This window comes from Tachypleus tridentatus, chromosome 7, assembly GCF_004210375.1.
Source record: "Tachypleus tridentatus isolate NWPU-2018 chromosome 7, ASM421037v1, whole genome shotgun sequence".
NCBI lineage: Eukaryota > Metazoa > Arthropoda > Merostomata > Xiphosura > Limulidae > Tachypleus > Tachypleus tridentatus.
In genome coordinates, this window is record NC_134831.1 from 149770794 (window position 1) to 149892689 (window position 121896).

Here is a 121896-nt window from a genome sequence, read left to right on the forward strand (position 1 = left end):
TGAAACAATAAACATAAATAAAGAAAAAAGAGAATAGACAGAAGAGTTATTATTTTGATATGTACTGCACCTCCCCAGTGACAACGGTGTGTCTGCAGACTTTACTGCTAGAAACTGGGTTTCGATACTCGTAGTGGTCAGAGCACAGATAACCCTTTCTATAACTTTGTGCTTAATAGCAAACAACAACAATCGATCTGTACTGCATCTGAGACAACAAACGACTTTAGGTAGTTTCCAGTCTATTTTCCTCACGTACGTGCCGTGGCTACAGACAACAGATTACATTCCCTTTGAAATAACATACTGAATTTTCAACCATCACCGACACGTGAGGTGAATATATAGGGCATACAATTTCAACGGATTATTTGATTGATTAATAGAATCCAGAGCTCGTCCGCACCTGGATCTCACAAGGATGTTCTTATACGTTTCAAATGTACTGAAACAGATCTTATCCTTTATCGCATATTTATTGATTAAAGCAGTATTCGTGCCAAACAGCACGTGCAAGAGCACGCGCCCGCCATCAAAAGCCCGAATTCGCTCAGCGGGTGTGCTGAACGTGGTAGGATCTGGTATCACCACACTCAGCAAGGCCAGTTCATTGATTGGCGAGTTGAGCATAATGGTGCAGCAGACGTCTCTTTTATTGTGAATTTGTTTTTTTTTTGCTTCGAATTTTTGACCCAGAAGAAAAAGAATATAAAAAGTAATAAAACATCGAATTTCTTAGTGAAATTGGGCTAGAAATTAAAATAAAACATAAACAAATTAAAATCTATTTTATCAAAATTTTTATCCGAAGTCCTCAGAATGGAATATTGCGAATGCCCAGATGCATAATGTAAACATTACAGAATTCCAGTTTCTTCTCAGGTTTTTTACTCAAAAAATCTTCCTGTATCTCTAGAGAAAGTACACTCCTATGATGGCATATCAATAATAAAAACGGTTAAGCGTACTTGGTACATCGTTTATCGCGAAGCTCTTGTATTATGTTATGATACAGCAGCAAACAGGTGTGTGGGCATAAATTCACATATGCAAGTTGAAAAACTATACTATTAAAAGAAGTACCTGTTCAAAATACAACTGGCAAATGACAATGTTAAAATGAATAACAGAATGAAATTCACTCAGCTATAATCGGGAAATGTACTTTTAGACGAACACATCATTGGTGGAAGACCCCCACTGGGACAGCGGTATATCTACGGATTTACAACTCTAAAATCATGGAGTTTAATACCCCTCGGTGAACACAGCAGATAGCTCCATGTGGCTTTGCTTTAAGAAAAACATACATTGGTCAAAAGGTTGTTCAAAATGACGTCGTTTACACTTTTGGAATACGAAAGGAAATCAAATTTGTTATTTTTTTATTTTCTTCCCTCGTTAAACGATGACGATTTTACTTCGGTAAAACAAATGATGATCAATTTTAACCCTAGTTAAGCGATGTTGATTTCACTTCAGTAAGAAGAATGGCAATCAAGGTTGTCATTTTAACCAAGTTAAGCGATGTCGATTTTACTTCAGTGAAATGAATAACAACTAAAGTGGTTATTTTTAACCCATGTTAAATGATATCGATTTTACTCCGATACTGTGAAAGAGGACCGAGGTTGATGCTTCTAACCTGTCTACTTGTCAAGAGTTATTGTTATTGAAGACTCAGAACGTTGACATTTATTTATAGGTAGCGTATTTCCTTCGCGAAAGGTTACGTCCTGGTTTCTTGCAACCCTCGCCCGCATCAAACGGCTCACTATCGTAATGTTTGGAAAACTGCAAGATATTTTTATCTGAGAATAATCTTAAATAGTATTTAGTAATGAGCTAATTAATACAAATACATTTTTCTATGTATTCATTTAAGAAAGTTGGCTGTACAGAACGTCTATGCAAGTCATCTCATTTACTGTAAGTTGAGCCCACGGTAACAAAATAATATTTACTCTAGTACAGTTCTTTACGGATGATAGTGGTACGTGTGTTTATATGCACATAAGCATTATTCAAACAGTTAAATTGATATCTACATTAAAAAGGAAGTTCTGCATTACAAACAGTACGATGAAACCTATGATAAAATTTATTTATAAACATATTTATAATACAGAACAAACCTTAAAATAATTTTCCAAACAAACCAAAGTCACCATTGCACAAACTATGATATGGAACATAGATGTGTTCTGTTGTTTTTTTTTAGGTGACTGCTGAAGTACGATCCATATAACTGTGTGGATACACCGTCTGTCAGTCTTAACAAATGTTCACGAAGTCTCACGTAGGTGACTGCTCTTAAAAGAAAAGTAAGAAAAAAACGTTCTATTATTAGGCCTGTGAGTATGAAAACACGTCACCTCCTGAAGTTAGCGTGCATTCCACTTCCCATTTTTATAGTAAAAGCTTAGATTAATAAGACAACATTAGCATAGCATATATATATTAATATATACTAGAATAAAATCCTTTCCAAGTCATTAAACCAGTGTGACACCCATTCTCTTGTTGTAATGTCTACTGTAATTATTAATTTTTATATTTTTCTGCCTCCCGCTAGTACAGCGGTATATCTCCGGATTTACAACGCTAAAATCAGCCCCGTCCGTGGGCTGAGCAGATAGCTCTTTGTGGCTTTGCTATACGAAAAACACCCACATATATTTTTTCTACTTTTATATGATTTTCTATTTTTATACATAATGATGTTAAGACACACATAACAATAATGCTATAATTTTCTTGTTAAAAATAATATTCAAAATTTGTTTCACAAGTTTTTAATATGACATATTTAAGTCTCACTTTGTGATGTAATCTATTTTTATATTCGCTATAAAACATTTTAATAGTTTTACTTAGTGTTTGTTGATCAAATCTGTTAAATGAGAATACTGATAAAGCTATGTGGCTAAAAAATGTTTTCGTTTGGCAGTAAAATGTGAAAACTCTACGCCACCTCAGATCAGCTAGAAATACAATAATTCATTAATTAGTGAATAAAAAATATATAAAACTTTGTTTAACTTCGACTTGGTCACCTTAAACAGAGGAAGTATAGTTTGTCGGAAACTATTAAAGAAAGAAAGGATAAAATTGTGTAACAACCATAGAAGACGTACAATAAATCATGTACAGCTCTATTTTACATTCAATATGCATGTATTAAAAATAAACCATGTCACTCGATCATTTCAAGTAGTTTGGTAGAAATGTGAACTTTTTTTATAACTTTTGATAATAGTAGATTGAAAGTTTATTCAAGAAATTTCAGGACATAACGCGTGCTAAAAAATACAGTTCTTTAGATTTTGAAGAATTCGGGATCTTCTACACTCCGATAATTCTAAGCTCTTTGATGTTGCCATGGAGACACCAGCGTACAACTCAGGATCGTGATTGGTTAACAGAGAGTAGAACTGGGAGACTGGGAATTTTTGAGCGTTCCAGTGGTAGAAGCACGAGCGACGAGCGAATTGTACTGTTCCAGCTAAAATTCCTGGAGATTCAACATTCACAAAATTGAAGATAACGTTTTGTTTTTGGAGGTTCTTAACTATATATCCGTAACAAGAGCAACCGCACGCATTGATTAGGGCCAATCCCGAATGGCTTCGTGCTTGTTTCACCGATTTAACTGCAAAATAAGATTCATTTTAAATTTAGCAAGTAAATAAAAAATTATCAGAGAAAACAATCATCTCAAAAACAGTCTCGGACAGCAAGAATCTTCAGGACTTTAGTACTTGAAATGAAACAAAAATATAGTCGGGACTGGTTCGTTTCTTGACTTCCAACCTAGTTTCTGATATCAAGGTAAGCTATCTTCATAAAAGTTAAGTATTTAATTGAAAATATATTACTGGGCAATCAAAATTATGTTTCGATAATTCAAATGTTTTCTTAACTATTCAATTTCGTATTTTTAGCAATATAGGTTCAAAGTCGTTACATATTTCAGAGAATCAATATGGAAATGTAAACGAATAAAAAATATAATTGGAGAAAAGCCAGCTAGTTGTCCATACGACGATTTCACAATTTATTTGGGTAAAAAGGAGATTCTCGTCCAGTTTTACATATTAGATAACAAAAATAAAGAAACAGATAAGTCAAAGTCAGTGAAATTCCATAACCAAACACTTCCTGAGGAAGGAATTTTTATCTTCTGCAGACTCTTCGGTTAACCATTTCAGGTTTTAGTGCCTTTTCTGAATATCTGAAAAATTAACAGAAAGTTGCTCGTGCAAATGGCCTACAATGAAAGATTATCGAGTTATGACTGAGTCATCTTGTAATTTTTAGTTATATGTTACTTTTCTTCGTGACACAGACAGAATTCCTCTAGTATCATGTTTCCCGGACTTGTACATAGATAAAAGCTTTACCAAAAATACAACTTAGCACCAGTCCAATCTCACCTAGATGCTTTAATTTGTTTAATTTTTTTTTAACGTTCGGTCAGAACGACACGAGGGCTCTTCTCGCTAGCTTTTCCTAATTTTAATCTGATAAACTGGAAGGAAAGTAAAGCACACAGCTAACAGTACTCCTGAGCTATTCTACTCAAACAGTAAAATTTAGCCGCCACTCTTATAAGGTATTCACGGCTCCAAGGTGTGGAGCGCAATTTTGCGGTAACAAGATGTAAAACATGGATCCTGGGATTCACATTTTGACACGCTAACCATCTAGTCACGTCTGGCTCAGGTAATTTAGTAAAGGCCTGGCATGGCCTAGCGCGTTAAGGCGTGTGCTTCGTAATCTGAGGGTCGCGGGTTCGCGCCCGAGTCGCGCCAAACATGCTCGCCCTTCCAGCCGTGGGGGCGTTATAATGTGACGGTCAATCCCACTATTCGTTGGTAAAAGAGTAGCTCAAGAGTTGGCGGTGGGTGGTGATGACTAGCTGCCTTCCCTCTAGTCTTACACTGCTAAATTAGGGACGGCTAGCACAGATAGCCCTCGAGTAGCTTTGTGCGAAAACCAACCCACGTTCCCACCCATTCAAAAAACATGTATGTATTTATGATAACAGATTAACAGCTGTAATATGAAATAACATTACTCCTCGTGCAAAAATTACATATATTTAATCTTATGGAATTTATACATCCTTGACAAAACTGTCAGTAGCAAACGAAGTTTGAACCTTTTAGTTCCGAAATTTCACTAATTATTACAGAGAAATATGTTTAATTTAATAATTATGTATGTACTCTTAATTTTGTTTTGAAGAATTCATTTTTAAAATAATAAATACACAGAGTTTCGTTAACGAAAATTTAACTTTATAACTCGAATTCTGAAATATTACGTAAAGGCCATTAAAAAGCACGATTCAAAACTAATAAAGTTTTTTTCATGACAATATAGGAAGTTATTTTTCGTATTAATAGTTACATTTATAAGTGTGAGTTATTTTGTGCATGTTATGATTGTGACTGCTGTCCGGTTATTTGAAGGCATGAGAAAAAGCTTCTTCTTTTAAAATAATAATCATAGAGCAGGACCGAGTGCTCTAAGTATCCACATGTTAGACGGTAGGAATAGTTCTCTAATTCAACCTTATATATATTGTCTAAGTGCTTACATAGTCACAACGTGTCAAACGTTGATGAAGTGTCAATTTGTATTCTTATAAACCATTTATGTTCAATGATTTTATCCCATATTCGGCAGACAAACCTTAAGACACATTTAGCAATATCGATAGGCATTTCATATTATCAGTGTAATTGTGCTTATGAAGATTATAAATGCCTGGAACTGAAGCTCAACACAGGTGGAGACACAGGTAGGCATATCATGTTATCGGCGTAGTTTTGCTGATGAAAACTGTATGTGTTTGAAACTGAAAGCCTCGATAGGCCTTGAAAAACCTGATACTTTTAGTCTGTGGATTCATCAGTATCAGGTTTTTAAACTTCCTTGATACTTTTGATTTCATAATCAGAGAAATGTCGAACAAAAATAATGAGGTGTTGAGCATTTTGTTGAATAGTCATGTTTAATACTATTAAACTTGAGCTTATTTGCTCAAATTACACACTTATTGATAATACAATTTTTTGTTTTGTGTTTCAGATTTCTTGATTGGTAACCATACGATCCGTGTTATAATAATAATTCATATTCAACCCATTTGAATAAATAACACATACACCTTCTGTAAAAACTAGTTGAGTTTTTCCACACTCCAAGAAATACTTAATCCAGTTGACTCTTATAGTTCTCAAATATAAACCTATTTTAAGTTTCATCTTAATAACTGAACAAACGTTAAGTATCTAAGGAATGTTAATTTAATTGTTATTTTATTTTGCTTTTCAACATTGCACCTAAATGTCTCAGCGCTCAGCTTATGAGCTTATGACGCATAATTTGCGGTTTTGATCCCTTCGGAAGGTACAAATAGCACAGATATAGCTTTTTTTTGCAGTTTTTGCTTAAAACCCAAAATAGCTTTTTATTCTTATAATTTGGAAATTTTTAACGCTCATTTTAAAATGTATCTTTCCCTTCCATCATAACATCATTTTTTTCTTGAAATCGACGTAAAAGATCTCAGAATGAAGGTATACTGTGAGGATGCAACACGAATTACAAATAGTTAAAAATGAGAATCGAGCCCCTGATAGCGTTGTAAATCCGAAGATTCACCGCTGTACCAGAAAGGAGGAGAAGCATGGCCAGGTTGTTAAGGAGCTCGACTCGTAATCTGAGGATTGCAGGTTCGAATCCTTCTCGTACCAAACATGTTCGCACTTTCAGCCGTGGGGGCGTTGTAAAGTGATGGTTAATCCCACTATTTGTTGGTAAAAGAGTAGTCCAAGAGTTGGTGGTGTGTGGTGATAACTAGCTGTCTTTCCTCTGGTCTTACGCTGCTAAAGTAGGGACGGCTAGCGCAGATAGCCCTCCTATAGCTTTGCGCAAAGTTCAGAAACAAACAAACAAACCAGCGGGGGATTATGAATAGTTAAAAATTATAATATTCACCGACAATTGAGAGTTCTTGAAATGTAGATGTGCTCTAATGAAAATTCTCTTTGAACACATTATTTTCAAAATGTTATGATTTTTTTCACTTTGCAAAATAATACTCTGAACTTAAAATTGTAAGTTTGAACAAATTTACTGAAAAATACATTGTCAATTTGCAAATATATATTTTTTATGCTACAGTCAGCTTTCATCTTCGTTCTCAGCTTATAATCTGAATTTCGGGCTACATAAGACTCGTGCACATCAAAAGCATATGTTATTTAATAATGGATAGTAGTCAAACGGTACAGCTAAGCTTAAATAGAATCGGGCGACATTACTGGTTGCAGGTGTTTTAACTTGATCAGGCTCTCACCAGATGTTTTCACTTGCATAGTAATTCAGGAGCCCCGTGACATGAATAATACATGAAATTATGTAATACGTGGTTCAGAATATTAACGTATACTTTTTTTCTTCACTAATATTAGTTTTCTTTTTATTTGTCCATATTTTTTCATTCCGCAACTAATTTCAGTGTTTTACCCTATTCTTGCGCTTTATTTCTATACTCAGTATACTTGACCTTCTTTAATTTATCTAAATCTACAACATGATAAACTCTGAAAACACGTAGGGATAGTTAAAGTCGTTATGAAACGAAAATAACTAAGTCGGTCAACGTTTCCACGAAACGCTATTTGATTTTTTCCACTTAAATCGATATTAACCATTACTTTGCATTTTCACTGTTTATTTTTTGCTCTTTACGTATGATTAGTGTGTGAAATTAATTTGTTTTATTTACTTTCTATGATATAAATAGAAGTTTTAATGTGAACTTTTCATGAACAATGTTTTTTTAACTGCAATTTTATTAATAATGTAAAGAAATTCAGCTTGGAGTGACAAATGCCGACAAAAATCGTTTTTGGAATCATTTTAAATTAAATTTTCCATAATATTACGGATTCTTTGAATTCAGTTTTGTCTTTTGTTCGATTATAATTATTACACACAAAAGCGGTATTTGTGTTTAACCATAAATCTATATCGCAGACTGTCTGAGCTGTGTCAATCATGGATATCGAATCTCAATCTGTATGAGTTAATACAGCAAAGTACTTCATTCTAAATCAAAATGAGTAAAAGGTCTTAGATATGCATAGCTGTCTCTAAGGCCGGTGTGTGTTGTCCAATCAAATTCCGCTTCTTAGCTGTATGTGTTGTTGACTTCCTGAAGAGACGATTTCTGTGAAAGAATACTATTATCATGAGAAAATTCTAAGCGGACAAACACAATTTATTCTAAAAATTAAAGTTTAAGCAACCGTTGTTCTTCAGACCTGTAAACAAACTGAAACAGAATGTAAAATAAGATGTGTTAGAGTCTATGTGCAATAACGAATAAAACCTGACAGCGGTATTTGTGTTTAAGAACAAACCTCACAGAAGTTAACAAACAGCATTTGCTATATTTGGGTAGCACTTTGAACACAGCTATTGTAAAGACTAGATTATGTTCTCAAATTAAATGGCCGATATATAAGCAAACAAAAGGTGTACACCAAAAACTTAGTTTTGTAATAAAAAACGTATAGAAATAAACATGTTAAAGTGTGGAGAAGAGAAAATCTTTCAAGGTACACACACACACACACACACACACACACACACACACACATACATATATATACATATACATATATACACACAGCTACACACACACACACACATATATATACATATATACACACAGCATACAGCACATGCATTACGCACATAATATATATATATATATATATATACAGCATAAGCTTAGCTTACACACACATATATATATAATATATATATATACATATATATATATACATATAACATGCATTAATATAATACATATATATGCATGCATATATTATATATGCATATATACGTCAACGCTAACACACCATATACATAATAATATATATATACGTATATATATACATATGCATATACATACACACACGCACGCACACACATAATAATATATATACATATATACATAACATATATACACACACATCAATACACATATATATACACACACATATATATATATATACATATATACATATATATATAGCATATATGCATAGCTACATATATACATATACACATATATATATATACATACATATACATATACATATATACACACAGCTTACAAACACACACACACACACATATGTATATATACATATACATATATGGGTGGCGGTTGGGAGATATGCTAGTTAGGTTAATTTAGATAACTGAATGGAATTCTTCATACTAGTATAATTCGTTTTCTAGGCTTCCAATTAGTGCCTTTCTACCATAATGAAGGATGCAGTGCTAACTTCAAGATGTACCTTTTTAACTTACTTACCCTCAAATGGTATTACCTTATTTTTTGTTCTTATTTCTATTCTTCAATTAATTTTTCTTATTCTTTACTTTGGAGAGAAGTCACCTTCCCACAACTGTGCAGGCAAATGTGGGACTTTGTAGGCTTGAGAACCCACATCTCGCTATCTTAATTTCTATTTCTGTATCTATTATTTCTATTACTATGTCTTTATTTTATTTATTTATGTGGGACTAGCAAATGGAGGTGAAGGCTGACAGACAGTGTATCCCCACCACAATGTGGGTCCTATATATATGAGTGTATATATAGGAGTTTGTCAGATATGTGGTCAAATGGAATGACTTTGACTTAAGCTTCTCCGCCATCTTTCCATTAAAAAAAATCCTTGATTTCAAGTTGTGACTGGAAAATTATATATTCTTGGCTTTTGAAAGTTAGTCGTCTACAAGTAGTTGTTTATTATCTTGTTTGGATGTGCCTACATAACAGGTATGTCTCACAATAGGGTTAGTATTAAACTATACTGTCAATAAATTGATAAGTTCTTCTCTAATAATTATTCACCGTTCAGTTCGTCCAATTTTATAAGATCTTATCTAAAAAGGTGATACTGTATTACGTTAAGTCACACTCAGCAACAACCGAGCAAATGTAAAATAAGAAAGCTTTACTTAGCTTTCTTATAACTTTTTTTTTTGCTGGGTTTTGCCGATCGTTTGTTTGTTTTTGAATTTCGCGCGAAGCTACACGAGGGCTAGCTGTCCCTAATTTAGCAGTGTAAGACTAGAGGGAAGGCAGCTAGCCATTATCATCCACTGCCAACTCTTGGGCTACTCTTTTACAAACGAAGAGTGGGATTGATAGCACACTATGATGCCCCATAAATGAAAGGGTGAGCATGTTTGGTGTGACGGGGATTCGATCCCGCGACCCTCATATTACGAGTCGAACGCCTAAACCCGCCTGGCCATGCCTGGGCCTCTGGCGCTCGTGAAGGAATGATTATTTCTGGCTGTCTCGTTCTGAATTGTTTAAGTGGATTTTTTTTTTTTTTTTTAGTTGCGAACGTAAGTAGATTATCCAAACGCATACCTTTGATTCCAATATATTTTACTACAGCATACACTTAACTTGCGTTTATTAGGAAGTAATTCTATGCAATTAAAAAAGAAAAAACACAAACTGTAATTTAAGTTTTGAACATGATCGAAAGTTTTGTTTTACGTAACTTAAATGTCTTACTCACAAAATCATGTAAGACTGATTTAAAACTTGATAAACTAAAGTTTTATTTGAACTTACGCAAAGCTACACGAGTGCTATCTGCGCTAGCCATTTCTAATACAGCAGTATAAAACGAGGGGAATGGCAGCTAGCCAACCTCACCAAGGGCCAACTTTTGGACTGCTATTTTACCAACGAATAGTCGGATTGTTTGCCACTTTATAACTCTTCCACCGTTGAAAAGGTGAGCATGTTTATTGTGACAGAGATTCAAATCTGCTACCCTTACCTTACGTGTTGAGCTCCCTAACCACCTGATCATGCCAACCCTCAATTATAAGTAATAAATTAAAATCATCATGAATAATTTAGGTGTTTTAAATATTAAAAAACTCTGTTCAGATTAACTACAAACCTATTTCCTTAATTTTCATTGTTCATTGATGGAATTACGAAAACACGATGATACTTTACATTTTTTAAAAGTACAGAGATAGTTGATATTTTGGATGTTTTCCTGATGTTTGAAAATATTCGGTAAAAGTTATGACGATCAAACAAATAATGAATATTTATTTAGTGTTAAATCGTCGATAGAGGAACTCAACTTTTAATTTTCAATAATGTTAACAGTTTTTTATAATCCCAAAATAATGTGGGTCGGGGACTGACGTGCTGGCTTCGGATAGAAAGATCTAAAATTGGAGTAGCGATGAAACTGAGCACGACCTAATTTGAAGCTTTGAATGTGTTATAAAAGTGTTTCAAAATGGTTTCAAACCCGAACGAAGCTTTTATGGTGGCTAGCGCTGCTGATTGGCTGCCTTGTCTCTAGCCAATAGTTTAAAGTTAGAAACGAATATACCTGAATTCAGACTGAAAATATAGTATCCAAATAGAATGATAATGTAACTTAGTTTAAAACACTCCAAGCAACTAACTGCATTACAAATTTACCATTAATAGAATAGTAGTAGTCGTTTCGATTATTTCGTGTTTTTATTTTTGTTGTCCAACACATATAAGCTATTACATATTAATTTCTTTGCATTAATGTTTTTCCAGCTTATGTCGCCTGACTATTACTAATACACCTTAAAAACGTCGCTATGAAATGATTTATTTAAAGCTCCTTAAGTATATTTTATTAAAGATGTTAAGAAAATTGTTGTTTTGAATTAAGCACAAAGCTACACAACGGACTATCTTTGCTCTACTCACCACGGGTATCAAAATCCGGTTTTTGGCGTTGTAAGTCCACAGACATGCCGCTGAGCCATTGGGGGGTAAACGTCAGTTCTTCTGTTAAAAAAGAAATACAATAATAGTAAAATATGTTGAATCTGGCATATTTAGATCTGATATTTACCATCAGTTTGGAAATCAAATCGTGGAAAAGTTTGCTTGTGTTCACGTTCATCATCCGGTTCATAAGCTTTAAGAGTTATGTCACCTAATCTAAATATGTCAATGTCTTATCTTGTTGTGGTTAACACAGACAGTTGATGCAAAGACACAGTTTATTAACTGAAGCTCTTCTTCTGTATTTTTTGCTGGATTTTGGTCCGGGATCGTCATTTTAAGTTTAGAATAAAAATTAATATATACTTTGGGTGAAGAGCACCATAAAAATTCTAATACACTTGCTTTAATAATCTTGGACATGGTCTCAATTTATATCACGAGTAGTTAAAATTAATTTTTATTTTCTCAGAAATGTTGCCTTTTATATTTTTCTGAAATTGTTGGCTTTGAACTGTTACACTTTAGGCTATCATAGTTTGAACCCTTTTTAAGGTTAATGGTTGTTTTTTATCCAACAAAATGTAAACTGAAAGGCTGTTTTTCCAAATTTATCTATGTACTTTACCTTTTTTTTTAATTTGGACAAGTCATTTTTAGAAATATAGACTGTTTTTATTCAGGAATGATTAAATCGAAAAGCAACATCCCCTCCCGCCAGTACAGCGGTATGTCTTCGAATTTACAACGCTACAATCAGGGGTTCAGTTCCCCTCGGTGGACTTAGTAGATAGCTCGATGTAGGTTTAGTATCAGAAAACAAACAAACTAAACGCAACTTTTATTGTTGTAAACTTTAGTCTTTTTGTTTTCGAAGGTATTGACATCTGAGCAAATCTTTGTTAAGAGTGTGAATTTACACTAAACTTTATCCGCTGTAGTGAAATTTAAGGTAATGTTTTAAGGATCGTAAACAACCTTGTATTAAACTTGGCACAATCGTCGTTTCGTTTGAGCCTATTTTAATGGTTTGTTTTGTAAGGCTTGTTTCTTTACTTCGTGTTATTTATTTGACAACAAATTAAATTGTGGTTTAAAGTGTAGTTAAGTTTGGTTTAAATACCTAATTGTTTTGTGCTAGTTAATACCATTAAATATCTGTTATTGATACTTTGATTTTTACAGAGTTAAAAAAAATCAATTCAACTTACCATTCTCCGATAGGTTAGTATTCACCTTATGATGAAGTGTGATGGAAAAGATGTGTCAATGTATATATGTGATAACTGAACGTAATTAACATAATAGCTGGAGCTTCTACTTGTTAGGCTGATGAACTAAAAATTTGTTAATAACAAAGGATATGAAATTGTGTTTCTATTTTTTAAACAAAATAAACATTAAAGTTGCAGTAAAAATACATAAGGGTACAAATACTAAAAAGAAAGGCATGCTGTTTTCTAGAATTCTATCAGTATGAAATTCAGTGGGGGTAATTTCCTCATAACTCTCTTTATATCATCCTGTATCACTGTGTCAGTTTGGATGCTGATTGATGCAGAAATGTGGAAACGTATAAGGAACAGACAGTTGAAAGGTGCGAAATAACAGACACAAATTTACCTTTATATATTTAATTTGTAAGCTAGTTGATAACATGTACTTATTTTTTTGTGTTTATTGATATCATTTTTTTACTTTGTTTTCAAAATTTCGTGCAAAGCTACACTGGGGTTACGTTTTGAAATGATACGTTAGAGAGTTTAGTTTGTTTTGAATTTCGCGCAAAGCTACACGAGGGCTATCTGCACTAGCCGTTTCTGATTTAGCATTGTAAGGCTAGAGGGAAGGCAGCTAATCATCACCACCCACTGCCAACTCTTGGGCTACTCTTTTACCAACGAATAGTGGGATTAATCGTAACTTTATAATGCCTCAACGGCTCAATGGGTGAGAATGTTTGGTGTGACGGGGATTTGAATCCGTAACCCTTAGATTACGAGTCGAGTGAACTAACCATCTGGCCATGCTGGGCCACATTAGAGGGAAGACAAGTAATGAACAAGTCATATGTTATCGAGTTGGATTTCATCGTCACTTTTATAACGCACCTAAAATAACAAAGAGTCAAGCGTATTTTTGCAGCAAAGGGTCGCAAACCTTAAATTATTTTCCTTCTTTGTTACAATGAAGCTTCATAAAAATGAATTTCTTACTCTGTTATAAAATCTTATTATTTCGTTTAATTTGGTCTCCTTACAAAAAACTATTTTTAATGAAGTAAAATTTCGTTTCAAATATCGGTCTATATGGTTGTTTTTATAGTGTTGTTTGTTTGTCTGTTGTTCAGCACAAAGATGTACTGTATCCCAGTGGTATCGAAATCAGATTTTCAACTTAATGCTGAACCACTACCATAAAGCCCCAAAGAACAACAACAGAGCGATGGGAATTCCTTCTTGATTATGTTCCTTACTGTTACCTGAAGCACAATGGGGTTTTTGCACTGAGTATCCTTTGTATTCATTGATCATGGTTTTCTAGTGGTGAAATTTTTCTTCACAATATTTTTCTCTGAGCGCAACAAAGACACGAATAATTAATCATTAAGTATAATTACTACTGGTGTCCAATAATGTCAAATATGCAATTTAAGGTCATTGTATGCATTTTGTCTCATGTTATTTGTGGGAGAGTTTTATGATGAGAGGTATCGTATAAAATATTATTTAGGTTGAATATGTCGATACCAAAGTCATGCTGAAAACATGAACTGAAAGGCAAAATGTTTGGTGTCAAACTTTTGTTACAAAATGATAAATAATTTTTGGGAATTTTTCACTGTTAATGCTTCACGAAAACTTTAAATAAAACGAAATTTGTGGGCAGATACTTGTCAAATGAAATTTGAACGGAATACAATGAAAATAAAAAAGTACAAACTTTATTAAGAAAAAAAACTGACGTATCAGATAACAAAGCGTTCAGAAGATGAAAAACTGGGAAAAAAGAAGAAATGGCCAATAATAAGAGAAAAACAAACAAGCATGCGCAATTTTGGTGTCAAAAATTCAAAAATTGTTTTGGGGAGAAAGTGGAACATTGCTTTATGTCAAAGTCTGATTTCCTGCAGTTTATTAGTAAAGAACCACTAATTTCACCTTTAATTCCAATTTTTTACAGACGAAGCAATTCTACAGTTGCTACTACAAAAGTTAAAATTTACGAGTCAGTTTAGACTTCCTGTGTTTAGATACTATTATGAAACCATAGTAATATGTAGTTCTGAATATTTTACACATCACCTTCTTTTTTGGTGTTTATTATGAAATGGTATAATACATGTAATTATAGTAAAGGCAAATTTAAAGGTAAACTAACTATACCTCCAACAATCATGAACTTACTTCCTTAAATGACACTATTTTCTCACATTTAACATACACTCAGTGGTCACTTTATTAAGTACACCTATCTAGTCCCGGGTAGGACGTCCTTGTGCCTCCAGATTAGCCTGAAGTTTTTGCGGCATGGATTCAACAAGGTGCTGCCAACATTCTTTAGGGATTTTGGTCCATGCTGACTCCATAGCATCACGCAGTTTTAGCAGATTCGTCGGCCACACAATCATGCTGCGAACCTCCCGTTCCACCTAATCCCAAAGATGCTCTATTGGATTGAGATCTCGGGACTGTGAAAGCCATTGGAGTACACTGGTCACTCTCATTTCTTGTAACCAGCTTAAGATGATGCGTGCTTTGTGACGTGGCGCATTATTCTGCTGGAAGTAGCCATTGGAAAATGAGTAGACTGTGACCATAAAGGGATGCACATGGTCAGCAACAATGCTCAGGTACGCTGTAGCATTAAAGTGATGCTCACTTGGTATTAAAGGGTTTAATGTGTGCCAAGAAAACATTCCCGATTCTATTACACCACCAGCCTGTACCATTAAAAGAAGGTAGGATGGATCTATGGATTCATGCTGTTTACGCCAGATTCTGACTATGCCATATGCATGTCGAAGCAGAAATCGAAATTCATCAGACCAGGTGACGTTTTTCCAATCTTCAATTGTCCAGTTTTGGTGATTTTGTGCCCATTGTAGCCTCATTTTCCTGTTCTTAGTTGACAGGAGTGCAACAAGGTGTGGTCTTCTGCTGCTGTAGCCCATCCGTTTCAAGATTCGTCGAGTTGTGTGTTCAGAGATGAAATTCTGCACACCACTGTTGTAAAGAATGGTTATTTGAGTATTTCTGGCCTTTCTTTCAGCTTGAACGCATCTGGCCAGTCTCCTCTGACCTCTCCCATTAACAAAATGTTTTCACCCACAGAACTGCCGCTCACTGGATGTTTTTTGCACCATTCTTTGTAAACTCTAGAGACTATAGTGCGTGAAAATCCTAGGAGGTCAGCAGTTTCTGAGATGGTTGAACCAACACGTCTGGCACCAAAAATAATTCCACGGTCAAAGTCGCTTAGCTCACTATCTTCCCCATTCTAATGTTTTGTCTAACAACAACTGAACCTCTTGACCATGTCAGTATGCTTTATATATTGAGTTGTAGCCACATGATTCGCTGTTTAGCTATTTGCGTTAAAGAGCAGGTGTACTTAATAAAGTGGCCACTGAGTATATATAACCAATAAACCCTATGATGCAAAAAAATTCTAAAATTTTGTGCTTTTCCTTTGTAATTCGTGATTCTGGTGATTCAGCGGTAAGTTTGAGAGCTTCAAAAGCTAAAAAGTGAGCTGGTTTATGCTTAACAACAGACAAATTTAAAAAGTATTTTGTGCTTATTAAAATCAAAATTTACGAAATGCAGTGAGCAAAGCTGTATAATGTATATGATATAATAGGGAAATTAATTAATTAATGGAAACTAAAAAATTCTTAAATGCAATAAATGGTTTTTCAGTCACAATTTCTTCTTGGTTACGTTCCGTACTATTATCAGGGACACGCGGTAGGGGGGGGGGCTTTTGCACTGATTAGCCTTTTTGTTCGTTGATAATAGCCGCTTACATAACCCTGCACTTTGTTTACCACGACTGACTTACAATTTGTTGCAAATCCTTTTCTGGTTGGTCTTAATGTTCAAACAATGAAGATGATGTATATTCTTTTGTTTTCCAATGCAATTAAGTAAATGAGATATTACTCTCTTGTAAGTTCAAAATACTTATGATTGTTTGTTTGTTTTGAATTTCGCGCAAAGCTACTCGAAGACTATCTGCGCTAGCCGTCCTTAATTTAGTAGTGTAAGACTAGAGGGAAGGCAGCTAGTCGTCACCACCCACCGCCAACTCTTGGGCTACTCTTTTACCAACGAAAAGTGGGATTGACCGTAATATTATAACGCCCCACGACTGAAAGGGCAAGCATATTTGGTGCCAGCGGGATTCGAACCCGCGGATTACGAGTCGAACGCCTTAACACGCTTGGCCATGCCGGGCCCTTTTATGATTGAATCTATAAATATTTTGCGTTGGAAAAGAATTGCATATACCTTTCTCAAAATTGAACAGTTTCAACGGTATCATATTACCACTATAACAAAAACAGTACCAAAATGTACTTCTAATACAATATGTTCCATATCAAATGTTATTGCAACATATTTTGTTGATTTTCAAATTAAAATTATTTTAATGTAGAGTACTTAAACCTATAGTTTTTATATAACTGTGCATTTGTTGCATTATTCTGTATAACGATGAAAGCATGCAATTCATTTGAATTTAAGTTTAAATATCATACACACAACTTCTAATAGGTTCTTTTATCAAACATCGGTTCACCGAAAAAAAAGATATTTAAATCGTATTTTAGTAATTACTGGAATTAGATACTTTTTGTTTTCTTTTGTAGGGCTGGAAATTTCTAACATCCACAAAGATTATGATCTTAGTGTCAAGAAAAAGCTTTAGTTCGACTTCGCGGAAATATTCTCCTTTTCATCATGGTGTGGCACTGATATTAGCTATATGTGTCATCACCCTTGACCTAGGACGGAGTATTCCTTTGAAGCGATCTGAAGGAAACCCTTTAGTGTATACTAACAAAGGTTTAATCAGAGGAAGAACTACAAGAACTGTTACTGGGAATCTGGTTGATGTCTACTGGGGCATTCCGTACGCAAAGCCACCCGTTGGGGAGTATAGGTTTCGACATCCTAAGCCTATTGACCCATGGAATGAAATATTTAATGCCACCCAGAAACCTCACACTTGTTTTCAGATCAGTGATAATTTTTTTGGCAACTTTTCGGGTTCAAAAATGTGGAATCCAAACACTCCACTTAGTGAAGACTGTTTGAAGTTGAATGTTTGGGTGCCTCATATCAAGCCTAAAAAAGTTGCTGTGATGGTGTGGATCTTTGGTGGTGGTTACTACAGTGGGACATCCACACTAAATGTATATGACGCCAAAATATTATCTACTGAAGAACAAGTAATTGTGGTGTCGTTGAATTACAGAGTGGCGTCTCTGGGGTTTTTGTTTCTCGATCGACCAGATGTACCTGGAAACGCCGGGTTGTTTGACCAGCTAATGGCCTTGGAATGGGTCCATGATAACATTGCTGCGTTTGGAGGAGACCCAGAAAACATCACATTGTTCGGTGAGAGTGCTGGTGCTGTTAGTGTAGGCCTTCACTTGTTATCTCCACTTAGTAGAAACCTTTTCAATCGCGGTATTCTACAGAGTGGTTCAGCAACATCTCCGTGGGCGATACTTGATCACGAGGAGTCCATAAAACGTGGTCTACGTCTTGCTGAGGCTCTCAAGTGTCCACATGATCCAAACGACTTGGAAGCTGTAGTAAGATGTCTTCGAAATGCAGATCCGATGGATCTTGTCATGAACGAATCAGGAAATTTAGGTGTAATTGATTTTCCTTTTGTTCCCATTGTAGATGGTGCATTTATTGACGAACATCCGTCGATTTCACTCGCTACCAAGAACTTTAAGAAGACCGATGTCTTAATGGGTAGCAATTCAGAGGAAGGAACGTACTGGATCATTTACTACTTGACAGAGTTGTTTAAAAGGGAAGAAGACGTGTATCTTACAAGAAAAGATTTTGTTGATTCGATCAAGGAATTAAATCCATACATTGGAGACACTGCCCAAAATGCTATTATCTTTCAATACACTGACTGGCTAAATCCAAATAGTTCCATCCAACTTCGAGATGCAATAGATAAAATTGTGGGAGATTACCACTTTACTTGTAGTGTTAACGATTTTGCCCATCATTTTGCCAAAGCTGGAAGCAAGGTATATATGTACTACTTTACCCACCGCTCTTCTATCAATCCCTGGCCACGGTGGATGGGTGTCATGCACGGCGACGAAATCCCATTTGTCTTTGGTGAACCTCTCAACCCATCATATAGATACTTGAGTAAGGAAATAATGTTATCCAAGAAAATTATGAGATATTGGGCCAACTTTGCTAAAACGGGGTAAGTTAAGCAAAAAGGATCGAGCTTTCTAATCAATAAGCAATAAAACTATTACAATGTAAACAACAAAAATCTACTTTCTGATTCAAGAAATGTTGTTGGTTCTTCTTGCATAACAAAATATTTATCAGATATCTTTTTTTAGATTTTACTATTAAATAACAACATATATACTGTAAAATTTCAATTATCGATACTCTTACAAAAACTAGTTGCAATTATGATCACGTGATAAAATGTTTGTTATCTTCATATTTGAAAACTAAATATAGACCTCGCATCTGTGCTAGTTTTAAAGTCTAAAGACTTTAAAATTGGTGTCACAGGTTTGAATTTTTGCCAAAATTACCTGTGAAGAATTCTGCTTAATGCTGTATCGACTAGCTTATCATTATTAATGTACACACATATGTATTTAAATTCCCCATGCGTTCTAATTAACATGAGTAAAATTCGCAAAAATAAGTAAACTAAATAGGAAACAGTTTCTATCAAAATCAAACTAGCTTCTAAAATAAGAGAAACGATTCATAAACTTGATGAAATAATGCACAGAAATGGACTATAACCTCTATCCTCACTCCCATCTAATTTTAATAATACCGGATCTGTTTGGTTGTTAAACTTTTTTTGCATATAATATTCATTTTTTTGTTTTGTTTCAATGATATCCGATATCACATTTTAAGTATTTTTGTATCGTCCATTTAATATGGTAGATATTTAAATTTGTTTCTTCGCAAATATATAAGAAATAATAAGGGTTACGTTGGCTATGTCTTATCTACAAAGTCACTTCCTATACATAGAATCATATTCCGTTTCTCTTGTCACCTATATATCATTTTTAGGCTATTCTCTTTTCTCTCTCTCTCTCTTTCTAACTGGTGGACCCCTGGTGGCTGAAATAAAAACCAATTAAGAAATATAACTCATAGATTTTTGTAAGTTTTGTGAATAAAAGAAAACAAAACCCGAAAATTATTTATAAATATGTTCTTATTGTAAAAATATCGGCAATATTCAACCTTAATTCCATAAACTTTGTCAGGTCCAGAACTTGTATGACTCTTCAATTACGTAAATCAATTCTCAGGGATAGTATTAATTTAGAGATAAAATATAAAAATGGACTAATTCTCAATGAAAACCAACAGTGGACAAGAAAGTGTGTTTTAATGTCTCTGTATCTTCAAGATTTATACTTTGAAAAAAGAAGCTGAAGAATATTTTACATAAAATTCTGTGTTATCCTCAACAGCTATACTTCGGCTGACAACCACTGAATGTTTAGCCTACTGTATCATGTTTTACAACATGAATTGTATAAAATACGTATCATACTTAGAAAGACTCTCTTTTAATTCGTGCTTTAGTTACCGTAAAATATTTTTATGTGAGACATATTCATGTAATTTAATATTCTGTTTAACCTGTTAATTAACTTATTTTATTTTTATTAATCATCTTATTTTTCTATTATACAAAATCCTTAAACACGAATATTAAAAAATATATAAGTTTCAATAATTATTTCATGAGTAGAAAGTTGAGAAATTTTTGTCTGATAAAAGAAAATTAAGAGCGGTTAGACTTTTGTTCAGTTTTATCATTTTAATTGAACGTAGTAACTCTATCTATGTTTGTGATATTTACTAGGCCTACTTGATCTGCATATTGACTCTGGAGCGTGTAAATGATTAACTGTTTTATAAGATTAATTATTTCCTTTAGGTTCGAAGATTTTGCAGCTCATCAGAAAAGTTGCTTATGAAATTTTTGAAATATATTTTGAGAAAAGAAGTAAAAGATTGGTAAAGTTTCGTGTCTGTCATTAATTTTTTCTTTTATTGCACAATAAAACAAAGGAAGCCATTGATTTAAATTAATTAAATATGTTATTAATATGTCTAATGCAGCTAGGTAAAATGTTCATACAAAATCAATTATATTACACAATAAATTCAGGTCTCAGCCTCTCAATACTCAAGCTAATATTAAAAAAGATAGTACATTAGGTAGCTAACTAATCCACTGAAAGAAAACATTACTCCCTCACCGAAACTCTTAATTATACCAGTCTTTGATTGGTTAAAGAAAATACAATTGATGGATATTTAAATTTTAGTATGGACTAACCACAACAATTACATTCTCAGAAATCCGAACAAGGAGAATTCTGAATCCAAGAATGAAACTTACTGGGTCATCCACACCAGCAGCGGAAAAGAATATTTGACTCTTGACTCCCAGTCTTTCAAAATTAGCAGAGGACCCCGTGCAGAGTACTGTGCCTTTTGGCATCACTACCTACCTCAGCTAGTCAAACGAACGGGTAAAAATGTTTTGATAATAGAAAAGTACATGTGAACTAGTTTGTAAATAGATACGAGTACGACTCTCAAAAATAATTTTTCACACAAAGCCATTGTCAAATATGTCGTCTATTATTTTTATAAGTAATTTATAAAATTAGTCTGTTTTATATGCCTGTTTGCGATAATTATAATTCAAGTAATTTTTGAAAAATAAATTAAATTTGGTTGAACAGAACGCCTTTAATATTTCTTTTACTTACTAGAGCTTGTACCGCCAAGAGAGAGTTTTAAGATCACAGAATGAAAATAATCCGATAAAATAATGTATCCGTGTATTTGTAAACATCAAAGCTTAACATTTCGATGTCAACCATTTGGTCCGATAAATTATTTCATTTACCATGGTGCCATTAGACAATTTTTCATGTGACAAAACCCGGCATCTTAAAATGATATCTATGCAACGGTTTCTAAATAATCAATATACATAGCACTAGCAGGATTACGTGTAAATACGTAGATATTATATCGTAGCTGAGTTTGCTCAGCCTTCAACTTATACGATACAGCATTGGTCTATGGACTTTTGTACATAGCCACAAACAAGAAAGTCGGGCGTTTTAAAAGTGAAATCTTGGACCCAACGTTCATTAGGTTTAAGAAATCATGATTGGCTATAATTTACTTAATGTCATAGCCTTCCAAAACAGTTCGAGTTTTCTGAATTCTGTTTACACCGAGGTGATCGTGTCAGTAATTTTACTAGCAATGTATTAAACCTAAAGTTATTAAATATGAGAAAACAAATAAAAATGCTAGTTAATGTTAGGCTTTTAATAACTGAGACCTATTTTGCTTTTTGTTGTTCTTAAGATGTGCAAGTTTCACTGTGTCGGTATTTGGGTATTGATGTTGTTAAATACCCAGGAGGGTCAGGTACATTTGACCTCTTCCTCCCTCCCGAACGATTATAGCGTCTGTCTTAGGGTTTTTTTTGTTTTGTTTTTTTTAAGCTTTGGGCCAAAGTAAAAGTATAACATCATACTCAGGCCCATTTCAGGGCTCAGTCCATGCATGGACGAACAAGAAGTTTTTTTGTTGTTTTTTTCTTCCTTTTATTATTTCTCTTGTGTTTTTTTCTTCATTTAATTTTTTTTCATATATATATATTTTTTTGTATTTTTCTCCTTTTTCTCGAAAGAGAGAATGCTACTACTACTTGTAGTAACACACACACGCACAAAAAAAGAAAGTAATAATAATTATTATTATTCAATACTTGAATAATAATTCAAAAAGAGAGAAAAAATAATTATTATAACAACAAAAAGAAACAAGGACTAAGTGTCTAGTGCATAGTGGCCAGCTTGTGTTACATTTCTTAAATGTATGTTAAAAGGGGAGAGGTATTTAGGACAATTTACATCATGTACGTGATATCTGTCGAGATCACACATTAAGTCATTTTATGCCAATTTTTATTGAAATATTTTAGAGAATTATGCAAGAGTCTTTCAGATATTGTGTCTATGTTTGCATACTTGTGCATGAATGTGGTTGAGGTGCTACGTGGTACTTTATATGCTGAAGTTAGTACTGAATTTTGTATACGTTGAAGTTTCTGTACATGTGTGGGTGCTATGTTAACCCAGGCAGGTGATGCATATTCTATTGTTGGTCTAATGTATGTTTTGTAGATTTTAAGTATGTTGTCTGGTGATGTTCCTTGGATTTTACCTGAAAGACTTCTTACATAGTTTGCTCTTTTCCAGATTCGTATCAGTATATTTTTAATATGTGGTAACCAAGTTAATTTTGAATCATAGGTTAGACCTAGAAATTTAGCAGAAGTAGCAGTCAGTAAAAGTGATCCATTCATATAGTTTTGGTGGATCTTTTTTCAGCTTATTCAGCCTGCTGAATAATATGACTTGGGTTTTTGGAATATTGATTTTGATTCTATATTTCTGGTAGTATTCTTCGATGTTATTTAGGACTGGTTGTAGGTTCGTTGCTGCTATTGACGGAGTGGGGGCACTTTTCCAGACTGCTACATCGTCAGCGAACTGTGATGCATAACCTAAATTTAGGTCCGACAGAGGCATATTACTCACGTACATGATAAATAATATAGGACTAACAACCCCTCCCTGCGGGACTCCTGCTTCGGGTGAAAAGGACCCTGAGTGGGCCCCATTTAATTTTACTTTACACATTCTGTTTTCCAGGAAGTTGACAGCCAGCGAATAGTTTCCTGGGGTAATGCCATTTCAAGTAATCTATGACGTAAGCCATTATGCCACACTGTGTCAAAAGCTTTCTCAATGTCGAGAAAGCAAGCTACAGTGCATTCGTTTTTTGTTGAAGCTGTCGGTAATTGATTCTGTAAGTCGAATCAGGTGGTATGTAGTTTGGCGGTTTTTTCGAAATTCGTTTTGAATTTCTGGTAATTTTGAATTTTCTTCTAAGTAAACTGACAGACGATTACTAATTATCCTCTCTAATACTTTGCCAATACAACTGGTTGAGCTAATCGGGCGGTAGTTGTTTGGTTTATTCGCTGGCTTTCCTTCTTTCTGGAACATTAATATTATTGCTTCCTTCCAAGAAACGGGGATATATCCTGCTGATAGTGAGAGATTAAATAACGCTGTTAGGTGTTCATATAATCTCTGAGTGCCTTGTTTCAGGAGGATAGCTTGAATACCATCTTCTCCAGGGGCTTTGTTTTTTGTGTTGTTAATAGCAGTTACGACTTCTGTTACAGTGATATGTTTTATCAGTTGATGAGTGCTCCAGTCTTTTGTTTTTTCTTGGTGTGTAATAGTGTTGACTGGAAATTTAGGTGTAAAAATGCTTCTGTTTTGATCAATAAAGTTGGTAACTGTATTATAAAAGTATCTGTTCATGTCTGGTTCATGATGTGTCTTGAACGTGTTTTCTAGGTGTTTTTTAAATATCTCGGCTTTTTCTGTGTTAGTGTATGCTGTTTCTCCATCCAGTTCCAGTGGTGGATATACTGTGTTTGTTGTTCCTGTATTTGTAAATCTTTTTTAAGTGTGTCCAGAATTGTTTAGGATCAGTTTTGTGATTTATATCGGAACAGAAGGTGTCCCAAGTTTGACTGTGTGGGTATTTGGGTATTGATGTTGTTAAATACCCAGGAGGGTCAGGTACATTTGACCTCTTCCTCCCTCCTCTTCTTCGTCCCACTGAAAATTGTTTGGTTTGTTTTGAATTTCGCGCCAAACTGCACGAGGGCTGGCTGCGCTAGCTGTCCCTAATTTTGCAGCGTAAGACAAGAGGAAAGGCAGCTAGTCATCACCACCCACCGCCAACTCTTGGATTACTCTTTTACCAACGAATAGTGGGATTGACCGTCACTACAGAATTTAGACTATTCCCCAGTTAATCGATTTTCCAACAGTGAGCAGGATTGGACTGTTTTTACATGTATCAAACAAAAAACATTACAAAAATATCATAGAAGAACTGAAAACTGCTTTTTTCATACATACATAAAAATGAAAGGCCTCATTAATCCCTAGAGAACAAACTGTGATAGAACAAGGTTCTAGAGGTGGTATAATAGTGTGTAGAATGCTCTTTTTATAGGAAGTGAGTCCTATGGTTCATTTAGAAATGAAAAGACAATACTTGAACAAGCTACCATACATATATTACTTAGATGGCCCAGCCAGTTTTTATCAATACTTTCTTGTCAAAGCAAACTAGCTACATAGGTTAGAAGTAAAAAGTAACCTAAGAAACAATACAGATAATTTTTATAACTTATCAATTAGACATATGTAATGCCATAAAACAGTTCACGTGAAAGCAAAAACATACAGTGATTAAAATAGATTGATTCATCAGTCAGGTATCACTGTTACTATCGAAATATCTTGCTATAATTCCATTAACATTTCACGAGGATTTGGCCAGTTTAAGCTAGTTCTAAAAACCATATGCTATGTTAACAATCCATAATAATTAACTTTATAGCGTATGATATCAATGGATTTAATATAAACTGTTTGTTTATTTCTTGTTCTGACGTTAATTACCAAAAAAAGCATTACACCACTATATCTAAAGTTTTATAATATCCTTCCTAAAGTGGCTAATAACCACTGAAAACGCAATAGTTGGCCTGAACAGTGTAAATGTCTATTATCTTAACATAAGGAATAAACAGCCATGGCAAGTGTTACTGTTTAGCAGGCGGTAGCATCACCTATGTAAGGATGACCTATGTAAGGTTTGTTCATCAAAATGGTATTTCAAATATCTTCGCAATAGGTCGTCAAAACTTTACAATACCATACAAAGTTTCCTTTTATAAAAATATCTATATAATGTCGCAAGTTCTGTAAATATCATGGTAAAAAGGTTTGAATTCCCTTTTCTTCTTTCTTCTGCTTCTTTCTTTATTAGATGGTAACTCAAGAACCAAAACAATGGTGTCAACCAATTTCACTAGAGTTTCAAACGGAGTATCTACTTTTTTAAGTATCATTAATAACTAGTCGTAATTTAAAAAAATACAATTCTAGTGTAAATGATGTTATTATTAACCCTTACATCTAACTTTATTACACAATTTGATGTCCCTCCAAAAAGCTTAAGTACAGGGTGGAACAGAAATTGCCAGCCGATAACAGATAAACAATAAATATTACAGTTAAAATCTCATGTATTTAGAACTTGATTATACACACAACTTTCTTATGTCTATTGAAACACTGCGTTAAAAACAAGCAAACAAGTGAAGAGAAACTTTCAAAAAAGGAAGTAAATGTAGGGATAGCTAATATCAAATCTTCAAAAACACTGCAAACAGGACAGTAGAGATGATTTGCTTGTTTTTTGAATTTCTCGCATAGCTACACGAGGATTATCTGCGCTAGACGTCCCTAATTTAGCAGTGCAAAACTAAAGAGAAGGCAGCTAATCATCACCATCCTCTCCCAACTCTTGGGCTAATCTCTTACTAACGAAGAGTAGGGTTGACCGTCACATTATAACTGAACTACAGCTGACCAGGCAAGGATGTTTGTTGTAACGGAGATTCGAACCTCCGATCCTCAGATCACGAGTCGAGTGCTATAATCACCTGGCCGTGCCAGGCTTAGTAGAGATGGCATTTGAATCATTCCTACATAATAACACAGACAAAAATTAACATGTAGCAATGTATATTAACTGTTAGATCACAATTGAATTGAATGTATCAGATGTTTTCTCAGTTACCACTCTATTACCCTGCAAATGTTATCCCTACTATTTTATTAACATTGTTTTTGAAGGGTTTATATTAGTTATCCTTACATTGACTTCCTTTAAAAAAATTCTTTACTTTTTTAATTAATTAGTTTTGTTAAGATGAACAGCCTTAAGTATATACAAAGTATTATATGCAGAATTAACTTAAAGGTAAATCTTACGTTTTAAACAAACATAGCCGCGTGCAAATAAGTAATGCTTTTTACTGCACAAATGCCACATCTTACGTATGTTGAATTAAAAATAGGTACTATTTTCTGTAGATAATGACAAGGTGTAGGTTTTGCAATTTCCACTGTAAAAGTATCATTCCACGGGAGCTACTTTTGTACATAATAGGTATTATATTTTACTATATTAATATTCGTACATAATTCATGGGTGTTATATTCTATAATATCTGGTTTTGTACCCTGTGTTGGATTCAACAGTATTTATTTTGGTACAGAACTAATGACTGTTATGATATAGCATGGTTACTTTTACACATCTGATGAAGTCCACTTAAGCACAGGATAGTATAACAAAGTATTTCCTAATAGTCACATTATAATTGTGCTTCAATTACGTACAATATTCTAGAAAGCCTTGGTACGGAGTAAGTATTACGTCAGACAGTAGTATCTCGCTATGTGTTCTATATCATGCATTTACACTTTACCAGAATAATAATTATATTACACAGTGGTATCTTAGTGCATGTACTATGTTATAAAATGGTTAAATGGTACAGAGTAAGTGTTATATCATACAATATTATCTTGGTGTGTTTGTGCTATATTCTAAAATAGCTGGTGCAGAACTAGTATTATTATTATATCATACACCAACTGTATTCTAAAACAACTATATTGGTACGGAGTAGTGAATGTTATACCTTACAACAGTATCTTGTTGTGTGCATTAAATACTGAACAAGTTACTTCTATGAAGCTTATATGTTATATGTTTTATCCTACAGTGCTTTATTCTTAGATAGTTACCTCGTTACATAGTCTTATAGTTAACTGCACAGCCATAGTATAATCAATAGTCGTTATATTAATTAGGCCCGGCATCGCCAAGCGCGTTAAGGCGTGCGACTCGTAATCTGAGGGTCGCGGGTTCACATCCGTGTCGCGCCAAACATGCTCGCCCTCCCAGCCGTGGGGGCGTTATAATGTGACGGTCAATCCCACTATTCGTTGGTAAAAGAGCAGCCCAAGAGTTGGCGGTGGGTGGTGATGACTAGCTGCCTTCCCTCTAGTCTTACACTGCAAAATTAGGGACGGCTAGCACAGATAGCCCTCGAGTAGCTTTGTGCGAAATTCCAAAAAAACAAACAAATTATATTAATTTACGGTTTATATTCGAAAATATGCTTTGAAGCTGGATATGTGTTTTAAACCACAATAATTGCTTTGGTTTAGAATAAGTAATATATAATATAATAAATATTCTTATGAGTAAGTTCCTTTAACTTGCGATAGCAAACCAAAGTGTTACGAAATTTACTTTAAAATATATTAAAATAACCACTTTTTGCTTTTAGGATACTTTTACTGGACTTTATCATTTATTGTGAGGAAAATGTTTTACTTTTAGATTAATTAAAACGCTTTAAAACTAAGTTTTAGACTCTATTTTATTTTTGGATTAATTTGATTAGATTTCTAAATGTGAATGGATGATGAACCATTTTTACATTTGAGTTTAATTTCATGGATTATTGATTAGACAGTGTTTTACAAACGTCATAATTGCAAAACTTTCTTTCTTGTTCCTTAATGAATAGTGGTCGATAAGAATACTTTTGTTTCTTGATAAGTATTGGTCAATAGGAACATTCTTTCTTGTTGAATAATAAACAAAGGCTCATTCCCTTTCTTGTTATTAACATACATTTGTCGATAGTAGCTCTTTTTTCTTGTTGTTTGATATTTTGATTATAAATTCTGATGTATTTTCTTTTTTATAGCCTCGCTCGTCAAACAAGAAATAAAATGCACTAAGAGCAATTCTGCTACGACAGAATTTCCCTACGGTCTTATTCTTACCAGCTTTCTCGCTTGGAGTTTCATTCATCGACTGACTCACAGTGTTTAGTAGCCATGAAGTTAAAATGTAGAATTTCTCCCTAATTTAGTTATTCTCTCCGTCTTGCTTCCCTTACACTCATGTTGAAATATTTAAAATGGCCCAGTGTAGTCGACATGTTGGCTCACCATCGAGCATCTTACAACTGTTACACTCAATGAATCTCAAGAGCTGAAAGTAATTTTGCGAAATACAATCAAATAAGTTATCGTAAAGCCTTGATTTTAGCATAACAAACTTTAAAATATTCTTTCATATATTTGTTCTGTGCGACTGCTTTATTTTTTATTATTGCTAAATTTTGATATTAAACCATTTCATCTTTTTTGATGTAACAGTGGATTTCAAGGTAAGTACGATGGGTCGGAATTAGAAATAACAGTGGATTTCAAGGTAGGTACGATGTGTTGAATTAGAAAACTTTTACTTTCTATGAAAGATACGTGAAAATGTTATTATTGAGCAAAAGCTAAAAGTTGTTTAATTTGTATGTATAAGTATTTCAAAAACATATGCCTTCTTTTTAGCAATTTACAGAGCGTCAGAAAAATATGCAACTACTATGTCAGTTAAGTACGAATTGTCGTGAACGTATATTTTAACGATTATCATATAACTCAGAGTTATTACAGAATTAGTATTTCAAGATGGGGAATTCAAATGAAATAAACTCGACTGAATGAATTACAGAAAGTTAAATTAGAGATCTCCAAAGACAAATACTTTTAGCGAGAAGAACATGGTGGGTTAGTTGGTGCTAGTCAAAAATATAGGTGGATGTTACGTTGAACATTAAAAATATACACGAGCTTGAAGCAAATAATTTTAAAAGGCACGTTGAACAGAACATTGTAAAAACGTCAAAGGTTATTTTTACTTTCATTGGATCTGTTCATTGCAAATAATACATCATCGTTATTCTTTACAAATCTTCTTGTTAGATAATTAGTAACAACTTAATTATTCGATTCAAATATGTAGCTAATGGTAGAAAAATTCACGCATATCGCAATTTTTAACAGTCGCTTCATTTCTAAAGATTTACTTGAGATATTACGGTAGAGACATTCAAAGTCTTCAATGAAAGAAGCTTCACAGGATACATTTTCTGGGGATATAAATGTACATAAATCTATGAGCTTGTACATAAACAGTATAATGAGATAGCTAATTACATTTTGCAGAATATATACAAAATATTGAACTTCAATAGTTTGGGGGTATTAGCTGTGTCAAAATGTGCAAGAGATATGACTTTAACTTGAGCATTTTCAGTTGACTAGCCACACACATAAATATAAGATATAAATGAGAAAGTCAAGGATTTTCAACCTAGACAACCTTATGGGAGCAACAACTGAGAAAATTTGCAAAGGAGGATAAGTTTTAAGTTATTTCTTTCATCTCACACGTTTAGCTCAAATAGGATGTTATTCTCTGTTATTAACCCTCCAAATCATAAACCATTAGGTGATGTGTGCTACGTACGTTAGAGAAACACTGTTTGGCGCACCGGTAAATTACGTGATTGTTGCTGACATTAAATTAATCTCTATTAATATTGTTAACGCTGTGTTATAAGTTAAGTTACAATTTAATTTTTTGTTCGCGTAAAACGCAAACTTTTGTAATTGTGGTAAATAAAATATCTTATTAGTAGTGCATAACTTCCTGTTTACAAGTAGTTTTACAATGATTTAAAAAACACATTTCATATATAAACATAAAACAAAACTAAACTAAATAAACAGACTAATCATTTATTGCCACATAGATCAAACTGTACGTTGGTATTCATTGCGATTGTTATTTCGCAACTGAATTAAGGTTCGTTATTTAACGAAAAGAAGTTACGGAACCTATCAAAAGGCTGTTTTTTAATTGTTTACATTTTTCTGTTTATTTTCTATTATAATGAAAAATATGAAGAATTCGAAACTTATTTTTAACGAGGTAAAATTTGTTCTTGTTTTTTTTATGGCATCTATTCATCAAAGTCGAGAAGGCAACAAATTATTGTTCTAAGTAACGTTAACAAATATAACTAACTCAAGTAGATTAAAATTATTTTATAGAATATAGTTAAATGAATTACATTTTCTAGAAATAAAAGAAATTTTTATTTCATCTAATTTTGTGAAAGGTTTCAAGTTTAAATCTCCGAAGCTAGATCTTTTATTAGACTTATAGTAATATCTAGGTTAGTTTTGGAAGATTAGCCTTTCCAAATCTAATTAAGAACCCGTTTATCAAAATATTCTCTAAGAGCTTTAAAAATTTCTTCACTTGATAATACTATTTCTTTAGAAGTATGAATTCTGTTGTGTTCATAAAGTTTATAAAAGGTATGAGAATTAAATACATGTATTCAAGATAATCTCTTATGCTTATTTTACGTTGAAAATCTAATAAATAACTATATTTGAAAACTGTACTGAAATATTGTAAAACATTATCTCTCTCTATATATACTACATAAATACTTCGATATGAAGATTAGGAAATTCAGTTAGTTGTCTAACTTTACCCTACGTTAATAGTTCCACAAGAACAATCGCACCACAAACTCAGAAGTTAATATTTGAATTGATTTCGAAGTTAATTCTGTGTCTTTAATTTTACCAGCACATCTTAAAAAGTAAATCTAAAACGTATTATTATATCTTACTTCAATTTTGTTTTGTCTTAAAAAGTAGTTATATCACAGTAAAAAGAAATAGGTGTATCATAATCAATAAATTAATGTTAGAAATGTTTTAAAGCTTGGTTTCAAGTGACAGAAACAGATCATACTCTATTTCCTGTAATTAGTTTACAGTATGTCTGTGGAATTACAACGCTAGAATCCGGGTTTCGATGCCCGTGGTGGACAGAGCACAGATAGACCATTATGTAGCTTTGTGCTTAATTACAAATAACAAACAACAATATTTATAGTAATTCGAACAAGATAAATATAAACCGTGCAGTTAGTTTTTAGAAATGCTCTTGTAGTGTTTTATTTTTCATAGTTCTATAAAATCAAGTGTAACATTGAGCACAGAAATTAGGATTACGTGGTTCCGACAACGCACCTTTACTTCCGTATTCAATAACGTACGTCACAACGTTTTCATACACCTCTTTCTGTTTTAAACTGTTGTATCTGTAACAGGATACAATCCATCAGTTTACGTTTATTGAGAGTTAAATTAAAGAATTCTTGTTTTTGTAGATACTTGGCTGGACTATCTGATTCAATATCAAAAACACAACAACCTCATGGTTATTTTATAGTTGTTGCTGTTGTTTGCGTTATAAATTTTATTTAAATTATAAAACCTGTATTATAATTTGTATATAATTTTAAAACACATAATCTGCTTGTAAATTTCATGGGATGTTCGAAAACTAAAATGGAAATAGAAATTGGTTAAATAACCAACTCTACTTCGGTAATGTTATTTTCGCTTATTGTTGGATATACACTAACATTGTATATGCTACGTAATAATATTATTATTAAACTAGGAGGTTTCTCAAAAGAAACTGTATGACTTCGACTTTACTAGATCTTATGAAATGTCGTTAGATGGCAAATGTGTCAAATAGACTGCATCGTTTTAATACCAAGCTTGTTAATGTCAATATCCATATGCTACCGTTACCTATATATGTTAAACATAGAAGTGTATATAAGCATGTTATATAATGTTTGTATTTCGATAAACCTTGATATGTGTCTCAGCACTAAACAAGTCGTATCCTATAGGCCTTTTCAATTATATAAAGCACTGAACAAATATTTTCTTCAATGTTATCTGCGTATGCAGGAACCAGGTCATAAATCAGTTAAGTTATCAGTATCTAATTTGAGGATATTTTCACGAAGATTTTACGTGCTACACAAGTACACAATAAAAGTTATTTCCACTATTTAGGAGTTCATTATAATTTCACATTATCTTTTTGACATTTTTTTCCACTTTAAAATACATTGTTTCATTTTTTGGTTTTGATTTTTCCAGAAATCACCCAGTAACTTTTTATACCCTTGAGTGTTTTTTTAATACTGAAGCACTTCCCATGTCAATTGTTTTTTTACTGGAGGCACATTATTATATTGTAGTTTTGCATTTTATTAAAATTCGTTTTATCTCCATTAAACTTTAAATCTTTTCTTCAAAATTCTGACAAGAATTTTAACATTAGCGGATATTTTATGGGATTTGCCCGAAAGTGTCTCTAATATTTTTAACAAATTGTTATTTGTACATTATTCAATGTTTCATATTTGATGTTATAAGTAAAGTACAACTCTGAAAGCTTTAAATAAATTGTAAAGGTAAATAAAGGAGTTTCAGTTGTAGCATATTGACTTTCATAATAGTTATTTTTTAAGATCGTTACTTGTTTTCCACTGTATTTATTTAATCATTAAATACTTGTTTTGTTTTATGAGAAGTCTGCAGCTATCCAATTTACTTATTAATAATTTCTTAAAAAAATGGCAGAAATAGAACATTAATAAACTGAAGTTTATCTATATAAACTATTCATAAAATCAAGATCTACCGAAATGTTATTTACTTCAATATTTATCGACTTTAAATCAAAAGCTGCTTCACGGTTAATTTCTCAGGTAAAAACTAAACTCGTCAAATTAGAAGCTTCTAAACATTATTTTGTCTAATATAAAATATATTTATGATTTTAAAAGCTACTATGTAAATACTTATCTTACAAGAAATGTTAAAATTATTATGGAATAACTTGTTTCTTAAAAAAATATAGATTATAAAAAGCTAATAAACATTTCTCCGCTAGGTAGATAAAATAAAGAGCAAAGAAACATTTTTTTAGTTAAATTGTACATAACAGATCTTGTGGTGTGAGCACCTTTTACGAGCTAGCAAAACATGATTATATTAATATTTGCCATAACATATTAGTAATAGCCTTAGTATATTTTTAAAACATTACATTCTTTATCTGATTCGTAAGAGACTTTAATGGCTTAGAAGTGTGTATAATAATAGTAATTCAACCACATTATGTTCGCTATATCCATTGCCAACGACTCGGTTCGTCTGATCCAAAACTATTTAGGCTGGGATACAGCAAAACTGGTAGTAATCTGAACACTACAGGGTGGCCTGTAAGTCCCTACCCATCCATATGTTATTATGTTATATTCAATTGCGCATGTATTATAAATTTGTCTCTTTTTTTAGGTGATATATGGCCGATGTAAGCCCATTTACACTTGAAAAGCGTATTGTGACAAATACGTGGGTACATGAAAGCAAGAATACTGGTGACACTGGATACAATAACGGATACACTGGATACATAAGATATATGGATGGGTAGGGACTTACGGGCCACCCTGTATATAAACCATTTGTTATAACAACAACCGTTACGGTGTGACTGTCTTTTACAAAGGACTAACTAAAGAAAGTAGTGTTTAAAAAATATATAATGAGCCTAATACTGATGTCTGATGACAAATATAATTATAATTATATTTTGACAGTTGTAAAAGGTGCTGTAGCCCGCCTGAAGAGTTCTGGGAAATACATTGTTGGTAATAGATATAACAAACATAGTATGGTTGGAGTATTATTGTTATAATACATTCACTCCTTTAACTCTTCAAACTTCGTAGAGAATGAAACAAGATTTGTAATGTTCGGGAAAAAAATAAACCTAATACTTATAACAAGTATAAAATTTTACTGAGATTGATATCACTAATTATAAAAGGCTTATTCCCTTTTTACTCTGTCAAGAATGCTATGACGTTTCCTTTTTTTTGTAACGGTCAACAATATACATCGTCGCTTAGTAATAAAACAATAACCTGATTGTTCTTAGTCCAACTGTGATGTCTATGTTGAGTGCTCAACATTCATATTGATTTGTTAGAATATTTTATAATTATTTATTTTTATAACTTCGATTATATAAGAGCAAAATAGTTAAATTCAGAAGATTTAAGACATTGAGTTGTACCCAACAACAAAATAAAATTTACTGGGTAATATTTTAGCTAACCTTTATATTATGTTTATCTATTAAACAGGACTACAAATACGTCTGCTATTATTGACATCATAAAGCCAATGTTTAGAAAGTTTTAAATGGTGAATAAATGTTAAATAACAAATATTTTTTTGGTGTTTCCACACATATATTATCTATTGGCCTTAAAACAAAAGAAAATTAAAGGTTTATTACAATCAAATATCTTTTATCCAATCGAAAAAGTCGAAAATTTGTGTCGGAATGTCCGCACTATATTTTCTACTTCTTTATCTAGAATACAGTGGAAAAGGCTCACAATTGCTATTTAAGTCTCATTCAAAGTGCAACGTACTTTTTTTTACGATAACACTTCATTTTTCTGTGTAGGTTTTACTAAAAATGTGCTGATTAAAGAATTACTTCAAAACTGATATAATATTAGTGCATTTTCGAGATACAGACAAATTCATTTTAGTTAAATTTTATAATTTATGTTCATCATTCGCCTATAGCTTCCAGTCGTTTTGACGGCTTTTTATACCTGTCTTAATACAAAATTGCATGAAACAAGAATTATTTACACCATGTACACTTTTTCTCACAGTTTTAATTGACGACTAATATAATTCTCAGAAAATAAAAATATACAAGTGTAATTTTAAAAATTTAAAATAATACAAGTTATGAATGGCCAGTCATTCTTTTCTAAATATAAAACTTTGGGCATTATCACTGGTATTTTTCTTGTTCATATTAATTCAATTTATTATTTTCGTTGATTTTCAAATTACTTAAAATATGTGTAATATTCTGACAAATCTCCATTAGAGCAGATAATATTTACACAGATTAAATTTTAGATTAAATTTGAAATGTTGTTATTGATAAATCTGTTATAAGTTATGAATGGTATTTCGTACGAAGACACAACAGTGAAACCACCGGACGCAGCGTAACTGAATTACTGTGAAATTGACAAGCTTACTGAAAGACTGGAGCTATTTTCTCGAGGTACATTTCTAACCAGAGGACCAATGCGAGCGACAGTAATGTGTATGGAGTGTATTATTCAGTACCAAACGTTTAAGCAAACATTAATCACACCTTCAGTCATGTACGTGGAATCATCTTACAATGTACTGAGGGGGTGGCACACACGAATACTTAACCGAAGTCCATGATGAACTTCGAGTCCAGGTGATTGAAGCAAATGCTGGAAGACTGTCGTCCTTCTACACTATATCGATTATGAAAATCAGCAGGGAGGATCGGTTTGCTTTGGATATGACAGTTTTACAGCAGAAATATTTGCAATTTAAACTACAAGGCGGGGCTAATGTCATGATATACTGTTGTTGGATAGAGCATGGTCGGACATGTCACATGTATTATAACTGTGTGGTGAGGCTTCAAAACAATTACTTTAATAAAGCTTACTCAATCTCTGTATTGCCGTAAAGATCTCTAGAAAACTAAAGTATATTTGACATGTTTTACCTTGAAATAATTTTATTAAAGCGGTTATACATAAAACTACCTTAGATTATGTTTCTTTTCATTTTCACATGCATAAAATTAAAATCTGCCATATAATTAATTGTTTACATGATAAACATTTATATAAGGCGAAGAGTCATTTGATAAAATGCAATCTTAGTATGAAAATACACATGATATGGATCAACCAGAGAAATTTTTATCCATACATAAAATTTGTCGTAATATTAAAGGTTTTTATGTTTTTAGAGTATAGTTACACAAAGTAAAGAGTTTCAACCCCACCACTGAGCATTCTTGTCCTTTTTTGGCTGTTAGAGCGTTGTAATGTTACAGTCAGTCCCACTTGTCATTAATGAAAGAGTAACCCAAAAGTTGGCGGTTTTGGCTAGATACTTTACCTATAATCCATATCTTCAAACTTAGGGATGTGGCGAAATAAGAAAAACAAACAAACATGAAGCGAGAAACTTAATTTGCTTTATACATACGCCATCTTACCATATAAACTACTATAATTTGAAATCAGAAATTTAGTGTTTTTTCTGTTTATTAAAATTGTCTTCTATGGGAACTAGATAAACTAGATTTTTCTTGTCTGCAAAATAAAAATCATAATGTTGCTTCGTTTCTTAGCCCAATTTTGATTTTTAAATAAATATATAATTTTTAGTATGCCCAATTTAATTATATTCTATCTTTGCAAAAATAAAGTTTACTTTTTTTTGCATACAGTAATTTATTTTTCTCCTTAAAAATTTGAAATTCTCTTTTAACGCTGTTAAGTTTAGATATATCCGTTTTCCCAAACTTTTTTTTTTGGAAAGATACAAGTTTCTCGCAGCACGTTTCTTTTGTTTTCTTTTCAAATTAAAGAATGTTAATTCAACAACGTACCAGTTCAATATAGTGGTATATCTACAGACTTATATTACTAGAAACCAGATTTGTATACTAGCGGTAGGCAAAGTAGAAATAATCCTTTCTTTAGCTTTGTGCTTAATAACAAACAACAACTACAATTGTTTCAAAATGATAAAAATAATAACACAGTAAAATAATTGGTTTGAATTTCGCGCACAGCTACGCGAAAGCTGTCTGTTTTAGCCGTCCATAATTTTGCAGTGTAAGACTATAGAAAAGGCAACTAGTCATCACTACCAACCGCCGACTCTTGGGCTACTTTTTTACCAACGAATAGTGGGATTTATCGTACATTACAACGCCCCCACAGTTAAAATGACGAATATGTTTAGTTTGACAGGGATTCGAATCCGCGACCCTCAGATTAGGAGCCAAGCTTATTAACTACCTGTCATGCCGGGGCCGGTAAAATAAAAGAAAGAAACAGTGTTTTTAGTTTGTTTTCTGAATGATAAGAAGAAAAATGAGCAGGCCACAAGTCAGAACGTGGTTTGTTAAAAAAATCTATAAATGGCAAGCTTTTATTTTCACAATTTCTGTTTTTAGCGCAAACTGCACAATGAGCTATTTTTGCTTTATTCACCGCAGAAATTGATCGCCAGATTTTAGCACTCTAAGTTCGTGATCTTACCGCTGACATTCTGGGAAATATCTTTATAATTCGTTTAATCAAAAAAGAAATCAATTCTGCCAAAGCTGGTACTGAGTCTAGGTACAACAGGAGAAAAATTGACGTAAGGCAAGCAGGCAGACCGTCGTAGTAATAAATATCAAATCTTTCAAAAGTGTGAAAATTGTCCAAAAGGACATTACAGAGTTAAAGCATCCCTTGGAAGCTGTCCCCCGCAGTAGCATCGTGAGAAAAGTGAAATAGAGACTCATCGGTCACAAAGCGTGTGGCTTTTGAATATAGAATAGCTAGTTAAAATGTAGGAACACTGACAAGAAGGAGTGCAGAACTTGCAGATGTCCAGAAAAGGATGGGAGTACAAATATCACGTAGACAAGAGATGAGGTGGAAAGGAAGTAAGGCACTGGAAATTAGAGAAAGTTATAAATTCATATTTTTCAGAAGACTACAAATACAGTATGAGATAGAAGCTATAATGAGTACAGAAATCAAAGAGAAAATAGCAGAAGTGAATATATTAAGCCATTGCAGTAAAGCTAGAAGCAGAATGTGGAATACTGAATGCATTATAAGGTTATGTTCCACAAGTTGGAGGCAGTGAACGGGAAAAAGAAGAGCAAACCTAGCTGCAGAAGATACCCAGACAATTTAATTACAGCTGGAGAGGATGTAACTGGTTACATTGAACAAGAGAGAGGTGGCTATGAGAGTTATTGCAGACGCCGTGACTACGGATTAAGAAATAATAAAGGCAAGGAGAACCTGTAGATGTGTCAGGCACATGACTTGACCTAGGATAACACATTTAGAAAAAGAGAGAGAACATCTTATAACATACGGAAATAGAAATGTTAAGAGTCAAATAGATCACCTATTGGTAGGGAGAAAGGAAATGAAAAGAGTGGAGAATTGAAAAGTTATACCAAGTGAAAGTCTCACTACATAAGGTTTTGTTGGTGAATTATGAAATGAAAACCACAGAAAGAATGGTGGTAAGATGGTGGAAGCTTAGAGAACAAAATGTATCAAAGAAGTTCACTGATCGGATGGTGATGGCAGGCAGATTGAATGGGATAAAAACGTAAATGAGATACAGGAGAAGTTGTCAAAATGCGTACTATATGTGACCATCAAAGGAAAAACTATAGTCAGGGAGAAACGTGGTGGTGGAATAAGGTAGTGTATATCAGTGTGAAAGAAAAGAAAGTAAAACTTAAGGAGCAGTGAATCAATGAAAAGGAGGACTTGCAGTCATGCATAATATCTACGAAAGAGACAAAGAAGGCAGAAGTTATTTTCAAAGAGTATGCAGAGCTACATGAGAAGCTGGAGAGAATAGAGGGTGAAAAGTTCGTATAGTTAAAAGTCAAGGAAAGGAGAGCAAGGAATATGGGTGAAGTTTGTTGAGGACAGTAATGGCAAAGTGACTGCAGATGTGATGTGTATCCAAAATAGTTGGGGAATGCATTTCAGGCACCTATTAAATGAATGAGGCAAACCAAGAAAAAGCACGAAAATCAAGAGAATAGTGAAAGGTGTAACAGTGAAAAAAGGAAAGAGAGAAAATCTCTACCTCTAATTTCTATACATTGCATACTAAAATATTTACCGTAATTAAACATATGTTATTGTTTGTGTTAGCAAATTTAAAAAATTCTACTATAAATAATTCTAGTTTTGTGTATTACTAGATGTTTATCAGCTATGTACGTCTAATATGTCCTATACATTTTTGTCACTCATCAAGCGCCGCAAGTTAATGAAGAATTCCACTGTTTCAAGAAGTACTGTTGTAAAAAAAGGAAAGATACTTATTGGACCGCATATAGTTTGTGGATCTCAGCTACTATTTTATTAATGGACTAAATCGGGACAAAACGAAAAGTAGCTGAAAAGGCTCCACCATTCAGTATGAAAATGAACTATAAGTTGAGACGAGTTAATTCACTAATACAGCAGAGATTCATGAATTATATGAAGTCAATTTTTTTGCAACAATACTTATTGAAATACAGGATTTCTAGAATAATCCAAAAAAAAAATCCATCACTGATTGATTGATTATTTGTAATTAAGCATAAATCTACATAAAAGGCTTTCAATGCTCTGCACACTACGGGTAGTGAAAGTCGGTTTCTAACGATGTGAGTCCGCAAACATACCTCTGTGCTACTGGAGGGTAAATTCCGTCACAGAAATCGAAATCTTGAACTGATTTTCATATTGACTGGTGGAACTGCTCGGTTACTTGTCATTATACTCCAGAGTTTTACGACAACTTGTGTTCTGTAAAACTGAGCAACGTTTATATTACTATTCCGAAATCTCTTTGTGCAAAATTTAGTTAAACAAATGAAACCAAATTTTTTTAATGTGTTTGAGTAAAATGTATCAATATTTCCTTCACTGGAGCTGCACACTGTCTAAACATCTTCCAAAATTTTAAAGTTCCAGTGTAATTAACCTTAATTCTAGTTTGTAACAGCCTTAAAAACTGTTTTTCAAGTTAAATTAGCTTCGTATAATGTTTGTTACCATAAACACTAATAATTTTTTCTACTCTGTTCTAATTTTAAAGTTGTTCTCCTTCCTGAGAATAGGCTGTTTAAAGTTATATTGGTTTTTGTTTGAGCCCAGTATATAGCAGAGAATACAACGTCTGTGTATACAGATAAAAAACAACTTAATGTAGCAAGTTGTAGGTAAAAATACGATTACTGATTTAGGTATGTAGATTCATAAAATATTTTACTAAAATTCATCATTTTTTATTCATGTGTCGAATAAAAATATATATTCTTCCGTTTTTGCTTCAAGTAGCTTTGTTCACTTTTTACATCTGAATTACATTCCAATAGTTTTTGCACATTAAACTATTTTCCAACGTATCTCGCCAGACGGTAACAAAAACACGTCTTAGAAGAAAAAAATATTAATGTACTGTGGCTGTTTTAGAAATGAAATAACATTTTCCTCTGAGCTTTAGCTTTGATTTATCGGATTAAAAAGCAGACTGTTTTTTTAAGTTTTTATCAAATAATTTAAATTCCTAGTGAGTAAAAACTCTTTTCAGTTCTAAGATAATTATATTGTTTCTTTTTCAAAGAACTTTTAATCAATGTCATGATTAAATTCTGCCACGAATAAAACTTTTCTGAAGAATATAAATGCGAAAAAATTGAACACCGTTTTTCTGTACTTTATAATTAGATCAGAAACATACAAATTTTAGTAGAAAAATTCAAATTCAGTAGGTTTTGGCCCAGCATGACCAGGTGGGATAAGGCGTTCGACTCGTAATCCGAGAGTCGCGGGTTTGAATTGCTGTTGAACCAAACATGCTCGCCCTTTCAGCCGTGGGGGAGTTATAATGTGACAGTCAATCCCACTATTCGTTGGTAAAAGAGTAGCCCAAGAGTTGGCGGTTATGACTAGCTGCCTTCTCTCTAGTCTTACACTGCTAAATTAGGGACGGCTAGCGCAGATATCCCTCATGTAGCTTTGCGCGAAATTCAAAAACAATCAAAACAGTAGGTTTTTAATTATATGTTTAATGTGAAATTTTGTTTAACGTTCTCTCACCTCAAATCGTTTATCTACAAACTACTTGTAAATTAATATTTTATTATTGCCAGTAATGCTTTAGATGACGTTTGATTATAAGTGTATAACAACTTTTAAAACATAGTTTTGATATCCTTTATTATTTTTCTCACAACTATATTTTGTTTTTAATCCCATGTACTTTTTTCGTGCACGAATATTTTTGAATAAACAAGTTAAAATCAAATTCTAAAAACTACCCTAAAGATACAAAAGTCGAGAAAGCCAGGATATTCATTGCATGAGATATTTCCATACAGTTTTGAAAATAAAAATTGAAATATTTGAGTCTCATACATGAGGCCTTTCGTTATCACAATGACGTTAGCAGCTGATGATGGCACGAGAATATTGTTTTCTGTGACGAGCACGTTCAGCTCGTTCTTGAGCCTCCGGCATTTCATAACAAAAGCTGAAATATTGAAGAAAAATAAAATATTTTTTAAGTATGATGACTCAGTAATATTTAATAAGATAAAATTATATAAAAATAATTAATATCCATGAAGCCAGCAGTGAAGAAAGTTGGTGCGACATTAAATAAAAGTTCTATAGACACCAGAAGTATCTTTCCTTAACCTTTTATTATTTTTTAAATTTAATTCTAAAGTGTCGTCATGCTCAGTGCAGTGTATCTTGTATATTTGCAAATATTATCTACATTATTTGAAGATCTATCACAATGATCTCATTTGGGAAGTCTGGTATACGGTGGTTATGTTTATGAAATGTATCGCTTAGAAGCAACAACTGATAATAAGTTTGGTTTGGAGTTCGCACAAAGTTACTCGAGGGCTATCTGCAATAGCCGTCCCTAATTTAGCACCCACCGCCAACTCTTGGGCTACTCTTTTATCAACGAATAGTGAGATTGACTGTAACATTATAACGCCCCACGTCTGAAAGGGCGAACATGTTTGGTGTGATGGGGAATCGAACCCGCGACCCTCAGATTACGAGTCGCGTGCTTTAACCACCTGCCATGCCGGACTCGTATAGATCGAATTGGAAAAATAAAGAAAAAAACAAACGAGTACACACACACACAAAGCATTTGTTCAGCTTACTTAAATAATAAATTACTGAAAACACGCATAAAACTGCAAGCCTAATCTCCTCTTCTTATAACACTTGATAACCGATATTACGTATTTATTTTATATTTCAACATCTGCCTCGACTATGTTATACCCTTGTACTACATACATTATTAAAACTAATCACAACATTTTCGTTTTATTTTTAAGTGATTTCTATCCACCTTACAAAGAGCTTCGAAAAATATTACAGTTTTCAAAACAGTTAAGAAATAATCAGAGTATTCTGTATAATGATTTCATGGGAAAGCCAAACTACCTTATTAAATAATGTTACTGACAATCCATTATTAAATTTTATACAAACAAGCTGTCAGATGATCATTCTTGCGATTTGATATGTGCAGCTATGTTACTGGAGTTCATTTTTAAAACGTACAATCGACTGTACATTCTATGCGTTGCAGCCTAACATCTTAGCAGGAAACATGCATTATTAAGGTTCACAGTTCTCGTGAACTAATGAAAATCGCACATCCATGTGCTGTACTGTAAAAGAGTAAATCAATGAGATGTTCAACCAGAGAAGCTCCTACATCAGAGTTGCTTCGATTTCAGCAACACTGCTTGCAAGTAAATCATGTGTTGTCAACAGTCTTTAGAGTATAAGTGTATGTTCAATTACAGTACAATCTGTTGAGTTCGCTACCCAGTCCATTTCCTTGAAACTTTCTATTACCGGGAAATTGCTACTCCGTTAATGCTTTGCCATCCATTAGAAGAAAGTTCTGACTAACTGCATATCCATATGTTGTAAGACAGCCCTTCTCTATTGTAGGAAATTGATTATACCATATTTTAGCTCATGACGTTTAAAGCAGTCATCAGTTGTGAGCCTTTGAGCCTCTGTTTGGTTGGTTGGTTGGTTGGTCGGGGAAGTTAAGAATAAAGCTGCACAACTGGTTATCTGTGCTCTGCTTTCACGGGTATCGAAATCCGGTAACTAGCGGTGTGAGACCGCATACATAATGCTGTACCAAAGAGGGGCGAAGTGGGTCTTTCTCACCCTTGTATGCCATCCTACCATATGCATGTCATCCCTCAGTAAAATTGTAGTTGGATCAGGTCTAAACGCTCTCCAAATGGATACATGGCTGTTGTTTGATCAAGACCCGTTTTCTTGACATCACTAAGAGCAGTCTGCAATGGGTTAAACATTACTCGTCATCTCACATAAAGATCTACTTTATAAAGTCCGTTTCTAATTAGATCATTTTCTGTATTATCGTCCATTTGCCGCTTGAATTATGTTGGTCCAGTTAGGAAATAGAAGATACCTGGTTGTATCAAACCCGTATAGTAAAAAAGTGGTCATTTTACAGGATTGTCTTCAAGGGATTCTGGTCAGTTGTATAAGTAAATATCCTAAAAGTAAGCCCACATCCTTTTATCCACACTTTTGAGATTTGTATCCATTCCGCAGTAACTTGTGTCTTCTTTTTTTTGGACAACTTATTGCTCTTCACAACATAAAAGTATCCAAGTGTTCTTTTTTGGTTGTCTTGGAATGCTTCGTGATCATTTTTGGTCCTTTTAACACTGATTTGTTTTTCGCTGTCTCTTCCTCATTCCTAAAAACAATTAAAATGTGCATATCAGATCAATAATTGTCTACCTGTCATTTAGCATCAAAATTAATTCGTAGATGCTACTGATATGTCCAATAGTGATATTTGTGCTTTGTTATGTCTAGAATATAAAAACTCAAATTAACCTTTAATTCTTTTGAGTAGTGGAAGATGTCAGTAAAGGAGGGTGCTGTCATCTATAATAATAAATAATAATAATAATAAATTTATTAAGCAATAAATTAGACACAAAAAATCAAATATCAATATAAAACCATCAACAAAGAGTTAACTCGTCCTGTGATGGTTAAACACATAATAAAGTAAAATCAAAACTTACAAAATCAATATAAAGTTCCCAGAATATTATCATCAGTATTTAAGATCCATTGTTTTAAGTATTTCTTTTGATTAACACGATTAATAGAAGATCTTATACTATAAGGAATAAAATTATGAATACAAGGTGCCAAATAAAGATATTGATGAAGTGTAACTGTTTTACGTGGTGTGGGTACATTAATTGGAAAAAAAAGATTGAAGTCGTGTAAAATATGAAGTGACTTTAAAAGGCCTATTAAAAGAAACATGCAATGTAGATAAAGCTAAAAAATATAAATAAAGTTTATCATATGAAAGAGGGGAGTTAAATTTACTGAAATCGGTATCAAGCCTATGAGTAAAAATAAGAGAGAAAACACTTTTTTGCAACTTGTGAATAGGAATTAAAAAAGTCTTATATGTGCCACCCCAAATTGAAATACAATATTGTAAGAAAGATTGAAAGAGAGCATAATATACACTTAACAAAATATGATAAGGAGCACAATGACTAAGCTCAAAAATTAGCATAGAACTATATTTTAATTTATTAACTAAAGAATTAATATGAAATTGCCAATTTAATTTTCGATCTAAAATAATTCCTAAATATTTAACAGAGGAAACTTGAGTCAATTTGGGACACTTACAATTAGGGTAAGTATAACAATCACTAGAATGATAAAAAATAGAAGGAAAAGCTGGAATGACACCATAAAGGTTAAACTGAAGAAGAAAAGATTTAGATATATTTAAGGATAAGTCATTACAGAAAAGCCAATTTTTAATTTTATTAAGATCACTAGAAATAATGGCTTCATTAATTAGATTTGGCTTACTATAAACAACAGCAATATCATCGGCATAGGCTTGGATATCTCCAAAAAACTGTTGGTAAAGAATATCATTTATATAAATGAGAAATAATAAAGGGCCCAGAACAGAACCTTGTGGTACTCCAACATTAATTGTAAGCCAATCACTATAATTATTATGGATACAAACCGATTGCTTTCTATTGTGAAAGTAAGAAAAAAACCAATCAAAAACAATGCCTCTAAAACCATAATAAGATAATTTATTTAACAATATTTTATGATTAACAGAATCAAAAGCTTTGGCTAAGTCAAGAAAAACAGCAATTGGATGAAGATCAGAATCCAAAGCTTCTGTAATACTTCCCACAAGTATAGGGCAATAATTAAAGTATTTTAAATTAAGTAATGCCTTTCTTAGAGAACATTTCGACATTTCAAAATAAATAATCAGTGATCAATACTCTCAATAACATGATAAAACAATGATTTATTAATAACGCATATTTTCAGCCTTGAGCCTTTTTCATCGCTTACACTAATTAGCTACTACATAACAGCTCACAAGATAACCACTGATAAATGTGTGTGTGTGTGTATTTAAAATAACAAAATAACGAAAGAGAACGAGCAGAAATCCTCACATAGAAACAATCAAACAGAAGCTACATGTCTTGTATGCATGTCGAAATAATGTTGAAAACATTGTCAAATGGGATATTGAAGCAAGGACGAAGACTTTGCGGCATATTGCCCAAACAGCTGCAAATATAGTGTCAGTTCATATGACTCAGTGTAAAGGTTATGAACTGAACATGTGTGGAATTTTCTGTGCAGAGTAGAATTCCTTGGTGATGCACAGGGTCTTCAAACTATTCCTAAGAAAAAGACAGAGCAGAGAATAAAAACACCAGATATTCTAAACATGTGGCCCGATATGGCCAAGTAGTTAAGACACTCGACTCGTAACCCGAGGGTCACGGGTTCAAATCTCCGTCAAAAAAAAAAACATGCTCGCCCTTTCAGCTGTGGGGTTGTTATAATGTTACGGTCAATCCCACTAATGGTTGGTAAAAGAGTAGCCCAAAAGTTGGCGGTGGTTGGTGATGACTAAATGCTTTCCCTCTAGTCTTACACTGCTAAATTGGGGACGGCTGGCGCAGATAGCCCTCGAGTAGCTTTTATGCGAAATTCTAACCAAAAACAAATAAAAAACCTAAACGTGTAACTTCTGTTTACTGTTCAACAGGTGGGAAAAGACGCTAACACTGCTCAGTTCCTACTTTTCTACTGCTTTAGATGCGGATTGAATGTCAACTAACAGATGAGTCTCAATAACTTATTCTTTACCATCACAGGAATTACTGTACTTCTTAGATGGTTCTTTGTATTAAAGTACAACCCCCCATTGCTGAATGAAATATGCTTTCAGATTTTAGTTAGGGTGGTTTGGAGCTACTGCTCAACATGTCACATATTTAGTCACTGACAAGAACTATAAAATCCATCAACATGAAGATTATTCACAAATATTAAAGGAAAGTATTCAGTGACAGAATTGATCATACTGCTGCTAAAAAGTATAAAACCCCAATACGCAACCAACTCCAAGATTCTGTTTAAAGGGTTAAGATACCATTTATATCATACTGACTCAGAAGGACGTAACAAATGAAATGTTACAAAGTAGAAATGGGTAAATAACCGTACATGCCATAAACAAGAAGGGCCTTTAAAATACTGAATCTTCATTTAGTTTTGTTGACCTTCTTCCAGGTAAAACAAAAACGGGTCAAAAATTTTTCTTCAGTAAAACTTACCCAAACTGACATGGTTGATGTGTGCTTGTTGAAACTACGCTAGACTGAAAAGAAGACTGTTTGATTCCAGGAATTATATAAAATAGGTATTAACTATCCTCTTTAAAGCCTTACACAAACTGCCAATCAAAGCAATAGATCTATAATTATTAATAAAATAAAATTTGGAATATTTCTCTAATTTAGAAAAATGAATAACAATAACCGAATACCATAAATCTGGAAGCACCTCCTCCTACTATATTCACATTCAGAAGATGACCAAGACAGACAGGATACAAATAGAACAGCATCTACTAATTAATTAGTCGAAGGTAGAGCATTTGAAGTTCTACAAAAATGAATATTCTACTATAAACCATAAGACAATTACGTTTGAAATAAAGAGGAATATTTTACCGACATTTATGTTAATGGCAAATAATTCAGGGTAAAAGGTGGAGATAGTAGAATAGTGATAAAAAAAACTCTTCAAGGCCGTTGGTAATCTTTTGTAAATCAACCACTGTTGGTCACTTGACTGTATATTTTCAAAACAGTTTTTTTTTATTTTCTGGCCCTCCAGGGGTACAGTGGTATATCTGCGGACTTACAACAATAGAAACCTGATTTCGATAATTTTGGTGAAAAGAGCACAGATCAGGCATTGTGCATTTTGTTCTTAATCACTAACAAACAAATTATGTATTTGTTTATTTATACATTCTTTCATTAATATTAATTCTTATATTTAAAAGAGTGGACCATTTGATTACTCACGAGAAATTTCAAAGAATGAAGTGGAAAATATATTGCTTTTGATTAAGTTAAACACAAAGCTACACAATGGAACATTTATGTTCTGCCCATCACGGTATAGAAAGTTGATTTCTAGCGTCACACATGCGATACATGCTGCTGTGCCACTGGGGGAGGTCTAATATATTGCTAGCAATGTTCTTAGTAAATTAATTATAGCAAACTGAAACTACACTAATTTATATCTTTAATGATGCACAACATATTGTAACTTCAATAATTAAATATGTTTAAATGATATGAAAAGAAATATTACTAAGGTCATACAAAGTCGTTTCATTATTTTATCTCTTAAAACACCTTCTTCTTTCCGAGGCGTCAATTTCGTTAATGTGCAACTATTAATACTGATCTTGATTGTGAATGAAATCAACTCATCTGGAATTGCAAGTGTTCACAGTGAAGGAAATTAGTGCGCTGTAAAGTACGTGATTATAAGTGACACTTACCATTAATTAGATAGCCCTTTGATTTAATTTTCTCATTAATGGAAAGTAGATCTACACGTTTAAATAGTTTAAGGATTAATATTTAAATATATAGTTATCGAAACAAATTTACTCATATGAATACAAGCTACGCAATATAATATGGCTTTGCTCACAATATTTGTGAGAGATTACCAACTGAAACACAGGCAACAGAGAAATACTTCCTTTTTCGTGTGAAATAAAGTCTGTTTGTTTTTAAGTTAACTACAAAGCTTTGTTTGCTTGTTTGTTTGAATTTCGCGCAAAGCTACTCGAGGGCTATCTGCGTTAGCCGTCCCTAATTTAGCAGTGTAAGACTAGAGGGAAAGCAGCTAGTCATAACTGCCAACTCTTGGGCTACTCTTTTACCAACAAATAGTGGAATTGACCGTCACGTTATAACGCCCCCACGGCTGAAATGGCGAGCATGTTTGGTGCGACGGAGATTCGAACCCCCGACCCTCAGATTACGAGTCGAACGCCTTAACCCACCTGGCCATGCCAGGCATTTAGCAGTGAAAGACTAGAGAGAAGGTAGCTAGTTATCACCACTCACTGTCAACGCTTGAGCTACTCTTTAACCAACGAATAGTGAAATTGACCGTAGTCATCGTAATGCCCCAACGTCTGAAAGAACTGTTACGCATTATAATCTATTTCGGACGAGTCTTCGATTCATTATGTTATGTACGTTATGCATTATTATTTCAAATAACCGTAAATTTGAATTTAAACTCAGATGTTAATTAAATGTTAATATGTATAAAATTTATGATATTTGCCAACAAGATTGATAAACACAATTTTCTTTTTTAACACAAATATATTTTATATACAAACAACAGTACAATTTATAATAAAGGTTATCACAAGTAAAGTAATAAAATAGTTTTATAAATTTACAGACGATACTGAGTCTTATATCCGGTTTAGAACTGAATATTTTATCGACGATTCACGGGCCTGGCATGGCCAAGCGCGTAAGGCGTGCGACTCGTAATCCGAGGGTCGCGGGTTCGCGCCCGCGTCGCGCTAAATATGCTCGCCTTCTCAGCCGTGGGGGTGTATAATGTTACGGTCAATCCCACTATTCGTTGGTAAAAGAGTAGCCCAAGAGTTGGCGGTGGGTGGTGATGACTAGCTGCCTTCCCTCTAGTCTTACACTGCTAAATTAGGGACGGCTAGCACAGATAGCCCTTGAGTAGCTTTGTGCGAAATTCCAAAAAACAAACAAACAAAAAACAATCGACGATTCAGATCCGCAACGAGCAAATTACTTCTGAGTTGATATTGCCAGACCTCGCTTAACGTAAATGGTTCAGTTGGCCTAGCGCCGCTTAATCGGCTGACTTCTGAGGAAGATATTAAATGTCATCGTGGAAATATTAACGTCAGAAGTTAATTCACTGAAGTTGAACAGTTTGTAATGTTTTTTTTGTTTGGTAACTCAGTAAATGGATTTTTTTCTGACGTTGCACATGGATTATTTTGTTTCAGATTTTTTTTCAAAGTCACAAATAGGGCAAATTTCCTCTTTTTTCATAGACGTTTGACTTTAAAATTAAAGAGACGAGTACGTAATCAGTAACATGAGTTAATTGTTACCTCCCACAAAGGATGGTATCGAATTTGTATCTGAGTCATTAGAAACTTAATAAGAATGAAAAAAGAAAGAAGGATGAGAAACGTTATTTCAAACTTCTGACACAGTTTTTGTTTCCTTAATAGGTATCCTCACCTAGTATTTATATTTTATAAGGTTTGAAGATGTATATTGACTTGTGTTTTCCTTATGGTAAAGCCATATCGGGTTATCTGCTGAGTCTACCGAGGGAAATCAAAGCCTGGTTTTAGCATTGTAAATCCAAAGACTTACCGCTGTCATAGCTGGGGACTATATTCACTTTTTTATATCAGTGAGATATCTTTTGCAACTTCTCAGCTTAAGATTTGAGATCATATCTAGAAATTATGAGTTCATGAGAGTATTTGTAGTTTCTATATACTCTTGAGAAAGAACATACACGGATACGTCAAAATTTATTTTCATGAGATATATTAATTGCCTTCCTACATGAGTTGGATTTTAGGAATACAGGTGGCGTTAATCCGCAAACATTTTCAAAATTAATTTTGCGGTCAGGGCTGCTGGCATTTTACAGTTAATAGGAAATTTTACATTGAATGTTTTCATGCATGCAGTTTTCGCTAATTTCGGAACCACTACTCTAATAGGCATTACTAGTGAACACTGAAAATTATGTTAGAAGAAAGTCTAGAACTAGTTAGTAAGTACTATAACACACAGTAGAAATATGGATAATAAGATTGTTGTATGCCGGTAATATAATTTCAAACGTAACTAGTGAAAACCGTTCACTTAGTTACTACAGGTATTACAATGTATTAGACTATTAGTATACAATATTAATAGTATTACACTAATATTAGTATTGCTGTAGTAGTGTTTATAATAATATTAAGTCAACAGTAGTACTACTGGAACTAGAAATAGAAATTTATAGAATGCAACATCTGATGACCATTATTACCAATAGTTTTAATTTAAAGAGGTTTAAATTAACAGATAAGATAAAATATTTGTAAAACATTACAGAAGAATATCATTGGTGGAAGATTAGTAAAATACTAGTCAATTAGATAGTTGGATAAGAGAAAGGAAAATGTTACTAATGAAGTCCAGTGAAACTATTTTCTTATAATTGGAGTATCTTAAGGATTAGTACTTAAGATTTTACTTTTTCTTACTTATATTGGTGGTATTGTTCAGACTGGGCATAATTAATTAATAATTGTAGTTTACAGATTAAATTTAATTCTTGAGTACTTTTTACCTGTATTGAAGTACTACAGAATGACTTGGATCATTATTTGATTCATACATTTAGTGTAAATGGGAACCTGGCATATGTAACTGAAGAAAAAGTGTGTTGTTACTTCAAAAAATGATTTAGATCATTTAGTGAGTTGGGAAAATAAATAGCAGGTTTTAATTATAATAAATGTAATATAAAGCCATAGATTAGAAAATTATTAATAACAACTTAATTATTAATATTAAATCACTTGGTTTACATGGTTTCAGTAATTGGCTTAGGCATGTTTGTTATTGGTACTGTTTTCAGAAATACTTTTTCATTACTTTTTAACTATTTGCATAATTTTTTGTCCTTTTTTACCTTTATCTTTAGTATCTAGATTCATAGTGGCTGAACATTCTTTTTACCCATCCTAGTATTAAGCTGTTGCTAATAGTAGGACAAATAGGATTTTATGTTTTATCTAAAGAAATCAAATACAAGACTAAAGAGGTTATAGTTTCATTGCATAGGTTGCTGGTTAGGTCACACTTGGAATATTGTGTTCAGTCTTGGGCTCCTTACCAAAGGAAAATATTAAATTGTTGGTAGGAGTTCAAAGGAGAACTATCAGAATGGTGCCTGGGATGGAGGGATTGTCATACAAGAAGAGGTTAAGATCTTTTCCTCTTTTGGAAAAAGGCCTAAAGGAGGACTACAGAATGATTTTGGGTATAGAAAGTTAAGAGTTCTTGAATTATTTTCTCATGAGAAAATAAAACTAAAAATTATCATATTGAATTTTAAAAGATTATCTTTAGGATTGTTAGGATAAAGGCCTTTAATTTTTTATACTGTTTTCTGAAAGCTACAGAGCAAGAAAACAAATACAAAATGTGAAACAGATTAGGCTTCAGTTAAGGTTATATTTTTCTGGTATGGTAATTGGCTTATGAAATAAACCATCAGCAATAGTGCAGCCCAACACTTTAAAATAATTTGAAAGAGAGATTGAAAATACCTTGAAAAATAAAAGGTAGGTTTAAGTTTTCACTTTTTCTTAAGGATGAATGTGCAGGGACAGCTTTGATGGAGCAAAAGAACCTTGTTATTGATATGTTACATTATGTATACAATCACACATTTATTTTATATCAGTTATTAATTTAATGTTCAGCACAATGAATGTCTAATAAAGTTTCTTGCCTACATTGGTAATTTGTTCTTTTGTAATACCAGTTAGTATACTTATCTGTTCTACATTTCATTTCATCTAAAATATTTCATTTGTAATAATTGGTATAAACTTTATTTTGAATAAACTTCATAAACTCTCCCTTACTGTAACTTATAAAATTTCGAAATTAACATTTTTGTGAATGTTTGTAGAATTCAACAGTTACATTATATGGTGCTGTAATTATAAGAATTTTTGCATGTTTTGTATAAAATATTTATTGTTTTCTAAAGTATTTGCAAAATGTTTTAATTTTAGAACATACTCAATCATTTTAAACCTATAGGATAGTATTAGCTTATAAAAATACTAGTTTAAAATTCTCAGAATTGAAGTATTTTCACTACATACCATTAAAAGTAGAATTCAACTTGTTTTGTAATTGTGTATTTATCTTATCAGTATAATTATTTGTACTTTGCAGTAATTAATACAGATGTCTAGAGACAGCTATAAAGAACCAAATAGTCCCTTGTATGTATGTTATGATATTTAAATTATATTGTGTACTAAAACATATTTGCAATTAATGTATCATCACAGGTACAAAAGTTGGAATGTCTGAGAAAGAAAATCACAAACAAAAGAAGTTGGACACAAGAGGAATTAGAAATATTAAAACAAAATCAAAAAACTCTGAGTTTCCACATAATTCACCATATCTTAATTCAAAAAGGAAAGCTGAAAAACCTGAGTTCTCAATAATTCATGGAAAGTCTGAAAATGAGTTCTCATCTCTTGATGATCAAACTCTTAGTCCATATCCTGAGCTTTTAAAGTCTCCTGTTTTGTCACCAGAGGTCCAACAAATGCTGAAAGATCTAGGAGTTACCTTAAATCCTGTTGAAGAGAGCCATCTGTCATACCTTTCAACAAACAAAAAACTTACTCCATTTCAGAACATTTCTAAAAAAATTCAAGATACTACAGATTCAGCTAGTACTTTGAAGTCCTTGAATCTTCATAGTTTCATAGAAAGTTCAACGCCTAATTATTCTACAGATAAAAATTCTTCACAGCAGCAGAACTTTGAAAGGGAAAAATTTCGAAGACAGGTATGTACACATAATTTATATCAACATAATGTTTCAAATTAGCTAATGTAAACTTTGTTTATCAGAAACTTATTATTTCAGTTTGTCATGACATGTTTTTGTTAAAGAAAATCAGGCCATCATTAAGTTATGGATTTACCTTTTGAAGTAATATCATTTTTGCATATATTTTTGTAAGACAAAAGTGAGTACAGAATTAAAGCATTCAGTAAGTATAGTGTTCTACTTAATTTGTCTACATCTTATGTTTTTCATTTGCAGCATTGTGAGAAAGTTATTGAAGATTTACAACACAAGGTATGTGAAAAATGGTATAAAGAATGTGCAATGTTCTCAACTTGTATCCATTAAAAATACTATGTATTGTTGACCTTTAGTAAATAAGAAAGAGTAACATGATTTAGTTTTATTTTAATAATAGCTTAAGAGACTATTATTTTATTTTATTAGTCACTTTAGGCCATGCTTGAAGTATTGTGTTCAATCTTGGGTTCTTTACCTTAGAAAGAACATTGAATTGTTGAGAGGGTTCAGAGGAGGGTTGGTTGTATGGTATTTGAGATGGAAAGATTGTGACATGAATACAGACTGATTTCTGAAGTTGTTTTGTTATGGGAGGCTGTCTGACTAAAGGGAGTTTATAATGTTTACATACAATCTTCTCTACTTAATGGTCAAAATGGTGGGAGGAAAAGGAACAATAAAATAAATTGTGGTAGGTTAGCAGTCATCTTCAGCTTTTATTTTTCTAATAGGGCTATCTTCATACACAGTGGATGTATTAAATTTTAAGAAGTTTAAGGGAAAATTTGATAAATATTTGAATTTTTAGCACTAGCCATGAGTGTTTGAAGATCAATTAGATGCACCAACAGGTCTCATTTAGTTCTTTAGTTTTATGTTTTCTTCATTGACTAAATGGTATTCTGATACAGTTTTACATGAAAAATATATAGAGGTCTTAAAATCAGCAAAATAGCAAAGATAAAAGTTTCATATCATAAACTTCTTAAATGAACAGTAAACAAAGGTGTTTAAAGAAGAAAAACTTTAATATATATTTAGAGTGCTGTATGTTTGCATTTAGTTTGTCTTGAAGGAAGCAAGATGAGAACAGTGTCAATATGTACATTTTGTACAGTGATATACCACATTTGTGGTATAGCTAGAAGAGCATTGTAAATTCCAAGGTCGGAAGTTGTCTTCTTGTAACTTATTTCCAACTTAATAGTTTAATTGGCAAAAGGTTTTGCTTTGAGATTTATCCTGTTGTATGACAGTCACATATGCTGACATTCAAGTAGAGGATATTCCATCCCTGACAGCTATCTTGAAAGAGTAGGAATAGATGGTAAATGAATATTTTGCATTAGAAGATTTTATTTTCATTTTTTTTTTATTACTTAGAATATCATTAGAAAAGTGAATGTACAAGAACACTCGAGTACTAATTTTCATAATCTTTTTACCTGTTTGAGAGTAATGTGTTCCATTTTTAGAGAGAATCTGGGAGATATGAGAGAGAGGTTGGTTGGCTTGGCTAGATGTGAATGTGAAAACTTTTAATCAAAGTTACTTGGGGAACCCTCTATTACTTTGCTTTTTGGTTCCAAAATCTTTTATTCCAAGGAACACTCATTTTTAAATTAATAAAACTGGGATCTAAACTAATAAATACAATATTCCATACAAGATTATAAATTTCAATAGTAGAAAAATAATGATTATAGTATTAAAATAAATAATTTAAGAAAGCTTCTGTTAAAAGAGAGTATAAAAATCTTACTGTAACCAAATGTCAACTTTGATTAAAAGATTTATATATTTGATTTAACTGTACACAAAGATTCATGAATGATTTGGTATTTTTAATTATATTAAATTAACCTTATTTTATAAAAAGAGGGCATGGTTGTAGTGATATTTGTTTCATAAGGTTTTATTTATTTAAAAGTTAGAATTTATTCATAAATTATTGTTCTGTTTATAATACAACCAATTTGAAAAGTCTTGGAAAATATGTAAAGCTCTAAACCCCAACAGCATTTATTATGTAAAGAAGTATAGAAAAGCTTGTTGAAGCTTAGTTTTTTTTAGACACCTGATGAAGTTCATGCTGATTGAAAGATTGCGAGTGCAGTCCCTGTTTTAAAGAAGTAAATAATTGAAAGAAATTCAGGATACTGCAGGTTTTTTGCATGTAACTTTACTATTGTTATTGGCCTGGCATGGCCAGTTGGTTAAGGTCCTTGACTCGCAGTCTGTGGGTCGTGGGTTTGAAACCTCATACCACCAAACATGCTCATCTTTTCTTCCTTGGGAACATTATAATGTGATAGTTAATTTCACTATTTGTCAGTAAAAGAATAGCTTGAGTTGGTGATGTGTAGTGATGACTTACTGCTTTTCGTCAAGACTTTCACTGCTAAATTGGAGAAGCTAAAGTAGATAGTCCTCATGTATCTTTGTGTGAAATTCAATACAAGATGCTAGGACTAAGCTTCTGATTCATTAACAAGATGCTAGGACTAAGCTAGAATGATTCATTAACAAGATGCTAGGACTAAGCTAGAATGATTCTGTATTATTTAGGTGTGTTTAAAATACTTACATTTCTTTTTCTTTTATTGTGGCTTCTATATTCAGTTACTTTATTATTCCATATTTTTTTGTATGATCATCCCTGATGTGATGCGTAATTGCAGGTTCATTGTTATTATAAGGATGGCAATTTTATGAAACTATTCTTTATTTAGTAATGAAATACAGCATTGTATTTCAGATGAAAGTGTAACCCAGTTTATTCCTTATTTTGTCTAGGGTGTCTTGTAGTTTCTTTAATTTTGTTCAGAACTCATTTTCATAAAGATGTTATAAATATTTTTGTTTTCCATTGCATTTATGAGTAGTTTGGTGTGCACAAACTTTCATCATATTGTGTAAAGGTTTCTGAATTCTATACTAGTTTTTAGCTATATGAATAACCTCTGTGTTAGTCAGAGGGACCTTGGACAAAGGGATACATGGCTGCATTTCTGTTATTTCTTCCTACTCATTTTAGGTATTTGTTTTTTCTGTTGAATGTTTAGGGTATCTGTTATTAAGAAGGGTTGTAATGATGTGTTTCTTCTACATATCATCTTCTGCACTACAAATCTTGTTAATCATGGATACTAGGTATTTTGACACCCATCATTACACTGTTGGAGTGAGTTGGAGTCAAGGTATTCTTTAAACCCCCATGTTATATAAGTTTTTTTTCGATACTGTGATATATGTATCTGCTCTTCTAGGGTCTTTTTTATTAGGAATAAAATCAACGATTTATTAGAAGTATTTTAAGAAGAGTGCCTAGATTTTGCTGATCTTTGTGCTAGATTGACTGGGATTATGGAACTTACAACTTCTGAAATAAAGGTAGCTACTATCTACAAGATCTAGCCATGGACTTACTCTTTTCATCAGCACTGAACATTTCAAAGATAACATCATGACTCTCAGGATATGGTTAAGAAATATTGATGATGCATTCATTATATGTATAAAATTATGGACAAAATTAATTAACCTCTTGAACAAACAATATTAATCAGTACAATCAAGAGAAATAAAAGAAACTTAAATTCCTAGGCATTATGGTTGCCAGGGCACATAACTCATATACTTCAAGAATTGACAGGAAACCTATAGATACAGGTAAATATTTGTATTATACATGTAAATCAAATCACTTCAGCAGTGTAGGCAGGCATTATGAACTTGCTAATCTTCAGACTTTATAAGATCTTTAATACAAAGGATGTTAAGAAAAAGAAATAAAAACAAGGTTATGGCTCTTTTTGACAGTGCATACTCTAAATATGTGACATATAGAGACAAAAAACACAACAAACAAACAGAAAACAATTTACAGGGGACACACAGGACTTCTGAGAGCTTTCATGGGCTCCAGGCTAGAGTAGTTTTTGTAATGCTGTCATGTACATGCATGAATGATTGCGCATGGTTAATGTTTGCTTAAGTGTTTTGTATTGATATGTTCTGTACACAATTTTATGCTACTTTCATTGGCAGTTGGTTTCAGGAAAATATTCCCAATCTTCTTTTCTTTTTAGTAGGTCTGAAGAGTTAGCTGTATTTTCCTATGTCAGAGATATTTCTAAACACAAAGTGTATTGGAACAGATTAAATTATAAAAACAGTACTCAAGAGCCACATCACAATATAGTTGTGGTTAGTACATACCAGTACATTTGGATGATTGATGTAGAGTAAAAACATCCCTTATGTATGTGGACTCCAATAAACTGGAAAAAAAACAACTCAACTAGACATGTGCAATAGCACATCATGTCAGAGAAGGAAACTATACATTTAAATGGAGTTATACTAAAATAATTAGATATGACCCACATACAAGAAAATTTAAGAAATCCTTTATACCAATCAAACTGATGACATACTCAACAAAGTCATTAAAACTTAGATTTTCCTCTTGAAACTTCATATAGTTAGTTAAAATCCTCATGGGGAGACCACTGATAAGTGAGTAGCACACCAGCCTTTCTAACAAGAATGTCCTAGAATGAATCCCTTACCACCACATATAAGACTTACCTCAAGACAACAGCAAATTAGTAGTTGCACCACAGGATACAAATTCATCAGTAGTAAATATAAAATATATCAATTAGCCAGTAATTATACTTGGATAATTATAGAGGCTAATAATCATAACAATATCTGATCACCTCAATTTTACCATAAGTACTGTGGTAGTAATCAATATGAATAATATTGTTGAGTAATGTTTGAAATTGATCTTTGCTTACAAATGTCTATAGACATATATATGTAAAAATGGCTGGTTTTGGTTGATAAAATTTTTTATGTAGAGGAGCTAACATTTTGACCTTCTTTGGTCATCGTCAGGTTCACAAAGAAAGAAGAGGTAATTGACATCAACATCAATAAGTTTCCTCCACAAACTGTAGAAAACATTATACACACACACCTAGACAAAAAGCAAAATCAACTAACAAAAGTAAATATGTCCCACGAATTTAATAAATCACGAAACCATATAATGCTGCATACCATATATTCCTGAAAAATAACCAACATTTGGCAGAAACTAGTAACAAAATATGACATTCCAATTAATACCAAATTTATTCAAAAACTAGGCACAAAACTAAGGTCTGTACTGTGTAAGCACTGCACTGACAAACACCACACCAACATTATTTACAAAATACAATGTGATAACTGCTATGACTTCTATATTGGAGAAACAAGTAGAAAAATGGAAACCAGATTCAAAGAACACAAAAAGTGACCTTTAAACGTTTTTGAACACTGCATATCAAATAAACACAACATAACCATAGAAAACACCCAAATGCTAAATAAAGAAACAAACATAAACACAAAATTAAAGAAGCCTTACTTAAACAACAACTCAAGCCCAAAATAAACCAATATAAAGGAACACCTTTATACCTATATTAATAAATATAATCCAACATCTAAGAATGCTCTCTACATTCCTACACTCAGTTACACAACCCCCTTCAAACAAGTGGTCAGCTATCGGTCAGTTACCTCTTTATTTCTTTGTGAACCTGACGATGACCGAAGAAGGTCGAAACGTTGTTCGCTCCTCTACATAAAACATTTTCTTAATCCAAACCAGCCATTTTTACATATATATTTTTCTCAGAAGTGGGCTTTCTCATCATTGCTGATTATATAGACATATTGTTTACTTACAAAAATATACTATATAAATTTAGTTCACTCTTGTACAGAATAAGAAAACTGTTTTTTTGAGTAGTAATAATTCAATTCTGAAAATAAGTTGTTAAGAATATGATGTTATTTTCTTCAATTTCGTTTAAGTAAATAAAAATAAAATGATACCAAGAAGTAGATTATCTAATATCCCCCATTCAGAGTCACCTACATTTAAAGTATGCTTGCAAAAACATTTGACTATATAGATAAGTGTATGAATGGAATGAGTTTGGAATCTTTTAATATAGCTGTTAGAGCAGGATCAGAATATAGCTGTTCTAGAAGCTGAGAGTGATAAAAAAGATGAAGCACTTCAAGAGCTCCAAGTGGTAAGAAAACAGTCTTGTATTATAATGTTCATGGCTTTGAAATGTTATCATTACTGTAATGTATTTTTGGTGGCTGCATACAGAAAATGACAAGTAAATGATAGACACTGTTTCATATTAAAAACATCAGTATTTTAATACTCCAAAAAATGTAATAAAACAAGGTTGCTGTTTTTTTACTATATTGTTCATTGCCTTATATAATTGTACAATAAAGTTAAGTGTATAAATAATACAGTGAAGTGAAAAATGTTTGTGTACTTAAAAGAACTTTCATATTGCACAGAGATGTAAGATTGGTATATTTACTGTTCAGTGAACAGGTTTTTTTTGTTCAAAAGAATATCCACACTTTTTCTTTTTATTAAAAGACTTTCCAGAAAGTTTGTGAAGCATGGGAGAATGTTGCTTTACCAAATGTAGAGAAGTTAAAAGAGTTAACATCAGAAAGAGACAACCTAATTAACCAATTACAATCAGTCAAACAGGTGAGATCCTGTAGATGTTTTTCAGCTTATTCTTACTTGTAAGTTTCACTCATTAAGCAAAACTAAAGTCTCTTTAAATATTATCTTTAAACTATTTAAACTTGTCTTTCTTTCCTCAATATTTTGGTTTTGTTTAATTAACTTTCATAATAATATGAGATATTAATTGCTTTATTCCATCATGTTTTTGGTGTAGTATTGTAGAAATATTTAAAAGTATTCTTAATTTCTAGTTTGTATTTATCGGTTAAAATTTTGATTGTTTGTTGAAATAATTTGAAATGCTAATTTTGATTATTAAGTTACTGTTTTTGTGATAGTTGATTTAACCATTATTTCATTTAATCAACTAGTTTATGTGACACTAATCAAAGTAATAGGTAATAGATTAAGTTGTACAGCTCTATGCAAGTCATCAAATTACTGAACACAGTATATTACAGACACCACAGTGATGGCTGGTTAGCATCATGATGTGAGACTTTTGCTATTAAAACAAATTAAAATTCTCAATTAATGTGAATATATTTAAAATTCAAAGACAGGATTCTTATTCAGAACTTTAGCCTTTTGTAAATGAGAAATTCAGTGCCTGGAAGATACTTTTAACCTTCAAATTACTGACTTGTTTTTATACCATTCATTACAGGAGTTTGTATAAATTGCTTAATTGTGAGTAAATTTATATTTTTGACTATTACAACACCCAAATTAAAGAACTTATAAAATAAAATAAAAATTGGAGAATTTCTGTAGTGAAATTAATTGGAGTAGTGAAAGAAAATTTGGTTATTTTTCTATTTTTGTGAAGCATACAAATATGATAGATTTTGTAATCGGGAAAGTCATAAACTTAAAAGTAGTTTGGTGCATAAATAGTTTAGAAAGGTGTGTTTACAATGTGATAGAATTCACTGGTAGATTTAGAGCTAATATTTAAAATAGATGTCTTGTATAATAGATAACTTGCTAAAATTTAAATTTAAGGAAATAGTTTAAATGGGATAGAGAAATATATTTTAAAACAACATTTTGCCACTGTTAACATGACATCATCAGGTGCTAAAACTTTTTTTTATAGGTAAGGCTTTCACTTTGCTTGCATATAAGCTATAAAGTACTAAATATTAACATTTAAGTAAAAATATATCATAAGATTTGCTAAATACTTAACTTTCAAGTTATCGATAAACTGTTTTGTTAGGTTAGTTATAAAAAATAAAAGATATAATTGAAAAATGCTTGTGGTTTCTCTTTTGACCAGTAACAAAGAGTTTTTTTTAAAAGTTTGTTAGTATTAGTTGAATATAAACAGTACATTACATGTTATGAAAAGGAGGAGTTGAAACATTTTGATTATCCTGTTTTTTTTTAAACTCTGTTTGATTCATAACTGAACACTATTTTGTGTAGTGTAAAAGTTGTGAAGTATTATTTGAAAAATAATTGATAGGTTGACAAAAAGGATCTCAACTCAATATGAAAGAGACTCAGTCAGTAATAATTTGTTCTTTTACCTGTGTAATTTCAGTAAATTTACAAGATTTCAGTAGTTGTGCATGCTTTTGATGTAAAGTTGCCATGCAGTGGTTTAAGTTAGAAGTGAGAATGTTTGTAGGCAAGTTTTGTATGATTGTAAGTTGAAATATTTTCTCACAAAATTCTTTAATAAGCTATACTAATAATTAACTGGAAACTTAAGTATAGTTTCAAATCATGTTCTGTTAAGGTTTGCAAGTGGTTTGTTTTATCAGATAAAATGTAATGGCAAGAAACAAATTTTCCAAAACATACTTACCATCCCCTGACACTAGCTGTTTTTTGATACTCAGGGTTTCTATTCCATGCTCATCTAAGCATTGAGAACACTTCCTCCAGTCCTTCATATTCCACTCAAATGCCTTAGGCAAATTCTGAGATGCAAATAAACTTTAGTGTGTGCCCTCTATCTAGATAACATATTAGCACCTCATCACAATATTGTGATCACTTTTTCTTGACAAAGCATCTGGGACAGGTTTCTATAAACAAGAGTGTTGTGATTGTTTACTGTTTATGTTGGGAATACAGTTATCTTTCCAATGACAATTATACATTACTTATCCAAAAAACAAACTGAAAAAAAACAAACCTTGCAGATAGGTATGAATTCCTGACTTACTCTTTCTACTACCAAGGTCAAACAGACCTCTTCTCTTTCATCTCTGTTATCTGGAATTTGTTAAAGATGGGAGGGGCCACTTTCAGTCATAGCTGTCCGTGATATCATCTGTTGCAAGACAGAGACATACATGTGGACTGAGAGTGCCTCTCTGAAGGGTTCTGAGGTAGCTTTTGCAAATGATCTGGGAATTACAGGCAAACATTTAGACTCACTTTATCTAGCTCTTCGTTTTACAAGGTCATCCTCAGTAGAGGATCATTTTGAACAACCACCTCCAGCCCCTTTTTTTCAGTTGGTTACTTGGATTTGTGGGGTTTTGGAGGTTTCCTATTGCATTTGACTCTACTCCTTCCTTGCTAGCAGAAGGGATGGCAAGTGACTACTTGGTGTTTCTTCCTCCTACTGATATTGCTGTCTGTGCTGAGATTTGATGCTCAGTTATGTGACAGAATATATCTTCTCCCCCACTTTATTTTGGATTACCATACTTTGGCTTATCACTGCCGGGATTAGGCCTACTTAAATTATCAACAAATGAACCCCTTTTTGAGCCTGTTGGGGTTTAGACTAGAACCTGTAATCACTTTAAACAGATCAGTTTTCTTGAATTTATCTTACTCTCACAACTCTCTCAAGGTACTTGTCTTCAATTCAGTTTTTGTCTGAAACTTATTAAACATCCCCTCAGCAATTTCAGGGGGCTGGTTTGTTATTTGGATTTAATGGGTACAGATGCTTTGTTAGAAGTGGTTATGTTACCATCTTCTACCCACAGGAAGTTACAAGAAAATCCTTTTCTTCATCCTATTTTATTTTATGGGGTTCCAGAAACATAAGTATGCTGAACTGATACCACCCATTGACATTATTCATTATCATCATTGGCTTCTCGTCTTCCTAGCTTTAATTTGGAAGTATCTGCTTCTAGTGTTTGCCGACCCCTCTTCTGGTTCCCAAGTCTATTAGTAGTTCCCATAATAGGGTCCATCCATGTTCTCAAGGATTTTTGGCTTGGGCAGAAGGATAACAACAGTGTTGTTGACTATCCAGTCGGTGGGAGAGCAGTGGGAGCACAATTGTTTCACTTTCTGGACGTTTGGAGCTCTTTCACCAGGGATCCATAGGTACGATATGTTCTAGCTTCAGGGCTGGCCATTCAGTTTACATCACCCACACCATTGTCTGCTCAATCTGTTGTCTTTTCACTTTCAACAGATCCACAGCAAGTTGAGCTCTATTCTGAGGCCATAATAGAGTTGTGAGTCAAAGGAGCAGTAAAGTGGGTTGATCATGCTCTTCTGAGATTTTATTCCATATATTTGTGGTACCCAAGAAGACAAGAGATTGGCATCCAATCATTGATCTGTCTTGACTCGGCTAGTTTTCAGATCCTTCTCACTTCACAATGGAATTTTTTTCTCACCCAACAATGGCACTTTGCACCAGGGCTTTGGATGACCAAGTCCAATGTTAGTGACTCTTTATTTTTGCATTCCTGTAACAGAATCTTCCTGGAGGTTTTTCAGGCTTGTGCACAATGGTCAGGTGTTACAGTTTTGGGTTCTTCTATTTGGTCTTGCACCAATACATTATGTCTTCTGAGGTGTTTGAGCTTTTTCTCATCACATGCATTCCTTAGACCTGTGCACATATCATTATATGGATATCTGGCTCTTTCTGGCTTCATCCTGTCAGTTAGCAGAAAAAAAACTCCCATATTCTCCTTTCAGATGACAAAAAAGCAGGCTCCCTTATCAGTTTGGAGAAATATTTTGGGTGTGTTTTTCAGTACTTGCTTAAGTTGCACATGACCAAATCCTCTTTGGCTTCAAGCCATGGATAGAGTCGTCAGGCTTTTACTCCTCTCTTCTTCTGCTGTATGGATGGTTTTTCTCTCTTTTAGGATGAGCACATATGAAGTCCCTTCAATGGTCACTGCACAACCAATGGATCATGCATTTTAATCCTTTAGATCATCTTGTCTCATTACACAGGAGCAACATTGTCTATTGTTAATGGTTGTTGGATCAGAGCCACACTACTATTGGAGTACCGTTTCTGCCACCTCGTCCTGAGATTCATTTTTTTGCAGATGCATCTCTTCAGCAATGGGAAGCTTATCTTCAAGGTCAGGAGTTCCAGATGTACTTGGACAGAAGACAAGTCTACAGTCTAAATCAACATTTTCTAACTTCTTGTGTTGTGTCAGGCAGTGGTTCAAGGTCTCTCTTTTGAAGAGAAAAAATTGTTATAATACATACTGATAATTCCATGGATGTGTCTCAGGTTTTCATCAAGGAGGTACACATTCTTGAGACATCTGTTTTTGTACCTTGGATATTCTCTACCAGGCTCATTTTCATTGTATCAGATTTTTACCATGTCATGTTTCAGGAGTGATGAATTTAATTGCAGATCACTTGTCTCAACCCAACTGGATTCTTCCAACTGAATGGATGCTATATCATGAGGTTTTTCAGTGGATTTACTCTCACTTTGGGTCTCCAATAATCACTGCTTTTGTGACTCATTGGAATTCTCAATTGCAGCTATTTTGTTTTCCTATACCACAACCTGAAGTGTTGGTAGTAGACATGTTCAGTCAGGATTGGACAGGTTTACTTCTGTTTACTTTTATCCTGGGTTCTGACTATTGTTTTTTCCTACTCCCTGTCAAGTTATCTTGGTTGCACTTTATTGGTCAGCTCAAGTGTGGTTTCTGCTTCTTCAGTATTTGTAAGAATATCCACCTCTACCTCTTCCATATTAGAAGTCTCTGAGACAACCTTGATTAGACATTCTCCACCCAGATGTTTGAAAACTCAATCTTCATGCTTGGAAGTAATGCAGTCCTTTGCCTGACATAAAAGTTTAACTTCTAAGGTTTCTTTGTAATTAACTATAAACCTCTCCTTAGGCTAACCACAATTATTTATCAACAGAAATGCACTGTTTATCAACAGTGGTTTATTAAAAGGCATTAAACCCTTTTCATTGAAAAGTGTCTATCATATCCTATTTTCTAATTTGGATATTTGAGAAGAGGTTTGCATTTCTACAGTGGCTTTATATAAGGCATCCTTATTCACTGTTTTTAGGTATTCTAAATAGCAATAATTTTGAATCCCAGTTCTATCAGGTTTACAAAAATCCTTTCATATTCTTTGGCTTAAACAAACTTTTAATTTGCCAAATTGGGATTTCATATTTGTTTTACATGTTAGCTTATTCTCCTTTTGAGTCCTTATCTTCATGTTCTTTGTTTCTCCTTCCTCTCAAACTGTATTTTTTGTTGTTGGCCTGTGGATGTAGTCATTCAGAGTTGTTTGCATCCCATGTGTATGGGACTCTGTCATTCCACATTTGTCCTGCATTACCTCCAAAGGATTTTTCTTCCCAAGATTCTAGCATCTAGGTAAGAGGAAAGACCCTTCTCACCAGTCCATTTGTCAGCCATTTCCATACCTTATGACTATACCAATCCTGATAATTTCTTTAGTCTTGTCAAGGCTGTGAAGCATTATGTGGCTCTTAGACTCATTTTGAGGCAGTAGGAACCAATTATTCAGTCATTGGGATCCTTCTGTTTCCCATGAGTTATCTCCAGTTACCCTCACAAGATGGCTTTTTCAGTTGATTCATATGGTCTTTAATGGATTATCATTACAGGAGAGAAATCTTTCTGCATGTCATATATCTATGTCATTAGATACCAAGTTGAATTGCACCCTGGAAGACATTGTGTGAGCTGGTATCTGGACTACTACAACTACTTTCCTATCTCATTATTTATATGATCTGGCAGTTTCCTCTTTTCAGGGTTTTTGAATATCCATTGTAGCTGTTTTGATCACATCTGTTAGACTAACCATAGGTATTTTCCTCAATCATATACTCATATTTGTCTGATCTCTTTATTTTTCACTGGATTCTACTCTGTAGTGAGTACTGCCCAAATAGGAATTTTTTCTCTCCTCATTTCTGCACTAGTAACCACTTTCACTATAATTACTACAGGTTGCAACAGGATCTGTCAAAATGGAATGCTCTATAAGACCATCTATGTGCTTAGGTGTCAGTGGATGATAAGTATCTTTGAAAATACCTTTTCTGTTTAAGAAAATTCTAACTATAAATAGTTATTTGAATAGAATGGAAATTCTGTTCAATTTTGTATTTTTGAGCTTCAAAAAAGATAAGAATAAATTTTTACACTTTACGGGATTAATGTACTTTTTAGTTTTTTACATACTTCTAAATATTTGTTATTATAAATAGAAAAATAAATTTTAGCATTATTGTAAGCTATAACTATAATATTTTCTTGTGTTACTAGATAGTGGAGAATCTGAAGACTGAATTGGATACAAAAGAAAATGAGCTTAAAAATTCCTTAATCAAAGAAGATGAACTTAAAACTGAGGTACTGTTTAGACAATCTGGTGTCACTGATATGTGTGTTTTAAGAAATGTAAATGTCAATATCTTCATTTAAAAGTTGAATTAATTGGAATTAATTATTTACACAGTCTCATCTAGACTTTACCCCTCCCCCTCCACAAAATTCTTAGTAAAAAATCAGTTGTTAGTACAGCAGCAAGTCTACAGGCTTACAATGCTAAAATCTTGTTTGATTTCTGTTGTTTTTACTTGTTTATTTTAAAAATATTTTGTTTTCCAAATTCTAATATGTTCACATGAATTCAAGATTTTAACATAGCTGATGTAATTCACACAATGGTAGTGGATACAACAGGTAGCCCAATGTGGGTTTGCTCCAAAGGAAAAACAAACATAGTTAAAGTTCATTGATTTCCATAACATAATACAATTATTATGAATTTAATGAACCTTATATTATAGTTTTATGAAACATCAGAGAATTTTGTCAGTATTACACAGTGCAGTACTAAAATTTTTACATTATCAAAAATTTATAAATGATTTTCATAAGGTTCACAAAAAAGTGATTTATGAATTTTTGATATGAGTTTGTAAAGTGAAAATTAGAAATTTTTTCCTTAATACAAGCAAATGTTCTGAAAAGATGTACACTTTGTTTTCATTATTTGACATTTTGTGTAAGTGTTTGATTTCATTGAGAAGAACAAAAAAATTCAAGTTATTATGATGCACACTGAGCAACATTTTTCAGGTTGTGAGATCATTATTTTATTATATTTAGGCAAATGATATTCAACACAAGTTTTAAAATGACAGTTGTTTTAAAAAACATTAAATTGGTGGTAAAATATTTGTACCAGAAGTTCAAAAAGATGTACTTAATGTGAAGGGTCCTTCAGAAAATTAAATTGTTTACTGTCTCATTGTTAAGAGTTTAAATTAGTAATTCTGAAATGGTCTCACCTCTCCTCACCCAAAGCGTTGCTAAAAGTTTTCAGTAACCGTATACCAGTCTTTTATACTCCATAAGTTTTGCATCATTTCAGAACATGTGCTTATCATGTGATTACCCTCCACCAGTCATACTGTTCCCTGTATACTATCGCAACTAGCTCTGTATTATTCTAGAGTAAACTTCATTTTCTTGATTGGCATTCTCGTATGTAAATGTGTATGTTTTAACTTGCTATCAATGTGACTACAAAACTTTGATTGTGCTTGATCACAAATTGTTTGATTTCTATTGTTTCTACTTGTTTATTTTAGAAATATTTTTGTTCTTAAAATTCTAATGTGATCGTATGAATTCAAGATTTAATGTAGCAGATTATGTAATTCACATAATGGAAGACAATGGTTGTAAAATGAGTTCCCAAGCCTCAGGGTTTACAATGTCTGTTTGAGAAGCACAAACTTTTGTTTGTGATAGTTCAGTTGCCAATTTCGTCCTTTGACATTATGATTTTTGTTAGGTAGAATATAACTATTGAATGAAACTTACTTTCTACAGCATTTTCTACCTGTTACAGTGCCTCCATGTCATCTTGTGGGTTAGGTATTTTTCTTTTATTTTCTTTTTCCAGGAGATCTGTGGAAAGTTTTTCAGAGTGTAGTCCTCATTTCTAATAGATATACCCATGTTTTGCAAATTTTGTAAGCTTGTGTGGTTGACCTAATTTCCATGCACAATCATTTAGGTCTTTCATATCTTCTCTGCTCAGTATTTGATATGTTTCATTTTTTTATTCTTTTTTCTTTACTGCCGGTAGCATGTAATTGGAGATTAGTTTGAGGAAAAAATTTTTATGAATAACGGCACATTTTCTTATATTTTTCAGGGTAGGTTTTACTTTCATGTTCTTTGTCTTATCAGCTCTTTCAGTAAACTTATACGTTCTATATTTATGTGTCTTTTATCTTTTAAATGCCTTTGGTGGTTTTGTACTTTGTGTTGCTTATTGATTTGTGTTTTAGTTTGAATTTTAGAGTTTTGCAGGTTCATTATACTTTGTAGACACTACAAACTTCCACATTCAGTTTGTTCATTAGTCATTAGTACTTTCTCTAAGTATGCTTAGCTTATGTTTCTTTTTGGCTGCAATTCACAACAGTTTTGTGGGTTCTGTGGGTTGTATCTACAGGTTTCTGACTTCAATTCTGCATCTCTCTTATCCACTTCCCAGATCTCCTTCCCTCTTCCTTGAGATCGTACTTCTCCTAATTGTCTTGCTTATGTCTTGAACAGACTTCTTCACATAGGGATGTTACTTCTATCTTACTGTTGCTCCTTAGAAAATGGGAGTTTGGAGACCTGTAATGGTTGAACTCGTATCTGGAACCACTTTGCTTCCCCATGGAATTCTCCCCTCGGTGTGGATTCCTGTACGTGGTGAGGGGACCTCCCAGAGAAAGTTCTGTTCTATCTGGTTACCTTCTCTGGGATCTAAACATCCACCCACGTGTTTGCCGTGCGTGGCGACCCGTGAAGGGGAGTAGAAGATCCTGGTGGTTGAGGGGTCCAACCCTAACACACCACTTTGGCCTCGAATTCCTGTAGACGGGCGGCCTTTGGGTGGCCCCCCTTGGGTCAGTCGGCTGGTCCACTTGGGCTAGAGTTAACCAAGTACCAGTGTTGTAAGTTCTCAACGGGTGTTGTGGACATTGTGCCTGATGCTGGTGTTTGGGTATAGTGCTCACGAAACCCTGGCGTTGCAGCATTGTCCTTGCGTGACTTTGTAGTGCGTCCCCTTGTAGGGCTCCATAGTAGGTGGGGTCAGTGGGTACCGAAATTTTTTTCCTTTTCCTATGGATCCTCCAAAAAATTTAAATAAAATTGTAAAAAACAGTCAATGGGTAGCGACCACGTCTTGAATACTCAGAACAGCAATCTTCAACATCAGTAACACACCATTACCTCATTTTCTTATGTTACATTCTCTTTCGGAAAAACCTTTAGGGCAAATGTCCCCTTTTTTTATTCAAAAGGGACTAGAGGGACTTGCTGGCTCTCCAAAATCAGTAAAGAAACTTCGATCTGGTGACATACTGGTTGAAACATCCACATCCCAACACAGTGAACTCCTCTTGAATTCAAAGGCAATTGGGGATATACCTATTGAGGTTACACCCCATGCTACCTTGAATTCTTCACGAGGAGTTATTGTTGAAAGGATTTGAAGAACGTTCGAGTCAGAGATTCTCGCTGGTCTCTCCACTCAAGGAGTTTCTGCAGTGAGGCATCTCCACTGCAAAGATGGAGTTACACTGCCAACAAATACCCTCGTTTAACATTTACTTCACCACGTGCACCTGCCACCATCAAGGCAGATTATCTCATTTGCAGGGTTCAGCCATACATACCAAACCCTCTTCGATGTTTCCAATGTCAGAGATTCGGCCACTCAAAGATATCTTGTCGTGGTTCCCTGACATGTGCTCGTTGTGGAGGCAAGGACCACGATGCCTATGACTGTGACATGAGCCCACATTGCGTAAACTGCAATGGTTCTCACCCCTCTTACTTTCATTCTTGCCCAAAATGGTTGGAGGAAAAAGAGGTGCAGCGTTTGAAAACGACACATAACATTAGTTATCCTGAGGCTCGGAAATTGCTGTCCACAACTCCATCTCGGATATATGCTGCTGCACTTCATTCTACAACTACAGTGGGAGTGCAGACAGATCTCTCTGTGCCTCCAAGAGAATCGTTTTCAAAACAAATGAAAAGCCTTTTGACCTCCGTGGTTAAAAAGGTTGATGAATCGACTTCCACACCCATCTCTGTTCCTCCCATACCTTCCAACAAACCTCAAGATCCACGTCCTTCGGTTTCATATACAGGCATTTCTTCTGATACATCTTTTTCTCCCGCCACAAGAGACAAAACAATTATTCGTTCGCGTTCTCAGTCACTGGATTCCCCTTCCAATAACAAAAACCTGCCCACCCGACCCAGAGCAGGAGCCATGGAGGTTGATAGACCTCCTCCGACTAAAGACAGTAAAGAAAAAAGACGTGGTCGTAAACCGAAGGGTTCTCCAGCCACTTCACCTACCCGTTCTTAAAAATGGCTACCTTGATACAATGGAACTGTCGAGGTTTACGTTCTAATCTGGATGATATCAAAACGCTGATTGCTTCCTACCATCCTGTTTGTCTTTCTTTACAAGAAACATTTCTCAAAACTGCTGATACTGTCTCCATTCGGCAGTTTTCTCTGTACAGAAATGACAGGTTATGTGATGGTCGAGTACATGGAGGGGTGGCACTGTTGGTTGATCAACACGTGCCCTCCCTGTCTTTGTCACTCAACACACCCTTGGAGGCTGTAGCCATCCGTGTTTACTTGGGTCATACCATCACTGTTTGTTCTCTGTACCTGTCCCCAGGAGAGACATATGATCAATCAGATCTTGATGCTCTCGTTGAACAATTGCCATCTCCATTTCTAATCCTAGGGGATTTTAATGGACATCATCCCCTCTGGAGAAGTGCTATTATTGATAGGAGGGGCCGATCTGTAGAGCGGATGCTCTCTGATCACAATCTTTCTCTTTTCAATACTGGTTCTTCCACTTACTTTCATGCACCTAGTCAGTCCTTTACCGCTATTGATCTCTCAGTTTGCTTCTCTTCATTATTCTCCCATTTTTCATGGAGGGTTGACAGTAATCCACTAGGCAGTGATTATTTTCCGATCCTTTTGAAAGAGACTGGCCGTGGTCGATGCCACCCTACCCGCGTGCCCCGGTGGAAGCTGGATCAGGCAGACTGGTTCACTTTCACTGCTCTCGCAGAACTTGATCCTGCCATCGTAAATCAGCCATCAATAGACGACTGTGTAGCAGCGGTAATTGACTGTATTACACATGCAGCTGCTCAGTGTATTCCTAAAACCTCGACACGTTTTCCACGATATCCTCATCCGTGGTGGAATCCTGCTTGCCACTTAGTACGGAAGGCTCAAAAGCGGGCCTGGGATACTTTTCGTAGATATCCCACACTTTCAAACCGGGTTGCTTTCCAACGGGCCCGTGCACATGCTAGGTGGGTAAGACGTCAAAGCCAGAAGGAATCTTGGATTAAGTTCAGAACCAGCATATCTTCTACCACCAGTTCCAAGATCATATGGGACAGGATTCGAAAGGTTAATGGACACTACAATTCTATTCTCCTCTCGATCTTACTCTCTGATGGTCAGGAGGTGACTGATGTTCGGAACATCGCTAACACTCTAGGTGGAAGCTTGTGCCGGGTATCCAGCACTTCTGCTTGTTCCTCCACCTTCCTGGCCATCAAGACTCGGGCAGAACGATTACCTCTTTCCTTTCGAAATGACTGTTTCTTTGACTATAATTGTCCCTTTACCCTGGTGGAACTAAAAATGGCCTTTCATCGGTCTGCCAGTACGTCTGTTGGACCTGATGATATTCATCATGACATGCTGCACCATCTATCTCCTGCTTCTCTTGATGTCCTTCTGATTGTTTTCAACTGGATCTGTCATAAGAATGTTTTTCCTGATGCCTGGTGCCAGGCTATTATTTTACCTTTCTCTAAGCCAGGGAAAGATCCCAAGATTCCTTCAAACTACCGTCCAATTGCTTTGATGAGCTGTCTATGTAAGACATTAGAAAGGATGGTTAATGCTCGTCGTGTTTGGTTCCTTGAATCAAACAACCTCCTCTTGCCCACCCAGTGTCGGTTCCGTCGACAGCACTCCACCACAGACCACCTAATTCGTCTTGAAACATCTATCAGAGAAGCCTTTCTCAACTGCCAACATCTTGTATCAATATTCTTTGATATAGTGAAGGCTTACGACACAACATGGAGGTATGGCGTTTTGCGAGACCTCCATACATATGGGTTACGTGGCCATCTACCCATGTTTATTAAAAAATTTTTTAATGGACAGGAGATTCCAAGTTTGTGTGGGTTTGACACTTTCCCGTTCTTTTGTACAGGAACTTGGAGTCCCTCAAGGCTGTGTATTTTGTGTTACACTCTTCAGTATAAAGATAAATGCCATCATTGAACAACTCCCTCTCACTGTTGCGAATGGGCTGTATGTCGACGACTTTCACATCTCATGTCAGTCGTCAAACATGAGATATATTGAGCGGCAACTACAAACCGCCCTCAATTGTGTACGGAAGTGGACTCTGGCGAACGGCTTTAATTTCTCTCTCTCGAAAACTGTATGCATGCACTTTTGCCATCGACGGGGTATTCACCCTGATCCTGAACTTCATATCGGTGAAGTTTTGCTGCCAGTGGTCCCGGAGACCAAGTTCTTGGGGCTTATTTTTGATCGTAAACTGACCTTTATACCACACTTAAAGCAGCTTCGGGTCAAATGCACAAGAGCACTGAACATCCTCCGTGTTCTCTCTTCTACCAGTTGGGGGGCAGATTGCTGTTCAATGTTAAAGGTATATGGTGCTCTTATTAGATCGAAACTCGATTATGGATCAGTGGTCTATGGCTCTGCCAGACCCTCGGCCTTAAAGATGCTGGACCCCATTCATCACCAAGGACTTCGACTTTGCACTGGGGCTTTCCGTACCTCTCCAGTTCAAAGTATATACATTGAATCTTATGAACCTTCTCTACACCTTCCCCGTTTGCAACTATCTTTACAATATACTTCGAAACTTCATTCCTTACCAAAGCATCCCACCTGGAAATGTGTTTTCCTTCCTCGGTGGCCAGTACTTTTTCAGAACAGACGATCTGTCATTGCTCCGGTTGGCCTTCGCATCCGGGCACAATTGGATGAATTGGGTCTGTCCTTGGATAACATTGCAGATTCCACAGGTTGGCCCATCCCACCATGACTTATTACAGCCCCCAAATGTGACCTTTCTTTCAGTCACCTAAAAAAGGCAGATACTCCAGATTGAAAGTACCGTCTTTTATTCAATGAATATCTTTCAAACAATCATTCAGTTCCCATTTATACAGATGGTTCCAAATCAGGTAATTCAGTGGGCTCTGCTATGGTTTGCTATGGGTCAGTAGTTGCGTGCAGAATCCCTTCTACAGCTTCTGTGTTCACTGCTGAACTGTATGCCATATCTCTTGCCCTGGATCATATTGCAGCTGAGCAGTACTCCAACTGCACTATTTATACTGATTTGCTTAGTTCTATACTTGCCTTGGAATCCCTACACGTTAGCTCACATCCTATTCTCGCTGATATTCGAAACTGACTGGCCCATTTCTCATTAGCAGCTACTTCAATTCAGTTTTTCTGGATACCAGGCCATGTTGGTATTCGCGGGAACGAGCTTGCAGACATGGCAGCTAAATATGTCTGCTTCAGCACCATCACTCCTATGCCTATTCTGTTCATGGACTATGGTGTCTTCAAGGCTCGGCTCCATGCCAGCTGGCAGTCCACTTGGAGTGAGCAACGTGACAACAAACTTTTTCAAATCAAACCCAAAATTGGACTTTGGCCATCTAGCTTCCATAAAGTTCAGAAGGAGGAAGTTGTTCTCACTAGGCTACGCATTGGTCACAGTTTTTTTAACTCATCATTTTCTTTTATCTGGAACTGATGCACCAATGTGTGTTTTGTGTAACACTCAAATCACTATCAGCCACGTTTTACTTTCTTGCCATCGTTACAATTCTCAACGACGGCAATATTTTAAACATATTTTTTCCCAGGGTCAGTCTGTAACATTGGACAGAGTTATTGGTGATGGTGACTCTGTCCACCTTGATAATGTTTTTAATTTTTTAATGGCCATTAATCTTTTTAATCTCATTTAAGTGTTGCATATTTATTCATTACACCTTTTTAATTGTGGTTCCTTTTTTACAGTTTTAATCTCTCTCCTTCAATTTGACATTGGACAATGGCCAAAACATTAAATAACTCGACACCAGGACTGGAAAGGCCAACTTCAGGTGACTAACACTACTGTTTGAACTATCCGTTAGTTGTCCTGGCGAGTTGTTATTATACTTTTGCTGCATATCATTTCACACTTTTACTACTTAACTTTTTAGTACTGGCCATATTGACTCATAACCCGGAACCAGGACTGGAAAGACCAACTTCAGGTGACTGACGGTGGTTTTTATACTTACCTGTTAGTCTTCCTGGCGGGTTATGATCATTACCATTCTGCTACAGGTAGTTCTTTACAACTTTGTTGACTGGATGTCAACATTGGTTTTTTACGCCATTTTCTGTTTTAATTGCCGTTTTGCTTTTATCTTCAATTACTTTTACAAATTTTACTCCATTTACTTGACTTTTATCTTTTTACTGGACATTTGGCTACTCATTATTACGATTTTGTGGAGTGTCTTTTAAAACTTTTATTCTTTTACATTTTGATAATAGCTGCTATGACACATAACCCGGAACCAGGACTGGAAAGGCCAACTTCAGGTGATTGACGGTGGTTCTTGAACTTACCTGTTAGTCTTCTTGGCGGGTTATGATCATTACCTTTTTGCTAGAGTAAATACCTTACAACTTCTTATACTCTGCCTTCTATCTTAACATTGTAGACTAGGTGTCAACATTGGTTTTATACTTTTTTGTTTCACCTTCATTTCCATTTATGTCTATTACTACATTTATTTATTATTATTTTTATTATTTATTTTTTTTACATTTTTACCGAATGTCTGGTGCAGATAGCCTTGCTGCTTTTTGCCATAAAACACTAAATCAATCAATCAACCCCATGGAATTCTACATCTCACTTTGGAATATTTTTCACCAGTCCTCTGGATCATCAAATCATCATGATGAATGTTTATCTTCATAAATCAGCTGCTCCATTATCTTGCCATTTTCTTCAGTTCATCGATGTGGATTATGTCTTTCTGTTATGGGAGCTCGTGATTGGTTCTTTAGCTCTGTATGTTTTGTCAAATAGTATGCTCTTATGTCAGTCATTTTCACTTGTTGGGTTGTCAGGTACTTCTTTTCATGGATGAATGGCTTCTGCTTGCCTCTTCTCATGCTCAGTTAGTCAATCACACATACTTACTTTAGGATGCTAACCTGTTGGGGTTTTCTGATCTGGTAGGAGAGGTCTATTCTTAATCCTACTCCATCTGTTATTTCACTGGGGTTTTCTTTCATTCCCATCTTTGTAGGGTCCCACCCTTCTCCACTTTGGCTCAGAGATATGTTGCAGGAGTCTCATTGGCCCTACATTTTCCTTTTCTCACTGCTCATGGGGTTTTTACTCTCTTTTGGGTATGTGAGTTTCTTTGGAAGCTCTTATTTTCTTGGATTGAGCTTGCATACATTCCCTTAAATGGATGCTTTTTTATCATTAGAACTTCTCCCATAATCCCTGGGACCATTCCATTATCCTTGTCCCTGGCATTAGGTTCAGTCTTGTTTGGTGGCTTAACAGGGAACTGACCATGGTTGGGATTCCCATTACTCTACATTCTGCAGAATCTCAGATGTTTATCAATGTTTTCTTAGTGGTTTAAGGGGGCTTTTCTTGATTTCCAAGAGATTTATAGTCAATGGTTTCTCTAGGAGGCTATTCCATTTCAACATCCTAGGGATTACATGATGATGGTTCATTCCAGCTATTTCACTGTTGTCAGCTATATCACCAAACAAGGAGAAACCAAATTCAGATATCTTTGTTCTCAAAAACTTAATCTTTTGTACTGACTCCACAACCAGTAAATTGTGGTTCTGATGTGTATGTTCCTGGCATCATGTTATGCTTATTGGTTTAGTTCATCAACTCTTATGACTGGCCTTTTTTGACTTGTCCATTGAATGTTGCCACTTAATGTTTCTGTGCACCACATTTATCATCTAACTATGTCTTTAGCTGCTCAAAACTGACATCTTTTGTAGGAGATTATTCAGGCTTGTATGTGGATAACTCCCAATATGTTTTTCACATGTTATCTGCATGACCTAACTGTCCTTTATCAGGTGAGTATCGTCTTCCTCCTCTAGTGAATCTACAAACATCTGGTTGCATTTGAGTGAGGTAAGTTGACATACTACTATTTTTTGCCTCATTTAATTGTTATACATCATACTTCAAGATCCTTCCTTATGACAAGTGCTGCCTGATTAGGTATGCTTAATATTATATTAGCACTAAATCTTTATACTTTATAACGCTTTCTGTTGAGATAGGTTTTATCTGTAAGACCACTGTCCATTTACTTGGTGGTATGAGTGTATGTCTTTTTTTATCACTGTTTCATATGTAAAGAACCATCATGAGTGAAGCAGATTGGGATTTCTGCCCATCCCTACTGACCCATGATTTTTCTAATTGGAATCTTTCTGCTTTTCAAAATAGGGAATTGCAGGCACTTATTGTACTGTCTGCTGTGTGTTGTTCCTCTGGACTCTGTAATGTGAATTGCACCTCCTTTTCTTCTTGCACAATGAATTTTGCAACTTCTGGTTCCAAGTCACTAAAGTTGTGAACTGCAGAAGTTTCCTTCTGAGTGGGTTTTGTATAATGAACAGAGCCAAACTTTATATATCATGTGTACCCACTCAGCAAGAGAGGGCTCTTGTCATTATACTCATTACTAAATAATGATTATACAGTAATGCGATATTCAAGATCCTAGGACTTAACTCTGGATGTTTTTGCCCAGGTAGACTGCATTTGTTGATTTAAAAAAAAAAGCAAAAAAACTTGTGAAAGGTGCTTTCATTGGATGTTTTCTGCCAAAATCGATCACACTCGGCATAGTCCAACATACGCCACGACATAATCCCTGGAAGTTTTTTTGCTTGGGTAGACTGAACTTCATATAATTTGATGTACACAAAGGTGCTTTCCATAAATGTTTATACTGAAGCAGAGCATACTTGCCCAAGTTGAATATTATGTATCCAAAGCCTTTCCACTGGATGTTTTCACTGAGGCAGATCACACTTTGCGAAACTATTGAATACTGTGTATCAAAGGTACTTCATGTGCATGTTGTTTTGCCTGGGTGGACCTTAGTTGTTGATCTTACAAGCTTATTCAAAGTGCTTCCTCTAGATGTTTCAGCTTGATGAACCACACTTGGCATAATATGTATCTCAAGGTGCTTCCCCTGGGTGTTTTTACTCATAGTGGACTGTACTTAGCTTATTCATAAACAATTCATGGTTTTTCTGCCCTAACCATGTTTAGTTGTTTTATTTTCTGTGGCACCACATCATGGGTTACTATCACTAAGTTTGGGATAATGGCCTACTACACATGTAGATAAAGTATGGCATATCTGTTGGCAACGAGCTATAATTTTTCTTCATCCTAGAAATCCAAGTCACTTCCTCTGAATGTTTTTTGCCCAGGAGGACTGCATCTGTTGATCTCAATATTTTTTACAAAGCATATCCACTGGCACTACCCTTGGTACATGCACATACAAGTCTGTTATCACTTTCACACTAAACTTTCCCTGTTAGTTTATGCCATACTGTTTCATGTCATGATTATACAGCACTTTTCCACTTTCCCTATTGGTACAGTAGTAAGTCTTAGGACTTACAATGCTAAAATCAGTGGTTTGATTCCCTTTGGTAGACTCAGCAGATAGCCCAATGTGGCTTTGCTATAAAAAACACACAAACACTTTCCCACTGATTTGAAATTGTATATCTGTTACAGAGTCATGTTAATAATAAATAATAATACAGTAATGCTTAGATGTAGATGTTACTGTTTTTAATATTGAATGCAATATCTGGTCAAATACCTAAGTATAATTAATGATTAATTCTCATTGAATATTCCTAAATTATAGAAAAGTTATTGAATATTCTGGAATGCTCATGACTTAGGCCTAGAAATCTATACTTTGCTGAAACTTTCTGGAATGCAGGTTGGAGGTCAGCAAACTTACTAAAATCAAGCTTTCTAGTGAGGATGTGATGACATTCACTTGCAGACATCCCCTGCTAGTAGAGTGGTAAGTCCATTGATTTACCACTCTAAAATTAGGGGTTCTATTCCCTAATATTGTGGCTCATTGTGGCTTTGCTATAAGAAAAACACATACTTGCACACGTTTTTATGGTCTAGAAGTTTCAAGAGTTCTATGATAGTATATAAATGTTGATGAGGATAATGTAAAGCTAATATCTTCTGCAGAGACCTAACTGACTGCCCAATGTCTGTATTCTGAAACTTTTAGAAAACTTGGAATTGTGTGTGGTGTAGGTCAGTTAATTTTTAGTATTTTTGTGATTGTGTCAATATTGTTTTATAATTATATAAATATTGTTAGATTAATATTTGTGTAAATACTGTCACTGTAAAATTATTTTCATTGTGATTTAATAAAGTTTTGAATAATTATTATTGTAAATTGGCTTTCTCATTTGTTGGTTTCATTATGAGGAATTTCTATCATAACAAAGTATATTTTCTGAATGCATTCAGTTCCATCCTCTTTTTTGTTCCTGTGTTAATTACTCAGTGAACATCATACTCATTCCAAATGTTGTGCTGTATCCCACAGGTGTGCTTTCTTTTCATATTCTTGCACACCTTTTCTTTCAGTGCAGTTGTTTTGTGCTTGATTGGATATTGATGCACTTTCACTCTCCACTCTACCTTTAAAATGTGGAATTCTAATTGTGGGTTAGAGGTAAGGCCATTTTAGAAGTTAAGTTCTGTACATTCAAGATGTATTTTTGATAGGCACTTATCTCTCCTCACCCACTTCCCACTCTTCCTTCCCACTGATATGCTAGTGTTTCTGGTTTATAGCTGCCAATTCTTGAAAGTGAGGATTACTCAAATAGTAGAGAGAGCTAGCTGCTCTAGTGTAGAAGATGCAGTATGAATGATGGAGGGTAGTCACAAGATCATCACGTGTGTAATGGCACAAAAATGATGGGGTATAAAAGACTGATGTTGTTAGTGAAAAAGTTTAGCAATGCTTAGAGGGCACTCCAGGATTGAGAGAGTTTTGGATGAAAGGAGGTAAGTGCCTGTTGGAAATGTATTTTTAGTGTAAGATAATGCTAACTTTAGTTATGTATGTTTATTTATTTGCATTCAGGTCAAGAGCTTGAAAAATCAAAATCAGGAACTTTCTGAACAACTTCAGCAAGAGAAGTCTCAATCCATGAAATTTGAAGAAAAAGTAAAAGACATGAACTCTGAAATCCAATCTTTGCAGACCCATTTGACAAAAGTAAGTTGGTTGAATTGAGTCATAATTGTACAGTGACATCTGAAGAAGGTCAGCATGTAAATCAAGACGAGCAACTCTTTTTCTGTACTTCATTTTTAGATTTCTTTGCTCTATGTATTTCCACATCTCAACTCCATTGACAAATATTTATTAGAAAGTACTGTTCTATAATTAAAAACCTGTTTTAGTAGAGGTTTCTATGAATTTAGGCATAAAGAAAGTACAATAGGTTACAGATTGTACTTATATTTTTAATGAACAATATTTATGGTTATTAAATTTAGAAAGTTACTGTTGAGTCGTCAAATGAATTTATTTTAAGGAGCTTGTATAATAATGCTTCTAAAGTAAAATAACAGTCCAGTTACCAGTAATGTGACAGATGCTCTTCTGGAGCATCTGGTTACATTTCATGAATATGTGCATATCATGTAAGAGATACATTATACATTATTTCTACACATTTTTAAGATTATATATATTAAATTGTTCATAAATTAGATTTACAATAGAATGTGGTGATACCATAGGAGTGAATGCAGTTAAATAATTTTTTCTTGTAGTTTCAGTTAAATTTGCTTAAACCATAGATTATCAGTGTGAATACATGATGTATCTCCTTTTAATGTGATTTAATGGCATGAAGATTCCATGTCTAATAAAATTGTAATCTCTTTATAAGAAGTAAAATGCACTACCTTTTGTATAAGGCCCAGAATGAAAGAAAATCTACACGTTAGCCATATATATCTGATTATTGATGATAAAAGGATTATGCTAATTGTGAACAAAGTCACTCAACATGTATGATTCCAAATCACCATTTGAAAATTTTAAATGTCATTAGATATATGTTTGTGTGAATATGTTTGCATTGCAGGTTATGTTGTGTATATTATTCTTTTAATACTTAACCTTTTCCAAGAATATTATCAAAAAATACTTTTATATCAATGTCGATTGTGGTGTATTGGATTTATTATCAGGAAATTAAGAATAAAATCAGTTATTAGCTCTTCTCATGACATACATTTCTATTAATAAACTAGTATTAAAAAATCTAATTCCTTGATTACGTACTTGATATAAGATTAACATTTCTTTTATATTATAAAATATTTCTTTCATTTCATCCAAACTTTTCAGTAGATCTAACATTTTACTTATAAAAATAATTTTTCTTTATAATTGTTCTTAATGTGTTGTTTAGAACATTAGATTGTAATAATATAAATATTCACTAGGTCTACATGTTTCACATTGTGTTTTTAATCTGCTTGTGTTATTCTTTATATTTATATCTGTCATAATAATAAACTGTGTATAATTATTTTTATCACTATCTAATGCTATAGTCTTATCCATAACTACCTTTTACAGTTATCGTGTATGTCACATTATAAATTAATCCAATTTGAACATGTTTCTCATCCTACGGAAAAAGAATAATTTTGGAGATCATTGTATATTTATTTGAAAAACATTAGGTAGGGAAGGTATACTTCACATTCAGCAACTGGAATATATTTTACAAAAGTTTCTTCCACATGTGTTGAGAGTATAGACTATATAGAGTATGGCCAATTTGTATAGATTTGTATTAATATGATTAATGTGAGTTGCACATGCACTGCATGATTTATAACTTGTGTGGTGGTAACATTAGTAAAACCACAGTTCACAGGTTAACAAAAAAAATTATAAATAGATGTGTACTGTTACAAGACCTAAGTTTTTTAGAATAAACACTCGTGGTTTCTTGTTACAATATGCAGTCATTCTAGAATGAAAAAGGGTAATATAGATTTACATCCCAATTTTTATAGCACTTGTGAGACAAACTTCATATAGAGTTAAGGTAGTGAAATAATAGATAAACTATTAAGTTTAAAAAAAATGTTAGTTATTTAAGTAGTTATAGAGATTATCAAATGAAATTTGACAATTTTTAGGTAAAGTATTTTTAATCTTAAAATCAAAATTACTTTGCATTATAAATAGTCAACATTCTGAAAAATCCTAATAAGATATCTTACCTTTTTTCCCAAAGAGCTTACTTGACTTATACTGCCCTCTTTTGTATAAATTTTCTTTTGCCACTGGTTTTGATACACCCACTTATTTCTTATGCATACTTGCATGCAAATGATTATGCAGCAACCCTCCACCAATAGGAGTGTAGCATGCCTCAATCTTAACTGGTGCCCTCTCAAATCTTGCAGCTTTTAACCACTTCTTGAATAGTAGTTGTATTGAACAGACAAATTTTTGCTTCAGTTTTGACTCACTTATTCACAAGTTTTTACTTTCTTACATTTCCTACTTTTGTTAACTTGTTCCTTAACATTTTCATTCTCTTTTGTAGAGAGTTACAAATTATTTTTTCTCCTCTTTCAATTTTGTGAGTCATACACTTCCAATTTCTGGTGGTCACTAAAACTGCTGCAGAATTACTGACCATATCCAATGGGTCAGATCTGGCCATATCCCAGGAAGTGATGGCTTTTGTCTGATGGGATTTGACCAATTTCAATCAACAAGCAGAACAAACTGGTGATGTGTTGGTTTTGCTTTTTTTTTTTTTTTAGTGGGAATTGAACTGTGATAATTTGACAATCTTTTCCTATATTTGTCTTATTCTGACCACATTTCTTTGGTCAGGGCTGATGGAGGCCAGTCTCCAATTTACCCACATTTGGAGGTTCTGTGTAATTGATCCATGGGTTCTGAAAGTCTTTTCAGTAAGTCTGGTCCTCTACTTCTATTCATCTCCTTTGTTTTACAAACCTATTTACTTCCCTCCTCCTCAGGTTCTTGTATTTTACCTGCATGATTCATTACAGAGACCTTCGTTTCCATCTTTGTGGCTGCTTCTTGCCTCCTCACAAGACAACTCACTTTACCATTCTCAGTTTCTTCTCTAATACATTGTCATTTTGCACTGACTTAGCAAAGTGGAATAACTTATCTACACACCCATAAATGCTTTTGGTTCATCTTGGGGGTTTCCTCTGCTCCTTCCTTCATTGGGCCTCACCTACCCCAATTCAATTGAGAGCTGTAAAATATCATTCTCTTATTCTCTCTTTTCAGGGTATGGGCTTCTATGTGGAATTCAAAAGGTTATGTAAGTGTCTTAAAGTCTAGATATATATCTACATAATGCCATTGTATTACTGAAGATACAGAGTACCAAGTTAGAGAATTATTGTAGTTCGTTGGTAGTGTAATAGTGCATTTAAAGTTTTAGTTCTTAAAAGGTGCCTTTAGATAACATAACACTTCAATCCATAGCATACATTGTAATATTAATTAACCACAAATTTATAGTAAAGGTGTTTAATTAAATTTTGAATGTAACATGGTGACTTGCATAGAAAAGTATTGAAAGGTGTACTTGTCATTAAATGGTTATTTTAATCAAATTATTATTATAATAATTTGGAGTGATAACTATATTTTTTGAATATTTTGAATAAGTCCTGTCTCATGCATAAGGTAATTAATAAAACATTTCATTGACACCAAGAAAAGAATGATATCTTTGTTTTTTCCTAATATATTTTAATATACTGTTTTATTTACCCAAGGAACAAGAAGAAACATTATTTAGGGAATCTGAAATGGACAAAAAGCTAGTTGAACTGAAACAAATGAAAGTGAGGAATCAACAGTTAATCACTGAACTACAAAATAAACTAATAACTGTTCAAGAATTGTACCATAATGCTGAACAGAAAAATATACTGCTAGCAAATGAAAAGGTGGGATTATAAAGCATTAATTTTCTTTTTTATGTATTTCTCATAACAGTTGTAAAAAAAAATTTGTAATATTAATACAATCATCTTTCTTTACTTATAATATTTTAGTTTTAGCTAATAAGGCCAAGTGTGGTCCATTAATTTGTGTACTGAGACTGTAGATCAAAGAGTTTATGGTTAATTTTCCATTATTGCAAAAAATTGCATCATATTTTGGTTCCATGGGTGCTTTCTAAGGTTGATGTGTTTATGCCAGGTTTTGTGTATGGATGGGCTAGATTCTTTACAATAAGTGTCTGTTATTTGTTAGTGAAAAGTTTTTAACAACAAACAAACACCACACAGTTCTCTTTTTTTTTTTAAATAATATATCAGAGAAAGTCAAACATACATTGATGTTTGTTACACTCTTGGTTATCATAATTGTCCTTTTTTCATCAATGTCCGCACAGATGGGTTCAGTTACTTTGGAACACAATTGACAAGATAAATTATTCTTCTATGCTTTGTTATTACAATACAGTTAGTGATACTTTCACTTACACTGTGGTTACAACAGTTGTATCCAGACTTTTAACCTCTTTGCCTCGGGTATCCTATACTATGTATAATAGAAAGTGTCTTGTATTCAGACTTTTATTAAGCTACTTTTTTTGTTGTATTTATTAATATGGTATAAACAATAAGCTAATAATCCATATTTTAATAGTATGTACATTTTAAGTTTTTAATTGTTTAATAAAATTATTTTTAAAAATTCTAAACTTTCTACAATGTTACATAGTAACACATTTTATCTAGGCATCTTCTCTGTTTTATCCACCAACCCTTCAAAATATACGAAATTAAACATACATTGTTCTCTATAATATTGTTGTTGCTCAGACAAACCATAATTTTTATAGCCTTTAATTATTTTTAGTTACAGAACTATAAATAAAAAAATCACATCCCTCCTGCCACACTTCTTTTTCAGAATTTGTTTTCTTTTACCTTTTAATGTATATTATCAGTAACCAATAGAAAGTCAAGGTTTTCATCAATCATATGACATATTATTGTATAACATTGTGTTTTGAACAAATAATGTCAATTTTGCTCAGAGTACAAGCCTCATTCCCATGGAAACGTAAATGATCATCTTCTGATGAAATTGTAATAACTCTTGTTGCATAGTTAAAAAGCCAGAAAAATTTTGAGACTTAGAGGAAATTTTTTTTGCATGTTATTAAGTCTGTATTCTTTGGTGTATTATTTAATTAAATACAAATTGTTTAAATTACTACCACCATTAGTATAAAATATGTATGCTTAGGTATAATTGACAGCAAGAAAAAATAAGACTGAATAGATAATTTATTTCTTGTTTTCCATGTTTATTTTTTATTATGCAAGTACCTAAAATGGGAAACTTTTTAGGTTGGTTAAGATTATATTTGATAAAATAAATAATGAAAATGTTTCACAAGGCATACACTTGCAGTTACAACTTATTATGGCATGGCTAGTAATTAGACACAATTTAAAGGGCAATAAACCAATATAATTTAATTATAAATAGATTTATACTGTTATGAGCTTAAAACTATGAAGATAAACTAATATAGTTTTATGTTACAATTTGAAGTCATTCTAGAAATTGAAAAAATTGTAATTTAGATTTAATTTTTTTTTCTTTGGTATTTATAGGGTCATTCAATTTGACTGATCCCATTTTGACTGAGAGTAAAAGTAAGAGATAAGATATAGTTTTACTGGAAAAATTTGTTTGAAATATATTAAGAAATTTTAGGGATTACACAATAGAAATCTGAGATTGAGATGAGTATTTTTAATCTTAATGTGAAAAAAGTACTTTGCACACAGACTGTTCAAAACAAATACTCAACATATTTATGGACAGATCTTTAGTTTATTAAAAATACTTCACTAAAAAGTATGATTTTTTGTATGTGAAAGGCTTATAATGTTAAATGAAAGACTGTCAAATTTTGTGAAGAAATATACACATTGTATTGGAAGTTAGAAGTATTAAATTTGTGAAGTCTCCAAATGAGTACAAAAAGATGTTGGTGGTCAGATTGGCTAAGCCCATGTTGAGGGAGTTAAACAGTTGCCTCTTTTTTGTCAGAGTCCACACAGGTTTTTTCAATTATTTTAGAACAATAAGACAAATTATTATTCTCTACTCTGTTATTGCAATACAATTTGTGGTAATTTTACTTTAAACGTCACAACTGTATGCTCTTTACGACTAAACTCACAATCATGTAGTCTAGAATTAGCTATCTGACTAACATCTGGAATTAACAAATCTTACTCAAATTACATTTTTTATGCATATTTATAGCCTAACTGGGACCAAGAACATTCCACACACACTAGGAGATACTATGATGCAAAATGAAAAACAAAATGTAAGATTCTAGTAACATGATGCAACAATACAACAATTACAAACTCACAACATGTGATTCGTTAAACTATTGCTTCCTAAATAAAGTAAATCTGACACTCACACTGTAGTTAAATAGAAACAGTGATATCTTTTGAATCTCTGATTCGGTCAGATAAAAGTAGCCCAAAATTAGTACTGAGTGCTGTTGTGACCAGCTGCCTTTCTTTTAGAGTGTCAACTTAAAATTAAGGATGGTTGTTTCTAGATAATACTTGACAGCTTTACTTGGAAATTCTGATCAACAAACTATTAGTTTATTAATAGTATCTCTGTAGATGAAATAAATATTTATACTAATATCATTCATAGATTATGTGTTCTCATGATATTATTTTTGTTCAAGTCCTTTTCACTTTTATTTACAGCAATTATAAGAACTTGTTTTTGAAATGTCATTTTTTTAACTAGCTTTTAATAAGATGTGAAAAAATGACATGAGATTTTGGTACTACTTGGGCCCCCTGAAGTGTTGATTTGACACACCTTTTGTGTGGTTTATTTTAATGCATTGAAACAACACTGCTGGATAAAATAGTTTGAAATTTTATTTTTAATTTTTCCATAATAGCAAAACTTTATACTTCAAAATATTTTAGTGCAAATCAAACATTTTTTGAGTCACAGTATGCATGCCATGACCTTACACAGAGTGCCATTCACAATGATATTAGGAATTTGATGTCAAAGCTACTAACTTCATTTGCTGTACGTTGCTGTTTTTATAACATTTCATATTAGAGTAGAGAAAATATCAGATACAGTATAAAAGAACACTGATAAACATTTTATATGCATTTAGAAGGTTTTACAAAAATGTATTTCTATTCTTCACATGAGCATCACTTCAGAATCAGATTTAATACTTTATGAAGATATCTGATTATTATGTGTACAACAGATTTGTACTATTTGCCAACGGTTTGCCACATTTTGGAAAGACACATGGTGGCTTTGTAATTGTATTCTGTATTACTTCTCTCACACCAAAAACACCTATTAAAAAGACAATCATGTAAGGATAATAACTGGTTAAAAATATTTTGATGTTTAAAAGAATAATACAAAGTAGCATCAATTTTAACTGCAGTATTAACATCACAGCTATGGGTTTAGTGTTGTGGTTTCTAAGAATAAATTAAAACCATTTCTTATTCCAGATGTACCTTGAACAACAATTGACAGAGTCTGAAGCCAAAAGATTAAGTCAAGAAGCTTCATCATTAGCAACATTAGAGCACAAGGTGAGCAAATAGCTGGTCTTATCCTATCACATTAGGTAATTTTTAAGTTTTTAAGATATCTTTAACTCTTCACTTTTTATGCATCTCTTATAACCGTCTTACAATGGGCATCTTGTTGTGCATGAAATTTTACTGAATTACATTCAAAATTTAATTAAAGTACTTTGTCATCATAATATAGGAATAAAATTGACATCACAATGTAGCTGATGATCCAGATTTTAAGTTTTTAATTTTATAAGGTAATATTGAAAAGAAAAAAACAACTTAATTCCTCCTAGTATGAGAATTGTATCATTTATTTTGCCCCTCAGTGTGGATTCCTGTATGTGGTGAGGGGACCTCTCAGGGAAGGTTCTGTTCTTTCAGGTTACCTTCTCTGGAATCTAAACATCCACCTACGTGTTTGCTGTGTGTGGTGACCTGTGAAGGGGAGGAGAAGATCCTGGTGGTTGAGGGGTCTAACCCTAACACACTACTTTGGTCTTGAATTCCTGTAGACGGGCAGCCTTTGGATGCCCCCCTTGGATCAATTGGCTGGTCCACTTGGGCTAGAATCAACCAAGTACCAGTGTTGGAAGTTCTCAACAGGTGTTGTGGACATTGTGTCTGACGCTGGTGTTTGGATATAGTGCTCATGAAACATTGGCATTGCTGCAGTGTCCTTGCTTAACATTGTAGTGCATTCCCTCGTAAGGCTCCATGGTGAGTGGGGTCAGTGGGCACTGAAATATTCTTTTTTTCCTATGGATCCTCCTACTAAAATAAAATAAATTAGGGAAAAAAGAGTCAATCTGTAAACAACCACTTCTTGAAGACTGATCTGCAATCTTCAACATCTGTATCATTAGTTGTACCTCATTTTCTCATCCTACATTCTCTTTCAGAAAAATCTTTAGGGCAAATGTCCCCCTTTTGTAGTCAGAAGGGACTGTAGGAACTTGCTGGCTCTCAAGTCAGTAAAGAAGCTTTGATCTGGAGACATTGGTTTGAACATCCACATCCCAACACAGTGAACTCCTCTTAAATTCAAAGGCAATTGGGGATATACCTATTGAGGTTACACCTCATGCTACTTTGAATTCATCAGAAGGAGTTATTGTTGAGAGGGATTTGAGGACATCCCCAAGTCAGAGATTCTCGCTGGTTTCTCCACTCAAGGAGTTTCTGCAGTGAGGCGCATCTCCACTCGCAAAGATGGAGTTACACTACCGACAGATATCCTCCTTTTGACATTTACGTCACAACATGCATCTGCCACTATCAAGGCAGGTTATCTTAATTGCAGGATGCGGCCGTACATTTCAAACCCTCTCCGATGTTTTCAGTGTCAGAGGTTTGGTCACTCAAAGAGGTCATGTCGTGGTTCCCTGATGTGCTCGTTGTGGTGGCAAGGACCATGATGCTTATGAGTGTGAAACGGGCCCACATTGTGTCAGTTGCAATGGTTCTCACCCTTCCTTCTTTCGTTCTTGCCCTAAATGATTGGAGGAAAAAGAGGTGCAGCGTTTGAAAACGACTCAACATTACTTATCCTGAGGCTCAAAAATTGCTGTTCACCACTTCATCATGGACATATGCTACTGCACGTCGTTCCACAACTACAGTGGGAGTGCAGACAGATCTATCTGTGCCTCCAAGAGAATCATTCTCAAAACAAATGAAAAGCCTTTTGACCACTATGGTTAAAAAAGTGGATGAATCAACTTCAACACCCATCTCTGTTCCTCCCATACATTCCAACAAACCCCAAGATCTCCATCCTTTTGTTTCAGTACAGATATTTCTTAGGATACATCTTTTTCTCTCACCCCAAGATGCAAAACAGTCATTCCTCAGTCACTGGAATCCCCTTCCAACAACAAAGACCTACCCAATTGACCCAGGGCAGGATCCCTGGAGGTTGATAGACCTCCCCCGAATAAGGACAGTAAGGAAAAAAAGACGTGGTCATAAACAGAAGGGTTCTCCAGTCAATTTGTCGACACGTCATTGAAAATGGCCACCATGATACAATGGAACTGTCAAGGTTTACGATCTAATCTGGATGACATCAAAACACTGATTGCTTCTTACCATCCTGTATGTCTTTCTTTACAGGAAACATTTCTGAAACCTGCCAACACAGTCACCTTTCGGCAGTTTTCTCTGTACAGAAAGGACAGGCTGTGTGATGGATATCCCACACTTTCAAACCGCATCACTTTCCAAAGGGCCCGTGCACATGCTAGGTGGGTAAGACGTCAAAGCCAGAAGGAATCTTGGATTAAGTTTACAACTAGCATCTCTTCTACCACCAGTTTTAATGTCATATGGGACAGGGTTCGAAAGGTCAGTGAGCACAACACTTCTGTTCCCCTCTCGATCTTAGTATCTGATGGCCAAGAAGTAGCGGATATCTGGAGCATCGCCGATACTCTAGGTGAAAGCTTTTGCTGGGTATCTAGCACTTCTGCTTTTTCCTCCTCTTTCTTGGCCATCAACACTCGGGCAGAGCGACACCTCTTTCCTTTCGAACTGATTGTCTCTATGACTATAATCGTCCCTTTACACTGGTGGAACTGAAACTGGCCCTTCATCAGTCTGGCAGTACATCTGTTGGACCAGATGATGTACACTATGACATGCTGCACCATCTATCTCCTGCTTTTCTTGATATTTTTCTAATTGTTTTTAACTGGATCTGGCAGGAGAATGTTTTTGCTAATGCCCAGTGCCAGGATGTTATCTTGCCTTTCTCTAAGCCTGGGAAAGATCCCAAGATTCCTTCAAACTACCGTCCAATTGCTTTGATGAGCTGCCTTTGTAAGACCTTAGAGAGGATGGTTAATACTTGTCTTGTTTGGTTTCTCGAATCAAACAACCTCCTCTCGCTCACCAAATGTGGGTTCCGACGACAGCACTCCACCATGGACCACCTGATTTGACTTGAAACATCAATCAGAGAAGCCTTTCTCAAACGACAACATCTTGTATCAATATTCTTTGGCATTGAGAAGGCTTATGACACAACATGGAGGTATGACATTTTGCAAAACCTCCATATATATGAATTATGTAGCCATTTACCCATTTTTATTAAAAAATTTTTAATGACAGGAGATTCCAAGTTCATGTGGGTTTGACACTTTCCTGATCTTTTATACAGGAACTTGGAGTCCCTCAGGGCTGTGTTTTGAGTGTCACACTTTTCAGTATAAAGATTAATGCCATCATTGAACAACTCCCTTTCACTGTTGTAAACAGGTTCTATGTTGACACCTTTCACATCTTATGTCAGTTGTTGAATATGAAATATATTGAGAGGCAACTACAAACTGCCCTTGATCATGTACTGGAGTGGACCATGGCAAACAGCTTTAATTTCTCTCTCTCTCTCTAAAACTGTTTGCATGCACTTTTGCTGCCAACAGGGAATTCATCTTGATCCTGAACTCTGTATTGGTGAAGTTTTGCTGCCTGTAGTCCCTGAAACCAAGTTCTTGGGGCTTATCTTTGACCGTAAGCTGTCCTTTATACCACACATTAAATAGCATTAAACAGTACAAGAGCACTGAACATCATTCATGTCCTCTCTATCACTAGTTGGGGAGTGGATCAATGTTCTATGTTAAAGATATATCGTGCTCTTATTCGATCGAAACTCAACTATGGATCACTGGTCTATAGCTTTGCCAGACAATTGGCCTTAAAGATGCTGGACCCCATTCATCATTAAAGGCTTTCCACACCTCCCGATTTTAGAGCTTATACATAGAGTCTCATGAACCTTCTTTGCACCTTCGCCTTCTGCAACTGTCTTTACTATATTTTTTGAAACTTGGTTCCTTACCAAAGCATCCCACCTGGGGTTGTGTTTTCCTTCCTCGGTGGGCCGTACTTTTTCAGAACAGACGATCCAGGCACAATTGGATGAATTGGGTCTGTCCTTGGATAACAATGCAGAATCCACTGGTCAGCCCATCCCACCATGGCTTATTACAGTCCCCAAATGTGACCTTTCTTTAAGTCATCTGAGAAGAGCAGATACTCCTGATTGGAAGTACCATCTTTTATTTACTGAACATCTTTGTATTCCAATTTATATGGATGGTTCCAAATCAGGTGACTCTGTGGGCTCTGCCATCATTTGATGGTTGCACGCAGAATCCCCTCTACAACTTCTGTGTTCACTGCTGAACTGTACACCATTTCTCTTGCCCTGGATCATATTGAAGCTAAGCAGTAGTCCAACTGCATTATTTATACTGACTCGCTTAGTTCTCTACTGGCTCTGGAATTGCTTCATGTTGGTTCACACCCTGTTCTCGCTGATATTCAAAATCGACTGACCCATTTCTCGTTAACACCTACTTCAATCCAGTTTTTCTGGATACCAGGCCACGTTGGTATTCACGGGAACAAGCTTGCAGACATGGAAGCTAAATCTATCAGCTCTGGCAGTATCACTGCAGTGCCTATTCCATACATGGACTATGGTCCTGTATTCAAGGCTTGGCTCCATGCCAGCTGGCAGTTCACTTGGAGTGAGCAATGCAAAAACAAGCTTTTCCAACTAAAACTCTATATTGGACTTTGGCTGTCTTGCTTCCGTAAGGATCGGAAAGAGGAAGTTGTTCTAACTAGACTACGCATTGGTCACAGTTTTTTACCTCATTGTTTTCTTTTATCTGAAACTGATGCACCAGTGTGTAGTCTATGCAACACTAAAATCACTGTAAGCTACATTTTACTTTCTTGCCATCTTTGCGAATCTCAACGACAGCACCATTTTAAACACGTTTTGTCCCAAGGTTTGTCAATAACATTAGACAGTGTTATTGTTGATGGTGACGCTGTCCACCTTGATAAAGTTTTTAGTTTTTTAAAGGCCATTAATCTTTTTAATGTCATTTAAGTGTTTTATATTTATTCATGAAACCTATTTTATTGTGGTTTCCTTTTAGGAATCACAATCTCTCTAGTTCGATTTGAAATTAGAAAATGACTGTAACATTAAATAAATTGACATCAGGACTGGAAAGGCCATCTTCAGGTGACTAACGTTGCTGTTTGCACTATCCATTTGAACTACCCATTAATCATCCTGGCGAGTTATTATTACAATTTTGCTGCATGTCTTTTAAAACTTTTATTACTTTACATTTTGATAATGACACAAAACCTGGAACCAGGACTGGAAAGGCCAACTTCAGGTGACTGACAGTGGTTCTTGTACTTACCTGTTAGTCTTCCTGGCGGGTTATAATAATTACCATTATACTACAGAAAGTCCTTTACAACTTCTCTTGCTGTGGTTTCTCTCTTAACATTGTAGACTAGATGTCAACATTGGTTTTATGCTATTTATGTCTTTAAATGCTGTTTTGTTTTACCTTCATTTCCTTTTATGAATTTTACTACATTTACTTTATTTTTACATTTTTAACGGATATTTGGCACAGATAGTCTAGCTACTTTGTGCCATAAAACAATAAATCAACTGACCATTTATTTTCAAGATATTCACCTTTAATTTATATACCACCCCTCCAAGAAGTAAGAAATGTAAATTACTCATTATAATGTTCTCATCACTCAGGCAAAGCATAATTCTTATAGCCTTCAATCTTACTTGGTTTCAGAGTCATTAGATAAAAAATCACATCTCTCTCTCTCCATGCCCACCTGTCGCATCCTTTTTTTTGGGGTTTTATCAATAGTTCTATTTGATGATCAATATACTGTGTCACAAAAATATCTGATATTTTGCATACAAAACTATTATAAGGTTTATTAATAATTTGCAAAATTTTGTACAAAAGTGCTTACTAATTTAAAAATTATATCAGGAAAACTACAACAAGAACAATATCAAACCCCCCATAACACTTACTTGACACATCATCTCTTTCACAAATTTCCAATAGTTCTCTGACATTTCACATTATGTAACTTATAATCAATAGAAAGCCAAAGTTTTCAAAATATCAAATGGACATATTATATTACATTGTTTTTTGTATAGTTGTCTGTTCCACTTCCAGTTCAAACATTATTCCCATAAGAAACATTGGCAGGTTTAACTGAATGTTTAACAGCTTTTGTCATATAATTACAAAAATTATGATAGTTATTGGACATGTTTTTTACACACTATTATTTCAATAGAATACTTCCCTCCATTCCCAGATTTAGCTTTTTCTGTTTTGTGCTGTCCTCTTTATGCAAACTTTTTAATGCATGTCGTAAGCGCTCTACATCTTCTTATTAAAATCAAAGGTCCCAACCTGCCTCTCATACAAGTCATTGTGTCATCTCTCCACTAATAGGAGAGCATGCCATCACATGATGCATATGACTTCCTCTGTGTGACAATACTGAACTGTCACTTCTTATTTGGCAGTGTTTGAGTTCAAATGTCTTTTTTTTTCTTGTTACAGTTATGCCTGTAGTTGTTTACCTCAGTTTAACTTGCACTTTATTTCATTTATTTTCAAGGAAGTTTCACTTTCATTTTAAAAGCATTTATTTATGTGCGTTTTGTTGCCAAATTTTTTGCTTGTTTGTTTGGTGTTAGACATGAATTTTTCAGTTCAGATGACCACTTCAGGTTTGTCTAATTTGTCTGAAGCCATTCTTCGGGTCACTGGTGCAGGTGACTCATCGAAGAATTTATCGGTATTTATTTGCAGGGAGATTGAGCATTATGTGGGATGACTTTTGTCTCCTTCTGTTGCCTCTCTTACTTTTGAGCCCTTTGATCTGGGCCACACTGATAATGATTTTGATCATTTCTCTACCCTCTCTCAGAGTTCACTGTGTCTTCCCACATCCTGCCTGAGGATCCTGTTTGGTTCTCATTGGCTTTTTCAGATTTTATTTCTCAGGTATGAGATACTTTGTCTCTTGCTTCTAATTCTTATAACCCAAGTCCTTCCATTTTACATGATTCTGCCTTCCAACCTTATTTAGTTTTCCTCTGTCCCTGATATACAAGTTCATGCTGAAAGTTTCACCTCCCAGTTGAGTGACAGCATTAGTATGCCTCATCTTTCATGGGCTTCAGATTTCTTCATCCTCTCTTAGCATGAAGCAGGCTGTTCTTATCTGGACTAGCAGTTGTTAGATTTTGTTCTGCCTGTTTGGGGGCAGGTTACAAATTTCCCATTCATCTTGGTGTCATCTTTTCTGTTCATCAGGTGTTCAGTATTTCAGTCTTCCATCTTACCATAATGACTCTATTGTGATACTTCTTTTCAATCCATCTCCTGTCTGAATTTTTTTACATGAACCCAGTGAGGTTTCTCTGGATATGTCCTCTCACTCCTCATTTCCATATTGGCCTGTCTGTTGTCTTTGGCTCTGTCTCAGCAAATGTGCCTTCTTTGTTGTTGGGGCCTTTGCTGTCATAATGCCATATTATTGTAAACCCATCTTCTGGCTTCTTATCTGCAGGACCTTTCTATGGTCTGTTTTTGTAATGTTTTGTGCCTGACAGAATTCTGGAACCTTTAGAGTCAAGGGTCATTTCAGTACAACAACAGTCCACTCTTCCTCATCTGGTGGCTTGTTTGTCCCATTCAGCATGGCACTAACTCCTGTCTCCTGACCTTTCCAGCCTTTCCCTGTTTCTTCTTCTTGCAGTTCTATAGCTTGCCATTTTTCACAACAATGTATAGTATGCCAACAGTCAATTTGGTGATTATCCAGTGGTTTTTGGTCTAGTAGGAACTTGCTTGACAACCTTTGTTCATTAGTAAAGTTCTTTTATGTATGATGTTTACTTTACTTTCTGTTTGCAAGGTTCTATCTCTTATAGGAGTGGAGTCTTCAATGACTCCTCTCATGCCTCTCAGTCAGGCTCATGTGCATCCCCTTCAGTGGGATCTCCACAGTCATTGGAACCTTACTCGGGATTTTTTGAGTTCTCCTCACCTTTCATTCCTACATTATGGATGATTTCTGATTGTAGTTGGACAAGGATCATATTTTAGTCGGCATTCCACTTCCTCCACTGCAGCTAGATTTACATCTGTTCATGAATGTATCTTTTTAGAGCTCCTTGAACTCCTTGCTATTCATTGGTCTTTGAACATTTTCTTTCCATTTCCAGAGGTTGGTTGATCATGATCTACTCCAACAATTTGACGATGGTGGCTCATGTCATTCACCAAGGGTGCACTTGGTCAAGATCTGTGTTTTCTCTCCTTGGATCTTTTCTTTTGAACTCAAAATCATCACATTTGTTTGATGGCATGTCACATGCTGAGTGCTTTTAACCTTGTGATGAATCATGTTTTCTGACCAAACCATGTTTACCCAATGGAGTGTACCTTCATTCCATTGTTTTTAATGACTTTGAGATTGGGGAGGTAATCCTCATGTTGGTGCATTTTCCCCCTCTCTCCCACCCAAGTTACCTTTATTTGCATGTAGAGGGCAGCAAAAAAACATGGAGAGCTAATCTTAGTAAAGTAAAGTAACTATCGGAAATACATTGTCAGATTTGGAAAATTGTAACTTTTGTGGTTTTTGGTGCATTATTTAATTAAATAAAAAATGTAATGGAGCAGTATCATTAATATAAAAAGAAAAGTGGGATTAAGTTTCATTGACAGCAAAAAATTAGAAGACTTAAGTACTATATTGTTTGTTTTTCATGTGTATTCTTTATTATTATAAAAGTAATAAAATTTAAAAGTTATGACATTTAAAGCTAGAATATGTAGAATAAAGAACAATAATTTTAATTTTTCCAAAGGTACTCTTGTGAGAAAATCACAAGTCACCTGTGTTTTATATAACTTGATACATGTTCATTAAGTGACTTGCATCTTATGTGGCAGGAACATTATTTAGACACGGTCAAAGAACAATGAATAAAACAATAAAATTTAACTAGAAACAGATGTATACTGCTAGAAGGTTAAAGCTACTTAAGATAAACATAGGTAGTTTTATGTTACAAGTTAAGTCATCTTACACAGAAATAAAGGATAATTTAGGTTTATTTCATATTTTTTATGAGGTTGGTTGATGTGGGATTTTAAGATCTTCTGTGCAGAAGGAAGCACAGTATAGGAAGTTATTTTTCTAAGCTAAAAATGTATTTCTGATACTTTCCTCCACTCACATTTCTCCACCTCTTAAAAGTTATAATTGGGAAAATAACTGATAAAATTTAAAGTTTTACTGGAATTACACAAATGAAAGTTGAGATTTTTCAAATGAAGAAAAGTATTTTTAATCTTAACATGAAAATCACTTTGCACTTAAAACAGTTAGCACTTTAATTTTATATGTTCATGAAAACATTTTTAGTGAAAATATTAATTAGAAATTTTGATTTTTTTGGCCTGGAAAAGATTCCAGTGATTGCTAAAAGCTTGCAAAATTTTGTGAAGATGTACAAAAACATATTAGAAGATATAGAATGGAAACTATAAATGTCAGTGTGGGGTCGTGATTTAAGTTGATTGAGTCCATCTTGACAGAATTAACAATTTGGGATTTAAAAACAAAATAATTTAGTATAAAACAACTTATGTTTTAACGTATATGAAATGCACTGAGTTTTGAACAAGCAGTGAAATTTAAACTTCAGTTTTACAGTAATTCATTTATTACACAGACATGCAATGGTTTTATTGTCTTGAAATTTTTACATGTTCTACAGTAATTCCTGAGTGATGAATCTGTCATGTACAGATTTTTCACAAAATGTCATGTATATTTACAAAAGTGAATTATTTTCAATGAAATCAGGTCACATTTTGTTATACTTAAAATGTTGACAACCACTGGCTATAAATTTCTCTAGGCCAGTCACAACATGAGTCTTATCCTTCATTCTTACATCCAAAAATGATGATTAAAATGTTCATTGTTATAAACAAAATGATAATTTGATGTAAGAATTTTTTTCTTTCCAATTTGTAAAGTATCCTAACTTGGTAGATAAAACTAAATATTATTTTCAGTGTCTATGCAGCTGAATTATGGAAAATTCATTATTAAAACCAAAATAACTGTTATTAAGTTTAAATTTGCAGGCCTGTGTTATTAAAGTTTATACTTGTATGAATTTTATAGCTTCAAGTGTTACTGTGTAAAGTGAGAATCATAAAAAATATATTTAAAGTTTTAAAATGTTCTTTAGGGATTACTTTGATCAAATTGGTGCCAGATAATGTATTACTTATTTTACATTATTTTTCAGATCAATGAGCTAGACACTGAAGCAAATAGAAGACATGAAGACCAAGTAAGAGAATTACAAATTCAACATAAGAAAGAAAAAGATTCCTTGGTTCAACTTCATGAAGAAAAAATTCAGTTAGCATATCAAAGTCATCAAAAGGAAATTGATGAATTGAAAAGGAAACTTAATCAAAAAATTATTGATAAGAATAATGAGTAAGTTAATCTTATTTTTGAAGTGCTCTGTAATTTTTTCTAAAGTTTTAATAAGTTATTTATTTGAATACATTTTTATTATTGCTTATGATAATTATATATATATATTTGATAATGGAGAAATTGTTCATATACATTACAGATTTACAGTAGTATCAGAGGAAGTTCAAAGACTGAGACATAATTTGGAGAGACTTGCAACATCAAGGTATTGAAACTTTTTAATTTTTATGTGATATTTATTATTATATTATTAAAAATTAGTTATTTTTAATGAGAACATTAATGTATACACTGTGTTTTTCTGTACTTAGTGGAATTGGATTATTTTCAAATATAGTAATAATTCTGGCACTTTTATTTTAAATAGAATAATGTAAATTTGAACTATGTTATAATGTGAGGGAACAAAAGTGAAATATAGGTGAAATTGAGTAGAAAAAAATTACATTAAAAGCAATAAATCTTTATACCAGTTTTGCTGTGTTGATACAGTGTCCATGCAGCACAATTCATCTTTAACTACTTGCAACTTACAAATTTGAGATGTCATGATTATACAAGATTAACTGGAACAATTTTAAGTTATTTGATTTTGTACAAACATAGCTGTTACTATTATTAAATACAGTAGTTGCATTTATCTGAAATGTTACAACTTTTAAAAAGAAAATTGTAGTTTTCATGTATGAATCACAGCAAATTTCATGCTTTGTATTTGCATATGTACTGTTAATCATTAATATTAACTTCTGATCAACGCATGCTACCTATGTAGATCAGAACTAAAGTAGAATGTCTCAGTGAGTTTATCTTGGTTGAAGTTTCCATGGAGATATATATTTATATAAATTCTATCTCTGTTTATATTAGCATTAGGGGCTGTCTATGCTTAAAAGCCCACACTAAAGGCTATTTTTAGACAAAGCTTTATGTGTTTTTTGGCTATTGCAAATGGCACTAGGCCTACTGTGAACATGCATTAAAATTGTTCATTCATCCGTGGAAATATCAACAAATGCTAGGTAAATTTAAATTTAAAAATAAATGACCAAAACACAGTGACTTTAAGGACTAATTCAGAATAAATGTTCACAAGGCATGCTGTTGGTCATGCAAAACTTTGTTTTATATTAGTAGTATGGGAAAGTCAGCTTTTACCTTTCACAGAAGTGGACAAAAACAACACTGGCAAAACCAAAGTATTGGCACTAGCAGAAAAGCAGCATGTTAGTCTACAGACTAACCTTCTTTGTTGTGTGTAGTTCAAACTGTAGAGGTAAAGGATAATAATGGTTTAGAATTTGCTGCCAGATGTATTTGGGGATCACAGAACTTGACAGATAGCTTAGGCCTAGGCCAACATGTTAAACTAGACCAAGGGTGGGCAACTCCATGGCCAATGGATAGCACCATTATGGCCAGCTCAAATTTAGGAATCAACTTTTTCCATCATTTATTTCCTCATAGCAAATGTGGTAATCAGCAGCTGCACTGCTTCATGTCATCACTAATGTCATGCCTTCATCACTGCCACAGACTACACCCATTTTGCAACGTCAGTCTAGTTTAGATGTTTGTTACCGAGTGTGTGTTGTTTTGCATGTGCTTGCAAACATATTTTTATCATGCAATTTTCAAGTGTTTAAATATAGTTTGTTTTTAATTCCATAATATGGATAAGTGAATAATTTGAAAACGAAATAATCCATATTATGGTGAACACTCAGAAAATAGAGATAATTTAATTGATTCTGGCATTACTGTCGAAAAGAGAATGGTGTGTGACTGTAAAAACGTGAAACGAGAACTTAATGAAAGTTGAGAGTTGAAATTTGTAGTGATTGAAGCAAATAATAAGCCAGTGTGTCTTTTGTGTAACAGAGTTTTTAGAAATAATAAAGTATACAATCTTAAGCAACACTTTAACAATTTTTACAACAAATTTGATGTAAAATTTTCAGTTGATAGCAAAAATCGTGTGAATGAAATTAGCCATCTGAAAACACAACTTCATGAACAAAAACAGGCCTTAAAAGATTTTTATCATCGATAGAACAAGTTATGTTAGCTAGTTATAAAGTAACTTGGATTCTAGCTCAAAAAAAGAAATTTTCTGATGCTGAACTAATAAAAGAAGTACTGATTGTAGTCATTCAAACTCTGTTGGAGAATTATGATTCAAAAATAAAAGATGATATTCTTCAAAAGGTAAATAATTTGCAATTAAGTTGAAGAACAATTGTCCGCAGAATGCTAGAGTTAGCATAAGACAGAAAATCAGTTGCTTGAACAATTAAAAGACTGTTTGTATTTTTCTATAGTACTAGATGAGTCAACAGATGTTAGTGACATTGTACAGTTGATATTTTGGGTTCAATATGTAACTTCAGATCTTCAAGTGAGGAAAGAAATGCTTGGCTTTTGTGGATTATGAGATCAAACATGTAGAAAAACATCTTTGAAAAATTTCTTTAAATGTCAAAAAAATTTAATCTGGATTTTGAAAAACTGATTTATGTCACAACAGATGGTGCTCCCACCATGACTGAGGCAAAATTAGGATATATTTCTCTTCTGAAGCAGCATTTAATTGAAAATAATGTGAAGTCTACCCTGCCATCTTTCCATTGCATTTTGCATCAGAAACATTTATGTGCTCAGATATCTAAAAGTGATGAATTGAAAAATTTGATGGACATTGTTGTAAAAATTGTGAATTATAGAAGAAGTGGAAGCTTTCTCATCCATCGACAGTTTGTTGAGTCTTTGAAGAAAAGCAGTGACTGTACTTTTGATGATCTTACTGATTTTGCAAATGTAAGATGGTTAAGTAGATGAAAAGTCTTGGAATGATTTACCTCTTTATTTCCTCAAATAAAAGAGTATCTTGTTGAAAAAGGTAAGATTGAAAATTTCCCTGAAATTGAAACCTTGTCATGGCAGTGTGATTTGCATCTTCTGTGCAACATGATGGCTCACTTGAATGATTTGAATATGAAGCTTCAGGAAAGAAGTAAAATAATAAGCTAGCAATCATGTTCTATTCATGAATTTCAATTAAAGCTAAACCTCCTTGCAGAACAATTACAGAAGAATGATTTGATACATTTTGCAAAGTTGAATAGTTTTCTAGAAAATGATAAGGATTATGATCTCTCTGATGCTAAAGATGATCTCTATGTAAACTGGATCAAAAATTTATCTCAAAAATTTGAATTGCATTTCTCCAAATTTAAAAATTTGAAATTGATATTTGAATTTTTGCTTGATCCATTTCAATTTGACTTAGGAAAGTTCAGTAAAGAAATTACATCTTTTTTGTCTTTGGATAAGTGTGGATTTGAAGACAAGATGATTACCCTGCAAAGTGTAGAACACACAAAAGGTAAACAAAAATTTTCTACCAGAGAGATGTGGCTCACTATTCTGATAAATGAGAGTTTTCCAAATTTAAAGATAGCAATTTCAAAATTATTTTCCATGTTTGGATCCACTTGGGTGTGTGAGTCAACATTTTCTATGCTAGATTTTCTTAAGTCTAGATACAGATCTCAGCTTACTGACATAAATTTATAGACAGAGATAAGATGCTCATTGAGCATTGATATTAAGTTGATGAAAACCCCCATCCGTTTTCACATTGAAGGTTAATTGAAATACAATTATTTTGATTAAACTAACATCTTTCAATTTTTTAATTTTGTGGCCACTATGAAAAATAACTTGCCTACCCCTGAACTAGACCCATATTTTCAAACCTTGGTATCTGGTATGATCTGGATATAATGTTAATGTTAAAAATTCATGACAGTATGATGGCAAATTGGTTGTTTTATGGCATTGAAATGAATAATAGAGTAGCAGTAACATAAATTGGCAATTTGGAGCCTTTTGAATGAACATGGTTTTGACAGTTGTAATTAAAGCTGCAGATTTATATCTATTCTTAGCAGTTACAATGCTTTGGTGTTTTAGGTTTTGGTTAGAATAGAGATGTATAAATTTAGATTTATCTCTAGCTGTATCTAATTTAATATCAAATTAAACTACAGTGAAAGTGGAATTAGATTTCAGTTTCAACTTTAAATTTAGGTCTAAAAATAACACTTTTATAAGTAATTGTTGAATTTGATTGTTTATTCTAACATATCTTTATCCCAGTGTCTTATTTTAATAAGCAATGCAGCAATGGTATAATCTTCTTGGACTACTTTTCCAAGTCACAGAACAGCAAATACCAATGCGTCCTCATGCATTGGCATAGGCAATGCTGTGCTTAAATCCTAGATATTTTGGATGGTGAAAGTTGTTTCTTCTAATTTTCCATGCAATTCATGTGCTTGAATATCTAGTTTTTAAAAGCATGTTTCAGGACAGTACAACTGTAGAGTTATTTGCATTGTCAAAAAGAATGACTTTGTGCTTAGTACAGTGTGGATAAGCATGCCTACATGATCAAATGAGAAAGGTTAGAGAGTATGTTTTACTCTTTGAAATGCTTAACAAAATAACAAGTAAAAAAATGTTTATTGGTGCGAGACTGGATTTCTGAGAGCAACCAAGTATTAACAACATACTCAAGTCTTTATGTGGTATGGGATGGTTGAGAATGCAATTGAAAAATATGATGTAGGCATAGTTAAAGAGATTTTCATGATGTTTTCCAGTTATCAATGGATAGACCCAATGTAAATTGGAAGTTCTACTAAATATTCTCAGGAATTCTGAAATAGGGCTTAAAATCAAAGTTAATTGATGTTGGAGACACTTGGTTGCACATTTTCATTCTGCATTCAAGATAAAAGATGCATGGGCATTTGACAAAAATCAGCTTCTGTGTAGTTTTTGTTTGCAGTTTAAAGACTTACCAACAAAATAATACGATTACAATGCAACCATTAAAAGTGATGTCTTCCCCATAAAATTTTGTCAGCCATATAGATAGGAAACTTACCTGTAGCTACAAAAGTAGGATTGTGCATATGGCCTTTCATAAAACTCTGTTCAGAAATTGGAGAAAAAAATATCTCCATACAGGCAGTAAGTTTTATTAAACTCTCAAGGAAGCATGTACAAGTCAGTTAACTGAAGCAAAACTGGCATTGTTTAAATTCATAGGTAAATCAATCATCTTACTTCTTACAAAATATCACACTGGGAAATTAATGATTCTTTTTCTGTGTACTGAAATGACTAATATGTTTGTTTGAACTTGTGTAAATATTTATACAAAAGAAATATGAGCTAGAAAGAAGTGGAAAAAATGTTTCGTATAAACTATCTGCAATTAAACAGAGTAGATACTGAAATGTTTGTGAAGAATTATGTGGGAAAAATTTGAAGTGGCTAAATAATGGATTTTAGAATGAAATATAAGTAAGTTGCTATAATAGTTGCAAAGAAATTGCAAGCCAAAGCACTTGTGAAATATTCATTTGTGAGGCATTTCTGATGTCTTGACTCCAAAAAGATGCCTACTGTTGCAGATGCTCATAATTTTGCTTGAAGTCAAAGAGAATTAGTATCAAGGAATGCTTTGAAATGAGAACTTTGAAGAGTTTTTGTACTGTGGGGAAGATAAAAATATTCCAAAGTAACTATAGCATGTTATGGAAGATAATTAAAGTGTTGTTAGTTTTTTTCCAGGGATATACATCAGTTATTCTTGTTTTTAGTGTGAACAAGGTTTTTGCACGAGAAAAAATAACTTTTTGCTCACCTTTTGTGAAAGGCATCATCATTGCTGTTGGTGAATAAATAACACTTTTGTTACTCCTAAGATGTTTGTGTCTGTTTCTTCTTCAAAATCTGCTACTTCCAAAAAAGATAGAAAAAAAAATTACTACAAGAAGAAGCTTTAAAAGGTGGACAATAATTGATGACACTGAAGAGTTAACAAAAAAAACAAGAGTATGTGACATCAAAAAGATAAGGAAACTAATGTTGAAGTAAAATCATTTCTCTGAATTGAAGTTAAAAGAAACTTATTGTTCAAGCAAACAATTTATATAAAAAGTATGCTTTAGTAAAAAATGAACAAAAAGTGGACTTAAAACTTTAGAAATTAAATTATTACTGACTGAAAATAATAAGTACTAACATTGTATGAAAAACTATGTTTTAGATACAATTAATTTGAAAGGAAAGAAAACAATTATAGCTGTATAAGCTTACACAAAAAATCGAGAATGTCAGAAGGTGACCAAACAACTAAACTATCTTGTGTGGAATAATACAAAACGTTTGGTACAATATTTCACAATTATGCATTGATAAACTATATGGCATCATGAAAACCAAGTGAAATGCTCTGTGTAAAACAATGGGTTAGCATACAAAATAAAGCACTTTAAAACTTTCTTTTTTTATGAAAATGTTTCACTTGATCAATTCAATATATGGTTGTAATTGCCCATTTTTTGCAGTTAATTTGTATGTATTGTTTGCATATGGTACCATAATGGACCATCTGTATATCTATATATGTAGTATGTAACCAAAATAATAAATACAGTGGTGTCATCTGTATATCAAGATGGCTGGTATGGATATTAAAACTTTTATTAAAATAAAGTAGAGAATTACTTCAAGTGGGTTTTTCATCATCACAAAGTGGTGTCGTCTGTTTTACTGAAATGCAACAAGATTTCAGTGCCACAGCAGGTGATTTGGGGTTATGAAATGTAATGAATGGAACCACAAACAAAAATCCATAACAAGTTTCACACTTTGTATATTGGAAATTTAGATAACTAGAAAAATAACTATGGTATGTGCAGCAACCATTTTTATATAACAGAGCACAATTTTAAATAAAATGATTCTTCACCCTTCAAGAACTCAGCTTTCACTAGAAGTATATCGAGAGTTTGATTATAATTTAATAAAATTTTCTAATGTAATATGAAAAAAATTAAATTAAAAAAAATATGTAATTAAAGGGTAGCCTTTTAATATATTTAAAACATTACAGTTTATATGAGTAACATTTATGAAAATTTTGAACTCTGTACATTGAATCATTTTGTTGCAATGAATTGTGTATTACTGAAGAGCACAATCTGAACTCTTGTCCCATGCAATACTTCCCAGAATTTGTTTTAAGAAAATATTTATATTTTTACCATGAGGTATGAACACCATGATAACTAATTACTATCACAAATAGCCATCCATAGTTTCCATGTAAGTTTTTGCTGTTGTTTCCAATGTGTTTGTATCTGTCTATCTATATAAATAAATTTGCAAGCCACTTGCTTTACACAGTTGAAACATTTTTACACATGTGCACATCAAGATACACATTCCATTTGCAGTAGCTTTTCTATTGTTTCTGCAGTTTGTGTTGGTTCTCTAGTATTAATATGCCATGTTCATTTAACAATATGTGGAAAAACTGTGTAGACAAAACTGTAGTTTTTGCTATGTTTCATGTTTTCCTAGGAGTCAGATCCTATCTAGATTGCAAACTCTCCTACAGTTTCACTGGCTGGAAGCTTTGGATCTCCTATATGGGAGCTCCTCCACTATTTCAGAGAAGGAAGCGAAGGTAACTTTTTAAAATTGCTGTAAAGAATGAACCTGTATTTAAATAAAATATTTGGAAATTTTGCTACTTAATTAAAATCAATTTCTTTGCTGCTGTTTAAATAGTTTTAGAAAATTGATATTTGAAGAAAGGTTTTTATTAATGTTTAAAATAATGGTCTATTCCAAAATTTCGTAAATATGTTGCATATTATTTGTAATATATGCAACAATAAATTTGGTGAACCTTGTTTGAAGTTTCACTCAATGTTTTTTGCAATGCACAACTTGGGACATTTAAGAATTAATTGGTGTTTTCTTGATTCTATCTGTAACAGGGCATAATTACTGTTATTATTAGGTTGAAAAATAATGGCAGATTTTAAGTTTTAACTTTAATAAGAAAAAAAATTCAAAAGCAACTTTATTAATCAAAATAATAAATTTACATACTTACCAACAAAACAAGATTATTTATGCCACACCAATAAAACTCTGACGTCCTAGAACTTTCATGCAACTTTTCTATTAATTTCTTCCAATTCTTGACAGTAAACCTCTGCAGTGATATTCTGGCCCTGGTTGAGCAAACTGTAATGGATAATACTAGGAATAGACCACCATATAATGACAATAACCTTCTGTTAGTGCAACTTTGGCTTTGGGAAGTGTTTTGGAGCTACATTATGGTTGAGCTGAGCCATTACACAGGTTGCTTTTTGTTGTTGTATCCACTTGTCATTGCAGGTGACAATTCGATCAAGTAATGGCTCATTCATATTGCTCAAAATCAGGATAGAGCACAGTTCAGAGTAGCAATTCTTTTTATTTTCGTGGATTTTGTGTGGAACCTACTTGTCAAGCTTTTTCACTTTTCCAATTTTCTCGAGATGGTCCAAAATTTTGGAAATGCCAATACCCAATTCTTGTTCCATTTTTCGAACAGTTTGGTGCGGGTTTCTTTCCACTAATGCTCTCAATTGGTCGTTTTCAACAGCTGCCTTCCTCATCTTCAAGACTTGCATCTCCATTATGAACCTTTTGGAACCAACTCTGTACTATATGTTTGGAGATGGTTCCTTCACCCTATGCGTGATTGATATTGTGAAATGTTTGAGATGTATTATGACCAAGTTTGAATTTGTGCAAAAAATAATATACACAATTTTTTTTCCATCATTTATTGCAAGGGTGTGAAATATTGGAAATAAAATTTTATAAAAGAATAAAAGCATTAATGAATAGAAAAAAACTTTAGTTAGTTTTTCAATATCTTATATGAAGTCATAAAAAGACAGGATTAAAATTTTTGTGTAAAAATTGTTATTTTTTAAACAATCTAATAAATAATGGTAGTTCACCCCTTCTATTATTTTCTATGCTAAACAAGTAACAGGTGATTATCAATGTGATTTTTTTATGCACACTTAACAGGGTGTAATAATGAAGGAAACTTAGTGTGTTCTTAGCTTCTTGAATAACAAAAGTGTGCGTGTGTAAGAATCATAGATTGGTGATGAAAGTTGTCAGGACCCCAAGATTTTGATGCTGATCAAATGCAACACTTCATTTCAGGGTTATTAGCAGGATGTGGACTTGGTTCCAGAGCACCAATACAGTTAGTTGGCTTAAGACTTGGACAGAGTTGACACAATTTTTGAACCTAAGCTTCCCATCTTAAACAAAAGTTCAGAGCATTAATTCATTTGGAATTAAGTACGAAAATGTTTTGAAACAGGCTTCTTAAGGTTGGTCTTTGTGCTGGGTTACCAGTGGTTTACATTCTTCCTTCACTACATAACAACCTACCTTCATAATTCCAGTGTGAATCTATTTTCTAAGTTGCAGAAACATGATTATTAATTAACCCTATTAGAATGAGCACCAATATTTTACAGAACCTTGTTATCACAATGTAACCATGGTAATATGCATACTGAAAGTACTTGCATTTTCATGGGACTTTGCAAGTTTTCATTACTCTTTAAAAGTATTTCTTAAACAAAAGAACCAGAACTTTTAATTAAGGATTTTTACCAAAGGTTTCTATTTAAGTATGTGATATCATTGTTGGCTGCTCCAAGTGCAAAGTGTTTTTCATGTTAAGATTAACACTATTTCTATCTGAAAATTTTGTTTCCATAATCCTTAAAATCTCCTAAATAAATATTGAAGGTTTTATTTTTCAAAAGAACTTTATATTATGTCTGTTATTTTTTCTTCCCTAACTTTATACAAGGTGGATCAATTTGACCACTCTCATAAACACCCAAAAAGATTTCAAAATAAATTACAATTTTTTCTAGTATGAAACTATCATTGTTTATCCTAAATGGCTTAAGTATCATAATGGTATACATTAGTTTGTACTTGAGTTTTAGTTTCATTACCCTTTGAACTATGTAAAAATTAATATTCTTGCCATAAAATATTAAAATACTTGATGAATATGCAGCTCATGTTGCCCAATCAAATTACATAAGACATATCCTACAACTGATGCTTGAGATTATTACTCATGAATCATTATTATTCACTTTACCTACTCTAACTTAAAAAGTTTATAATTTTTACATTTTAGTTACTTTTTATAGCCCCTCAGTGGCACAGCTGTATGTCTGCAGACTCTGGAAACCAGATTTGTGATACCCATGGTTGGCAGAGCACAGATAGCCCATTGTGTAGCTTTGTGCTTAATTCCAAACAACAAACAAAAATACTCTTTTAGAATAATAGACAAAGGGTACATCTGAAAAACAAGAAATAAAGTACTTATCTGGGTTATTTTGCTGTTAACTGTTACTAACAGTTAATACTAATTTTTTATACTAAAGATACTACTGCAATAAATAATTTATTTTAATTAAATAATACTCCAAAGAACACAGAATAATAACATGAGAAAAGCAGAATATGTCACATAATTATTGCAATTATTATAATTTTCTCAACAGTGCAACAAGAGCCATTAAAAATTCAGCTAAGCTCATCTATTTCTTTCCAATGAGAATCAAGCTTGAACTAGAAGTGAAGCTGTATAGAAAACTGTGTAATGTAATACATCATTTGATAGATTGAAACTTTTGATTTCTGTTGATTCCAAATATTAAATGTGAAAGAGAACCCATTGACAATTTATGATAAATGGGTGTGGTGAGGAGGGTCTTGTTTTCTAGTTTATGGCTCTGAAACCAAATAAAATCAAAAGATATAAAAGTTATACTTTGCCAGATTAATAAAAATATTATAATGAGAAATTTATGTTGAATTTTAAACTTGTCAGAGGGGCAATGAAGACAGTAAACATCACAGTTCTCTGATAAGGGGAGATTGAGATTTTTTTCTAAATATTTCATTATAAAATTAAAAACTTTAATATTAAAATTTGATTTATTAACTACTTTTTACATTAAATGTATTTATGTATATTGTGAATAAAGTACCTTAATTAAATTTCAAACATAACTCTGTGAAAGGTTGTGACCTATGAGCTTTGACCTACTCTGTGCAAAATGATTACATTTATAACATGACATTAATATCAGGCTTATTATATGTTAACACTACATTCTTTATTAACTCCCTTCTAGTTTTTCAAGAAAAAGAGAATGTTTCAATCACAACATCTGCCATATTAATTGTGGATAATGTCTTTTACCTTAGTACAGAACTCATCAGGCTAGCTAGGATACAACAAACAGAGCAATTATATCTTGCAAAACACTAAAAAACTGCATAAAGAATGTTGTGTTTAAAATATAATAAATTATACAATTTTGTTTCCATTTTTGGTCACTCAGAGTTCAACAGAAAATCATTGCTATTAATTACAAAGATAAATATGTAATGTCTTTACTGCTGAAAAACTGGATGTGTAAAAAATATCAATATTTTAAATGCAAAAAAAGGAAAATATAAAAACTTTAAATTTAGAGAAAGCAAAAGTTGATTCCTACCGAGTCTTCCTTTGGAGGTTTTCTAGAACATCAGACTTAATAACTTGTTTGTAGTGGAGAAACAATAATGACTGACTTCTTAATAAGGAAACCACTATGACTTGTATAAAAAAATATTGTAGAGACGAGTTTATAACAAAATCCTTGTACTTTTATACTAAAGAAAGACTAAGTAACCTTTTTCAAAGATATCTTTGAAGGATTTATTAATGTATGCTGCATTGTTTGCATCAAACATGCATACTTGATCAAATGGAATTTAGTAGTTTGTAATTGCTTTTATTTGGATGACTTGTTTTTTGCTGACATACAGTATAAACTATAGGATTTGCTTTTTGCCATTCTTATTTCTTTTTTTGAAAGGGAGCAAGTACAATGTTCAGTATGCATCTGCATTCATCCTCAGAAACTTTGTAATAAATTATTGCTATATATTTGTCCTTTAACTGTTGTATCATCTTTTGCTTTTTGCATCTCGCAGACAGTTAGTGGATAATCATCCTTGTTTTGTGATCCACCTGGAATTGCCTTATTGTTTTGTAACTTGAAGTTAAAAATGGAAAAACATGGAGCTGAAGTAACAGTTATAATTGTGCAATGTTTTTCTATTACTGGCTCAACATTGTTCAGTTTCTGTGTCCTCTTTAGATAATATTTTAATTCATTCATATGATCACTTAGTCAATTTTGTTTGAAGAACTAAGTACATTAATTTCAAGCCTTAACTTGGGAATAAAAAGACTTCTGTTTAGAGGCTTTATTTTATCATGGGCACTTCAAGGATCTTTAGTTAAAATGAGCTACTATGTCGCATACTAAGGTTTGATCTAATATACTTGACCTAGTGGATGATCTGAAGTTGAGGTTTTGTATGTGTTAAGTTGTTTCTTGTGGAACCAGATTCTGTGGGTACACTCTATGGATAACTTGTTTCAGCTGATTCTTACTGACTGAAGTATATTTACCCATAAATTGTAAACTTCTTACTAAAGGGTGTTTAGACATTTTAGTTGGATATACAATATAAAATTTTCTTCTAACTTTTGTTTAGTTAAAAACTTAACAAAAGTTACATTGCTTTTTTAATATATATTTTTTTTATTTGTGGTGGCATCAAAATAGATAATCCTGGAAGTAAACTGTTCAATTCTGTAAATTTTTTCAAATAATTGTTGATTTTTTTTTCTTCATGGGTTTGTGTGGGGAACAGCAGGATTCCGTGTTGACAGAAATTTTGCAGATAAAATCTTTTCAGAATTTGGTGAAATTAGATAGCAACATTGACTGAAACTAACTATAGCATATAAATGCTTTTATATTTTTTGTAAAATTCTGCTATATATGATTCATACTTTCTTCATTTCAGAATTCATGGACAGAACTGGATATAACCAGCAATAATGAAATAGAAACAAAAAAGGACATAAACTCATCTAATCTCTGGTCAAATGATGTGTCTCAAAATCTTGTGAAAACCTTGTTTAAAACAAATGAAAATTTAAATGACTCGCATCACTTGAATGAGAAACTACATGGCAAATACCACAGTGAATCAAATGACAAACTTTCATATCCATACAAATCAGACATTGATGGACTGAGAGATCTTTACTGGTATTCTGTCACTGAAGATATTCGACCAATCCAAAACTCTGTAAGCACAACAAATAGTGTGACTCACCCAAACAGAAAACATCAGAATGTTGTTGATAATGTACAAACAGTCTTTTCATCAAATAAGGATACATGTCACTTTACTGGTTTTGATATGTCAAAAGGCCAGAATTTACTTGTTCCACAGAAATATGAGGAAACATTGGAGCAAGGCACAATACCAAATGAATTGCTTGATATCAGAAAGGATTTTTTGGGAACTATGCTTGTACATGAACTTGCTGATGCAAAGAAATATGTTGAGTCAGCAAATTATGAAGAAATTAACAGAGGTTGTACTGAAGAATTAGATGAAACTAATCACAGATTTGAAAAGCTGAATATATCTGCTGTAAAATTAAATCCTTTCACTAGTGTGAGTTGTGAAAACCAAACATGTATGGCTCCTAGAAACTCAGAACAGCCACTGTGCTACAATCTTTGCAGTATGAATCAGTCTCCCTTTCCAAATACAGATTTTAATAAAGATTTCCAATTATTAAATGCTCAAGCAGTTCAACCAGCAGTTTCTGAGAACAGTAGTGATTTTCAGCCAGTATCCTCTGACTACAGCAGCATAGTTCATTCATTAACTTCAAACAATAATAATAATACTAGCATTCGGTCAGTAAGCTACAACCACAATGCCACAGTTCAGCCAGTAACCTCCAACCACAATGCCACAGTTCATCTAATGAATTGTAACCACAATCCAACAGTTCAGTCAGTAACCTCCAATCACAGTACCGCATTTCATCTAGTGAATTGTAACCATGGTACTGCATTTCATCCAGTGAATTGTAACCATGGTACTGCATTTCATCCAGTGAATTGTAACCACAGTACTGCATTTTGTCCAGTGAATTGTAACCACAGTACTGCATTTCGTCCAGTGAATTGTAACCACAGTACTGCATTTCGTCCAGTGAATTGTAACCACAGTACTGCATTTCGTCCAGTGAATTGTAACCACAGTACTGCATTTCGTCCAGTAAATTCTAACCACAGTACTGCATTTCGTCCAGTAAATTCTAACCACAGTACTGCATTCCAGCCAATAAATTGTAACAACAATGCCACAGTTCAACCAGTAACTTGTAACTGCAATATCACAAATCAACCAGTAACTACTATTATTCATAGTACAACAGCTGAACCAGTAACCTCCTATCATAGCAGCATATTTCAGCCAGAACTCTCCAACCTCAGCAACAAAAATCATTCACTAACTTCAAGCAGCTCATTTCTAAACAACATAGCATTACCAGTGACTTCAAACCAGACTCTTTACTTTGATGTGCAGCCTGTGCTTTCCCATGTATCTAAGCCTGTAGAGTTAAAACCTGACCTTAGGAAACTTACACAACTACTTCTGTTAAACAGAGATCTAGATAACAAACAGAAATCTTATACTAATAATACAACTGAACCTTTTGAATCAAGATTTTTGAACTTCTCTTATTCTACAGCCTCTAATTCTTGCCACTCTAACACATTAAATGTATTAAGTCCTCACTTAAATAGTAATAACTCAGTGTATTTGGTAACATCTGACAGTGATCATAATGTAGATTTTTCACTAGCTTCTAACTCTGTTTTCACTAGCTCAGTTCAGTCAGCAGATTCAAAGTCAAACTTTACAAACACAGTTTGCTCAGTAACTTCTAGCTCAAGTCTCACTAACTCTGGACATTCTGTGACCAGTAGACCAGATTTTACCAACTCAATTCAGTTAACTGCTTCAAATCCAAACATTACAAATACAGTTTACTCAGTATCTTCTGGACAAGCTCTCAATCTTATTGACTCTAGCCAACCCATGACCATTCAACCAGACATTACCAACTCAATTCATTCAGCAAACTCTTGTTTGGTTTCTAACGACACTTCTTCTAGTAATGTTTTTTGTCCATCCAATTTGATAGATTCTGATATAAAAGATGATTTTACTGGTAAGTACAATTAAGTTTATTATTTGTATTGTTTTGATAAAAACTAGTAATTGAATTAGTCATTTAAAAAATTTAAATTATTTTTGCAGTATATTTGGTCTGAAGAAAAATGGGAAGAAATTCACTCAAATCAGAAACAAAATGCTTGGAGTAGGAGTAATTTTAATACCATTAAACTGCATTTTCTTAATATGTATTTATGGGTTTATGTAGTACTAAATTATAGTGTTGTCCAGTTGCAGAATCTGTTATATTTGTAATTTTTGTGGGTGTGTTGCATAACTTCGAACAGGCAAAACTACTGAAACTTTTGACGACTGGCTTAGTTCTAAAGAGTATTTCAAGAGGTAAGTGCACTTAACTACTGAAGTTTACTGTTACTTTGTAACATTTATGAATTGAGTTGTGTTGATACATACATTTTAAAAACAGTAGCGAAGAATAAAATATGTAAAATGAATTTGAAGCTGTTTGTGCTATATCAAACATCTTTTTTGTTGTTGTTGTAAAATCCATTTTGAACTCCTAATCAGAAACATGACCAAGCAGTCTATTTAATAAATCTGTTCAACTGGCCTGTTGAATTTTGATATAGAGTTTAACAATTATTATTTGCAAAATGTTTGATCAAAATAAATTGAATTTTGTTGAATAACTTTGCACATGTGGCTTATATTTAGACTAGATTTGACATCTAGCTGTAGGTTGTAAAGACCTATCAGCTTATCAAATTTGAAAAAAACATCCATGAAAGTAAAGTATGTTTCACTGTTAAGTAAAGTTTCTGTACTCTTGATATGAAGAAAAAAAAGAAGAAATTCAAATATGTGATAGTTTGAATTATTACAGTTTGAGCTGTAGAAAGTGGAAAATTAAACTATCATTCCTGGTAATAACACACAATATTCCCTGCAGGTTGTTTTGGCCAAATGACACACTGCTATTTGTTTTTGGTAACTGCTGATATATCTATGAGTTCTAACATTGTTCAGTCACTTGTCAAAATTACATGTGAAAAGATTCATGGTCTTTAGTTTCTAATCTAAATCTTTACTGTGCCATTTTGTATTGTTTAGACAAGAGATTTTGTGATATTGTACATTTTACTTGTACATGTAAATGATAGAAACTATTTTGTAGTTTAGATTGATAATAAATAAGTTTTCATTGGTTATTACAGACAAATTTAAAAATACATATTATATTGCTGCAATACCTTATTTTTGATAAAGCAGCTATGAAGAGATAAGAGTTGACATGTTGGTTGGACTCTGTTAAGCAATGCTTGTTTATATAATTCTTTTCTTGATTGTAACTTTAACTCACCCTTTATATGTATATATATTCTAATAAAGTTGTAGGCTTAGTTTGTTTATCTTTCGAGAAGAAATTTCTGAGTTTAGACAACAAGTATTTTTTTAAAAAGGGATGAGAAATTATCATTTTTATTTTGACTTTTTATTTCAGCACTAGTGAAACACAGTCAGAATATAGCACTTCAACTTCATCGCAACAAGCTCGAGAGACCATTCTTAACCATTATGTGCTAAAGGTATGTCTCATGTTTAATAATCCAATCAGAATTTGAAAATTTTAGAACTGTTCTTATGGAAGCTACATTAACCTCATTTGGGTTTTTTTCTAACACTTCTTAAGTCAGAAATTGTGATAAACTGTAATTTCGACAAATATTGCTGCTGATGTAACATCTGATTCTTACCAAAGAAAATACTGCTGATGATTCAGTGGTTCATAGAATAAGTATGTTTTCTTTATTAATGTTACAATTTCATCAAATACTGCTATGACGTAACATCTGTTTCTAACTAAAGATAGTACAGCTGATGATTCAATGATTCATACAGTGAATATGTTTTCCTTCATAATATTGTTACAATTTCATCAAATGAACAATTTGACATAGTATGTGTACTTATTAATAAATATTTAACTTTGTAAGATATATGTAATTATATATTGTAAACTTAAATTCTTTATTAATTAACAATGTGTGTTTGTGAATTTATTTCTCTATGAACTCTATCCATAGTTTTAGAGCTATCAGACCCAATCTTTGCAGGTGTACTAAAGATGTCCTTAATGTCCCTAGAAAATTGCCCTGGGTATGTTGGAGGGGATGTAGAAGGTTTTTTTAGGAGCTGCTGAACTTGAATCTGGTATTAGATTTTGTGTTATTGGCCCCTTGGATTCTCTTGGGCACCATTTATGAAACTATGTTCATACTTCCACTCACAAGCTAGAAATGAACATGGTGCACAGGTGGATGTCATAGTGGTGCTTGTTGTTGGGTATGATTACACTTTGAAGTTACTATAGAAGTAACTGGTGATAACAGAAGAACTTGATTGGTACATTGGGGCATCTTTTAATCATGAAGAAACTTGTGAACCCTACAGTAGAGCATGGATATCTTATGTAGGTGAACTTGTTTCAAATTAAGAATTTTAGTAGCACGTTGTTCAAATGAACTAAGATATTGCTGTTGTTGTCAAAATTTAGTTTATAGTATGATATCATCAGAATAAATTTTATGTAGCTGTGTTAATACTTGTTCATATTATATTAGTCTGTCATAATTAATTGTTTTTCTCTCAAATTGAACATTATATTTTTCTTTCATAGGTTTTACAACAAACACCAAAGTCTCATCAGTCACGTCATTGAAAGTTCAAAGACAGTTACTCCTGATATAATCAGGAATTTTAACTAATTTTGTACATAATATCAATCTTAGAGGAATAAAAAGTTTTACTTGGCAATTACATGTCTGGCATGTGTTTAAAATACTTGTAAAAGTCTACTTATTCTGTTTCTTATTTACATAAAGTTACTGATTGTTTTGCTTGCTTAGATAGCAATCATTTGTCTGCATATACACATAGTTTTAAAAACATAGCTGATTTTGAATTTTTAGGTCATACTTGAAAACTAATATCACTTGAAGCAGGAATTTTTAAAACAGTATCTAATTTCTGTTCCAAAATCAACTTAAGGGTCACAAGGTCAGGGCCACAGTTGAACAGTGGTCTCTTAGATCAATTAATGCATTTTAACAACCCTTTATTTACAATCACTGGTGAGTGACTTTCAGTTCAGTTTCAGATACAAGATACTTCTTTATACCCTAAAATATAATAGCAGCTCTAATAAAAGCTTTCTTTACTTAAACCAGTGATTTGTAAGTTTGTGCCAGTAATTCATTTATAGTACAGTTTTCACATTTTACTGGATTCATCTTCCATATTATATTTTACCTTGATTCTAAACTGTTGTAACTCATGCATGATGTGCTTTGTTATTAGATGAGGTTCTTCTTATTATCAGTTTCTACACTCATTATCTTAATTTTAACAAGTCATATACATCATTATTTAATTTCTGTAGTGTACTTTGTTGTATACAAGGCATTTTAACACTAAAAAATGACCTTATAACACAATCAAAAATTGCTGTTTTCCTTTTAACTAGACATCAACATTTTGCTATAGTGTTTCTTCATTAGATTATGAATAAGAAACTAATTATTCCCAGAAAGATGAACAAACGTACAAGTTCTTGCGGTATTGTTAAGTCATATTTATTCTATTTTAGTTTTGTTATCAAAAATAAGACTTTCATTTGTTTTTTAATAAACCAATATTGTAGATATCTTTTAGCATTTTGCAATAAATACACTTTTATAAATATTTTAAACATGTATCACACATTTAATTACTGAATAAAATTTTTTATTCATTCAAGATACAGAAATTATGTACCAAATTACTTATGGGTTATGTTTTAGTGGAATGCTCCTGAAGAAGCTGTAAGCAAAACATTGAATACCCAATCAAAGAGAAACAACAGTTTGGTAATAATTATAAGCTTGTTTATTTCTAGTAATAAAAGTAGTACACATTCTGTTATCATTTTATGTGTTAAGAATAGATCTTTCACTTTTTTTAATGAACCAACATTGTGGATGTATTTTGGCATTTTGCAACAAAACCACCTAAATGTATTATCTTCTATACCTACCTACTTTAAGAACTTGTTTGTGTCCAGCTTTTTTGGAAGAGCTGGTTTATTATTCATGACCTAATAACTTATTTCTCTGGGTGTTTTTATTATATACAGAAACCCACATATTCAAACATCTCTCTCCTCACACTTTTTTCCATCAGCTAGAAGATTTATGTTGATTTTTTCAAGCATCTTCCTTTGTCATTAGTTTCATTGAATGAAATCCTCATTGGTAATTTTAATTATAGTTGCCTTTATTTTCATTTCACTAAATAGTAAGTTTCCATTAAACTTGGTGAATGTATTCTTGTTCTTCTGGTAAGAATGAGCAAATTAGGAGTTAAGAGGGGTGAGAGTATGTGGAACTGTGCTGGTACCACATATGTTTTTGAACATGCTTATGCCTTCAATCTACCTGAGAAATTTCTAGTAAAGAAAGCATAAAAGGATGTAATATTTATGAATTGGGAACAAAGAAAGAAAGAGGAAATTGTCTTGTGAGGTTGTATGACGCTTTTACGTAATTTAGCATGTTGTATGCTCTTATTTCTTGATGACGAGAAACCCACTTGAAATAAAAATGTATCTCAGAACAGCAGGTAAGGGTATTAATACTTTTATTGATAACGAGAAAGTTTTGATTTTCCTAGGTCATCTTAACCTGAAGATACATTTTTACTCATTTCTATCTTTGATAATACAGGGTGTATTAATACACAAATTGGATATCCTGTGCATTTGTTTTTTTAAAAACAATGAGCACCTTCATGTATTTCTTTAATGTCTTTAGTTAATACAGGTTTTGGTAATTTTGTATATGTACCTATTTTAATGCAGTAGTAATAGAATATATAAATTCTTTAATACATTTTGTGTTATAAACACTTGCAATGTTAGTCTAGAACCTGGATGTTATATATATATATGCATACACTACAGGTCCACAGTCCCATATCCGAAATTCTAAAAGCTCCAAAAACCGAAGTTTTTTTTATGGAGTGTGGAACGTCAGTATAACAGCTGACCCAACTTCACACCCACTTGACCTATGTCACTCAGGTGTGATGTGGCAGCATAGTCCAGCTGCCCAGCAGTCTGACAGGCATGTCAGTTGTGTCTCAGTGCTCCTACTGATCACATGTGTGTCTGCTGTTTGCTGATATTTTTTCTCGCTTTGTGTTTAATTTCACTGTAAAAATGTCAAAAAGAGCTGCAGATACCCCTGTGGGTAACAGTGAGAAAAGGAAAAGGAAGCATCTGACATCATCAATAATGCAGAAAGTGAAGTTATTGCAGAAGCTTGGTTGTGGTGTGTCTGTGTGGCATCTCACTGAAGAATATGGTGTCGGAACTACCACTGTACATGATTATCGGGTGCTGCCCTGGACCCTACTGGGGTGATACATTTGTTCCAAAATCTGAAACAGAACTGGCCCCAAGGGTTTCGGAAAAGGGATTGTGGACCTGTACATGGCAATTTTCATTACGTTATTTGATTTGTGTTGTTGTTGTTTTTTTCCAATATAAGTTTCACATTTAAAAATAAAATATAATATTAATAATAATTATAAACATTATACACATTTTAATTGCTTGCTAACATCCCAGTTTCATTTAACAGTACAAGAGCTATATGTAAACTTAAGTTCTTTCCATATCAGCATTTATACATAATCAAAGTACAGGCAGAGAATGCCAAATGTTTGAAATTTTGCCCACTAATAAACTAATATTAAAAGTTTTTTTTTTAGTTGTAGCTAGGTTCTGGTAATTGTTACAAAATATTTTAGATGTTGTTATTTTTGGCATCACTCACAAACTATACAAAATTATAGCTGTTCCTAAGTTACCTCTATATTACTGATTCAAGGGAAGGTTAGAGTGTTCTAAGAACTTTGTTTCTTCATGAGCAGCTACAGTATGGTTCACATATTGTTTTACATTCTTCACTTTCATTCAAGTTCTTAAAATCAGCATTATGAGATTTGTTTATAATTGAAATAGTCTGCTACAGAATTGACTCGTAAAAATGGTAATACATTACCTAAACACCTGTTATTTAATAATATTATTCATTAATTTCCTTTAAAGTTGTGTGAGTAGCATTTTGTTAGAAAACATGAAGGAAAGGAAGAAGGCATTCTACATGTGACTGATAAAGTTTGTAACAACTTTAAAATAAATATGGCAGAAACTTTGTTTCAGTTTCATTTATCCTTTACAGTTATTCTATTGAGCAAAATGTAATGTTTTAATGAATATTAATTTTCTATTATTTTTGGTAGTTTCAGCCATATTTAATCAAGAAATTGGTGAATCTGTGTAGGTGTGTGATAATCTTTAAAAAAGACAACAAAAATGTAACCAGTGTTTTTTTAACAGTAAAAATACATGGTTTGAAGAAGTAGCTTGAAGTGTGATTATGTTAATAGTCTTATTGTGATACATATGGACAATGTCTTCCTTAAAATATATCTGTATATATAACAAGATTTTAAAAATATGTTGAATATAAATTGTGCCTTACTTATCTTATAGTAAATATTGTTTAAATGAAAATTTATTTTGAAGACTTGAATGTTCTGACAACAAAAATGTTTCAGTTAAAGATAACTACTAAAAAAGCATAGTTGATGCAGTATTATTCTAATTTTAATTTTTTATCTATCACTTGAGAATCAATCAAAAAAGTTTAATGTACTTTTTATTTTTAGCACTGACACTTCATTATGTGTTAAACTTATTAATTCCTTTAACTCAAGACACTAAACCCTATGTGACAAATTGTGGTTTTATCATGTACAAAGAACAAGTATTTATTGGTATTAATTTTTAAATAAATATTGTAAATAAATAGGAATTAATTATTAATATCCAAGAATAACAATAATAATGTTACATTCAAAGGTTGAAGTCAACAAAAACTTTATTTTATAGTGAAGATCTTCCCATTTCTTATTACTGCATGTTTACCATTGTTGTGGCCTAATTAACAGCATATATAGTTTGTTTGTAATATACACGTTGGTATAAATTAATGTATCTTTAAAAACAGACCTCTAATGAAATTGAATGTTACACTGTATCACTAATTTGTAATATTAGTGAATAGTTTGGAAAGTTATAGCTTTTTTACTGTTCTGAGTTTTGGATTCTGCTTTATTATTATTATATTGTAAATTTCTTTTTAATCTATGCAAATAAACTATTTGTTACCTTTTGAAGTAGTTGAAATAGAAAAAAGAAAACTTAATTTTTGTACATTTGTATCAAAATAAGACTGACAATAATTGTTCCCAAATTTTTTTGAAAAGTATGTGAAATAATGTATGTTCAGTAAATGGATTCAGCCATGTTTGCAGCTAGAATAGGGAAAAATCATATTTGTTTCTTTTTTAATTTCATGCAAAGCTACATGAGGGCTATCTGCATTAGCCATCTAATTTAGCAGTGTAGGACTAGAGAGAATAGTGGGATTGACCATAATATTATAATTCTCCCACAGCTATAAGAGTGGATATATTTGGTGTGATGAGAATTCGAACCTGAAGGTTGCCAAGCCATTAAGTTTGTTAATTTAGTGGCTTTACATCCAAACTGAATTGAAAAGAAATTATGAAGAAATATATAAATGACTGAAGGTGTAGTGAACATGTGGTACCATACACTTACATAGCATTAGTATTAATTATTCAGAGAGTAGTTTGTGTGTTTAGGTACAGATGGTAACAATACTGAATCATAACTAACTATAAAATGTAAATTTTATCAAATTGTTTTAAACATGGTTAAGTATAGAATGATAATTATTTTCTGGTTTGGACATATAGAAATTGTTACAGTGAAAACTTAATAATACCACTTTTTTAATAATTTGTATGTCAACATTGACTCTGTCATATACATAACAAACAAAACAATACTCAAAAATATATTAATTAACTAACAACAGAAGCATTATACAAGGATTTACATAATGGAAAAAAATATTTGTAGTTCTCTGAAAAGTATGTGAAATAATGTAGTTGTGAACAATGAAGAAAATAACCACTTTTCTCTCTCACAAATATCATCCTGCTATTTACACGTACAAAATTTAACCATTTTCTCCAATATGTAAAATACCTTGATGGTGAGGAAAGAATCTACTTGAATTGTGTGGCTTAAGTGTCATTTTGCAACTTTTGATGTTTTATTTATGTATGATACTAGTTCACTTGTAGTAGTAAATATGAGGTGAATTGTTTTTGTTAAAGATTTTATGCAAAACTACAAAAGGGACTGTCTGTACGTGGATGTCAACATTAATAGTTGAGAAAGAAAGCAGCTAGTCAACAGCACCCATTGACAACACGTAACTCACTTTTGTCTGACTAAATAAAAGCATTTTTTTTATCTTTGTTATAATACACCACAGGTGACAAAGAAGTGAAGAGTGCATATTTATGCTCTTCAGTGGCATAATGTTATGTCTGCAGACACATGTTGCTAGAAAACAGTTTCTATACCCACGGTGGGCAGAACACAGATAGTTCATTGTGTAGCTTTGTGCTTAATTCCAAACAATCAAGCATCTTTTTAGTAACTGAATGTGAACCATGAACTCTGGGATTTACAATCCAAATACACTAATCATTGGTAGTGTGCGGTTTGGAGATATCTGGACAACAGAAAATTATGTCGAAAGACAGGTCGTCGACCAGACAAGTTATTGAAATACAACTAGTCGAAAATTCTTGTCTACAATTGTGTCACGAGATGGATTTTTTGTTATATTTACATTTACTTAGGGGAATGCATGCATATTTACATGTACATGAATCAGGTTTACAACATTAAGAGTAATTTGTTGCATTTGTAATAGATAAATACAATGATTTGATACAGATGAAACAAGTT

The 121896-nt window shown here is 33.2% G+C and overlaps 3 protein-coding genes across 6 annotated transcripts; 2 read left to right on the forward strand and 1 right to left on the reverse strand.

Moving 5' to 3' along the window:
• Positions 1-3469: 3469 nt before the first annotated feature.
• Positions 3470-30674, forward strand: LOC143256891 (acetylcholinesterase-like). Its single transcript, XM_076514710.1, has 4 exons — positions 3470-3831; positions 17730-19327; positions 21487-21662; positions 28889-30674. The coding sequence occupies exons 2-4, from the start codon at positions 17760-17762 to the stop codon at positions 29014-29016; spliced, it is 1872 nt and encodes a 623-aa protein (XP_076370825.1). The 5' UTR covers positions 3470-3831; positions 17730-17759; the 3' UTR covers positions 29017-30674.
• On the reverse strand, positions 15507-16028 carry LOC143257836 (transposable element Tcb2 transposase). Its single transcript, XM_076516867.1, has one exon. It carries the CDS (start codon positions 16026-16028, stop codon positions 15507-15509), a length of 522 nt encoding a protein of 173 aa, XP_076372982.1.
• A 19994-nt stretch (positions 30675-50668) lies between the features above and the next one.
• On the forward strand, positions 50669-119401 carry LOC143256892 (uncharacterized). 4 transcript variants are annotated; one of them, XM_076514712.1, is made up of 17 exons: positions 50672-50848; positions 51913-52415; positions 53160-53671; positions 53933-53968; positions 59716-59796; positions 60168-60284; positions 66785-66871; positions 79888-80022; positions 83613-83786; positions 87402-87485; positions 97687-97883; positions 98026-98091; positions 105330-105435; positions 110736-112974; positions 113267-113321; positions 114442-114526; positions 115618-119401. In XM_076514712.1, the coding sequence occupies exons 3-17, from the start codon at positions 53174-53176 to the stop codon at positions 115657-115659; spliced, it is 4002 nt and encodes a 1333-aa protein (XP_076370827.1). In that variant the 5' UTR covers positions 50672-50848; positions 51913-52415; positions 53160-53173; the 3' UTR covers positions 115660-119401. The 4 variants fall into 4 exon arrangements, with proteins under 4 accessions (XP_076370826.1, XP_076370829.1, XP_076370828.1 ...); XM_076514711.1 differs by lacking the exon at positions 51913-52415 and having other exon boundaries at positions 50669-50848; XM_076514714.1 differs by lacking the exons at positions 51913-52415; positions 113267-113321 and having other exon boundaries at positions 50669-50848.
• Positions 119402-121896: the final 2495 nt, after the last annotated feature.

Coding starts and splice junctions, on each gene's coding strand:
- LOC143257836 (XM_076516867.1), bottom strand. CDS start 16,028: ATGGGCTACAGCAGCAGAAGACCACACCTTGTTGCACTCCTGTCAACT.
- LOC143256891 (XM_076514710.1), top strand. CDS start 17,760: ATGATCTTAGTGTCAAGAAAAAGCTTTAGTTCGACTTCGCGGAAATAT. Junction 19,328..21,486: donor GCCAACTTTGCTAAAACGGG/GTAAGTTAAGCA, acceptor TTACATTCTCAG/AAATCCGAACAAGGAGAATT. Junction 21,663..28,888: donor TCAGCTAGTCAAACGAACGG/GTAAAAATGTTT, acceptor TCTTTTTTATAG/CCTCGCTCGTCAAACAAGAA.
- LOC143256892 (XM_076514711.1), top strand. CDS start 50,821: ATGTTAGAAGAAAGTCTAGAACTAGTTA. Junction 80,023..83,612: donor TGCAGACCCATTTGACAAAA/GTAAGTTGGTTG, acceptor TATTTACCCAAG/GAACAAGAAGAAACATTATT. Junction 98,092..105,329: donor GAGAGACTTGCAACATCAAG/GTATTGAAACTT, acceptor ATGTTTTCCTAG/GAGTCAGATCCTATCTAGAT.